This window comes from Vanessa atalanta, chromosome 14 (assembly GCF_905147765.1).
Source record: "Vanessa atalanta chromosome 14, ilVanAtal1.2, whole genome shotgun sequence".
Taxonomy (NCBI): Eukaryota; Metazoa; Arthropoda; class Insecta; order Lepidoptera; family Nymphalidae; genus Vanessa; species Vanessa atalanta.
In genome coordinates, this window is record NC_061884.1 from 1,045,571 (window position 1) to 1,167,466 (window position 121,896).

Below are 121,896 nucleotides of genomic sequence, written 5' to 3' on the forward strand. Positions count from 1 at the left end.
TGTCTTTAGATTAACTACTGAGTTTCTTTTCGGTCGTTTCAATTAAATTTACATTCCGAACCGGTAGAAGCGTTACGTTTAATCCAATTATGGAAGCGAATACATATGCTTATAAAAACAAGCTTGGATGAATTATATTTTGATATCGACAACACTGTGCAAGCCCGTCTGGGTAGGTACCACCCACTCATCAGATATTCTAACGCCAAACAGCAGTCCTCAGTATTGTTGTGTTCCGGTTTGAAGGGTGACTGAGCCAGTGTAACGACAGGCACAAGGGACGGAACATCTTAGTTCCCAAGGTTGGTGGCACTTTGGTGATGTAAGGAATGGTTAATATTTCTTACAATGCCTTTGTCTATGGGCGGTGATGACCAATTACCATCAGGTGGCCCATTTGCCTATCATCCTATGGCCTACCGATATCATAAAAAAAGATTAAGGTAATGTTAACTTTCATTACATCGCCAATGCGCCACTCACCTTGAGGGCTGATAGTATGAAAAATTATGACGAATATATAACAGTTGTTTCCATGGAATATTTAAAAGCAAGCCATTAAGTCCATAGGACAATGTCACAGTGTGTGTGCGACATAATGTGTTTGTGTGTGTGTGTGTATAAAATTTCGCAAACTTTAATATCAGCCGAAATTCGGCCAGGAATACTGTTTTATAGTTTATTTCTTAAATAACATTGCGAGTTTAAGCTGCAACTGTACCTGCGAAATATTTAAACAGCTAGCGGTCTCGTTTCGCACGGTATCACACTGTTTATGAACATCACACTGTCTAGATTAATTTACATAAATAAAGCATTTTCTCTCTTACTTAGTCTAGAAATATTATCTCTTTTAAATGTTAAATTTAACTTACTTATTTATAAAATTAAATTTGCAAAGTCAACGCAAAAGGTTAAGAAGTACAAATGTAATATCCTTCAAAATCCCCAAGAGGTCTGATAGATCTTTATTTTTTCAGTATTATTTTAATACAGACCGAGTATCGAAATACATATACTTATTACATAATATTAGGATGAAATAAAAACTCTTGCTCGAATATTTTAAGGAACAGTTTTTAATCTAAGTTACCGATAATTCCGATTAACTCTGCACACATTAGAATCAGTTAACACCTCCTTACTCTTAATTGAAAATATATGCGTATACCAAAAGATACGAGTCGTAGGTATCATAGGTATACAACAACTCATATTTTATGAGCAGAGATGGTCCAGTGGTTAGAACTCGTGCATCTTAACTGATGATTTCGAGTTCAAACCCAGATAAGCACCACTGAATTTTCATGTGCTTAATTTGTGTTTTTAATTCCTATTATTAATGAAAACATCGTGAAGAAACCTGCATGTGTCTAATTTCCTTAGACCAGCAGTGAGAAATTTACAGGCTGCTAATGAATATAAGTAGTTACGTGGAATAATTTTCTATTATAAAATAAATATATAATAATCAAAAACTGTTACTAATGCAAAATATAGCTAAGATATTACAAATCACGTGGAATACGTAAATCTAAGGTTCGTTGGTCTTTCTTTCTTCGACTGGAATAGACCATAAATAATCTGAGCGTACCAATAGAACTCAAACTCCACTGACTGTTTTCATTGCACACTTACACAGTAGCAATTAGGAGAAAGAGGGGGGCGCGCCATCGATGATTGGACTATTCATATTAACTTTACATAAATATATGTGTTAGGGCTTTGTGCAAGCCCGTCTGGGTAGGTCCCACTCATCAGATATTCTACCGCCAAAAACCAGTACTCAGTATTGTTGTGTTCCGGTTTGAAGGGTGAGTTAGCCAGTGTAACTACAGGCACAAGGGACATAACATCCGAGGTTGGTGGCGCATTGGTGATATAAGGAATAGTTAATATTTTTTACAGCGCCATTGTCTATGGGCGCTAGTGACCACTTATCTGATGTCACCTGATGACCTATTTGCTCGTCCGCCTAAAATAAAAAAATAAAAAAATACCCTATAAAAGCATTATTCATACTTTTATAAGCACTGTTTGTTGATATTGGATCGAGTAATAAGGAAAATTCTATTCATGAATAAATGCTAAATAATTCGAATTCAACGAAAAATTTAAAACATTTATATGTAGTAGTTAAATAAACATAGAATCTCAACGGTAAAATTTAAACAGGATTAACACATTAATTGAATTATCAATTTTCCATGTAAAACGTAATTGTTATTATAAAATTAACTGACAAAGCGAAGCGAAGCGAAAAAATATTTACTATTTATGTTTAACATAAATCGTAAATATTTTTAAATCTATGAAAACTATCAGGAAATATCGTGTGTGACAAAGCATCAGCCCTTTTATTTTTGATTTTTTTTTTTTTGTTAATATGACTTTGGTAATACTCGTTTTTTTAATTTATTTAAATTTAAAAAAAAGGAGTTGACGATGTTACCCCGTGGCGAGGTAATTTTATTTTTCTCGCTGGATAAACGCGTTACGCGCTTCCCCCACCTTATGGAAGTGGACATCGTGGACATCGGCGAGTCCCATATACCCCCCGGTATGTGGGACTCGCCGATGTCTAGAGCGCCGAGTGCGCTCCGGTCAACGGAATACCTACTAAAAAACCAGCGGTACTCTCTCCGTCTTTTCGGCAGGCGCCACAGGATCGCTTTCGCATGCTACCGTGACGCCCTGACGGTCGGCCCGCCTATGCGGGCCTCCTAGCTCTTCTAGTGGTTCGCGGGGTGTGGCGAGATACCTAGACTCGGTGATTAAATCATACACTATGTATTGTAATTATAATATTGCTCTTGAAACAACTTTAATTTTTTCTAAAAGCGAACTGGTTTTGGCAGTCGTGTGAATCAGAACGTGCTTAAGGAGCCATTCGAGCAATCAAAGATTTCCATTTAACGCCATAAGTTCCAGATTTTACAAGCGTTATTACATTGTATCATTTTACGAGAAATAAAATAGGTTAAATTGTTATTATCTTAATAAAATGTAATTGCCTTTGTTAAGTTTCAACGGCTTTACGGTTATTAGCTTTTAAGTGTCTACGTTGCAGCCCACGAACAACAGATGGCGCTGATTTACTAATATAAGTTTCTAAATCTTATGGACAAATTGAGTTTATGTAGATAGAGTTTCATAGATTCAAGTAAATTGTAAAAAATACATTGGTAAAGAAAGCATATTATTCGATACAAGAGTATATTGATGATAAAAAAGCGTGGAGTTAATGCTTGTTGACTTCCAGACAGGAGACATAACATACATATATAATTGTATTTAACTAACATGACTGTATTTTTAGATATTGAAAAGTGTAAATACTGAGTTTCTTGCCGTTTCTTCTCGGTAGAATCTCCATTCCGAACCGGTGGTAGCTTTACTTTAAATAGTTTGTTAAATGACGATTCAAAAGTGCTTGTAAAAGCCTACTTGAATAAAGTGTATTTTGATTTTGATTTTTGATTTTATACGTAGACCTATCGTACCAAGCCTGACGGGACCCAAGCCTGACCTTTACAATACTATATAGAAAATACTCTATACTTATTAAAACAGAACCCGCTAGCGGGATTTTCTTTTATAATTCCTCTTTACTATGCCACGTCAACACTTATGTCTATGATAATCTCTACTACTTAATACGAATGCGAAAATAGCTCTGTGACTTAAACCACGTAACCAGTACTCAGAGTCCTGAAAGAGGACATAGGCTACTTTTTAATTCAACACTGAAGGGTCTAAATTGTAGGGGTGAAGGTGTGTGTAATATAAGTAAAGATTTATAAATTTTGCGCGGGTAAGTCTCGGGTTCAGGTTCTAGTTATACGAGTATATAGCTCACTTTTAGACAACCTGTGACATTTATGGATTATTATATAAATTTTGCATTAACCTCTGTCTGCATTAGTCATACATTAAGCAATTGGGTTTGTTAAAATTGTAACAAATAACGATAGCATGTTTCCAATTTACTTGTCTGTCAATTTATAAAAAAAATTACGACGAATTCAAATTCAAAGGACAATATAAAAACAAAACATATATTTGTTATATAAATATAAAAAAACATACCGCTTGCTTATAGACAAATTTAAAAAATATAATAAAATTTACATGTAAAGTTATTAATAATGTACACTTATTCCGACAGAAAAGAGTTCCTTTTACTGCGTCCCCCTATAGGCGTAGGACAGTGTTATATATGACTCACTTTTTGACATCTCTCCGGTATTATACCAACGTCCTAAGCCGAGGGCGGGACACAAGGAAGGCGTGTTAGAACGTGCGTATTCAGAACCCTTAAGAGAACACACGCAACTGTCTTGAGTCTTATTACGCGCTCTGCCACCCGCCGTCACTGTCAAACCTAATAGGGATAGAAATAAATTATAACTTGAACAGTGCTTTCCTAAGTCCAGAATACCTATTGTTACTCTTTAAATTATAGGTTGATACCTAAGCGTTTCAAGTGCTGTTGCAAGTGTTGATTGATTGTGAATTAGACACGTGTAAGGTTGCCGGTGGTTGCCTTTGTACTGCAACCAAGCACATAATTACATAATATTAAACAAAGTCGCTTACCGCTGTCTGTCCCTATGTATCCTTAGATCTTTAAAATTACACAACGGATTTTGATGCGGTTTTTTTAATAGATAGATTGATTCAAGAGGAAGGTTATAATACATGCACAATATAGTAGAGAAAAACTGATAATTTTAGAGGTTTCTGAAGTGATGTCGTAAATAAACACATTTTTTTTATATGTTTTTATTAAAATTATGCTAACACCTTAACTATTAATAATCTATCGATAGTATATTGATAGTGGACTATCGATAACAACACTAAAGTGAAAGTAAAAAGTCCAGTTGATATTACTGTTATAGAAAGATATAACTTTGTATTATACATAATAACATAACATAAACAGCCTGTAAATTTCCCACTGCTGGACTAAAGCCTCCTCTCCCTTAGAGGAGAAGGTTTTGGAGCATATTCCACCACGCTGCTCCAATTCGTTTTGGTGGAATACACATGTGGCATAATTTCGTTTGAAATTAGACACATGCAGGTTTCCTCACGATGTTTTCCTTCACCGCCGAGCATGAGATGAATTATAAACACAAATTAAGCACATGAAAATTCAGTGGTGCCTGCCTGGGCTTGAACCCGAAATCATCGGTTAAGATGCACGCGTTCTAACCACTGGGCCATCTCGGCTCTTTCTATTGGTTTATAGTAAAGTTTCATGTAGACCTTCCTACCCGTGCGAAGCTAGGACGGGTATCTAGTATTTAAATAATTAAGTCAAACTGTCACAGTCCCACAGTAAGTTGCCGTTGAACTACGGCCCAGGCAGTCAGTGAATACCTTTACATCTTTATACGTGACAAACGTACAAAATACATATTGTATTTTATTACATTTAAGGGACGGGATCGCTTAGTTTTTAGAATACAAGATGACCGCAGATTGCGTGCTCAAACCCAGGCAACCGCTGAGTTTTCTCATCTTCACGATATCTTTAGTTACGTACGGGTTGTTTAAGAAACAGTTGACAATCATAAAAATCAGATACAATTATCTCCACTAATATAATTTTGTCTATCTATTTACGTCTTTTACGCTTTCATGTGTGAACCGAATTTTGTATGAGGCAAACTTGAACCCCAAGGAAGGATATATTATACCTTCCTTGGGGATATTTTTTATACCTAACACTTGCAAATTCATATATTTCTATTCAAAAAATACCACATCAGGTTTAAGAGCATTACTATTACTTTAGTGAAGAGCTACTTCTTTATACGTACACCTTTTGAAATAAACTCATAAACTACCGGTCGAATGTAGTCGAAGAGATATCTGGTCCAAGCACTTTTTGACTAAAGCCTATATTATTAAATGAGAGGGCGTTTTTTCCTAAGCTGAAAAGATTATTAAACTAACACCTGTCTGTCGTATATTATTGTCGTCGGTTTTAATATATGTTGATAACATAAAATATGAGTGCGATATCATAATGCCATATTATGTCAGTTTATATGGAAAATAGAAGTAAATATGACTATTTTTGTTTTTTTTTTTTTAGCATTAGCAGCCTGTAAATTTTCCCACTGCTGGGCTAAAGGCCTCCTCTCCCTTTGAGGAGAAGGTTTGGAACATATTCCACCACGCTGCTCAAATGCGGGTTGGAGGAATACACATGTGGTAGAATTTCGTTGAAATTAGACACATGCAGGTTTCCTCACGATGTTTACCTTCACCGCCGAGCATGAGATGAATTATAAACACAAATTAAGCACATGAAAATTCAGTGGTGCCTGCCTGGGTTTGAACCCGAAATCATCGGTTAAGATGCACGCGTTCTAACCACTGGGCCATCTCGGCTCTCGATATTTTTATGTATAAGAATGGGCAAAAATGTACGGCAAATATAGCAATATGTATTCCTCAAGCATTTACTTTTTCTCGATATAAATAACATATTAGTTTTATGTATATTGCGCACGAGAATGTCGTTAACTTTCAGCAATATTAGAAGATATTACAATGTATTTGAGAGAAAGCAGCAAATAATTCACTTTCGTGATATCGAATGTAGTATTCTCGTAATTTTAACTGTATTACTCATCCTTTGCTATAAGACGTGCAAAATTACTTACTCCAACAAATCTGCCCCCAGGCATGCTTGTTTTAAAAACCAGCTTATGATGACCTGTTATAATTATAGAGTGAACAGTGAGCAGTGTTGTAATTAAATGGTGAATTACGACGACTAAGAGACTGTCAAAACATTTCGTACCGTCACGATATACGAGTCATTATTACCCCCGAAAGGCTCCAATAGATATTTCACAACAAAATCATCTTAGTCTTGTTGAATAGCGAGATGCGTCTACAAGAACACATACCTGGTATGGTCTAGTTATAAGCTTTCCGATGTCAAGTCTTGAAATAAATCCGTTTTATTTATCTTATTAAATACTGAACACTCATTGGTCAGATATTACGTCATCAACTGCTATCAACCAATGGCCATTCAGATTTAATCGAATCATAAGTTGTAAAGATGTTAGTTTCAGTCTGGACTCGAGTTATACGAGATCTACTATTATTTATTGCTATTAACAATTTAATTATTATTGCTATTAATAATTTTACAAAACTGTGTTAAACATAAAACTACCACTGGAATGTAGATTCTATCCAAAGTAACTAAAGTAATCTTAGCAGTCTTTTCTAACATTTGAAATAAAAAAATATAACAGTTAAAAACAATTATAATATTATATCCTGCTTGAAAGTCAAATAGTATAAGCCCTTTTATCATCTTTATAATCTTGTGTTGAATAATATGCCTTATTTATTATGGTTTTTATCAAACGATTTGAATTTATGAATCGTAACGCTTGTAATATTCATGTAAATATTTTTACCACGTTCCTTTTTACGGAATCACTCTCAATAATTTAACGAAAGCAAGTGGTAAGATTACGTCAAAATATCTTGAAATCTTTACTTTACAGAATAGAATATAATTAATAAAGATTTTAGTTTTGTGTGTGCTAAATACGCGCTCGCACGCTGAAAGAAAGCCAAAATCTATGTCATTTAATTTCACGCCCGAATGAGTTTTGACATTCTCTAGGCACGGTTGCTGGAACTACAACCGCTTTGATTATATTAATATATATCAGCTAGTTGACTGGGTTAACCCGTGCCTTCTCTCACGTAGAATTCATTTTATGACAAGTTTGTTCCGTCTTTCTTATGATGACGGAATACAATTTAAATATAATTGAAGTTTGCTCATAAAGATACTTTTGAATACTTTCGAATTCAGTATTGAAATAAATGCAATGCTACCACGACAAAAAAACTTTAAAGATTTTGGGATGAAACTGGCAAAAACCATAAAATCTTGTTGATATATCTTGTAAGAAACTTGCCTAAATAAAATATGAATTGTAAGCCCCCATTTTTTTATTTTTTGAATAAGACCCAGTGATACCCCCTCTGGGTTCTTATTCAAAAAACTCGCAAATCACTGTTGATTATATCTACAAAAAATCCTGAATATTTTTTTACATTACCATCGTGAAAAACTACACCTCAAATACAAAGACAAAAAATAGGTCCCTAAACCATGCAGTGTATGGTTTAGGGGCCTATTTTCATCCCCTATTACTACTACTAATTTAAATGGCACATCCATTAGCTCATCATTTGATTTACTTAATTTATTTACATCAACATTTTCAGTGCATTGAGTTTATCCATCCATTCGTCTCTATGTCTATTCAAATCCTCAGTAACTATTATCTTGCGAATTCACAACCCTTGCACAATTCATCTAGCCTTAACAGCCCAGAGGCATTTAAGCCGCATAACGTTGAGTAAGTCGCAGTATCGATGTGTAGTGGTCCTGACTCCTTGAGCTCTTATTGATGTGAAACATCCATTTGCGCGCTTAGGGGGTAAGATTGTCTCTGATGTCAATCGGCATTACGCTCTCAAATACTATCGTACCCCTTCCTATATATCATATAGGAAGGGCAATATACCTATGATTGCAATAAGTACCGAACGCATGAGTTTATACCGAGTGTATGATTATAAAATTGGGTTAAGATGCAACCACATCTTCGTTCACGTCTTATCCACTCATGAAGTGGCTTCTTTGATTATCCCTTACACATTTCCTAAATTAAAAAGCATCATATGCAACGCGAGATATTCATGGACATAATCACATTAGAGATGACACATTCTCAAATGAAAGATCGGCAGTATTTATACATTTAATTTTCATCCCGTATGAATACACGGAATCTACCAAGTTTCAAACTTTGGTAGAACTTTTACTGAGAATTTATTAACATAAAAACTCAATATCCGCTACTATAAGTAGATACACTTCCAATGCCTTTCCTGAGGTTTTTATAGTGAATTGTTAATTTTGTGTTTATATTCTGATAAAGTGTTTATCAACTCACACGAATGTTCTTAATTTTGGGTGTAGAGCTTTGTATAAACCGGGTCCAACACATTCATCAAATAACAAACAAAATTTTAGACTAGAAACACTGATAATTTTAGTAGTTTCTAAGGTGATGTCGTAAATAAACGCATTTTTTGCGCTTACATTGCAAACGCTAGCTGAACCCAACGAGATAGATCAAAGTAATGATTTACAGTATTGCACACCTTAAAAAGGTCTTCAAAAACACCAAGAAGGTCTAGATAGACCTTAGAGATCTTAGGGATAGCCCACAATAAACATCTTTTATCCTTTACTTCTTACGAGAAATAATGCTTTGTTTTCGAAGCGATTTTAAGCAATACAGCATTAATCCTTTTTTAATAAAGTCCATTAAATACATCGTGCATTTAATAAAGATTAATATGGCCCTATACAACATGTAATTTAAATAAATATTTTCGAAGATATAACAGATTCAAAACACAGGGACATGGCGGTTTGCATTGTCTAATGACTGAAAAACTGTGAGCGTTGTAAGATACTCTGTAGTATATTTAGTACAGCGTTGTACCCGTGCGAAGCCGGGGCGGGTCGCTAGCTATGTACGAGTATAAACATAATGTTGTTGTAAGTACTGTTAGTTTGTCAACTTTGCTACATGAATATTATAATAGTAACTGACGTAAGCAAGACCGACAACGCTGTTTATAAACATATGCCTGGATTAAATTTTCTCAAATTTTGTGTTGACTCTAGCGTTCTCAACTTTAAAACAAAGTCCAAAACTAATTGGAGTTGTAGAAACGAAATAGGTTGACTCCGTTGCGTGAATGCGCGTATTTCGGGCAAAGTTTTCTAATAGTTTGATTATTATTATTGAAACTCTACTCAACTCTACTCTACTAAAGTGAAGTAAAATAACACTAATGTTGTAATACTGACTCTTCCTATGCTCTTAAAGATAAGCTTGGGAACATATTCTACCAGGAATTTACCTATGGCAGGGTATTGTGGGAGACTCTCAGAGTAGGTACGTGTTATTCAATAGCCTTTTGTAATTCAATTTCGGTTATGATAGAATCAATGGTGTCTTTAATATATCTCGACACGCGGTGGCGTGTCAGCCAAGTATATATATATACTTACATCGACCGGCCGTCGACTGACTGCCAGTCACCAATATGCCACCACCCTTTAAAACTAAGACGCTATGCTTCTTGTGTCTGTTGTTACACTGGCTCACTCGATCAATATAATATAAATATAATCCTATTATAAGTGCAACACGATAGTCCAGAACATTTCACCTCGACCATAGAATATAATTACAACTTATGTATACTAATACTAATAACTGAATTACATTTGTAATAAATAAGTTAACATCTCGTTAATACACCAGTGCGGTGATAAGACCTCACTACTTAAGAAGAAGATAAAAATATAATTCCTGTGACGTAGAACTAACGATAAAAGTCTATTCTTCTGTTTAATATAAAGATTGTTGTACCTTGATTGTAGTGGGGCTTAATTTGATTAATTTCAGTTGGCGTAAGCATGTTTCATCATAATATTGTCTCTGTTAGGAACATGTACCAAATAATCGTCAGTGCACAATAAGTACTAGCCTAATTTAAACCAGAGATCTTTGGTTAAGGGCCACGTGTTCTTTTCATTCAATTTTAGCTCTTGTAATATAATAATAATTGTTACGAAAATTTCATAGCATTTAAGTTTCAATTTTAGAGTAGAAGCTTTGGAGCTTATTTCATCAGCTGCTCCAATGCGGGTTAGTGGGTACACATGTGTCAGAATTTCGTTGAAATTAGACACATGTAAGTTTCCTCGCGGTGTTTTCCTTCACCGCCGAGCACAAGATGAATTATAAACATAAATTAAGCACATGAAAATTCAGTGGTGCTTACCTGGATTTGAACCCACAATCATCGGTTAAGATGCACGCGTTCTAATCTCGGTCTCATGAGAAAAATAATGTTAAAGTTTGATAACAGTTCTAGCCCCGTATAATTATTAGTACGACAACATTTCAAAGAAAATAAATTAAATTGTCGAAAGTCAAACACAATGTTATTAATTCTTTACAACTTTTACAATCTCCGGTCTCATAGACCTCAACTTTGACAATCTAGGATAGCTATCAAAGTTCTGTAACCCTATTTAAATTTCTTACACAACTTATCTATTTTAAATATATACATATATACCTCGATGGTATAGTGGTCTGCGGGGTACTGTAACGGTTCATGTTTTGAAACCTTACGGATGACGCGGCTAACAGGTGTTTTCTGACAGTTTCAGAATCATCAAGAATGCTGTTGATATATACGAGGTGAAAAGCTAAGAGCAGGACCAACAGATAACATTTTTAATCGGTAATACAAACTCAGGCGGGGATATCGCATTGTAATACCGGCCCGCTTCAAACAGTTTTAAAAAAAAAGTAACAAAATAAATGGAATTAAATACACATTTAAGATTTATTGAATATTTAATTATAATAAGATGTATACATATGTATGTATACACAGTAACATTGATCACTTTAATTAAATCAGTGATAAAATCATTATATGTGTATAATTGGCTTATAACGCCAAGTTTCCGACTCCGAAAAGTCAATAATTCTTTCTCGCAAGGTATCCGTTTCTGTAATAAAATTCCGCAGACATTTTTAATTTTGTCGTTTCATGAATTCAAATCATTTGCAAAAAATTCAAAACATTGGTAAAGAAGGCATATTATTCGATACAAGATTATATAGATGATAAAAAAGCGAGAAGTTAATGCTTGTTGACTTCCAAGCAGGAGACATAACATACATATATAATTGTATTTAACTAACATGACTGTATTTTTAAATATTGAAAAAGAGTTTCTTGCCGGTTCTTTTCTGTAGAATCTACATTCCGAACCGGTGGTAGCTTCACTTAATATAGTTTGTTAAATGACTATTTATAAGTGCTCGTAAAAGCCTACTTGAATAAAGTATATTTTGATTTAATTTGATTTGATATAGAATTAAAATAATCTCTAGACAACCGTCGAAAATGTATTTTGGAAGAGAACTAAACTCCTTCTGAGCCCTACCTCTGTCTTTCTTGCCTATACTGCCAACATAGCAGCTTTAAGCTAGTGACTCAGCGTTACTGCTTTCGAAGTAGGTGTGTCACATCACGACATCTTATAAGGCGGTAACCGTCTTAACGCACTTTACCATTCTAACTGATACCGACGCAAGGATTTATAAGCAATCTCGGGTGCTCCATCTTAAGCTGATAAATTAATTGCTATGTATAAAAAAGTTTGACTTCAAATCACATATATTGTTTTTGTGAGCTGAGCCCTATTGGAATATTTTAATCAGAGCAAAGCTGACATAGTCATTGTAAAGAATTACTAACGATTTATCGTAGCTTTAAATTACTTTAATGCATTGCCCTAGAAATTACAAACCACATTTACGAATATCTCTTGCACGGTTTCATAAAATGAATGCCAAGTGCTCACTTTTTCTCTATAATCCGATAAAAGCGCCAACAGGAAGGCTTAATAATTCATATCTAGAAGACAAAGGCCGTTGTTAAATCTCCAATGCATTCCGATATTTTAAACTAACTTTTATGACGTTAATACCTTCCGTTTGTTCATTCGATTTTTTTATTTATGACTTTGATAATTATGTTTTAAGGTTTATATTCTTTTGAATTTAATTTTTTTGATAAAATACTTTATGTACGGATTGAAGATTATGAATTAGACATTATGGATAAGCTTTATAGGTTAACTCTTTTGACGTATATACGATTAGCGTTGCCAAATTCTTCACACTTTCGACGTTTTGACATTCTGACGATAAATTATAATATTAGAGTTAAGATCAATATCATCGTGAATTGGCTTCTCAAACTTCAAATTTCAATTTTATTAAAATGGGCTCTTAAATGTATTTTTAATCCAATATTTTTTTTCACTCCTGTACCTCAAAGAGTACGTAAAATCGTTGGTGCGCTTAAACTTCCAATGAACTAGATTTAAGGATTGGTTTTTGCCAATATCACCATTATCTAATTAATTCATTCAAATAATTCTACGACTTATTGTTGTGGGGAACAAAAACCTTTTCACGTTATAAAACAAGACCACTTTACATGTTAAAAAATTAAATTTATGTATATAATTTATAGTTTATATAATATATGTAGTAGAGTATATATATATACATATAATACACTATAATTTAAAATGAGGGGATGCATTAGCATTAGCAGCCCGTAAATGTCCCACCGCTGGGATAAAGGCCTCCTCTCCCTTTGAGGAGAAGGTTTGGAGCATATTCCACCACGCTGCTCCAATGCGGGTTGGCGGAATACACATGTGGCAGAATAATACGCTATAATTGCGTCGCAAACATATCTCACTCGCTCATCCCCTCATTTATTAGAGCCGAGATGGCCCAGTGGTTAGAACGCGTGCATCTTAACCGATGATTTCGGGTTCAAATCCAGGCAAACACCACTGAATTTTCATGTGTTTTATTTGTGTTTATAATTCTTCTCGTGCTCGGCGGTGAAGGAAAACATCGTGAGGAAAGCTGTATGTCTTATTTCAACGAAATTCTGGAACATGTGAATTCCACCAACCCGCATTCCACCACCCGGAGAGGCTGTTAATATAATGTAATAGTTCTGTAATATGACGTTTCAAAAGTGTTCATAAAAGCCGATTGGAAAAAAGTATATTTTTATATTTATTTTGATCTTACACTATCAAGAAACATGACACATTAAAATTCTAAATAAGGTATGATAGTTTTTTTCCGAACAAATAAACATAATAGTGTCTATGATCACTTACCATCAGGTGAATGTGATAGTCCGCCTACCCGATGAGTTTAAAAAGCCTGATGGTAATTGAAAGACGTCAAAGGATGTGTGTTCGTTATACACATTTCATATTCACGCGCTGCCGAATTGTAATTATGCGAAATCACGAAACCAGTGCGACATTTATCACACTTACGCTTTCAACGTTCATTTTATATTTTTCATTTTACATAATTAAATATCATAAAAATGTAACGCAGAAGATTTAATATCGTTTTTATTATAATGATGTCAAATATGCTTACAAGTGATGATGATGTCCTGCTGATGATCAAAGCCTTATTTATATTATAGTTCAGAAGTGTATGTGCAACATGGACGCAGTTTCTAATCCCTCACTCTCATAGTTCGATGGGAACCAACACCTTTACGTGTTTTCCAAGAGAGCTCAAATGTCCAACTTCTAGACTACGGGCTACTGAATTTTTTTCTTGAGAGAAAATCCTGAAATAAATCATTTGGCCGACCTGGGTATTAAACCCATGACATCAGCGGCCTTAAATCTAGCCACATGACAAACTAGTCCAATATTGATTGAGTAATTATATTACATTCTTAACAACTAAAGTCTATGTAAAAGTATAACAGTGCTATTCTCTAAAACATCTCTCCATATCTCTGTCGTAAAATGTTGAAAATCAACTTACGGCGATACGCTGTTTTGACGCGTGAATCCTATAACTGTTATATTTATTTCTGACATTTCACGCTCATATTTTACGTATCAGAATAGATCTACTACTCTCGCTTCGATTTTGCGATACGATTACTTAGATGCTGCATCTCAATCCAGAAAGCTATTTTTGCTTGATTTGCTTTGTAAAGTTAATTATTTTGTATGCATTTATTTAAAATCAAAATATACTTTATTCAAATAAGCTTTTACTATTTTATGTCGTTTTACCAACGATTCAGTATTCAATTTGTACCGAGAAAAACAAGCAAGAAATTCAGTAGATACTCTTTTCTAATATTTTAAATAAAACTTTATATTAAGTAAATACAATACTTATGTATATGTATATAATATATCCTGCCTGGGATGGATGGGATGGGAAGTATTAGCTCAACGCTTTTTTATCATATACAGAATCTTGTATTGAATAATAATATCCTTTTTATTAATGTATTATTATATTATTACGTGCAAACTTAAAAATATCTGCTGGATTTTATTATAGAAACGGATAACTTGCCCCAAGAAGGACTTATTGCTTATGCGGATTCGGAAACAGCATTATAAGCTTATCCTTACGTCTCGTGTATATATAGTGGTTATCACTGATTCTATCAAAGTGATCAATGTTACTGTGAATATACATAATATTGTTGTAAATATGTTGTGACGTAACAGTGAGTATTCCTTCTTTATTAAGAACATCCCGAAGGGAGTCTCCAGTTCCAAGATTATAAATGAACCGGACTGCTCTCTTTTGTTAAATAAAAACAGATTCAATATCTGTAGTGTTACCCTAAAGTAATATGCCATATGACATAATACAAAAAAAAAAACAAATTATACAAAGTTTGATATCAATTGACATCAACACCATTTGACCGATCACCATGAAGGCGTGATCAGCACTTTCTGGTACGTATTATTTTATGGAAAAAGTTTTTATAAAGCAACTATCTACTTTGTTGTCACCGCCACTTTGTATCATTTCAAGTAACTTCAATTCTATACTTGAAACTGATATGTGACTAAGGAAAATATTTAAAAGGTTGCTTCTTGAACAAAGGTATAAAGGATACCTTTCATCGACTAGACAATTGCTACCATGCTAGTGAATTTTCTTTTATTAACTTCATGGCTGTTATCTTGCTGATGGAAAAGGTTAAGATCTAAGTCTAACATGACACGTGTTTAGAACTATAGTCAGACTTATATATCCAATACTACGTTTTAGACGTGCAAGTTTAAAAAAAAAAAGGTTGCATTAATATTGGATAACATCACATACATTACTCTGATCCCAATGTAAGTAGCTAAAGCACTTGTGTTATGGAAATCAGAAGTAACGAAGGTACCACAAACACCCAGACCCAAGACAACATAGAAAACTAATAAACTTTTTCTACATCGAGTCGGCCGGGAATCGAACCCGGGACCTCGGAGTGGCGTACCTTTGAAAACCGGTGTACACACTACTCAACCACGGAGGTCGTCAAAGCAAGTAATATGTATATTATGTTGAAGACCAATGGTTTATTTTTATTTTATTTTCAATAAGACAACCAACAATAGATACAATGTCAAAATAAAAAAAAAAATATTTTGGCAAATGTTCGACGAGGTAGTCTCACCATGCTCTATCACATTGTACAATATGTATTAAAGATATAAATTAAATATAATTAAATGATTAGAGTTAAGAATTACAGTACTTTTTTTTAACTATTATCTAATAAATAATAATTAATAAAACCAATAAGATATACCATAATATAAAATTAAAAATGAGCACAAATAAAATTCATTATTCTTGGATTGAACTGAGGCACTATCGTGTATATGTTTATTTGCACTCAAACTATAATACAGAAAATGTTTACAATAATAACAATAGCTAAAAATAATTATTTATTTAAACGGTAGAAGGGCTTCGTGCTAACCCACCTGGGTGGGTAAAATTACATGATAACTTATTCTACTGCTTATCAACAAAACTCAATATTTTTACATTTCTATTTGAGTAAGTAAGTGTAGTTAAAAGTACAAGAAACATAACTGCTTAGTTTCCAAGTTTCGTTGGCGTATTATCTATGTAAAGATGTAAGGCAGCCCATTTGAAGTCTCCCTTACTAATTACGAATAAATAAAAAACATAATATCTACATAACACATATACGTGAAAACTCAATAACAAATTTGAAAAAAAAACGTTCATAAAAAAATATGCAGATAAAAAAATACAGATAGTCGATATTATTTAAAATGGAAGAAAAAAATCACAAATGCAAAAAAATATCCTGTTATGACTAAATTACATTTAAATTTGTCCTTGAACATATCTTTTCAAGCCTAAATCCAAATATATTTTTTTCCAAATTTTCCACAAACAAAATATCAAGAAAAAGTACGTGACAACGTCCATTATATTGTACAACAATAGCGCTTCAAGCTCTGTTTATGGGACTATGTGAAGGCTGGTTGGTTTTTATTTGCGGGTTTTCTCGGGACGGCTGCGGAAAATTGATTGTAATATATTCTGGTTTACGTGACTCCCGTCGGATTCGTTTTCCATATCGAATTATGGACACGTTTTATTTATTAACTTAGCCTCTTACTGATGCTTTGTCCTCTTCTTACGAATGGAAATCTTCTGATGATAAAACGAAAGAAATATTACTGTTATGATAATATTTATTTTGTTTGTATTTGTTAGTCTTACTAACATCTCTGGTCGTATAACGATTCGCAGATCCAAAATTTTATTCTGAAAATGTTGGCGATTTGCTAAGTTGTCGTCGTGATGTCGTCCTGACAGATTTCGGCAACGAAGGCCAATCTCAAGGGAACTAGCCGTCATTATTCTGGTACATATGTGTGTGTGTGTAAACACAAGTTTACTCTTATTCCCGTACTTTCACAATCCGATGGAACGGCAAATCTAACACGACCGAAAGAGTTCAGGCGCAGGAAACGTATCTACGTTCTTGCCACTCGACCAACGTCCCAACACATAGCGCTAATTGAAATTAGCCAATGAACTAACATTATTATATATCAAAATTATTTTTTATATTCCAGCATTAAGGAGTGAGTCAGTTTACATACAATTCACAATTAAAAGAAATCATCTGATATGTTATCTGTGTTCGCTGTCGTCTAGCTAATAGTTGGATTAAAATGATTTGGCAGCGAGCGGTGACCACTTATCGTGAAGTGAAAGGTGAAAGACAACAGACTCATAAAAGTCCAACCATCGAATAAAGACCACTTTAATAATTTCGATTGTAACTATTTTGGTACCAACTTCAATGACTTGCTGATAATAAAATCATTATTGCAGCGACTCAGAACTAGACAGACATTTTTAATAGAAAACCAAAGTTACTTTATGACCTTTCTATTGTAAACAATGTTTTAACATTGAGCTGTGTGCGTTGAATAAAAGTACACCAAGAGCTCTGTTATTGCGTTATATAAAAGTACACCAAGAGCTCTGTTTTGTGTAACATCATATCTCAAAGACGAAGTTCATAATTGTACAATCTTCGTCCTTCCGATTTTGTCGTTCGCTTTAACTTGTATAACTTTTATCTCTGAGAGTATAATTTAGGACTCCATAGCAGTCAAAAGTCATTTGCAAAAACAATAGCGTCCAAGTATTCGTTGTTTTATTAAAACAATTGTTGACAAACAATACATTTGATGTTTAGCTGTTTCCTTTTAGTATCTTCTATATTATTCTCATAAATTTAAAAATATCTTTGTATGGGATATTCGTAAATATTAACATGTCACAACATTATGACTTTATGTGGTCATTTTAAATCGAGTTTATACATTATTTTTTTTTTTTTTTACTTTTGCAGCCTGTAAATTTCCCACTGCTGGGCTGAGGCCTCCTCTCCCTTTGAGGTGAAGGTTTGGAGCGTAATCCACCACGCTGCTCCAATGCGGGTTGATAGAATACACATGTAACAGAATTTCATTGAAATTAAATACATGCAGGTTTCCTCAAGATGTCTTCCTTCACCGCCGAGCACGAGATGAACTATCAACACAAATTAAGCTCGTAAAAATTCAGCGGTGCTTGCCTGGGTTTGAACCCGAAATCATCGGTTAAGATGCACGTGTTCTAACTCGCGGAGTTTATATATATAACTTACTAACCACTCCGACGTCGCACAGGTGCAATTTATTAATAAAAAAAAATGGATATAAAATATACGCATTCAGGTATATGATAAAAAAATGTGTAATGTAGATTTATATTTGTGAACATTTTTTTAAGAATTGGATCATTAGTTCCTGAGAGTACCCTTGCATACAAACAAACGAATGTTATCAATTTAAAATTTTAGTATGGATAGATTCTTTTTCTGAACCGCTTTTTATAAGGAAAAGAAGTATCACAAATGTTCGACCTTACATAAACGTTTCAAAGTAATTATACCCTATGCGAGATGTTTTGTATAACATTCATGACTGTATAACAATGATATATCGAATAGGAACTACGACAGCCACGTCTGTCTAATCTAATAATTAAAACAGAAGTGTCACTTCACTTCCCAATCTCATTCCTTTATGTCAATCACTCACAACTGGAACACACGCTGCGGATAACTACAGATCAGCTCATCTATACTTATAAACTGAGCGAAATCAGTACATCATTTTTGCCTAACACATATAAACCAACCCTATAAAACGCGAGCGAAGCCGCGGATGACAACTCAGCAGAATTAATAAGTAGAAAAAAAATTGTATTTTAAAACCCTTTCATTTATGATAGACCTTTTTTATTTTAATTTTATCAATAAATGTTAAATACATATTTCAATCTATTTTAAGTACCATGAAGTCTTATTATTTATTCATTGCAACAGCTTTAGTATATGTTCAGATCGTCATGTCCATTAGTAAGTCGACTAAACCGTCCTCGATAATGACTGCGATCTGCGTTGTGGTTTCCTTACGAAGTTTTGTGACGTAACATTCTATTTACGTTACGAACTTTATAAGAGACGTAAAACTAAACTTTGCTAATTTATTTGATTATAGTTTTGTTGATGACTTGGAACTAGATCACGAAAGTGAAACAAAATATATTTTATGCGATGCTTAAAACTACAAAGATACATTATGTTGATAGCTTGAAATCGTTTTGTTTTAAATGTATAAATCGTAGTTGGACATGCGCCTTTTTTATTTGGAATAGAAACCATTTAGTGCACACGGGGTGAGAGTCTTCATTAATTTAGTGTAGGTGACGACCGACCACTCATAAGCGGTAGTAGAACTCTTCTGGTCCACCCGGCTCCACGACTCACCTTTAATCAAGCGCCAAGCAGATCATTGTCGGTTAGTTACGTGGGATTACCAGAATATCTTGGTATTAGTGTGAGTTTAGCTACATTGATCAGAACTAATTTAAGTCTCAAGATAACCGAACAATTTTCAGATTTTTAATGTGCATTCAAAAATCATGTGCTCATCGGCTAAGGAGATGGTGAGGAAACCTACATGACACTCTGCCACGCGTGTATCCACTAACCTGCATTTGTGCAAGGAAATTTTCTAGCTCTCTTCAAAAAATACAAGACCGTAAACGAGCTTTAAAATTTATACAAGCTACTTCACTTTTACAACTCTTTATGTACGGTAAATATTAAACTATACAATGAAGAAGTAAATAAGATTTAATTAAAACCTCCTTTGTAAACACAGACAGTAAAAATATAAAAAAAGAAAATGTTCAGCGTGTACGCTAGAAAATTTATCTGATTTTTGCGCGTATTTTATTCGTTTTGGATTTTGACTAAAACGTTAATTAATATGGATATTTTTTTGTATTTACCATAACGTGTATGAATTGTTATTGTAACGCGTTTTTATGTGTATACGTGCGTACACATATTACATACGTAATTATATATTTATATATGTATTTGAATGCCTTGATGGTCTGAAAAGCCGGAGATCCCGAAGTCCTGAGTTCAAACCCTGGGTAAATGAAAAAGTTGTGGGGTTTTTCTGTTAAGAAATTGTCAATATTTACTTTGTGACAATTTTCAGTCTTTTCATGTATAGAAGTGAAGAAATATATATGGTATAGATCTATTTACTGACGAAGGCACATCCCTCCACGTCAAATGAAATCGGCAGTTTAATATAATAAACGTAACATTAATAACCTGGTGAAGTTTTTTTGCTCTTTACTAAATAGATCTATATTATTTTTATAGGTAGGCGGACGAGCAAATGGGCCACCTGATGGCAAGTGGTCAGCTCCGCCAATAGACAATGGCGCTAAATGATTAACCATTCTTTGTGTCTGTAGTTACTCTGGCTCACTCACCCTTCAATCTGGAACTTAACAATACGAAGTACTGCTATTTGATGTTAGAATAGTTGATGAGTTAGTGGTACCTTCCCAGTGGGCTTGAACAAATCCCTACCACGAATTAAACCTATATCTATCTTAACACAAATTAATTACTTACAAAAATCCTAATAACCTCTCCTATTAAAAAAATATTATTATACATTATATTCGAGTTTTTACCGCGATCATACCTTTTTTACGATCGAACTGATCCAACTCTGTTGAAACGTCGGACAAAATAATAAAAAAGGAATGCTGCGGTTAAAACTCGAATGTACATACATATATAATGAAAAACAGAGAATTAAAAATAAATAAAGTATACATTTATTAATAAAATAATTTTACTGAAGAGCGATCGTACCCACTTACGAGAATAAAAGATGTTTCTTGCGTTCTCATCCCCACCAAGGTATTCCAATAAATTATGTATCTAATTTGTCTTTGAGGTTATTTAAAAGAGATCTCTACTTAAGTGATAAAAACGCTCTTTTAAGAAACGCAAAGATGATTGATTCAATTTATAAACAGCCATAAGAGTCTTTAGTATATATATGATCTAGTCGGCCGATTTAGTAATTATTTATATACATTTTAGTGCTACTTAGAATAGTGGGTTGTATTTGATTGTTTTGTTTTACGGACAATAGATAGAAATATGTATAATGAAATACTAAAAATTATTAAAATTAAGTCCCTAAATATATTAATACAAATATTAATTAAAAAATAGTTACTGTATAAATCTTGACCGCATGGAGTGGAGGCGAGAGTGTTAGCAGAATCTCCCCGTTGAATCGCAATTCCGATTCTCTGAGCAAAAGGCAAAGCTAAATAGTATGGAATAATATGGATTAGGTCAGTGTCGGAGAGTTAAACTTCAGACTCACTAACTTAGAAGGCATATTCATAAACAATACTGATCTGATGTTGGCGCGCCTCAGGAATAACACAGACTCGTACATGGCACACTGTTACGGTTTCACAGACGGTAACATAACATATAACGGTATTAATTAATGTCTGTCTTTATAATTTAATTTAATTTTTATTTACTAAAATTACTTTTAACCAATTTGAATGTTTTACTCAAAATTTGTGAGACCACTAATTTTAAATTTTGATCTATTTAAATAAATCATCCTTATCAAAATAAAAATATGAAGTGTTCGCAGAGCAATGTCAGATGAAATAGCAAGTCTCTGTGTGGTTTTAACTTGGCAAAGTACTAACAATAAATATTATAGTTAAAACCGACGTTTATTCTACAATATACTATAATAATATATGTAATTCTTTAAAATTTAATTGATGTAGTAATCCCGATTGCCGAGATGGCCCAGTGGCTAGAACACGTGCATCTTAACCGATGATTTCGGATTCAAACCCAGGCAGGCACCACTGAATTTTCATATGCTTAATTTGTATTTATAATTCATCGCGTGCACGGCAGTGAAGGAAAACATCGTGAGAAAACCTGCATTTGTCTAATTTCAACGAAATGCTGCCACATGTGTATTCCACCAAAACACATTGCGTGGTGGAAATGCTCCAAAACCTTCTCCTCAGAGGGCGAGGAGGCCTTAGCCCAGCAGTGGGAAATTTACAGGCTGTTAATGTAATCCCGACCGCACCGATCAATCTCCATCGTGCCTCAGTCACGTAGGATGACTTGGCGAAACAACCTGTGCCCTGTTAATACAATAATCCACTAAACAAATAATTTCATTAATAAGATTAAATATTGTACTCATATTACTTTCATAGACTTAATTAGAATTGTCAAGGCACGTCAGAAAATAGAAACCGACTTCAAATAGACTCTGACTTCCTCCTTTGATGCCAATAGAAATTTCAATTTCAGGCCAATACGCTGCCTATAACTAAATCATAAATTTACTTACTCACTGATCCATATAACAGAAACAAAGCTATATTATATATTTAAGTCTAAACTAATCATTATATTATTAAATTGCGGTAACTTTTATCAGTCTATACAAATGTTTCTATATCCGAGTAATATTTAAGCCAAATTATACATATGTACAAACTTTTTTTTTTCTCTTTCGCTCATTTTTAATTTTGCTTAGCTTTTTTCACTTTTGTTATTGTAACAACCAATAGTAATCAACAGCTTAACTACCGTGTAGTGTTTGTTTTTAAATGATATTACATAATCTATGTATGTATATAATTGTATATTTATTTTATAAATAAATAATCAATTAATGTATCGCGATATAATATAGCGTCGATGTAACTTTTAAATTAAGATGTATTATTAATAAATACAAATCTTATAACGGATATATAAATATTAAAGTTTTTTTTATTTTGTATTGATTATAACGTGAATCCACTCTAAAAAAAAAATTAAAAAAAAAAAATATTTCGTAGCGAAGCGTAGCCGTGCGTAGAGTTACGTAGAGTTGTGTATCCATTAGCTGGTCGGGTTTTTAACATTATCCGGGTAGATTGATGGCCCGCTTTGCCCCAGGATATAAAATATTGGCATCATTTGGACAAGACGAATGATAGCCTATAACTTTTATACGCGTTTATTTTGTTAATTACTAGCCTTGTTTTATTTTAGTCATCCTTACAAATTTGGACGACGGCAACCAACCAACCGGTGCGTCTATAGCGTGTGCGCTATCCGCTCCGCTCAGATCCGCTTTTCTGTAATATTTGTTCCGGTTTGAAGGGGATATGCATAAATTATTAGCCAAAGATCGTAGCGTATTGTTGTATTGTCAATCGGACTACCGATTATAAATAAATAGATTAATTAAATACCAACTCTTGATGTGAGACAGAAAAGTTTGTAAGTCGTTACTACCAACTTGTATTGAGTTTCAAGGTCAAATGAGCATCATCATCATTTTTCATTATCATTAGCAGCCTGTAAATTTCCCACTGCTGGGCTAAAGGCCTCCTCTCCCTTAAGGAGAAGGTTTGGAGCATATTCCACCACGCTGCTCCAATGCGGGTTGGTGGAATACACATGTGGCAGAATTTCGTTGAAATTAGACACGGTAGGTTTCCTCACGATGTTTTCCTTCACCGCCGAGCACGAGATGAATTATAAACACAAATTAAGCACATGAAAATTCAGGGGTGCCTACCTGGGTTTGAACCCGAAATCATCGGTTAAGATGAACGCGTTCTAACCACTGGGCCATCTCGGCTCGGTCAAATGAGCAGAGGAGATAAAATCTTACAAAGTTATCTACTCTAAGTTTAAAATTTTGCCACACAGATATTTAAAGGAATAGAGTAGCAATGTCCCAAATTAATTAAAGAATTACTAATATTCCTTTTTACCCCTCCTTTTAAGCTTATCATTTGTTTTAGGAGTGGGGACGACAATAGCCCAAGGGGTCAAGATCGATACAGCGACTAATTCCTATTGTTTAAAGTGACGTCATTACATGTGTCATTTTATTTCAAGTCTTCTTTTTCCGACACTTATTATAAAAAATAATTACAATTTTAGATATACAGTATGCTTACCGGCAAAGTAATAGTAAATTTTAGTTCAAACACAAAAACATTTTATTTTGACATAAGTTTAAATATTTATTTAATTAATAAATATATATATATATATTTTCTTTTAATTTTTAAAAAAATATTTCAGACGTAATTTATTGCTTGCAACGAGAACAATCATAATGTCATCCATATAAACAAATATAACAATATGGATGACAGGTGCAATTTCTAGAAAGATATCTTGCAATTCCCAGAAACGGGGTAGTGATTTGTACCAATTATTCGCCTTTACAGAGAGAACAATGTATTCCCCTTGAAGCTTCGCAATCTTTTGTCTTGAAAGGTAACACACGTTCTTGTAAAATGTAGGTGCATGGATATTATTTAAACGGATTCATGCGAGTGTCACAAATTGTATGTTTTTTTATTTATTTAAATGTACGAAGAGATAGGTACCAAAAAATCTAACGAAAATTTCAAATAAATCAAAATAAAAATGGTAAAAATGGTAAAATTTGAAAGAAAAACAAAATCTGTCAGCTTCTAGCGTCAGTAGTGCCAAAAAAAAAAACTTATCCGAACGTTTGATAATTTTTTAACTTGGACTATCAAATTAAAAGTTTACAGCAGAAGTACTGCTTGGTAACTCTTTAAATATTAATATGGATCTTAGAAACTATTTAATCGTACAAGAGATGTTATACTGTCAAGATATATTAGTCAGTATACAATTGAGCGGTCTATTTGCATATTTTAATAATCTGATGGAACGGTAATCTAAAACGACCAAAGTATAAGTGAAAAATCAACGACTATGCTGATTTTCAATATAAAGAACTTCTTCTTTTTTTTAATTCTGAACTAGCTTCTAAATATTCAATAATTTATTGACTCGATCCAAGTTCTCTTCCCAGGACCTCATGATCTGCAGCGTTAAAGCTAGCAACTGGAAGATATCTAATTACTTTACGCAGAAATAATAAAATACTCATGCTGAATATCACAAAAAAAATCATTCAGTGTTTCAATTTCAGAATAAATTTCGACGAGTCGTTGAACCCGCAATCCCGCGGGTATCACGTTTGGAATGGTGTACCAATTAAGTTATGCGTTCGAGTAATTGTCGCGTTGAAATTCTAGATATGGCGCATTCGTGAAATATGAAGCAATCGCAGTTCCGTCTTCACTGATATTATAAATACGAAAGGCAATTTGTTTGTTTTGGTCTTTATCCAAGTCATACTTTAATTATTCAACTGATTGTCATGAAATTTAGGATACAGGTAATCAGGTCTCAAAGGTACAGAAAAAGCTATAGGATTTTTAAATGGGTTATAGTTAATAATAGGTACATGGACTGGCAAATGGGCCACCTGATGGTAGGTGTTCACCACGGCTCATAGAAATTGGTGCTGTAGGAAACATAAGCCATTGCGCCACTGACCATGGAAACTAAGATGTGTTGTCCCTTGTGCCCATAGTTACACTGGCTCAATCACCTTTCTAAACGGAACACAGCAATACTAAGCATTGTTGAACATCTGATGAGTGAGTGGTACCTACCCAGATGAACAAATCCCTAACACCGGGGTCCCTTCTCCTCAAACATGAGTAAAACCACTAACGGAAACTATTCGATAAATAAAATGAAAAAAATATTTATGTAAAAACATATTACAGCATATAACCCGTTAGTAGAGTTGTCTAATTGTCGCTTAAATTATTTTTATTTGAAAATTATATCTTTAATATACATACATGTACTCCATACTTTATTCATGGACATCTTAAAGTAACCAGCCAATGTTAGCCTCTAAATTGCGACTCGTGGACACCGAACCCTAAGCACTCAAATACAAATAGTGAACGAAGTAACCATAAACAGTCATGAAAACAACATTATCTCATCATAATAAACCACCTTACTATGAAGAGATAGAGTGATTCAAGAACAAGTTAAATATATATAATACATGCATACTATAGCAGAGAAAACTCGAGAATATTAATTTTCCTAACCGGATAAAACTAGATTTTTTCTTCTTATATTTGTCTTTCACTCGAAAATTTTTACTTATACCTTATTGTACCCTTGTTAAGTCTAGCTTGTATATAACCAAAATGAAGTTTTACAGATTTTCTGAATATAAATCGGATAACACTTTTTATTTATATTGCGTCTGTAATGTCTTAACCACGCCGGAGCAACGTGATCAATTAAGATTCGGATCCTCCTCCTGCTCAGAAGGCTTTCACTTCGCTGTCGGTTATTTCAAAGATATTACATAACAATTTCTATCTTCTACCTAATCTTGAAAATACTAGTTTTCGTCTGCAGCATCTTCCGCTTATTAGGAGAAGGATTCATCTTAGGTATAAAATGTAATTGTTCTTCTTTGGGCTTTATAAAAAATTTATCAATTTGTTAAGAAATTTCAAATGTGTATTCACCGAACAGAAGGGTAGAAACATTTAAAACTTTATTATAAAAAGGAAAACACTTTTACCTTAAAAAAATATGCTTAGTATATTTTTTAAAACACAAAATATAAACTTGGTCAAATTTATATTGTCATCAAAATTAAAACAAAAAAAAAAAATATTGTTTCAAATATATTCAACATAGAAAATGACTGGAAAAAATGTCTAAATTACCCACCCAAATTCAAAACGTCACGCCTCGTATCGTATTATCGACTAAACGGTAGGCACTGTTAAATGGTTAGGTTAAAATTAAATCTTTCCACAATGCAATAATTTGCAGCCACGTGCTACCATCAGACACGTATTGCGGCTATAAATAAACTTGTATGAAACAAGGGCGAGTCGCTAGTGTAAGCGATTTTGTACGACAAACAAACAATTCGCGCTCGACCATTGTATGTAAACATAATGACTGTGAAGACAGAACGTACGTATGTACAGTTATGTATATATATGTGTATTGTTTAAACGCTCATAGTTTCGAGTTTTTGGTTTTTCAAAGAAACTTACTTCATCCTTACTAATTTCATAAAGGTGAAAGTTTGTATGTGTAGGTGTTTGTTACTCATTCACGCAAAAAATACTTAATGGATTTTAATGACACTTTAGAATAATACAGCTCATGCATCGGTATAACACATCAGCTATAATTTATAAAGATATTAATGGCATAATACCTTCTTTAACGACGTAAACCTTCATTTAAAAAGGAATTTTGGAAATGTAACAAAGGAAAATGGCCTTGGAATTTTGACCATACGAACTCGGTACGGGCATGTATAAAAGACTGACACTGACGTAGCCTCATTGTCTAGCTAGCTTGTTGGGCCGTTTTTAAGAACACGTTCGAGAAAAAATCTTCGCTAGGGATAAAAAGTGCCCTATGTCCTTTTCGAGACAATAATCAATCTCTGTGCCAAATTAGATCTTTGTAGCCGCTGTAGCGCTGATTCAGTAACAAACATTCAACGACGAATAAATTTCTGGTAACCTACATATTACAGCACGAGGCAGAATCCAGCCATGTCATTTAAAATCTGTCATTGGATTCGATATTATTCGTCTTTTTTTTTTAAAATGACACATTCTCGCGGCAAATGGACACTATTTCAAAAGTGTCACGTAGGTTGGAAAATACGCAGAAGAGATTGATCGATGCAGTCTTAATTGGAATAAAAAAAATACAGGCAACATTTAAGTTAATACTTGTTCTAGGTAGAATTCACGTACGAAGCATGTACTATATGTACATTTAAATTAAAAAATAAAATTGTTAAAATCAATTTCTAAAAGAATCCTTGTGCCGACAACGCTGCACTAACTCTCAGGAAACGGCAACTTGGTATAACACAAGAACACCGCAAAGATAATTAATCTTTTCTGGATATTCGATTGTATAATTAAACTTGACGACCTCCGTGGTCAAGTAGTGTGTACACCGGTTTTCATGGGTACGCCACTCCGAGGTCCTGGGTTCGATTCCCGGCCGAGTCGATGTAGAAAAAGTTCATTAGTTTTCTACGTTGTCTTGGGTCTGGGTGTTTGTGGTACCGTCGTTACTTCTGATTTCCATAACACAAGTGCTTTAGCTACTTACATTGGGATCAGAGTAATGTATGTGATGTTGTCCAATATTTATTTATTTAACTCCAAGGATATTTTATATTATTCAATAAAAAATAAATGAAAAAGCCCTTTGTACATTATTTCAAGTTATTATTCAATCACAACATTTTAATACTATAAAAAATCTAAATCAAAATATTCTTTATTCATTTTTATTAGCATTAGCAGCCCGTAAATGTCCCACTGCTGGGATAAAGGCCTCCTCTCCCTTTGAGGAGAAGGTTTGGAGCATATTCCACCACGCTGCTCCAATGCGGGTTGGCGGAATACACATGTGGCAGAATTTCGTTGAAATTAGACACATGCAGGTTTCCTCACGATGTTTTCCTTCACCGCCGAGCACGAGATGAATTATAAACACAAATTAAGCACATGAAATTTCAGTGGTGCCTGCCTGGGTTTGAACCCGAAATCATCGGTTAAGATGCACGCGTTCTAACCACTGGGCCATCTCGGCTTCTTTATTCAAGTAGGTTCATAATAGCACTTTCAAATCATCATGTAACAGTGTTGGTTAAATTTAAAGCTACTACTGGTTCGGAAAGTAGATTCTACCGGGAAGAACCATCAAGAAGCTCAGTAGATACTCTTTTCCGCCATTTTAATTACAGATTATATCATTAAGTTACAATAAAATTCTTATATTTAGAGTTTAGCCAACAAAACCATTTCCACGCTTTTTTTATCTTTAATAAAATTTTCATCATTCCACAATAATGAAAATAATACATTGTGTATTAAGATTATATAATAAATAATAAAAAGCGTAGAGTTGGTAAAGTATAGTAGTTGGTTATCACGCAGGATACAATTTTTTAATTGTTTGTTATCAACATACGCACTTTCTTGTAGATTCTCTTCGACAAAATCCATACTTCGAGCCCACGGCAATATAACACTTATTAGTACAATCTTTTAAAATGACTATTTAAAAGTGCTTTTAAGAATAAAGTATATTCTGATTAAAGAAACCGGTACAGTTCACTACAGAGTAGGTTCGTGTGTCTGCATAATAATACCATATGAGCTATTAATCACAAACTCACGACGGCTTCACCAAAGCTGACATGTGAGATGTCGAATAATTATTACAAACACCTTTATTTAGTGATAAGGGTATAAGGCGTCACAATATTATATCAAATACTTTAAAACTGAGTCAACACAATTAGAACATTACAAGTATCAGTTATACAATAATGATTTTTTTTTTTAAAACAACGGACAGCACCCGATGATAAATAGTAAATTTTTTGAAAATCGAATAACGTATTTTTTTTTTATAAATTTGCATTTTTGTATTAAAGAATCAATCTGGTACTTTTTAATCCAAGGAAGAAAAGTATCACGGGGTAATTAAAAACTCTTTTTATATTCAAAGTCAACACAAACATAGCCGCGAGCTAAACTCGAAGAGCAGAATTCTCTTTTGTAATATTATTTCTTGAATTACGTTTTGCATTATTATAGATTGCTAGTTACCTCGGCTTCGCTTCCGTTTGAGGGTTGTTCTTCAAGTGTTGGGTATAAAAATCATTGTCCTTCCCTGGGGTTCAATCTTGCGTCACTTCAAATTTCATAAGGATTCCGTTTAGAGGTTTGGCCTTGAAAGAGTAAGAACCGACTTGAGAGACTGATAGAGGTACTTCCGCATCTATAATATTAGTATAGATTATTATAACAAATACCTTTTCCAAAATAGAAAAAAGGCAATAGTATCCAACGTAATTTAAAAAATAAAGTTCAACCTTAAAAAAAATTATAAATTTTTCAACTCAAATTTTGTATAAAAAAGAATTGTTTCTGAATCACACTAACAGCTTCTCGAAGGTAGAAAACGACGTTCTGAGCGAACGTCACTCGGAGCCCGAGGGGGCTGAAACTTCAAGGCTGAGTCTAGTACTCGCCCTTATATCCCAACAGCAAAACAACACACATAAACAAAAAAAAAGAATGTAGAGTTGGTATCTTTGGGACGTTTTGTTTTAATTTAATTACCACGTATAGTTTATTCCGAGCACAAGAGGAGTAAAGCAATATAAACAACATTTAAATTGAATGAAATCTTTATGGATTCCCGACAAAATGTATGGCGGCGAAAATATTATCGCAACTTTGGAAGTAAAATGAGAGCAAGATATAAGTAGTGAATTGCAATAGTGTTGTATAATATATAAAGTTTTATAAACGAAGAAGTGTTTGTACATGTATGGGAAAATTGTATGGGAAATCGTTACCATTGACAATAGTTCTGTATGAAATATTAACCAGTCCTTACATCGCCAATGCGCCATCAACCTTGGGAACTAAGTTATGCCCCTTGTGCCTGTTGTTATATTGACTCACTCACCTTTCAAATCCGAACACAACAATACTGAGAACTAATATTTGCCATTAGAATATCTGATGAGTTCGTGGTACTTACCCAGGCGAGTTTGCACAAAGGCCTTTAATGATATGTTTACACTAATTTATTTCCAGCAAGTTCAATTTACACTACTCTGTACAACACATGTTATATGTGTTGTACAGAGTAGCATAGTAATATGGATATAAAAATCGCTAGAAAACAAAAATATAAATTTATCCACCCGACGCAGAGCGTTGTCAAGGTAGTCTTATCCTATGAAAATGTATTATGTTGGTGCTTGGAAATAAAAATATGCAGAAACGTGTAAAAAATGTGACTTAAACTGCTTTTATAATATACATTCCGTATAGTTATGGAAAACCAATATATATATAGGGAGTGAAATAAAAACAGCGTTACGTTCTGGCGTTGACAGCTCTTCGGGGATGTAAAGAGAGGTTGATATTTCTTGCATAAAGACATTTTGAGAAACCCTGCGTGCATCGGATGTATCATCCACGTGTGTGGTCCCATGCTCACAGCGTGGTGGAATATGCTCCAAATCATCTCCTAAAAGGCAGAGCTTAACCTAGCAATGGGTTGACATTGACATGACATTTACCGGTTTTTACTGTTCTGATCATAAAAAAGCGTTAAGTTAGTTTTCGTGTATTTTCATGCATTGATTTTATTGTATGTGATTAATACGTGTCATTCCGTGACCACGACAGATGTTACTCTGGTGAAACGTCGAGCAAAATAATAAAAAGGTATGATATGATAAAACGGACTATTCAAAATATTATACAGAATATATAATGATTGATTAAAAATAAAACAGAATTTCTTTAATTGTTCGTTATTTAAATTTTTGAATGGACGACACACATTTAATTTATATAAATAATAATAATTAATCCTCAAATTTAAATTGTGATGCTGGCTGGTATTAAATATATGGAGAATACTTAAAGAAACAATATATAAAAAATAAATTTAAAATAGATACACCAAAGACACAAGCGCAATGTGTAAATGGAGACACAAAATTAACAATAAAAAAAACTATGTCCTATGTATATAATGTTTTGTATAGAATGAAAATATGACCGTGACTTAGGGTAAGCTTACACACTAAATAGATCTTGTACTAAGTAGATCTTGTATCTTGTAATTGTAAGGTTATTGAAATAATTTATAAATCACGAAAATCAATAAATAAAATTAGTATCATTATAATAACAATGAGAACGTCATATAATAACGTAATATGTGACATACCAGTCAGCATATCTCCAAACGCGGCAACAGATTATCCAAATTAAAAAAAAAGTTTTCTTCTATAAAGTAAATTCTCGATAAATATACAAATTGAAGTAACAATTTCATATTTTTTATACTTTTTATTAATAAATTATGTTTTTTTTTTTTTTTAATATAAAAGACTGAACCACAGAAATAAGAATATTATTACGTTAAATGCCTTGGATTCGACTGGGGTGTATTACGTGTAGGAATTTATTTATCTTTATTTTATTCCACAACACAAATTATACGTCCTAAAACAGGTTGAACGAAGGTGTATAAGTATAATTATATCCGTTCGAAATCTTACTACCCGCGGGCGGAATAATTAATACCGTGAATAAAATCGGTAGAGACAAGACCGAAACCCAAGAGAAATCAAATAAAGGGAAGAGATTACGAGGGGTTATAATGAAGAAAATGATTTCAATTATGAATGTTTAATTTCAAACGTTAATTGGAAGTATTTCATTAAATTGAAAAATCTTCTAAGCTTTTTAATAAAATACAATAAAAGTCAAGCTGTTCATTACGTATCAACTTATTATGAACTAGCGACCCGCCCCGGCTTCGCACGGCTGCAATGCTGATACTAATTATACTACTGAATGTTTTATATACAACGTTCACAGCTTTTTCAATCCGTTCAGAGCTTGAAAACCTTTTTTAAGGTGTACAATATTGTAGTACATTATTTTGATCTATCTCATGGGGCTCAGCCTTTGCAATGTAAACGCAAAAAAATGTGTTTATTTTCGACATCACTTCAGAAACCTCTAAAATATCAGTGTTTCTCTTCTATATTGTGCGTGTACATATAAACCTTTCCCTTCAATCAATCTATCTATTAAAAAAACCGCATCAAAATCCGTTGTATAATTTAAGAGAGCTAAGCATCTAAGCGTCCCTGTGGACAGACAGTAGTAAGCGACTTTGTTTTATACTATGTAGTGTAAGCTTATACTATTGAGACGATATATCCATTATTAGAACTTCGTGGTGGGATTACGTTCAAGCCCATCTGGGTATGTATTCCACCACAAAATAGTAATGAGTGTTAATGGCACTTACCCAGTTTTATTTAAATTATTTTTCTGTTGTTATTTAAATTCAATTAAAATTTTAATAAAAATTTTATTTGTCGTCATATAATCTCTCTCGAATATTGTTAACATAAAATATAAATTTCGCCAACCCGAGTTGGAGCAGCGTGGTGGAATATGCTCCAAACCTTCTCCTCAAAGGGAGAGGAGGCATTTAGCCCAGCAGTGGGAAAATTTACAGGCTAATACTAAAAAAAAAATATAAAGCGAAAGAAACTGCGTTACAACCGGGTGTCGCGCGACACCTCTAATTTTTATAACGTTTATTTTTTTATGAAATTGCTAGGCGGATGGACAATGGACCTTATGGTAAGTGGTCATCACCACCTATAGAAATTGGAAACGCAAAAAATTTTAATTATTTCTTACAACTCTAATGTTTTACCACCAACCTTGTAAAGTTATTATGTCCCTTATAGTTGGCCAAACAGTGTGGCTCACTCACCCTGCACTGCTGCTTGACTTAAAAATATATGGTGAGTGGGTGGTATCTACCAAGGCGATCTTGCACAAGGCCCTACCACCAAGTACCATCCGTCTATATGTAATAATCAAATTCACGTATGATAAGGTAAATGACATTAACGTCTAAATTATATTGTTTAGATGTCACTCAAAACTTCAGCTCAATTAGACGCGTAACGGTAATCAAATGTTCTCTCTGACGCTACATGACTTAAACGTCACGTAGCCATGTTGAATATGAACTTAGCTAGTGTATTAGTGAATTCATTAAATCTATATCTATAGTATGTATATGTGTTATAAAGAGGAAAGATTTGTTGACTTGTTATCGATAAATTCAAAACAGTGAAACGATTTTAATAATTGTTTCACATTTAGATAGTTGCTATTTAATTAAAAAAAATAAAAGGTATTTGTAAAAGAAGCAAGACAGAAAAGCGTTACTGAGCTGCTTCATTCCGTGCACATTTGTACATATATTTTTCAAAAAGAATTTCAGTTGCTTGAAGCCGCGTATTTAACACCAATCACATTCTAATAGATAAAGCCCATCTTGACTTGCGCTTACGTTTGTTTTTCGTGCTCAGTTATACCAATGACAATTGGCTAAACGGTATATAAGGTTATCTGCCGCAGTGCTATTTAGTGGCGAGTTACAACAAAGCGTATCAAAAACCGAGAATGAAATGAGAGTATCTCTATAATTGTCACTTCAATAATTAATGTGATTGCACATTACCTAGTCACTATGTTAAAATAATTATGTTCTTAGTGGCGTGTTTCCTGATCCCATGAAACATGAAGAGTAATCCCAATATTTAATTCCTGTACCCATCTCTGTACGAACTATAGCAAATTCTTTAAAAAAATTTATTACTAAAACAAATGTTAGTTAGTACTTTTAACACAAACAAGTTACTACACGAGATATCATTTGGTATACAAGGGTTCGCTCCACAACTTACGCTGGTGTTAACCTGACGACTAACGCTGGTGTTCATGTGCTAAAGGATATTACAAAACAAATGACTTCTTAGTGATACGATTGCAGAACTGGGGATCGACTGCAGGCTAGTTCAAATAACGAAATATATTTTGTTGTTGAAAAAAAAAATTCTATCTACAACGAAGCAGGCTGTATATTGTTATCACTCAATTGTCACTTACTTTAATTTTTTTTTAAATATTTTAATAAACTAAAACAATAAACATACATATAAATGTTCCTCTTAAAATTGGCCCCGCATTGATTACTTCAGTTGCAGAGTCTCTGAATAGTTCTTCTCACTTCAGTACATTCGGAAACGGCGATAGCTTCACAACTAACATACTAGCAATCTAACTTTGAATGATGAGTTATTTTGTGTTAAATTGAAAATACCAGTGATTTACTATTAGTAGTCATATAAGCTGCTGCTTTGATCTTCCAATTAATGGTTCGGTTGCATATTGCTGGAGCTCTGTGCTGATAACAGTTTTATTGGTTGTTCTGTTCAGAAAATATCAGTAACAGCCTGAAGTTAGGGAGTTGGGAATTTTAAACTCACGTAACTCGAATCGTTTACGGATTACGAGAGGCAAATTTATATGGAATCAAACGGAAATACACACCAAAAAAGTAAATTTAGTTTCTAAATGGCGTAGTTCGAAGACATCTATATACATATAATAAAATTGGAGTGTCTGTTTGTTCCGGCTAATGACTGGAACGGCTGGACCGATTTAGAAGGGACTTTCACTGGCAGATAGCTGATATAATAAAGAGTAACTTTGGCTACTTTTATTATAGAATTATATGTAAAATAATAATAAATTCGCGCTTTTTTATTAAATTAAAACGCGCACGAAGTTGCGGGCACAGCTAGTCAAATATAAAAATAAACAACAGCATTGGAAACATCCTTCCTTTTTTGAAATCGATTATAAGCATGAAGTGACAGACTATAAAAAAATTAACACCAGGCGTCACTCTTTCATCTTCTTCATCAACCAGCGCAATAAACACCAAAGTATCTGCTCACCTCCTCAATGCCTACCAAACAAAAGTGACCTCCTGATTCTATAATTTATGCAGGATATGCAGATATATATGTACATAAGTTTTTTACGTGTAATACCATTGATTTTATTGATTATATTATTCGTCAGAGTCTACATTCCGAGCGTATGAATGATTTATATTTAATTAAAGTGCTTGTAAGAGGTCGCTTTGATAAATATTATTTTGGTTTTTCAATTATAAATTCTTGATTAAATTTCATACTTTACAATTAAAAACACAATAATTACATTTGCTTTTACACTAACATTATGTACCCATTTTGTAGGTTAATTTTATAGTAAGTTATTTAATAGAATTGATAGCAAATGACCCACCAGATGTAAGTGGTGACCATTGCCAATGCCAATAGACATTGGTGCCGTAAGAAATTTTAGAAAGAACGATGTTATGTTGCTCCTCTTACTACACCCTTCAAACCGGAATACGAAGTATTGCCGCTTGGCGATAGAATGTAAAATGATGAGATGGTAGTTTTTACCCAGACCTTACGCAAAGCCCTACCACCAGTAAACATACAAATTAGGTTATTTTCCAAATAATTAAAACATTTAAACTGGTTCCGCCTAAGTCAGCTTCCGCCGTTTAAGAGGTTTTTTTTTTTAACATACCTTAACTAATTATACTGCCAGCAACAAAAAAGGTTTTATGCACGACAGTTAATTCCAGTAGACTATCACCTTAAGACAATAAAAATAAGTTACGGTCTATAAACAGGAGGAACAACTGTTAATTGTGACACTCCTAAAATTAAAAATTTCATCGATGTGTCTTTCGAATTAAATGACTCAGTAAAATTTAAAACAAGAACTTTTATATGTACAAAAGTATTCACAGATGCTCAAAATTTGTAAATATTGTAAACATTATGTCAAATTAAACAATTACAAAACAACGCCCGCTTCAAGATACATGGAGGTAACTTTGAATCATTCACGAATCTCTCGATCGGTTGGCACGAAAGTACGACCTTTATAAAACATTTAATATTAAATTTTTTCTATAATATTTTCGTCACGTCCATTTCGTGATGACGGAAAACGTCACGTTAAAAGAATTCGATCATTGCCAGATAAATAATTTAAATGAAAATGGTAAATTTTCCCCTGAATGTCTCAGTAATAAAATATTACAAAACAATTTTATACAGTAGGCTATTTCAAATTTTGAATGATCTTTTAATTTAATTAGAGTGGGCTCTTAATGCTTGACCATTGCTGGTATGGGTATTGACATGGGGAGTTTATTTAATATCGTCCCCAACAATGTAAATTGCCACGAAATTTGTCTTGGTCTGAAAGGCCAGGATCACACTTGACCTCTTAGCTGTCCGGTGCGGTACATGATATGATGATGTCCACATGATCTTACCAATTTCGTGATTCTTATCGTCGCCATTGATTTTTGGATTGAAGCAAATATCAACCAATAAAAGTTCCCGAGACGAAGGCCTCTCGGATAGTCTAGCACAAATTGGTTAAATTATATAGGTATGTAAATTAACTTTCATAACCGACGATAGAAATTTTAAACAACATATTACCAAACAAAATTTATACATCCAATTAAATCGTCATTAAAACTAACGGAGATTTAATAATTTAACTCGCTTGTTAGATAATATACGGATATCTTCTATATAAATGCTTAAGATTACTAGACTCCATCGACGGTTACTTTTAGAAGTTTTTTCATATCCATTTTTTTTTAACTTACCAATAGATGTCGCTGAAGCTAACCAACTGCTATGAAAGTCGTTATATATATATATGTAAATATATATACAGACAGGACGTGTGTTGAGTTTTGTAAGTATTATATAAGCTTATATATAAAGGAAGGATTTATTCAATTCTTGTGACCAGTCATAAAATAATATATGCAAATTACTCGACATCGTATTGCTTATTGCAAGATACAATAGTTCAAAGGTGAACTCTTTTCCAAGATAACCAATTGTCTTAAAAATCTTTAGTTCTTGACATTTATCCTGTTTCTTTTATTGAAGTCGCTAATATGTTTTGCAAAATATTCGGGTAAACATACATTAACAGCTTGTAAAATTCCCACTGCTAGGGTAAGGCCTCCTCTCGAACAGTATGCATTGATTCGAGACAGTTCTGTCGATTATCTTTCAGTACAACTACCACACTGTTACCGATTTTTTTTTTTTTTTTTGGGAAGCCTACTTAATGTACAAAGTATCTAATTCTATATAGAGATCAAAGTCTTAGAAATATTACAATGTACATTCACTCTTACCGGCTAACTCATTATATAATAACAAAAAAACAAAACTGTGATGAGTTGTAACATTGTTTATTAGTATAAAGGTCTCAATATATTATTACTCCGAATTGTTTTATTTCTGTTACGAAATTTCGTGTTAACTACTAGACTTAATAACATCAATAAATTTAAAATTCCTCCCGTGAAGCTCTACGTTTTCTATCTATTGCTAATCGGGTTCATATTAATTAACCAAATAAATAATGTAAATAAACAAAATATAATCAGGTACAATCGCGTAATATTTCCGTACCGAAAATTCATTTCGATTTATAAAAGCGTTCTGTACCCGAGTGTAGCAATTGGTGTCCATTAAAGAGTCTCTAGGTCGCTTGATTCAATTCTAAGAGAACGCTGGAAGGCGCTAGAGCCGGGCGCGTATTTTATTCTCAGATATTCTACCCTGAACATCAAGAGTTCTGCTTAATACTGTTTTATTAGTAAATTGTGAATGTGGATACTGGAAAACATTTGATTTAAGGTAGTTTCAAATTCATATTTTTTACCGACATACCTACAAAGCAAGGTGTTGGACTTGACTGCGATCCAAAGTCACAATAAAGTACACCTTAAAAATAATTGCATGGAGGATTTTGTAATAACTTTCGCTTCATCTTTTTACTATTTTATTTTAGTAAAGTTCATGACTAAGTGTTCTACTCATAATAAGAAACTTTTACATTTACAGTGATATTATAAGAAACTAGTATTAAAGTATAAAAAGTAGCCTATAGCCCTTTATAAAGGTTCAAGATTGGTTCATACCAAATTTCGACTAGATTCATATACTTCCGTATTTATAAATATAGATATAAGCCACTTCTTACAAAACAAGAATTACAAAATCGGAATGATGTGCACTGACTCACTACTGAACACTCATGGTCAGTGTTGTTGTTAAACCGGAACACAATAATTTGTGTTACTATTTGGCACTTCGCACGTTCTTCGTTTGTTGTTGTTTTCCACTGGTACTTTTGTTTCTTTAATTAACCTTAAAGTTGCCTGGATCACTGTGCTAGCTAAAGCCGCGTCTGGTATAACTTTCCTATGTATTTGTTATACATTTTACCTACACGAGCCAGATTGGATGTTCATTATAATACTTTGCTTAATTAAATTAAAAATGTGTGTAAAAAAAGATAAAAGTTTAATCAACGGCTTCGTATATAATATATATTTATGTGTATGTGCTAGGATGCGTATACATGTGAGTGTGCGAATGTATGGGTGTATTTTTATATTCGTTTTGTTAAGATTGTGTAATTTTTTTTAATAACATATTTTGTGTGGAATAAAATTTTGTTATAGGCAGATAGTGAGTGTCAGATCCACACTTAGTAACACCTTATCAATTTCTTAATACAGTCTCAAGCCATAAATTCAACTACGTGAGTGACGGCTTACACTTTGCTCGATAAATATATAATTAAAAAGAAGATTAAACGCTCAAAAAAGTATATAAGGTAGTAAAAGTAAGTGATCAAAAATTTAATTAAAAGATTTTCGCGTTGAAAATTAATACATTGTTCAATTAGAATTTCTGGAATTTAAATATCGAAAGGACTTTCTTACAGGATTTTTTTTAACTCGAATTCTATTGAATTTTTTTTTTTATTTAATTTCACAATGATAGATACCTTGATTTTAAGTATTCGAAAAATCTTTGACGTAATTTCACTCGTTAATTTTTTTTATTTCACACCTAATTTTCGTTTTTGAAAATCTTGGTGTTAATTTTACTTTCTATCTTTTTTTATTTCACACATCAGAAAGAGATAGCAACATTTTCACTCGCTATTTTCTTTTATTTCACACCTAATTTACTTTTTTGAAAATCTAGGCTTTAATTTAGCTTGCTATCTTTTTTTTTATTTCACACATCAGAAAGAGATAGCAACATTTTTAGTTCCATTAAACAAGTTCAGCTAAGAGATAGTGTACAGCGAAATGGTTCTGTTTTAGTTGCTTGTATAATCTTAAACTCTCTAGAACGAAAGATATATTTAAAAAAAGTAACAGATTGATAACACCACTGCTGGACAAAAAACTTGAAATGCTGAAAAAAATTTTATCCGACACTTAAAATATTTTATCTGAAAAAAGTATGTTTTTTATGATTTGTCTTTTAGATTTAATGAATGTGAACTATTTTGTACAGTGATAGGATAGATATATAAACTTTGAAGTACGAAATTTTTTTTCTCGTCGTGTATATATATTTTTTTTAAAAACAGTTAACTTTCAAAAATATTCAAGCTATCTGCTATATCTGCGATAGTGCAGTTTTTTCACAAGCAGTAATCTTGATCATCAGCGTCATCATCATCGTCATCATCATCGTCATCGTCATCATCATCGTCATCGTCATCATCATCGTCATCATCATCTTCTTCATCATCGTCAACATCATCGTCATCATCATCGTCATCATCATCGTCTTCATCATCGTCATCATCATCTTCTTCATCATCGTCAACATCATCGTCATCATCATCGTCATCATCATCGTCATCATCATCGTCATCATCATCGTCATCATCATCGTCATCATCATCGTCATCATCATCTTCATCATCATCGTCATCATCATCTTCATCATCATCGTCATCATCATCGTCATCATCATCGTCATCATCATCTTCATCATCATCGTCATCATCATCTTCATCATCATCGTCATCATCATCTTCATCATCATCGTCATCATCATCGTCTTCATCATCGTCATCATCATCTTCTTCATCATCGTCAACATCAACGTCATCATCATCGTCATCATCATCGTCATCATCAACGTCATCATCATCGTCATCACCATCGTCATCATCAACGTCATCATCATCGTCATCACCATCGTCATCATCATCTTCATCATCGTCGTCATCATCAACGTCATCATCATCTTCATCATCATCTTCATCGTCATCAGCATGGTCACATAATTATGGCAATGTTCACGAAATTTGATAGTCGATCATTTTTATGCCATGCTTAGAAATCGAATGTTTTTTTTTAGTTCTTTAACTTTAAATTAAGATTAAATGAATGTATGCCTTAATAATAAAATACAGTTTTAGTCTAAACAAATGTTTGTATATCAAAGTAATATTTAAGCCGATTTTTTTTTTCTCTTTTGCTTATTTTTCGTTTTGTTTTTCACTTTTGTTATTCTAGCAAGCAGTAGTAATTTATAGTTTAATTAGCATGTAGTGTTTGCTTTTAAATGATTCTACATAATCTATAGATGTATATACCTAATTAAATATTTATGTGAGAATGACAAATGTAAGAATCGCTAGCAAACCTAATAAATAAATAAAATAAAAAAAATACCACAATGCGTAAAAGATGCGCAACCCTAGTGCGTAAAGTCAGTGGCAGCACCAACAGCGTCCTTAGCATGACCGATAATTATTTATTTATTATTATTATTATCACAAAGATCAAAAAAATTATCCAATATCTGTGAATCAACTTCTGTAATAAATAAAAAAAAAAACAATTTCTTCATTATATACAAAGATGAATTCAAATGACTAAAAATTTTCACACGTCAAATTTAAAATCATTCACACTCGACAGGTCAATCATTCAATCTATACGAACGAACCACCACATCTTTATCTTAACAACTTTGATTCGTGTCACGTCAAATTTAAATTGATTTATTGTAATTCACGTATTCACAATGACTGTACTGCATTGTTTCAAACGTTGAGACTTATTACGATTTGATAATATCAATAACTAATACTGCTTATATATTTTAAATATATCAGATATAACTTTGGTATAAACGACGAAGAAATAGCATACTATGATTTGAAATGAAAAATACGCTCCAGTAGACATATTGAAAACAAACATCATATGAATAAAGGAGAACATGGACAATATTTGCTTTAGAAGATTTAAAACATTGAAACATACGAAATGCGTTATGGAAGATATCTCCATCGTATTTGAACGGATCACACGGCAACTGTGTTGTAGATATTTCAAATATAATATATGTTGGTGACAACGAAATATTAACTATTCTTTAGATCACCAATGTGCCAAACCTTGGCTGTTACAATTAATCCTTCAAACGAAAACTCAACAATACAAAATATTGCTGCTTGGCGTTAGAATATCTGATGCGTGGATTGTACCGAGGTTTTCCCAAGTACCACCAAGTATCCTTATTCTAAATTCAAAATGAGATATTGTTGTTTATTAAATCATCTGATTGGTTGGTTGGTGCTGTACCTTACACCACGTAACCAAACCAACGAATCTAAGAACATCCCATACCACTAACCAGAGGATCTGTTGTGTTTTTCGTAACATCTTCGAGTGGAACACAGCAGTACAAATCTTTGATGTTTTATGGTGGACTGCCAGATGGGCCACTTTATGTTGGCACCAAATTTTAACCAATGTGCCACCAACATTGGGAACTGAGTCTGCAAACCCAAGCAACAATATTTAGTATTGTCCCATTCTGGTTTGAAGGTTGAATAAGCTATTGTAACTTTAGGCATAAGGTATATAACCTTAGCTCCTATGGTTGGGCAGACTGGCGATCTGAAGAAAGTTTAATATTTCTGACTAAGCCAATGTCCATGGACGGTCAGGGCCACCTACCATTAAAAGACCCATTTAACCGTCTGCCTATATATAAATTTAAATATTTGTCCGTAAATCAGTAATATACTTAGTTTTAACATTGAACCATATGCGTGATATTTACTACCCCATAACACAGAACCCTTTCACAAAGTCACTTTCTTTTATAAACCCCGAGCTCATAACGGAGAGTGGACTCAAAATACGAATTCATTTTTAGAAAAACGGTCACATATACAAGTAGATCTACCCACTATCTTTATTTATAAACTCGTGTGTTCTGACTATCAAGCCACAATAACATCACAAGATTTGTCTCTAAATTTGAAATCTGAAATAGCTCTCGTTCATAAATTAGGCATCCGCTAAGAAACTACTGAGTTTCTTGCCGGTTCTTGTCTTGAATCTACATTCCAAACCGGTCGTAACTTCGCTCAATATAGTTTGGTAAAGTAACGATTCAAAATTGCTTGTTACTTGAATAAAGTATATTTTGAAAAAAATGGGTATATTTTGTGAATTTTACTACCTTCCATTTACAGGCAAAGTTACTTGTAATCCAATATGGATTTAATATTATAAATGCGAAAGTAACTCTGTCTGTCTGTCTTGCTTTAACCCCAAAACAACTAGACCGATTTAAATGAAATTTGGTACACAAATATTTTAGAGTTTGAGCAAGGACAGGCTACTTGTTATTTGGAAAAAAGTGTAGTAAAGGGTTGAAAATGGGGATGAAAGGTTGTAAGTTGTTGAAAGTATTGTCATTTTTAGAACTAGAAGCAAAAACTTATATTTTACGCCTAAGGAGAGAAATTGGGTTGACATTTCGTAAATACGATAGTCTGGAAGACCGTCATTTTTGAAGTTAGAAGCATGAAACTTTATTTTTGGGCTACCGATTAAAAATAAGTAGATACGTATTTAAGCGTTTCTGAATATTCTACCCTAAGGGCTGAAATACACACCAATGTGGTATACAAATAGGTATTACATTAACGTAATATTTTAAATTAATTTGTAAATATATTTATATTCTACGCGAGCGAAGCCGCGGGTAATAGCTAGTATATAATAAAAAAGTATCTTTCAAAACTAAAACTAATGTTAATAGACGATATTTTATCAATTAAAAAAAAAACATTAATTATTTTTATCACATTTAATATTTATAAATTTTATCATCAAAGTTGATTGTGTTACATTAAACATATTATAATTATGAGGTACTATTAAATAACGCTTCTAAATTAAAAATATTATTATATCTATTTAATTATTCATAGCTTTAACGCTAACCGTCTTTACCTCTTAAATAATTCACTTAATAACCGCGTACTCATTTAACTTACAGCTCGTGTATCTTAAAGGTAGTTTGATAACCCTCTGGGCTGACGTTGAAATTTGAATATTTAAGTGAAATATTGTACTTAAGGTTTAACCAACCTTGCTTTACCAGGATACTAAACGTGTACTTAGGATTATAGACTACACAGAAGTCATTTAGGGTTGAGATTATAATTTCTTAATTTATAGTTACTAATTAATGACAATTTTTAATATGTTATGTTTTATAATATACGATAATATTAATTATCTATTATTTCATTACGGTACGCAGACTGACAAAAACTAGTAAAAATGGTTGTCTTATTTCAATCATTTTAAATTAGATACAACAAGATAATTCAATTTATTTTTATGAAGTTACACGTGAAATGGTCTGGTGTTCAACTATTTTTTTTTGGTTTTCATTTTGTGCACGTCTGGGTAATCACATATTCCACCGCCAAACAGCAAAGAAGAGCCGAGATGGCCCAGTGGTTAGCACGAGTTCAACTTAACCGACGATAGAAAAGCACCACTGAATTTTCCTGCGCTTAATTTGTATTTATAATTCATCTCGTGCTCGGCGGTGAAGGAAAACATCGTGAGTGAGTGAGTAAACCTACATGTGTTTAATTTCAACGAAATTTTGCAAACAACTCGCATTAGAGCAGTGTGTTGGAATATGCTCCAAACCTCCTTAAAGGGAAAGGAGGCCTTAGCAATCGGACCTGTAATCAGCAATACTTAGTACTATTGTGTTCCGGTTTGAAGGGTGAATAAGCCAGTGTATCTGGCACGAGGTATTACCGATGTGAGGTATGATTATGTTACGAGACTAGCCCTAGCCTCCAATACGGTGCTACGTCATAGGATATCATAATTAATAATATCATTAATAATGTCACATTATTATTATTACATATTATTACAATTATTATTGTAATTAATTGATCAATAACTTGTACAACTTTAGTTGGTATTATTTTATAACATTTAATACTGGCATGTAACACTATTTCTTATTTTAAAAAGTGATTGAGCTGTCATAAGGAAAACAATTGGATGATTGGGCATTGTAAAAATATAGAGAGAGATTGAAACATCATGGTACAATATAATTTTATTTTGCCATCCCGAACTACTGAAATAACAATTAATATTTCTTACAGCACCATCTATGACGCTGGTGTGTCCACTAACTCTCGGATGACCTATTTTCCAATAAAAACTTTTACCAGACCAGAGACCTCGGGAGTAACTTTCAAATATCAAGCATGATTGAATTTTTTGACGAGCAATATTTTAGAATTGGATCAAATTGTATATCTGTTTGTTCTGTACCGCAAACATATCTAACGTCAATGTCAATTTCGAAATGAAAGGCGAAATATTTATATTTGATAGTAAAAACCTTTTTCTTGGTAGTACTTGCCTAGATTAAATTAAAGTACGACGACATAGTAATGTATGTGATGTTGTCCAATAGTTAATTATAAAAAAAAAAAAAACTGAATATTAGTAATATCGGGAATGTGGACTCGATTGATTTTGTATTCGATTTCTTGCTTCACTTAATGTTCGGTTCGATAAAATACATAAAAAAATATATCTGTGAAAGTATTTAATATATTAATATAAAAACTTTTGCCATTTGAAAACTATTAACTATTGCAACCTTCCTGATGTTGCAGATGTCCATGGGCGGTGATAATCACTTTCCATCAGGTGAGCCTCCTGCTCGTTTGCCCCTATAACATAAAAAAAAATCAAATAAGTTCTTTTATTGTCAAATATATAAAAACTTCTTTCGCTAAATCTTAAGACACTATTATGATTACACATTAAAGCTCGGTGAACGGCCTCTAGTATACATTCTTAATAATTGATATAACATCGACCCAAGCCGTACATATACTATAATAATTTATCCGTTATTGCTCATAATCACGAAACTTGAAAATCATAACTTTGCGTAATCAAATTAATTTTGTTCCAGATATCAGAAACAGGACGATGCGGGAAAGAAATCGTAAACCCGATCACGAACGAAATCAAACAGATATCCAATCAAATGGAAAACGAACCGAAAATATATTACGATAAATCTATAACGTCGAGATATTGAAATGGATACCAACAGATGCATCAATCACTGCAAGAATATATCAAAAATAACGTTTAACCTCCGACCACCGGATTTCCGCCAAAATAAAACTATCACAGATAATGAAACGAGTTTTACAAATTACTCAATAGACTTCAGTGAATTAAATTTTGACAGAACGCTTAACGAAACTTTTTCGAATTTTACGTTTAAAAATGGAACGTGTAGTGACGTGCATTATAATCTGTGGGCGTTGTCGTTAATAGTGTTCCCATTGTTGACGTTGTTCGGTAATGTGCTGGTGATCTTAAGTGTTGCTAGGGAGAGAAGTTTACAAACAGCGACGAACTATTTTATTGTTAGCTTAGCGGTAGCCGACTTATTGGTAGCGGTGGTCGTCATGCCATTCGGAGTTTATTATCTGGTAAGTTACTTTATTTAAATTATTTTTTCTATGTATAGTAACTTCCTTGTCTCTTTTGTGTCTAGCTTCTAAGCCGAGTAGAACAAATAAAAAGATATTATTCTTAGGATGGTCGCAAGTTTAAACAACGATATTTTTCGTGATTCATTTATTAACATTTATTTTACCCACTAATCCATATTTCACAATACATCCCGTATTCTGAAAATCTCCTTGTAATCCTAATTATTTAAAATAATAATTAGCATTATAACAAAACACTGCCGCCGCGATAGATTCCATGCCATTCTTTTTCTTACCGGCCAGTATCGGACATTCGGCCAGTATTAATCAAAATTAAAATATTACTTTACAACATATTCTAAAAATAGTCATTAATTCAGAAATTAATAGTCAGTAATTATTTTAATAAATTATAGTTATACAATGTGTAAAAAAGTAACTCTGACATTATATTATTTGTTTGAGTCAATTCATTTTGAATAACAAGGTCTTTATAATTTCGGTCCTCGCAAAGTTCATAAAAGTGGAGCACCTAATCTTATAACCTATCTTATTAAGAGTGGAATATTAGAGTAAGCACCTAGGTGGGCACATGTATCCAATAATATCTCCTGTGCAGTCGGAGTTTGGATTGACCAAAATCGAGAATATTACTATCATATTGTCGAATGTATGAGTATATACACATCAGATGTTATAAATGAATTTTATAAATGAGAGGAGTTCATAATTTAAAAAAAAAAACGAATCTAATGTCTTTTGGATACAACTCGCCTTTAGTTAAACTTTTACAGAATACTGTCCTGTGCCATTCAGCTCTAGAGTAATGTAGCCGATATAAATAAGATCTTGGTGCTACAGAAGAGGGCTAGTCGCGCAATACAGGACCTGGGGCACAAATTTACTTTAAGAAACAAATTTGAAGATATTAAAACATCGCTTTTCAATATATACTTGATAATGTTAGGTATGTCCGTAAAACATAAAAAAACTTTCGTAGAAATTTTGTCGCACATACTATTAGTGCTAGGATGAAGCATAATAATAATAATGACCTGATCGGTTTCAGCCACGGCGGTCATAGCATAAGTTACTTACGTAAGCTACCCGACCCGACTACAAAACTTTAATAATTCTACAACTAAACTAAAACTAAACTATGTAGCTTTTACAACAGGATATGTTACCAGATATTATTACATACATTTGAATTATTACCAGGATTATCCAGAAAACGTTCAAAATTACTCAATTTCAACGTTTAACAAAAAACGTTAAGGAACGTTTGCGTGTTAAATAACACTATAAAACTAATGACCTCATAGATAACATACCTTGGGAATAAAAAGATCGCCCCAAGCCGTATCAAATAGTTATATGAAGAATTAATTTATAAATAAAATTGCAAAAAAAAGATACCAAAAAGTTACCGCTGAGTTTCTGTCACTGGTTCTTCTAAGGGTTTTTCCAAGCCGTTGGTAATTTTATTTTATTCTTGATAGTAATTCTTTTATTCGTCAGTAAGTAATACTTGCTAAGTAATACCTGATCTAAAAAATTTACTTTAGTTCTATCCTAAGTTTGGTGACCACTTAAACTAGGTGGCTAGAATTCAGACTACAAAATAAAAACATCTTGATAGCAGAATATAAGATTTCTTCATAATATCCTAGTAATTTAAAAAATAACGATTAGTACAATAATATCGATTTTATTCCTAAAACGTAACATAAATAACTGTTTAATGTTCTACGTAAACATGAGTATCTTAAATATGCAAGTGCTTATTTTTTTGAATTTTATAGTTTCCCCAGAGATAGTTGAACCCATCAGCTGATTAGTATTATAAATATAATTAAGCTCTACGGATGTGCAAGGAATATTAAGTACTACGACTCTCGACTTAGAGATTAAATTTCCAATCTCTCGGGAGCCCTGTCCATTTTCCAGAATAAAATGTATCCTTTATATTGCCTGGAATAATTTTATGCATAAAGCTGTTCTGATTTAAAAATCAAGTCAGCTCCTGAGTACAAAAAAAAATACAGCAATTAGTTCAAAAGTTTTAAAATTATAAGCTATATTGAAAGCACGAGAAGATGAGAAAAACTTGAAACAACCAGATCCTGTCTTGTTAGTTAGCCCTTCCTTGGTCGTGGTGTATGTTTTTATTGTAAAATTTCTCAAACTTAGCTTTGCTAATTAAGAAATGTTGATCTCGATAAGAGATTAGGTGGACGATAGAAAATGTGAAGTTAGAATTTGTTGCTTTTCAGACAGGATGTAATATAAATGCATGCATCTAAACTAAAGACTACGATCCTGGCAAGCACCAGTGAATTTCCATGAATTTAATTTATGTTTATAATTCATCTCATGCTTCGCGGTGGAATACATCGTGATGAAACTCGCATGTCCATTTTCAATGAAATAATGCTACATGTGTATCCACCAAACCCGCATTGGACAGGGCGGTAAAATTAGTGCTAAATCTTCTCCTCGAAGAAAGAAGCCTCAGCCCAATAATTTCCCTGTATCACATACCATTTTATTTATGAGTAAGTAATGAATTTTCAGGTATTTCTTCTTATTAGTATCTACGTTTATTAGCTTGAATTAGCTTTCAAAGAGTTCACTAGAACAAATACATTTTTTATTTTAGAAATTAGTAATAGATTTTTGTAGAAATCAATGTGATACGTTGTTGTGAATTATCGGATAATATACAAATCTTGTAGAGTAATTTATCATTCAGTCAGTAAACATGTTTGTTTCCTCCGGAGTTCATTCATTCATTCATCATTCTCATTAGAGTCTTATTTTTCTGTGAAATTGCAAAGATTATCTCGTTCTTTTAATAATAATTTAAACTTTTGTACCGTCTAGACTTTACTTTGTTATTTATCTTCTTTCAGCGCTTTCCGGGCTTGTTGCCAAGTTTTGCTTCATTGGCGAAGTTATTTAGACCACGGTTGGACAAAATGTCCTTAAGAACTTAGTATCCCAAAATTAATAATCCTTAAATTATTTCATTTTTAATTAAATTAGATTTGTTTAAAGCGACGAAGAATTGCCTTTATATTATATACATTATTTTGTTTTCTAATTTAAATTTGAAATATTTATGGTATTACTGATTCGGTATTTCTATTCTACTGAGAGTACCCAGCAAGATACTAAATAGTTACTCTTTTAGAAACTCATACTCTTTGCTCAAACGACGAAATTTTGACGAATCTCAAAGAAACAATTGTACACACATATTTGATGCTAGTGATAAATATACTAAGATTTTTTCGATTCAGTACTTTTAGGATTAAAATTTCTTTTTTTTTTTTTAAATAAGGATATACATTACGGATGATGATATTAGTTTATATAAAAAAAATAACGTCGGAGCGAAATTACAGCAAATTTATATTTTCTTTGAATGAATGATACGATCTATGAAAAAAAAAAAATACGCGTGCGTCTCGGCGCGCCCGACCGAAGTGATAACTTAAACTAATCTAAGTTGAACTATTCTTTAGATTGATACTGTTTAACTTGAGAAAAACTCATGTTATTACTTAAATTTTATTTATATTAATATGATAATGTAACGAAAGTTTATGTACTAATAAAATATTTTATTGTTGTTATAGAATATATTTTATTCTTAGTTACAATTCTTGAATATGTACATTAGAATTTTGTATTTGTACATTATTAGTATAATTACTCCCTTTTTTTTTTTTGTTTAACAAGGAGGAAATGCATTTACGCATGCCGCCCGGTCGGGGGACCGGGACGGGTATGTGGGACTCAATCGGGAACTAATGCCCCGTGCCAGGGCACGCTAGTGCTAATGCCCTGTCCCACCCACTAAAACCATCCTCGGGTTTCCACCATGCCGCCGAGTGGTGAGGCCACGGGATCGCCAAGGGCATGCAACCGTGACCCCACCAGCGGAAGCCGCCGTAAGGCGGCTGAATATTCATGGAAAGCGCGCCTAATGCGCGCCTTCCCCCTCATCCTCCACGCGGGAATGTGGCGAACTCCCCCGAGTCCGCCACTGGAGGCTGGGCGTCACCAAAGCTGACGCCCTGCGGCGGATAAGATGGTAGGCTCCGCCTCTGAACGCCGGTGTAAAACACCTGGGAGGCTCGAGCAGCGAGCCCTCCCACTCCCTCCTAGCCAACAAGGTCACTCACATGGTCCGTCCTGACGCCGATCAGAGACGTACCAGGAGCAGCCCCGCGGCATCCCTCCCGCAAGTCTTAGCCGTGGCCGAGCAAGCTCAAGCTGGCCCCGTTGCCTAGGGTACACCACGAGGAGGTGACTGACATGTACCCCAGTATAATTACTCCCTAAATTACTCCCTATACGTAAGAGAAAGGGAAGTCAGACGGGCGCCGTAGCGCGTTACGTAACGAAGCGGTTTACGTTCCCTTAAGAAGTTATCCCTCCAAAAACTGTTTAACTTTTGTGATTTTAATTATACACCCAGACCAATCTTATACATCTTATATATTGTTGATATGTTCTGGATTGAAGGGTTAGTGAGCCAGTGTAAAAAGTACAACGGACATAACATCTCCATTACTTAGGTTGGTTATGCATTGGCGATGTTGGAACTGGTTAGGTCTCCATATGTCAATTTCTATAGGCAATGGTGACCACTCACTATCAGATAGTAAACACCAAACTTGCTACTTAAGAAAGATATAAAGCCTTCGCCTCTCAGGAGAACTTTTGCAAACAAAATATAAAGTATAATACAATAAAATTACGCATGCTGGGTTTGGGTTCCAGATTACGGGTTTAATCCCGCATAAGAACCGTTAAGTTTTCCTCTATTCGATGCGTGTTTATAAATCTCGTGCTTGATGGAAAAGGAAAAAATCGTGAGGAAACCTGCTTGAGTCGGATAAAAATGCCGCATTCGTTTCTCACGCACAAACTTTCTTCTCGAAGTCGAAGCGTTTTCTCAATAATGGGAAACTTACAGGCTTTTTTCTTGTCAACAAAAAATAATTAAAAAAAATGTAGAAATAAATATATTCTAAATAACCTTTGGGGCTCTTTTTTAATCCAGTCTTGACTAAGGTGTACAAAATTTTGAAAGAAGAAAATCATTTAAAATATTTCCTGAGACAATAATGGAGTTTCGACTTCGCAAAGCCACTTTGTTAAGCGTATAACTTAAATTTGCTATTTAAATAAACAGTTCGTCAAAAGATTCGAGATTACTCATTCAAAGTCCGTCGAACATTCAAACGGGAGCATTATAAGGTTATCTAAAGTTAAGTTAAATTTCGGCGAAATTCGGGTCAGGTAGGTAACTTTTTATACATCATAATAGTCGTCTTTGTTTGTTAGTTACGCTTCATTACGAGTGTGCCCGACAGGTCTTTTCATCGGCAACATCTAAGTCAAAGACGTTTTATATTTATATAAATTACCGCTTAGCGTGTGTTTGTAATTTTTGTATTCCTAAACGGACTGAGCTGAGATGGCCCAGCGGTTAGAACGCGTGCATCTTGACCGATGATTTCGGGTTCAAACCCAGGCAAGCACCACTGAATTTTCATGTGCTTAATTTGTGTTTATAATTCATGTCGTGCTCAGCGGTGAAGGAAAATATCGTGAGGAAACGTGATGAATGAAATGATGAAACCTAAATAAGATCTTCACATAAGAATTCACACAGAGACAGACCAATATTATAAGTATTGCTACTAGGCGGTAATATATAGTAATAAGATGGTAACTACGTAGACGTGCTTGCACAAAACCTCATAAGGCTCTCATGCAAATTTGTACGACACAGACAAATTTCCTTACCCGCAAGCTTAGACTGACGTCTAGTTTTAGAAGGAATATGCATCTTTCGGACCAGTTAATTTTTAATTAAAACAACCATTGAATGAAAAATTTATGTCAAAAAGATCATATTTAGAAAACGTACATGATATCCTTCTGTCTAATTTATTCCTTTAATTTTATAAACCGATGAGATGACCGGAGAGTGCAAGACCAACGAATTTACGTCCTCCATGGACAGACAGATACAGACAATTTCCAAGGTCCCAGATGTTATACCCAATTTTTTTTTACAGAAAAATCCAAATTTTATCTACCAACATGAGAATCCAGGATTTTGTTATTTGCATTATAAGCTAAGCTATTATTTTCTTCCACGCTTAATTTATTTGTACTTAATATATATTATAAATTCGTACCCTTTCGATCTATTTTACGATAAACATTAATATTTATCAAAAAGGACATGTTTAATGGACGTTATCGAGAAATTTTAACGAGAAAGTTCGATTAATGCCTAAGTCTTGAGCCTTAGCTGTCAGTCGCGGAGCACGTATCTTGAAATGTGACGTGACGTGTGTCGTGAAAGGCGTTCGTTAATTACAAACATTGTACCTCAAGTAAACTTAACTCTTTCAGGTATATTGATTTCTCATATATTATAAGCATATATAGGTCCATTACAGTACAGCTGATGTTGGCTATGGGCTGCTTTTCTGGCTTATCATCTAGAAGACTTAGTGGATGCCGTGACAGCAAACGATATAACACTATATTATGCCGTCATGTCCATCATACCTCATGCTACTATCTCCTCCCCTCGTGGCACATATACATTTTATGTTATTAATAGAGCTCTTTGTTTATTATTTATTTTAATTCATATTTATTTATTGGTTTTCTTTCATAATAAATTATTTCAATAACCATTAATTTCGATCTGTCACTTCTACCGGATGTCCCGTGACGGTCACATTGTTTTACAACGACAATGGTGCTGATTGTTTTCTACACAATAGAATCGACCAACAGCCTCGGAATCGTTTATCTAATGCCTAGCTTATTTAGCTGAGGTTTAGGGCTTAAATCACGTTGTCGATCAAATAAAGAGGTTTTAAAATTTTCTATCAAATAATTTCTGCACTATTTGCGCACCAAAAATCTGACAAGAAGACTTCCTTTACACTTACTAAACCACATTGCTTGTTGTAAAACAAAGTCCCAACTAAATCTGTTTTTCTGAACTCGATTAACTCAATGGAATGTTTAAGTATATAATTAATTAACGTTGGAGTAAATTGGTTGAAAAATGACAATGAATGTTGAAAATTTTGGCAAATAAGTGAACCAGTGTAACTACAGGCACAAGGGAGATAACATCTTAGTTGCCAAGATTGGTGACGCTTTGATTCTAAATGAATTATTATATCTTTTAAATATATATATAGCTATGGACAGTGGTGACCACTTCAGGTTTTCCATTTACAGGAGTAACACATTTGCTACTTTTATACGACCAAGTGATGACAAAAATATGCTATTTAAAGATTTATTATTTATCAATTTGTCCTATACTGACCCTTCATCCATATTCCTATTGTCCAAATAAATCCAATTTACTCATAATACCTACAAAGCATTCTAGGAATTGAAAATATCTTGGTTTTTTCGTCGAATACCGTAATAAGTCACGTTCAAAGCTTTCTCATACTTCGAAGACAACATTACCAACATGTAACAAGATTTATTTAATATCGATAAATATCTGTAAGGGATTTTATCCAGTTCCGAGGTATTTTCATCTCCTAGAGATTTGAGCAATTTTTTGACAGTTTAATTTTACCCAAATCAATTATATAATATATTTTACGTTTATTTCATAAAGTGTTTGTCAAGTATATTGATTATAAGGCCGACAAACTTGGGTGTTAACACTGTGATAGACCAATACATTTTTGAAATTCTCAGTAAAAATCTAGAGCTTGGAAATTGGAAGTGTGTGCTCGGTGTGTGTTCTACGTACACTGGTTGGTCCTGCAGCTGAACCATTTCCGGTTGTGTCGGATTAGGAGAATAAGGTAATAGAGATTATCTGTGTTTACGCACATACTTGTGCGCTATAGTCTCCCACATGCTTTACAACTACTAGCAGACCTTGAGTTGTTAAAGTCACGTTATACAAAGATTTATATTGCATGTGTAGCCAAAAAACTTCTCTGGAACTCGCAAATTTCATGTGAAAGAATTCAGCGTTAAAAAAGACAGCGATCTTTTTATAGCCATATTTTAATTATTATTATATATAAAATAGATCTTATCGATAGGAGAGTAGCGAGTAATTATTTTAGAATTAAGCGTCGTATCCCTCAGTCGTCAGTTTCTCGAAAACCGCAATGTCTCTGGTCGTTAGGGATATTCTGGCATTATTATCCGTTATCACGCCTCTTGGAATAATCTCGACTTTCCGGAATAAAGGGACGAAGCTGCACCATTGCAACTATTTAATAAATAATCGACTAAATCCTAATAAACACACGGATTAGTAAAAAATTATTACAAAACAGTTATTTAAGAGTTATATAAAATAATTCTACTAAACTCATTGTAATGGCTCTGTTGTCAGTCCAGATGCCTCTGAAATTTCATTTCAATGCACTTGTCGTATGCAAATGAAATTAACTTAAGAGATATGACGTTTGAACAAAATTATTGGATATTCAAAGAGTCAGAAATCAAAACATCGATCAAAATTAAAATATCGTCACTTCACACAGCTGTAGTAAACGTAAAATTAGAGACAAGGAATGCCTTACCCATTTTCGGTTACTTGATTTTAAGAATGATTTAATATCCCTTGTGGCGGGTGTTATACTGGTTCACTCACCCTTCAAACCGGAACAGAACAATTCTAGGTATTACTGCTTGTGGGTAAAACATATGGTATTTGGGCGGTAACTATCCAGTTAGACTTGCAGAAGGACCTACCACCAAGTTAGTCTCAACAAATAAATTTACGAAATTAAATTAAGTGGTTAGAACGCGTGCATCTTAACCGATGATTTCGAGTTCAAACCCAGGCAGGCACCACTGAATTTTCATGTGCTTAATTTGTGTTTATAATTCATTTCGTGCTCGGCGGTGAAGGAAAACATCGTGAGGAATCCTGCATGTGTCTAATTTCAACGAAATTCTGCCACATGTGTATTCCGCCAACCCGCATTGGAGCAGCGTGGTGGAATATGCTCCAAAACCTTCTCCTCAAAGGGAGAGGAGGCCTTTATCCCAGCAGTGGGACATTTACGGGCTGCTAATGCTAAAAAAAAAAGAATTTAACTAAGATCTGAATCTAATAGAAAATAAATATTTATTAAATGTAAATGATTTTAATGAAACATATTTTCAAACAATTCACATAAACCAGTAGGAGGCTTTCATTATACGCATAACTTAACGACACTTTCAAGTTCTACACAGGCTGTTTCGCTAGTTTATTCAATAGAAGGGCCCACAACAGGTAGATAATTGTTTTGGATAAGCTTTAAGTTAGTAAGCAAGTTAACGTTAGGTAACGTGTTGGTCAAACATTTACAATAATACTTTCAAGACAGCCCTTAATAAGTTTCTACGTGCTAAATATGTAGACTTACTTGGAGGTAGGGCTTTGTGAAAGCCCGTATGGGTAGGTATCAGGTACCACCCATTCGTCAAATGTTCTACCTCCAAACCGTAATAATTGCTATTATTGTGTTTCGGTTTGACGATAGAGCGAGCCAGTATAATTATTGTCACAAAGAAAATAATATCTCAGTTCTCCAGCTTGGTGGTGCATTGAGGATATAATGAATGGTGAATAATTTACAGCACCAATGTTTTTGTGATGGTGAGTGTACCATCAGGTAGAGTCCATTTATCAGTTTAGTATAAATAACAATGATAAATTTAAAAAAAAAAACCAAGTTTGCTACGTTCAACGTTTTACATTTTTTTCCAATCGGAAATTCTGCCAAGAACTCCACTAGTGTCCTCAATAAGTTTTTACTTACACTAAGCAATTTAGCAACAAAGTTCGCTAAGGACTCGATGTTGCGTATAGGTACATAACTGAAGGAGGTCAGAGGTCACGCTTTGCAAGCCTTATCTTAATGAATGCTTTTGTTCATATTAACTAACCTTACACTTTGTTTACCTTGACCTGAAACTTTAAGCATTAACGAAATACAGCACGTTCAATTTTACTCGGATGAGTAACCAGTTCCTGTTCGCGGCTTCCCTATGTGTGAGAGGGAGAGAGCAGATGAAAAGTATCCTGTCCTTTTCTACATCCCTAGCCCTGCCAAAATGTATGCAATGTTTCATGATGATCGGGCGAATAGTTAAGGTGTAAAAGCATAAAACACAAACTCACTTTCATATTTACAATATTAGCAAGGAAAGTTCCTTTATTTACACACAATAAGGGCCTGAGGGAGATTTTCGCTACATTTACAAGTAGGCAGTTAAAAAACCGTTAACAAGCCTAAATTAAAAATTATATTTACCATTCAATTAAGGGTCATATCAAAAATATCGTATTAGGCATTTCAATGTACAAAATTATAAAGATGAACAGTATACCAAATTCCACCAAATTAGATTCAGTGATTTGACCGGGAAAAAGAAGGAAACAGACAGACAGAATTACTTACGCATTAATAATATTAGTATAGATAAAAGTTTGGTCACGTTTTATCTACTCAAATGAAATATTGATGACACGTTGTCAGCGGTACCGAAAAGAACATAGGAGACCCAACAACCTAACCGCCCCCCTCCCTCATACGCGGTACAAGCCACGAAAGGAAACTCTTAAAACTATATTTTCCTTTTCTGAGTTTCCTTGTGTTTAATTTTTTGTTTATAATATATCTCGTAAACAAACGGAAGAGGCTTTTAGTCACAAGTTAAACATTTTCCGGCTATTATTTTACTTTTAGACAATATAAATATATGAATGACTCACAGTCCCACAGACCCACAGTCACAGAATACCGACAAAGAAATATTATAACTTTATTATAAAAAGAACCTTATTATAGGGTTATATTAAATTCACCATCGATTTGCAATGTCGAATCTACCGAGAACCGAGAAGAAACTCAATAATTAGATACTCAGTTCCACAATTTCAATTACACGTTTGGTAGCTAAGCATCTTGTTCGAATTAATTGATACCATTTATTTTGAATTCCGCAATTGAGTTCTTAGTAACCAACTTAACATGATTTATGTTAAGATACACTTCTTACTTATTATGCGAATATATATAAACTAGCTGAAACTGCTGCTTTACCTAGTGGTAGGGCTTTAGTGCAAGCCCGTCTGGGTAGGTACCACCGACACATCAGATATTCTACCGACAAAGAACAGTACTCATTATTGTTATATTCCGGTTTGAAGGGTGAGTGAGCCAATGTAACTACAGGCACAATTGTCATTATTTATGGGCGGTGGACATACTGTATACATATGTACGGACATATTTTGATAAGAAAAGAACTATTTTACATTTGACGGCAATCGTTTTTTTAGGTAATTTGTTTTAAAAATACACGCGTAAAAATAAATTTACGTGTAGGTATTCGTTTTAACAATAGTACGTGCGCTTTTAGTAGTGATGTTTATTTACGTAAGTGCTAATATTTATCCGCGTACCTAGACAACACTTCAAAGCGTTTGTTGATTGAAATGTGATTACACAAGGCACTCGAATTTACGTATATTCAGCAGGTCCATTTGAAACGAACATACAATTTGTACTTCATCAGTCTCTGTCGTGCTAATTACTTTACTACGTTTAGAAACTAAAAAGAACTATTAAAAAAATCTTATGATTTTATACTGGCAATGGAATTATGACATTATTTTTACTCATATATGCTGAGAACTTTTTGTTGGGACCTGTTTTTAGTTTCAACTTTTTTTTCTGTGGGGTTTAAATGACCCAGTGGGCAATTAAAGGTTGAATAATGAGATGCTCGTGGGATAAATGTCAAACTTAAAACAAATAATGTTAAGCCACAAAAACACTTTTGAATCGTTTTGTTAGGTTTGAATTAAATGTAAAGCTACTACCGGTTCGGAAAATAGTTTATACCGATAAGACCGGCAAGTAACTCAAAAGTTACTCTTTTCCACGATTTTAATTACAGAGTCATCACATCCTCATTATCATCAGATAATAAATACAGGGAGATAAAATGTGTAAACATAATAAATATAAATTTTATTGTGTTTTAATTAAAGAGTATGTGAGTAAAATACAATTAAATTTATATTTATTTTGTTTATACATATTATCTCCATGTATTATTCAAATATGCAGTAAAATCTTAAATAGTTCAACTTATATTGGCTTAAGTTATCACTTCAGTCGGGCGTCCCGAGACGCACATGTATTTTTTTATGTATTAGATAGACGGACGGGCAAATGGGTCACTTGATGGTAAGTGGTCACCACCACCCATAGATATTGCCGCTGATATATATAAAAAACATTCCTTCATCACACCAATGCGCCATCAAACTTAGGAGCTAAGATGTTATATCCCTTGTACCTGTAGTCCCACTGGCTCACTCATCCTTCAAGCCAGAACACAGTAATACTAAGTATTGCTGAATATTTGATGAGCGGATATCTACCCAGACGGGCTTGCACAAAGCCTAACCAAGTAAACGAAACGAACTCAAAATTGTAAATGATTTAAAACTAAATTGATAAGTGTCACTAGTAAGTTTGTTAGCCATCCTTCTCGGAAACTTTTTTTTTTATGGCATTGGTTGGCGGACGAGCATATGGGCCACCTGATGGTAAGTGGTCACCACCACCCATTGACAAAGGCGCTGTAATAATATTAACCATTCCTTACATCACCTATGCGCAACCTTGGGAACTAAGATGTTATGTCCCTTGTGCCTGTGATTACACTGGCTCACTCACCCCTCTAACCGGAACACAACAATACAGTTTACTGTTATTTGGCGGTAGAATATCTGATGAGTGGATGGTTTCTAACCAGACGGGCTTGCACAAAGCCCTACCACCAAGTAAACTATATCTCAAATCGTTTGTAGTTTATATCGTAGCGTTTCAATAGACCTAAGACCTTACATAGTTACTTATATTCATATTATTAAACGTATGTATTCATTTCAATGAAAAGAAAACGCGATGAAGAGTAAAATGTATAAATATATATATATTGTATTTCATAGACGCGAGTTTTATTCGGAGAGATGGCATTCTCGGAAATGATTGATTAAAAATGCTTATGGCTTTATAGTGTGCCCTCTTATACCCAACTATTAGATTCCATAAAGCTGTTCCGTAATAAATCTCGTTTACCGGAGAACCCGATCGTGATGTATTAAAAAAGTTTTATTCTTTAAAGAATAGTAGCAATACATCATTATAAGGAATAAATAATATTCATATTTACCAACATAATGGTCAGCTACGAAATATTTCCGACGGCAAACAAATCATGTTATTGATATTAACATTTTAGTTACCATCCGTCCATCCTCCTGCTCTTATCCCAATTTAATGTGGAGTCAGCGTAGCATGTCTCTTTCTTCCATACTTCTCTGTCAGACGTCATCTCACAAGTTCTTTCCAGCCATATCGTCTTTCACACGATCCATCCATCGTTTCTTCGGTCGTCCCCTTTCTCTCGGCTAACGGTACCACTTTCAGACTTCTAACACCACACATTTCTCTCAAAATTCTCATCTCCGCTACATGCATGTTGTCTTTCATTCATTCCTTTTGTGGCTCAACCTTATCTTATCTATATAGGACAGCAGGTCTGACCTTGGTCTTATAGATCTTCTCCTTAAGTTTAAGGGGAATACGGGGGTCACAAATTGTCCCCGTAACCTGCCGCCATTTCATCCACCCTGTTTTAATTCAGTGCTTCACTGTTCGATCTATTTCGCCATCGCCTTGAACAAGTGAACCGAGATACTTTAGTTATATGCATGTAAATATTTCGCCATTCCCTCCCACTAAGACATAAATCCAGCTCAAACATGTCACTTTCTGAAATAAAAATCTATTCTAAAAATACATAAATAAGTCGATAAAATGATATAAAAAAATATTGAATTATTAATATATGAGCTTCCCAAAAATCCACAACAAAAGCTTCTCTCCCAGCCTATAAGAAAGTTTCGACGATTACAGAACTGAAACGAGCAGTAACTTGGAAACTATTGCAATAGGACTTCGCTATTTTTCTGATTCGATCATAAAATAATATAAACTCGTACTCGCTTCTCATCTCAACTTTGTACAGATGAAATAAGAATATGATTTATTAACTCCTGGAACCATATCGCACCTACGAAACCATAACTCTACAGGGATCTCAAACAAACACACTTACAATAGAATTATATATATTTGTATGTGTGTGTGTTGTGTAAGATAATAATAATTAATTATAGTGTTAGTTTTGACTAGTGTATGACTTATTGGCGACATAAGATGCTTTGACGTGAGACATAGAGCGGGGCTTAAAGATCTTCCGTTAAGAACCCTCGACGTCGGGCGTACAAATAATATCATATATATGGAATTATTCGGCTTCTGTAATATAATAATATGTATATAACGATAATGATGATCATTACGATTATCTTAAGTATAAAGAGTTAACACATGGGTGTGTTTTAATTGCAAGAGAAAATTAACGAGACATTTACTTATTTTTTTAGGTTCACCAACAATTGTACAAGCCAATTTAACAAAAATAATAATAAAAACATTAAAAAAATAAGTACCTGCTCCAAGAATACAATGCATTCACGTTATACATTCACAAACATCTCAAATCTTGTTCACCATCAATCGGTTAGTCAATTATCCGCTAAGGTGCTAAGTGGTAAAGGTGTTTATACTCGTCTACTACTACATCAAACAAGAGTGGAGATGTATCTTTTCCAGGTCGGAAATAACATCGTCACGGTAATACGCGAAAGCGACGCTAACCAAAAGGAATAACGGTACAGCTGGTTCTTTAGTGGGTATTGGTCCTGTGCACCCGTGATTCTTACTTACTCCGCTTTTTTTTTTGTGGCGGAAACGCATAAAGCGTTTTAGCTCGGAAATCATACGGCTCTAAATTGTATTATGTTTTAAGCATTTATCTAGCATTTAGGTCGATTTTTTTTTTATAAATCAATATTTAAGCAACATAACCTTAAATTTACTAGTTCGAAATTAAGGACTTCTTTATATAAGAGCTTTTGAACATATAAATGAAAATTCAGTAAAACTTGCCTGGCTCGAAACCACTATCTTCGAATAAGTTGCACCTGTTACAATTCAAGAACCCTGGACCAGTTCGGTATTGGACCTTCAGTTTTTAAATATTGAGAAGCATAAATAGTAAAGATACCACAGGCTTGTCGTTATCAAATAACTTAAATACATTTTATATAAGTATTATATACAATATTTGTGTCTGCACTCTAGATGTCAGAAAATGGATGCTCTCTACGGATTATAAGCATCACCCCAGCTTTGAGGCTTCAACGTAACGTTACTTACTAAAATATTAATCTTAGATAGCAGAAATATGTGTGACTGTATGTATTACATGAATAAGGTTCTAGTCTTGTTAAACCTAACACAAGCTATCATTTTATTAAATACATAATTAAATCGAATATGAAATAATAAATCTGTAGTAAACTTGGCTAAGTGTTCCCTATGATCACGTCCAGAATAACTGACGTGTCACATCCGTCCAATCTATTTAAGGTTCCGACGGGCTTAAAGGAAAAAGAAACCCTTATACTGCTTGGTCCGTTTTTCCGTCTGTACATCTGTCTGTCCGTAAAAGCCCTTTTCTGAGGAACGCGCAAATGTTAAAAATGAAAAGAATACCAAATACTAACTAACGTCTGCGGTCCAATTTCGATCGTTGTGTTTCAGTATAATTTAAATCACAGGGGTTACAAGAACTTTAGAAACTGTGTGAATATGTCACCATACTAAACCTCCTGTCGAGTCACTCCATAATAGCGTCTACATTTAATATTCAGCTACATGAAAAAAATATGTATGTGTGAATAAGCACATGCTTATGTGTGTTTTTTAAAATTTTTTGGTTTTTTATTTGTTAGATTTTAACGATTACGCAATCAAACGATATGGCCGTTTATTTCGCATTTCTCATACATCTGAAAATTTAATAAAACCCTATAGGGCACTTCCCGTTGGCTAGAAAAACAAACTGCTATTTTTTTTATAAAAACCGAGCAACTCTGAAAAAATGTTCCGAATCCGATATTGGATGATCTGGCTAGGTTTTATCAAGCAATTGTTAGTATTATTGTTAGTATTATTGTTAGTATTATTGTTAGACACACTTTCAATGAAGCAATCGACAGACAATAAATCAGGTTATACATTAACATTAAATTAACAGCTTGTAAATTTCCCACTGCTGGGCTAAGGCCTCCTCACCCTTTGAGGAGAAGGCTTGGAGCATATTCCACCACGCTGCTCCAATGCAGGTCGGTGGCTACATATGTGGCAGAATTTCTTTGAAATTAGACACATGCTGGTTTCCTCATGATGTTTTCCTTCACCGCCGAGCACGAGATGAATTATAAAAATTCAGTGGTGCTTGCCTGGGCTTGAACCTGAAATCATCGGTTAAGATGCACGTGTTCTAACCACTGGACCATCTCGGCTCTTAATATCGGCAATATAGATTAGTACTCTAAGAAATATTCCAAATAGTAATCATTCCAAATATTACCAATGCGCCACTAACTTTGGAGACTAAGATGCTATATCCCTTGTGCCTGTAGTGACTGGCTCACTCAACCATCAAACCGAAACGATACACTAAGTATTGCTTATTATTAAAGTATTTTATTTAAGTTAATATTCTAGAATTCTTTAAATAGAATCATGAGTAGTTTCAATTCAATTTGTAAAAATAATATTCAGATTTTTTTTCTATAATGGGTTATTCAAATTAAAACTGAAGCGTTTATAAATGATTCATAATTTCAAATCATTTGTAAAAAAAAAACATTAATAAAAAGGATGTTATTCAATACAAGATTTTATAGATGATATAAAAGCATGATGCTAATACTCGTTGACTTCCTGCCTATATATACATTTATATATAGACAGGTATATAACTGTATTTTAAAGTTTTCCTCGGTAGAATCTAAATTCCTAACCGGTTGTAGCTTCATTAATATAGTTTTGTTAAATGACATTTCAAAAGTGCTTGTCACAGCCTACTTGAATAAAGTGTGTTTTGATTTAAATTATTTATTCTGTAACCTAATTTAATACATTTTATCCGTTCTTTATACATAGAAAACAATATTTTGCTTTGATTTCATTTTTGTCTGTCTCGTTTGAATAACGATATTGTCAATTATTATTATGATACCACTTAGTTATTCCTTATTGCCTTCACTGGTGACAGGAGGGCTGGTTCGTTTTTAGCCCAGACGATCGGATTTGCGATTCAACGGGGAAATGCTGCTAGCATTCTTGTCACCATTCCACGCGGTCAAGATTTATACAGTGACTTTTTTAATTCACATTTGTATATATATTTAAGCACTTAATGTTATCAATTCTTATGTTATTTGTCTTAAATAAAAGTTTCTCCTTAGTTATACACTGGATGTGTGTCAGTATATCATTGTACTAGTATTTCGTTGGTGATGTAATAAATGAATAAAATAAATTATTGTTCAAGTAAATCTCATATAATCACACACTGATTGAATTGTGTTGAAGTCGAAAGCATATCAAAAACGGTCTATGAAATATTGATAATTAAAAAAAAAATCTACCAATTTGTCATTATTCACCTTTAATCCATTGAAATAAAGGTTAAAGTCCGCTAAACAAAGTTTTGTTTCATCAATTTATATTATTCTTGTTCGACCTGGGGTCAGTTTTGAAACTAAATTATAGGATAGGTTAAACCAATTACTGAATTCACCGTCTAAGTTTCGATCAGACCTTCCTAACTTAATCTGATACGAAGTCTAAGTTAATTATACGTCTTAAATTTAGTACTACATAGTAGTTGTTCCTTACTCCTTTAATATATTTCTACTAATCCGAATCAATGTTTCTGAATTTCGATTGTTGTGTTTCAGTACAATTTGAATCACAGGGGTTACGAGAACTTAAGGAACAGTGTGAATATGTCACCATATTAAATCCCTATCTAGTCACTCCATAATAACGTCTGCCGCTTAATATTCAGCTATATAAAAAATACATATGTACGTGTGAATAAGCATATGTTTATGTATTTATTAGGGTGAGTTTTTAAGTTTTTAGTTTAAAAAAATATATATTCCGCTGAGTTTCTTTCGCCGGTTCTTCTCAGGTCCGAGGTGTTAAATTCCGAACCGGTGGTAGATTTTTAACTATCAATAAGAAAGTGTAAACACTTCTATATTGAATAAAGATTTTTGACTTTGACTTTGTTAGAAATTCAAAATTTTGTGTTTTTTTTATTTCTTTTAATTGTTAGATTTTAATGAACAAATCAAGTTTTTATTGGTGGGTAGGTACCACCTACTTATCGTATATTCTACCGTCAAACAGTAGTACTCAGTATTGTTGTGTTCTTGTTTGAAGGGTGAGTGAGCTAGTGTAACTACATGCACATACATAACAACTTAGCTGCCGAGGTTGATGACGCATTGGTGATGTAAGGTTTACGGCACTAAGGTCTATAGAGAGTGGTGACCGCTTAACATCAGGTGGACCATTGCCCGTTGGCAGACGCCAACCTTACAAAAATCTTCTTAATTAATCCTGAGAAAGTTATAACCCTGCTTGTTGCAGTCTGTATATGGAGCCATATGAAACGATTAGTTCCTCATTTGTTGACTGTACACTATCAGAAACCTTTAAGTTTACAATAACTTAGTTACTAAGTTAGTTGTCCAAATTAAGTTACATTAACCGTACAACAGTCGCTTTAGTCTGAGAGCTAGCTTAGTCTGAGATCTAGTTTGATCTTGTTACGTATTTAATTACATTGGGAATCGGAAGACACGTAAAGGTGTCTTATTTTCGAAGGTGCCAGAATGCCGCCCTATAGAGGAAAGCTCTGTTTTCACGGTCACTTTTGCATCATAATATTAGTCAGACATGCAGTTATAATAATATCGGAATGATGACGGAGGACGTGCAGATTTTTTCGGGATACTTTCCTTCAACATCGAGCACAATATGAATTTTGAAACACAAATAAAGCATATGAAAATCATGTGGCTCTCCCCGAATATCATGCAATCGTCGGGCAGATTCACGTGTAATCAATACGTCTCTCATTGACTATAAATTTATTAAAACCATCATCAAATCGACCGCCAGCTCTTAGACTAATTCTAAAACTTGTATACTTCAATATAACTTATGTGAGCGGTAAATCAACTTTGATTTATTAAAGCGTCTCAATGTAATAATCATAATATCAGGATAGTATGTGAAATTGTTTTATCTAGGAAATTGGTGTACGAGTATAATGTAGTACCGAAATAGATTCTTCTTTATGGCAGGAACTGACTTGGTTACTACTGGTAATTGATTACCACTGCCCAATGCCCAATGCCCATGTACATCGATACTGTAAGAAATATTTATCATTTCTCGTATAACCAATGTGCCACCAACCTTTGAAGCCAAGATGTCATGTCCCATGTAAATTGGCTAATTGACCCTTCTAACCGGATTACGACAATACTAATCGCTGGTTGGCGGTAGAACATATGATAAGTGATACCCTTGACTTGCACAAACTCCTACAACCAAGTGAAGTTTTATAGATGCGTAAATATTTATCTAGAAGTGACCACAATCTGTGTTTATAATTCATCTTGTGCTCGGCGGTGAAGGAAAACATCGTGAGGAAACCTGCATGTGTCTAATTTCAACTAAATTCTGCCACATGTGTATTCCACCAACCCGCATAGGAGCAGCGTGGTGGAATATGCTCCAAACCTTCTCCTCAAAAGGAGAGGAGGCCTTAGCCCAGCAGTGGGAAATTTACAGGCTGTTAATGGTTAAGATTTACAGTTAAGTTTCTTCTAACCACAAAGCCATCACGGCTCCTAAATAATTACATCTGTTAAAAAAATATACATAGAAAATATTAGGGAGAAAATATCACATCAGTATTTAATTTTTTAATTTTGTTATCCTTGCAATCTTGGCCAGTATACTAGAAGAAAATGATTATTAAATTCTTGTATCGTCATTGGTCATTAATATGCTAATTTTCAAGTTCATCAGACGTCTTGAAAAAGTTGGAAGTCAGGTTAAATGAAAACTACATAATTAAATGACGTTCAAACTATAATAAGCGAGTTTATTCATAATAAATAATAAGTAGGTACAATTTTCTTTTGATAAACTAAGATTTTGTGCGCGGAAAATGAATCTATATTTTTGGGGAAATATATCATAGTATGTTCGGGTCTAAGAATCATAAAGATTTATAATTATTATAATCAAATATATTCTGCTATATTCCTATACAATTCGATATATTTGTTATATGAAAAAGATATCCAATTAAAACATTTTGCTTCAAAATAAAACGGAACATTTAAAAGATAAAAATAACATCACACTGCAATGTTTCAATGATTTTTCAATTCAGATATCTTTCGTATAATCTACTCAACTTGATTACTTTAAAAAATATATTATATCATTTATTTATACTAATACTATAAACGCGACAGGAGCTCTGTGTGTCTGTCTGTTACGCTTTCAGGGCTAAACTACTGAACTAATTTTAATGAAATTGGCATGAAGTAATCTTGTATCTCAAGAAAAGACACGTACATTTTTTATAACTAACACTTAAGACAGCTTCCCCGGCTAGATGCGGGCGAAAATATTTTTTTTTCCATTAAGCCCCTATTGGCCCAGCATCTATAAGAAATTTGACTTGACCAAAGGTCAGCGATTTGAATCAGACATAACATTCGTTAAATCTCTTCTTGACTTAATTAAAAGGAAGACAGTCAGAACTCTCCTTTAGCCAGAATTGGTATTCTTACGGGTTGAAACTGATTAAACAATAATTACCACTCATTAGGACCGGATAAAGCCACGTAGAGGCCCCTGAGGTAATACAAGCTTCAATGGTCTTCACAACTTACATAGGTAAGTAGTATACATTAGTAGCGTGAGTCTTAACATTTTAAAATTTCAGCATTAATAAAGCAATTCAATTTAATTGTTTTTGGAGACAAATCATCTTTCTTCAATGTCTAGTTCAGGATTTTCTATTCCATTACAATTAAATTGTCTTCCTTTTATTATCTTAATTTCTTGCTGTGGTCTAGTGAATAAAAGCGCTAAAAAATCGCTTTTATGCATTTCCCTACATTGTGTGATTCTATGCGGAACTTATCAGCGCCGAATGCACGAAAAACTCACTAAAAAACCAACGCTCTCTCTGTTGGGATCACGGTATCACTATATTAACTGTATGTTTCCACCAACCCGCATTGGAGCAGCGTGGTGGTATGTGCTCCATAGCTTCTCCTCAAAGGGAGAGGAGGCCTTGGCCCAGCAGTGGGAAATTAACAGGCGGCTAATGTAATAAAATAAATGTAAAACTGTATGTTATATAAACATTTTAATATTTATACATATACATGTAGGTACATATTGTGTTGTTCTATGAGTGAGATAATAAAGATTACTTTTATAAAAGTATTATCAATGCTTGTGTTATTTGAGTATAACTACTGAATATCATAAATACCTCTTTAAATCATTGTAACATACAAAAGGTAAACAGCCTTACATTTTATCATTGACCGTGTAGTCTCGTACCGTCTATCATAATAATAACACGCGTGATTTCATCATCTCCAAGACTAGAAAAGTATCATTAACTTGAAAATTGACATTAATAATGACTGATGACAATTAGTTTGACAAAAAAAAGACCCGCTGAGTTTCTTTCGCCGGTTCTTCTCAGGGTGTTTCCTTTTCCGAACCGGTAATGCTTCTATATTGAATAAAGGAGTTCGAGTTTGAGTTTATAAATAATTTAATAATACAGCCTACAATTCTAAGCTGCCAAGACTGCTGTCTATTATCGTGTATAATTTCGTGTTATTAAATTCACAAGACTTTTAGGCTTTCCATATATTAAATATATGAAGCTTATATTAAAAAAAATACGAGATATGTCGTAGTTAGAACGAAGTTGCTTCCGCTATACATTATGTATATAATAACAGACAGAATAACAACATTTAAGTAGAATTAAATGAAAAATAAAATATATTAAAATCTTAGTCAATAGTCAATTAAACAATAACAAAAGTTAATTTTAATTTGTTCTATATAAAACCGTATATAATAGAAATAGAAAGAGGCGGATAGAACGAGAAAGAGAGGGAGAGCTCGCCCGAGGGGGGCGGCATAACGCTTTTTTATTACGTAATGCTTTCTTCCAGTTCACACTACTGTACGCGTAAAAGAACTTCGTTCCGAAAAATATCAATAAGATGACAAGAAACGTTCAAAATATCTGAACATATATTGAAATATTATTAAATCGAAATAAAAATATATATTTTTATACCTATTTCCAAAACTAAAGAGAGCCTTAAAGAGCCGTCATAGATGATATTAAAAGCGCATCGCTGAAAGAGCTAAAGGCTATTCCAAAAATCGGGTTTGAGAAGTGTTACGATGAAGGCGCTGGCACAGGTGCATATCTAATGGAGACTATTTTGAAAACGACGACGTTAATGTAGACAAATAGATATTTTTTTTTACAAACAACAAAAAGTCCGTTATTTTTTTAACACACATCATATGTTATTTCTTAGTGATTTTTTGATAAATACAAAAGTAACTTACTGATGAAATTGTATATGAAGCAAGCTTGAACACCAAGGAAGGACGTAGACCATAGGCGTAGACTTTTTTATACCTAAAACCTACGATCAAACGAATTTAACACGCAGACAAATCTGAGGGCGAAAACTTGTAATAATATTTTAATTAAATAATAATGTAATGACTGTATAAAAAGACTGTTACATATGCGATTCAGTTCCAGCTTTCTAAATTAAAACAATTATTGTCTGTGATATGTAAAATATTATACATATGATATGATGAACCGTGATATAGCTGTGGTAGTGATAGCTTGAAACTAGGCGTGAATAAACAACGAGAGGTACACCTGGTCACAGATATATGTTGACATTGTTTGGTTTAAATCATAAGAGAGAGCGATTTTACTTTAAAAACAAACATTGTTCTTTTATACCCCGATTAAATTACAAAGCTGTCTGAGTCTGAAGCTACTCTACCTAGCCTAGACATTTTATTTTATATTCATAACATCTCTGTCTCTGTTGATTTTTTATATGTGTGTGTGTAATTGCACGTGTCGGTCTACATGAATGCAATATAGATTAGTACTCTAAGAAATATAAATCATTCCTAATATTACCAATGCGCCACTAACCTTAGAAACTAAGATGCTATATCCCTTGTGCCGGTAGTGACTGGCTCACTCAACCCTCAAACCGAAACGCAACACTATTGCTATTTGGCAAGTTCTGGGTGGTACCTACCCAAATGGGCTTGCACAACCAGTTAGTAAATTTAATTTTAACTTCAAATTTAAAATATACTTGATACAGTGAGGCTTAAAAATCAGTTTTAATTGTGATTTTCTTTAAGTCTATTTTATATGTTTTAAGCTACAACTTGTTAGGAATGTTGACTCTACCGAGATGATCTAGCAAGCCCCTATAACTCGTTTTCTTAAATGGGACTGAAATAAATGTAGAGTTATTTCACAGTGTTTTATTTTATGTTCAAAGTTAAACTTACAAATGGCAGAGCACTTTAACGCATCGTAAAACGGGGTATGAACATATCCGAGCATTCCTAGAGCTATAATTAAATAGAAGAATATAAGTCACGAACCTACTTGAATAAATTATCATTCATTCTGATTATAAGTTAACACAAAGAAATGTTCAAGTCATCCTACCTTAATTATAGTGTTAACTTAATTATTTTTTTGTATAATTATATACCTACTTGTTTAAATGAAATCAAATGCGTTTCATTTAAGTAAACTTTACAATAAAGCATTTTTGAATGGTTAATATTATATAAATCTCAACTCTACCATCGTTTTAGAAAGCAACTTCCAGTCAAAAAATAGAAATAAGCTCGCATAGTCGCTCTTTTAAAAGAAACCAGATTTACAATGAGATTAGTATCCATAATTATTGTTCATGACAGTTCTGCGCTGGAACTGAGCTTAAATCCAAGCATTTTTATCCAAAATTGTATGTATTCACGAATGCATGATACATTAAAACTGTACCGTGTATTGTACTGCTTTTTTTTTAGCATTAGCAGCCTGTAAATTATCCCACTGCTGGGCTAAAGGCCTCCTCTCCCTTTGAGGAGAAGGTTTGGAGCATATTTCACCACGCAGCTCCAATGCGGGTTGGCGGAATACACATGTGGCAGAATTTTGTTGAAATTAGACACATGCAGTTTTGCTCACGATGTTTTCCTTCATCGCCGAGCACGAGATGAATTATAAACACAAATTAAGCACATGAAAATTCAGTGGTGCCCGTCTGGGCTTGAACCCGAAATCATCGGTTAAGATGCAGACGTTCTAACCACTAGGCCATCTCGGCTCACCTCTGACTTAGACCATTTCATTGTTGAATATCTAACCGCTCTCCAAATTACAGCTTCGCATGCCCATTTATTAATTACAAATGAGAGATAACGTTTGAGGTCTCGTTCCATTTGATTGAATATACATTGAACAAGCTTGACTGTTTGATGTTCCGGGAATTTAATACTGAGGGTTAAACCTGTGGCTGTGATGAACTCTGCGAGCTGTATTCCTGATCGTATCGGAATATCACTGCTGTTAATTCAAATTCAGACCTGATTTGTACAAATCCACTTCCGTTGCAGGATCTGGCTGGATGCCAACTCATTCCCAGTGTAACTATAGGCACGATTGACGTGTAGGCGGTGTTTACTTATACTTCTTATAGTGCTAGTGTTTACGAGTGAAATTGACCACATAAAATAAGGCATACTAGAAATTTTAAATATAAAAAAATAAAAACATAATCGACCTACCAAAGCAATTTAAAATAAATATAGCTAATGTCACTCAGTATAAAGGAAAAAAATGTAATTCATACATCCATATCTGTTCAGATATTTAAAAGTTGTGTTGGAACAAAGATACTGACATACGTATAATATGTACCCTGAGTACATTACACTCCATTTTCGGGCAGGCGTGTAAAAATAACTTTCTTCTAAAATAAATAAAAAAATAAATCGTGTATAGTTATAATATTTATAAATTAATTACATTTATAGTTAAGTTAACACAGATTAGTACAATCAAACATGTTAATATTTAGATAAAAAAATAAAAAATACAAAAGCATTTTACGGTTAAATTCTCAATTTTCAAGATACGTGTTTTAGGTAAACTTTATCTTAAGAAGCTGTCTGTTGCAGATAAGGCTATGATAAAATAGTTTAATCTCCATTATAATGTTACATAAACACTTTGTAAACTAAATAATGCTTGAAATATTAATATAAACTCCGTGACCCTTGTTACCTAGATCTTAGACATTTTGACGCATAGGTAACAAGACAGCCGAAAGAAAAACAGGTATCCTGAGACACCCGTATGGAAATATCTTCATATCTTTCTTTTATCTATCTATCAATGACATATTCATATATATTAAAAAGCAAACACAATAAAAGAAATTAAAAATATTTGGAAATTATTCAATAAAAAGAAAAAATTAAAAGTCCCATGTGAATTAGAAATTTAACAAAAAAATAGTTTAAATAATTTTATTTAAAACTGTATGTAATAAAGAAAGTGAGAAGGGGAAGACATCGATGGAGGGGCGCAACACTTTTTTCTTACGAGACAATTTCTGGCAGTTCACTTTATTGTAAAAAAAAAAACAATGAAAAAGGGTAATTTTAATAACTGAATGAAACAATTAAGACCTTTTTATCTTTAAGACTTATAAAAGTAAATTTTCAACAAGAGCTCTGGTCTTTGTTCTCGAGAAAATCTTATTTTTGAACGGTTCCGAATTAAAACTTGGTCGCAATGAGAATAAAAGTTTAATTTACGACTGAAATATATATTTTTAATTACTTATTTTATTCCCCACTCTCCGACGTAGAGGATTAGCATTAGCAGCCTGTAAATTTTCCCACTGCTGGGCTATAGGCCTCCTCTCCCTTTGAGGAGAAGGTTTGGAGCATATTCCACCACGCTGCTCCAATGTGGATTGGCGGAATACACATGTGGCAGAATTTCGTTGAAATTAGACACATGCAGGTTTCCTCACGATGTTTTCCTTCACCGCCGAGCACGAGATGAATTATAAACACAAATTAAGCACATGAAAATTCAGTGATGCCTGCAAACTCAAAACTCAAATTCCTTTATTCAATATAGAAGTATTACACTTTCTTATTGATTGTCAAGTTAAACACTACCACCGGTTCGGAAAAAGAAAACACCCTGACCTGAGAAGAACCGGCGAAAGAAACTCAGCGGGACTTTTTTTTTACGTCAAATTAATTATATACATAATTGTATATGAGTAGAAACAGCCAGGAGGCGATCGTTTCATTCCCAAGGTGTGCTATCAAACATAAACTCACTAATTGTATAGTAACCTTTCGCACACAAGCGTTCCTTAACAATTTTTTTAAATTTCGCAACAGAAGCATTTTGAACGCTTTCTGGGATCCTGTTGTAGAAGCGTATACATTGCCCCACAAAAGAGTTACTGACTCTATGCAGTCGAGTAACAGGAGTAACAAGATTGTGTTTGTTCCTTGTACCAACGTTATGAGAATCACATTTTCTCATAAAAACATTAATATTTTTCCGTACATACAAAACATTACAGAATATATATTGAAAAGCAACCGTCAATATCTTAATTTCTTTAAATTTATACCTCAAAGATTCCTTGGCTCCTAGGTTATAGATTGCGCGAATAGCCCTCTTCTGCAGCACAAATATAGTATGGATAGCGGCTGCGTTACCCCAAAGCATAATACTGTAAATACATAATAATGTAGTACATTATACTGTGAAAGTAACTGTAAGTGTAACTGTAACGTTTATATGGGGGAGCCACTGTAATTTGGCATCAAGAGTAAGGCCACGAAATTCAGTTCTGCCTGGGTTTGAACCCGAAATCATCGGTTAAGATGCACGCGTTCTAACCACTGGGCCATCTAGGCTCGACATAGAGATCGTACAGTAATGTTGTACTGTACTTTCTAACTGGGAGCTGACAGTTAGATTACTTTATCAAAAGAATAAAGGGCACAGATATACCACTTTAAAAGCTAACAACCAAATCGATTAAGTTATATTCTATAAAATATAGTCAGTTAAATCAAATAACATATATAGTAAGAAAAATTGTAGGATTTTCTTTGATGTCAGAAGAAAAAAGTCACAACCAACAGAGCGTTCGATTCCTTTACGTTTTCTCCTGATTCCTTTTGATTCTTGATTGTTCAAAGGATTATAGGTTGTTGTTATTCCACTAACTTTGGATGTAAGGTGCTTTATAAATTTCCAATGTTGACGTATGTAATAAAATTGTGACAGTGTTTATATATGTTTATTATGTATGTGTGTGTATTATGTATGTTTTTACTTCAAATGTTTTGAAAATTCAATTAATAAATTCATTCAATTGTCACCATTCCACGGTCATGAACTGGCCTTAGGCGTGCTCTCCAATTTGAGTAGAAGATTTGGAGCATATTCCACCACGCTGCTCCAATGTGTAACCGACCCAAACGAGATGAATTACAAACACAAATAAGCACATGAAAATTCATTGGTGCTTGCCCGGGTTTGAGCAATCATCAGCTAAGATGCACGCATTCTTACCACTGGGCCATTTCGGCTCATCAATTGTACAGTAAATATTTATAATCTTTATGTATCGTAATTAATGCTTTATTATTTAAACTTAATTAATAATCATATTAAGGTATTTGTTTTAGTCAAACTAAATATCTATAAACCAACAGACTAAGAAAAAATAGAACTACAATCTCCATAATTTGTCGACCAATTTTTTTTTTTATTATTGCTCGTTATCTATAAGCTAACCTTATATCAATATTTGAATTTTTAAATAATAATTTTAAAAAATTCAAATCATATAAGTTTTTAATGAATCGAAAAGTCGAATCTCTACCACCGATCAAACATAAGTTACTATACTGTAGGCATGTTGATATCCGAATTTTGTGACATCGGGTGTTTAACGGATATTTGGATTAAAAAATATCGCCCTGTCTTTGATTAACTGTACATTGTACAAAATGTGAGAAAGAGATGAAACTAATGTGATATCAAAATCGGTTAAACATTCGCTTCGTCTCTTTCTCACAGATGGGCTACCGTTAACTTAAAAAGAAATAGGGCGAATATTTCATGACTTTAATTGTATCGTACTTTGAATACTTAGACATAACAAAACGACATTTATAGTTTTTTTGATAAACGGTTACTCGTCAACATCAAATCGATGACATCTGATATTCCGATGACGTTCGATTTTAGACTCGTTCCGATATATCGGACACATGCCTACTATACTGTGCCTATACGTTAATGCTTCCATTTGAATAAAGAAATTTGAATTTATGATCCTAACACCCAATAATCGTCATTTCCAGTTCAATGGAGTGTGGGGTCTGCCGGCGGTGGTGTGCGACTGCTACATCGCTATGGACGTCACGTGCTCGACTTCAAGCATATTCAATCTAGTCGCCATCTCGGTCGACAGGTATTATTATTTATCGATCTAATAATCAGCTTCGATATTTGTTTTATTATATAAAAAATTGTCAGACCTGCAAATGGGCCACGTGAGATTAGGCTCCTCATAGGCTTTCAAAATTTTATTTATGTATCCCTTTTAAGAGCCAAGTAACCCAGTGGATAATTCACGTCAATATTAAAGAAGATAGCAGGTTATAGCCAAGGCAACCTCCACATAGTACGCCATATTTTAACCGATGAAACCCGAAAGAGTTCAGGCACGGGAGTATACACACTTTCATCTTCCAGACCGCGGGCTGTTACTGAGAACTTTTTACTAAGAACCTATAGAAAAATCCAATTACTTTTAACCGACTTGGGGTTTGAGCCCAGGACCTAGGGATCTGCGGCCTTATATCTAGCCACTAGACCAACGAGCTCCGTCACGTCAGGTCACGTTTGATAGTATTCTTTATATCATTAAAAAAAATCAAATGTGATATTTAAAAAAAAAATGCCGCAAAAACATCAAGATCGTTCCATAGATCTTTAAAAAAAATCTCTTATTACCTTTAAAGAATATTTTTTTAAATTTTAATAAGAAACTTTTTTAAATTATAATGTCGGTTATAAAATATAGCTTTTAGACTGCTTTTAAAGAAAGTCATCTTGGCATGTTTACGACCGCAGCAGGTTACGAGGTAATTTATCGTTAAACGTAACATCTCCACAAAATTACTTTCATAATATACATTCTCGCTCGCCGGCCCGACTTTACACGGCTTAACCAGACGTAGAACCCCGCAGATATTTAAATTTACATAGCCGAGAAGCTCAACTGGTCCAGTGGTTAGAAACCTCGCAATTTAACCTAAGTTAGTGTGTTTAAGCCTGGCAATGTGAATACATAGTGAGGGACTTCCAGTAGTTGCATTTAATAAATTCAAATCAAATTTATTTTATTAAGGTAAACTTTACAATGATGCATTTTTTAATTGTCAATATCGACTTTACTTGCGGCAAGTAACTCCCATAGTTAGGCATAAACACCAATCTACATTGGACAAGTGTGGTGGAATAAGCTTTGTAGGTTTTATATTAATTAAATATTTAAAAAATAGGATGATTAAATAAAAATATAATTAAGCTCTGAATATGTCACCTCTTAAATAAGGTATTTGGTTTTCTTACGAATAGTGAAAAATAAAACTTATGTAACCTTAAAGGTTTTAATAAAATTTTGTATTTTTTTCTGTGTATAGAAATATTTAATGTTTGAACGTAGAATTTAAATTTATTTATTACAGAAGATATATGACTCAAAGGTAATAAATACATAATACATACACTGAACACACAAAGATAAACCGGTCAAATCAAATCAAATCAAAATATACTTTATTCAAGTAGGCTTTTACAAGCACTTTTGAATCGTCATTTAACAAACTATTTAAAGTAAAGCTACCACCGATTCGGAATGTAGATTTTACCGAGAAGAACCGGCTAGAAACTCAGTAGTTACGCTTTTTCAACATTTAAAAATACAGTCATGTTCGTTAAATACATTTGTATATGTATGTAATATATCCTGCCTGGAAGTCATCAAGTATTAACTCCACACTTTTTATCATTTATATAATCTTGTATCGAAGAATATGCCTTCTTTACCAATGTATTTTTTACAAATGATTTGAATTTACGAAACGGGAAAGTTAAAAGTCTGCGGAATTTTAGTATAGAGAAGGATACCTTATCCCAAGCAGGATTCATTGACTTTTCGGAGTCGGAAACTTGGCGTTATAAGCTTATCCTTACTTCTTGTGCACATACAATGATTATCACTAATTTTATCAAAGTCATCATTATTGAACCTTGAACTTGCTATATTATTAATTAAAAACAGAATATTGGGATGGCCGTGGCATTATATCTAAACACTAGTCCGACAAAGCAGTCCATAATAACTCAACATTTATTATGAAGATGACGTATTAGAAGATGTCGTAAATATACACATTTTTTTGCGATTATATTGCAATCGCTGGTTTAAACCTACGAGATAGATCAAAATAATGTAGTACAGTATTGTACACCTTAAAAAGATCAACAAAAAAGTCCAGGATGGTACATGTCTATCTCTTAGGGATAACCCACAATAACCATTTTTTATCTTTTACTTATTACGAGAAATAATAGCTTGCTTACGATTTTAAGCAATACAGCATTAATTCTCATCCAATTAAGCATCTTAAATACATTGTAAACTAAATATAGATCAATATGGCCCTTTACAACATAAATGAATATTTTCGAAGATATTACAGATTTAATATGCGGGGACATAGCGGGTTGTATTTCCTAATGAAAAAAAAAGCTGTGAACGTTTTATATAAATTTTGTAATATATTTAGTAACAGCATTGCACCCGTGCGAAGCCGGGCCGGTTCGCTAGTAATATACAAATTTAATATTACTTGGTGTAATATTACTAGATCGGTAAAATTTTATAAAATCAAATATTTCAAATAGACATTTTTAGTTGATTATTACTTATGAAACCTTCGAACCGGAATATAACAACTATATGAAATTAATCTTTTGAGATATAATGATTGGGTATTAGAGCCCTTAAGTTCCGGGTCCGGGTCCTAATCTACCGGGATAACAGTCTTTATTTATGGGACATTCAATTAACGATATATTTCAATGGGCCTTTATATTAATAAGTAAACTCAACTATTCAGGTTTGTGATATCGATAATATGATTATTGATTGATCCGGATAAGGGTCGCCTGTTTAATATTTAATTGGTGCTAAGGTTTACGTAGAAATAAATTTAAAGACAGTTTTTTTTTTAAGTCGGTAGGTTGACTGTTAAATGGGCTAACTTATGGTAAGTGTTCACGACAGTCCAAGACATAGACATTATAGCAACGCGCCACCGACCTTGGAAGCTAAGATGTTATGTCCCTTGTGCCTGTAGTTACACTGTACTTACCCTTCAAACCGGAACACAATAATACTAAGTACTGCTGTTTGGCAGTAGAATATCTGATGAGTGGATGGTACTTACCCAGACGGACTAGTACACAGCCCTACCACCAAGTATAATTATGTAATCACTGGGTAATGTCCTCTCCTGTTAATAGGTTCGGGGCTTTCGCTGTTTCACTGGTAACAGCCTGTAAATACCTCACTACTGTGCAGCATCCTCCTATCATTTTAGAAGAAAAAGTTTAGAGGTTATTCTATCACGTTGCTCCAATTTTTGGTAGATTCAATGTGAGTTTAGATATACATAAATGTGGTAGATAGCGTTGCAGAACTATCGATAGTTGACCTCGAAAACTATTCAGGATATCGATAGTATCGCTAGCTCTCTGTAAGCAATACTATTGGTAGCACCTATACTATTGATAGTCTAAAACTATCGATAGTTTAGGTTAAAAGTAATGGTTTTTGCAATACTATCGATAGTATCGATAGTATTGACTCGTGAAAATTCTATCGATAGACTATCGATACTATCGCTAACGCCTTAACTATCGATAGTCAATCGATAATGGACTATCGATATGCAACACTATTGGTAGATTTAATCGAAAAATGAATGAATCCTCTAGATAGATGTAATTACACAGAATGTATGTTTGTATCACTCGTTCGTTCGTAAATAAAGACAAAAAAATGTCATGAAATATATTATATCATTAATTTATCTTAAACGTTTTACTTTTAAGTTTGTTTCGACTATTAAACTTGATAAATGTACTAAATTACACTTGAAATATGGATCCGCATCTGTACGCGCCTTCATTAATTTGTGGAGCAAATATTGCCTGCGACGCATTACCGATAATGTAGATAAGGCTGTTCGCAATGCTACATACGAAGACTACATACGAAGCCCTGTCGACCAATCGTTGCAGCCCGACGTCATCAAAGGTCCGACGTCATCGACCGAGGAGAAGGGACCCTGCAACGACGACACTTTTTTTCGAGACCTCTGGGCGTTCGGCGATAATCATCTTCGTTCTTGTATTTTATATTTTGAGACCATAAGTTCCTGTAATCTTCTTTTGAGCATTAAATTGATTTGTACAGTGCTCGAAGTTTAACTGTAGTTAGGCTTCCTAATATTTCTGTGTCCGAGACAAAAGAAAAGTGGCGACCGTGACAGGACACTGGTTGGCTCAGAATCATTGCCTACAAGCAAGCATCTAGATCTATCCTTAGATCTTTCTAACAATCCACGAGGACGTCGCCGAGTCGCACCCGTTACATCACAGGGTCAGCACAGCAAGAAGGAACAAAGCCCAGTTTTGGTAGGCCACAGCTTCAGGTCATCACGCCGGTCAGCAATCCGCACCGCAGCGTCAGCCAATCAGCTAAGTGTTTCTTTTCTAATTTCCCATGCATTCCCTAACCCATTAAAATCCCTAGTTTAGCTCCACAATTGTGTAAAACAAATGTTAGCAAACTCCAGATCGTCATCATAATTGTTTTAAAGTCTAGACTTTACCTAGAGTAGCATATTTTACTTTATAACTAGCATAATATTATATGTAATGTAATTTAGCGTAAATATAAAAAATACTTAATCAAGCTACCCACCTTCATTATAGGTAATTATAAAATCTTTACATTATTTTTTGTCAATACTTTATTTAAAAGACATATGTATATTAATATTTTACAGTATAGTTAACGTTAGATTTGGTAGGATATAATACATTAAATTATAAAATAGAACCATTTATTACCTCTAAACAAATTAAGTTACATTCACAAGCTACACTTCAATCCAAGTATAAGTAATATTTTATCTTGCGATTTATTCTTGTGTATTATTACCATTTACAAGTTATTTTTTGAAGATAAGCTCGACTAAGAAACTTGTGTAGTTTAAATCATTTTGTTAAAGTTTATATAGTCCATTTAGTTTCTAATATATTTTTTGTCGCATTCCCTCATCAGCTGTTTGTTTTCAAATGATTTATAAATATTTTCTGTATAGATTTACAGGTGGAGCGGACAGCTGACTTGATACTTACCGTCCCATTGTTCGCGGCTAGCGGATAGACGACCGCACGCGCCGGTTAAATGAGATAAGTAATATAAACAAAAGGGGAAGCGTAAGCCACAATATTAAGTTTTAATTACATTGCATTAGCGTTTATTTTATAGTTTCTTTCATTTAATATTTGTTTATTTCATTTAATATTTTTTGTTTACAATTTGTTTACGATTGAAGTCGAGATTTTAGTCATTTAAAGAATAATCATGTCGGACGCGAAGATAAAAGATTTGCTTACTAAACGTAGCTCAGTTAAAGGACGTTTAACCAAATTTAAAAATTATTTAAGCTACTTAGACAACCTAAGCAAGCTCGATGAGGTCGAGATATCGAAATTAAACATACAACTCGCTAAAATAGAGAATTTATCAAAATCTTTTGAGGAGTTGCAAACTCAGATAGAAGTTTTGAATTCGGCACAGTTGGATGTGGAGATTGATGAGCGTGATAGCATTGAGGTCGAATTTGCTAGCCTCATTGCCACCGCTCAGCGTTTTCAAAATAAATACAATGAAGCTAATACTTCGCACGCCATCGATGCTCATAGTAACTCATCGCAATGTTGTCATGAACAATCAGGAATAGGTTTCAAACCTCCAACTCTGCAAATAGGGAAATTTGATGGAAGCTACTATAAATGGCTTGAGTTTAGGGATCTATTTTGTTCACTTGTCCACGATAACAAGCAAATTCCGGCCACCATCAAATTTTGCTATCTGAATTCCTACTTAGAGGGGGAGGCCGCTCGGGTAATAAGCAATTTGGAGGTAACCGAGTCTAACTATAACATGGCTTGGCAGTTACTGTATGAGCGGTACGATAACAAAAGAGTTTTAATAAAGAGTCATCTAAATTCTCTTTTTAACTTTGACAGCAAGGCAACAGATCGTGAAAGCGAAAGGTCGCTTAGGTCTATTATTGACAATGTAAATAAAAATTTACGTGCGTTGTCTACCCTTGGCGAACCTACTTCTAAATGGGATACAATTATAATTCATTTAGTCACTTCGCAGCTAGGGAGCGTAACTAGTATGAAATGGGAGGAGCACAGAAACAATCTTCCTGATTCACCTACTTTAGAGCAATTTAACAAGTTTCTTAAGGATCGTGCAGACATTTTAGAAACATATAACCATAGTAAGTCAAGGTTCGATTCCTTGTCTCACCCTAACACAAACAAGTCTAATAAAGGACATAAGGGGGGACAGACTCGAGGTTCATTTTCAGCACAACTTATTACTCAGGACAATATGAAAAATTGTGTAGTTTGCAATGGCCAACACCGTATTTATGATTGTTCCAATTTTAAGTCTAAGTCGGTAGTGCAACGGCAAGAGCTCGTCTCTAAATTTAAGCTTTGCCGCAATTGCTTGCGTACTGGACATACAAGCTACACATGTCGTCTTGGTTCGTGTCGCAAATGCAAAGGGCGACATAATACTTTGCTTTGTAATAATAGTTGCAAATCGTCAGATGCTACTACCCCTAACACGTCTATTCCAGCAACTTCTGTCCATCAACAGGATGTGAACGTTAATTTTGCCAGTAACAATAACAACAAATTAACTTTATTATCTACAGCTATAGTTAGGGCGTTAAATCCTATTACTAATAAAGGCGAGCTGGTGCGCGTGTTACTGGACAATGGTAGTCAATCAAGTTTAATTTCTCAAAGATTAAGAGACAAGCTATGTTTACAGTCTACTTCTACGGAACCTGTCCAAGTTATAGGTATCGGAAATGCTAGTTCTCATTGTGTCCAAGCCAACTGTACAATTCAATTACAATCGCTGCACAATGATTTTTGCGTCGATTTAACATGTCCGGTGCTACCAGAACTGACTGGCAATATTCCTAGGTTTTTTATAAATACTAAGATTCTCAATATACCTATGGATGTTCAGTTAGCCGATCCAACGTTTTACAAGCCATCGCCAATAGATGTGCTAGTCGGCGCTGATCTATTTTGGAGCATCATAGGTAGCGAGCGTAAGGATCTAGGTTCTAATAAGCCATATCTAATAAACTCTGAGTTCGGGTGGATTTTATCCGGCTCTTTATATTTGAACTCTCAATTATCTACTATTAATTGTAATTTTCAAACTTTAAGTACACAATCCAACGATCTTAATAAACTAATTGAACGATTTGTTGAGCTAGAAGAACTACCTCTAAGGCAAATATTAAGCGAGGACGAGAAAGCGTGTGAGCAACATTTTAAGACTCACACTTCTCGCGATTCCTCGGGTAGATTTTGTGTTCGTCTACCTCTCAAAGACTCACCAGACAATTTAGGCAACTCTTACGTTCAAGCTAGGACTAGGTTTTTAAATCTTGAAAGACGTTTTAAAGCACAACCTCAGCTTAAGACACAATACGTCGAATTCATAAATGAGTATATCAAGTTAGGTCATTGTTCTGTGCTACAAGGTCCACGACCAAATCCGTGCTATTATTTATGCCATCACGCAGTACTACGACAAACCAGCGAGTCAACTAAATTAAGGGTAGTGTTTGATGGATCTGCGCGCACTTCATCTGGTATTTCCATTAATGATTTACAGTTTAATGGCCCGACGGTTCAAGATTCCCTGTTCTCCATTTTATTGCGTTTCCGCCAACATAGATACGTGCTGACTGGTGACATCGAAAAGATGTTTCGCCAAATTACTGTGCATGAAATGGATCGCAATCTTCAATTAATTTTATGGAGATCCGACGAGTCGCAGCCTATTCAAACCCTTAGACTAAATACGGTCACTTACGGTTTCGCAAGTGCCAGTTATCTTAGCACTAAGTGCATCTGGCAGTTAGGAGAAGAGTGTGCGGATGAACAAATTAAAACAATAATTCAGCACGATTTTTACATCGATGACTTGTTGACAGGAGCCGATTCAATCCCGCAATTGGAAAATATTTTAAAATCTGTTGTTTCAGTGTTAAGTTCTGGTTGCTTTCCACTTAGAAAATTCAAATCCAATGTGCCTTCCATCTTTGAAAATTCATTAATAAATACTTTAGATCCATTAATATTAAGTGAGTCTACGAACGCTTTAGGTTTACAATGGCAACCACTTAATGACACCTTGCACATATTAACAAATATACCTTACGATAGTAACGATCAAGCAACCAAGAGGATAATTTTATCACATTCGTTTAAAATTTTTGATCCTCTTGGCCTCGTTAGCCCATGTACCATTCGAACTAAGCTTCTTATGCAAGAACTATGGCTTCGTAAGGTGGATTGGGATGAACCCGTTCCCCTTGACTTAAAGCGTACTTGGGATGAATTGAAAATTGATTTGGTGGTATTGGAATCAGTCAAAATTTCTAGATTTGTTTTATGCAATTCACCCGATACCGTTGAAATGCATTCGTTCAGCGACGCATCTATATCGGCCTACGGAGCATGCGTATATCTTAGATCTATTGACTCAAATGGCAACGTAGTGGTCAGATTGCTTTGCTCTAAGTCGAAGGTAAATCCAAGCAAACCCATCACCATTCCTCGTTTGGAATTGCTAGGAGCTTTACTCGCTGCTCGGCTTTGCAAATCAGTGCTAGAATCTTTACGATGCAACATAACTCGAATTGTACACTGGTGTGATTCTAGTGTAGTGCTAGGGTGGTTGAATACAAGTCCAAATAAATTAAAGACATTCGTAGCTAATAGAGTCGTTGAAATTTGTGAAACCACGACTCCCGCGAATTGGCGTCACGTACCAACAAATGATAACCCGGCTGACCTTATTTCTAGAGGCGCTAAAACAAATTTTTTAGTAGAATCCAAATTATGGTGGTCAGGTCCAAGTTTTTTAGCTAATTCTGAATCGGAGTGGCCATCACTAAACAAACGAACTAATTACGAATTGCCGGAATTAAAGGTTAGTGTAGCTCTAGTGGTTGATCCAATAATTCAATTTGAAAGATTTTCTAATTTTATTCGATTAAAACGATCATTTGCTTATGCTTTACGATTCATTCATAATATTAAATCGCTTAAAACTAAAAAAAGAGGGATTCTCACGACAGATGAATTACAAATTTCATTTAATTATCTTTGCAAATTTGCTCAAATACAGTCATTTCCTGATGAATATAATGCACTAAAACAAACTCAATTTATTTCAAGTAAAAGTATTCTTCAGTCACTTAACGTATTTTTAGATAATTCAGGCATTATTCGAGTAGGCGGAAGATTAGAACACTCAAATTACGACTACGAAAAGAAACATCCAATAGTTTTACAGTCTAAACATTATTTAACGATTTTAATTTTTCGATACGAACACATAAAACAAATGCACGCTGGACCGCAGCTTTTATTATATACGGTGCGTAACTACATATGGCCATTAGCTGGCAGAAATCTCGCACGTCGCACTGTACGCAACTGTGTTCGATGTAGGCGCTTACAGGGTCGTACGTTAACACCTATAATGGGCCATCTCCCGTCACAACGAACTATACCAGCATTTCCATTTCTTACGACAGGGGTAGACTTCGCAGGTCCATTTATGATTTTAAATAAGAAAGGCCGCGGCGCAAAACTTTCAAAGTGTTACTTATGTCTTTTTATATGTTTCCGATACAAATGCGTGCATTTAGAAGCCGTAACAGAGCTGTCAAAGGATGCCTTTGTTATGACATTACGGAGATTTGTTGCCCGACGCGGCAAACCGCTTGAAATCTATTCCGATAACGGTAGGAATTTCGTTGCCGTTGCAAAGGAAATCGGTAGTTTCTTAAAAGAAAATCAAAACTCTCTATCTGAGTACGCAGCTACCGAAAATATAAAATTTCATTTTATACCAACTTACGCTTCTCATTTTGGGGGATATTGGGAAGGCGGCATCAAGTCAGCTAAGCACCACATTAAAAGAGTAATGGGCAATTTAAATCTCACGTACGAAGAACTTTCTACTTTGTTTGCACAGGTGGAAGCTATTCTAAATAGCCGACCCTTATATCCTGTTTCTTCTTCCCCTCACGACCTTCTTTCTCTCACTCCAGGGCACTTCCTGATTGGCCGACCACTGTCTTCCCTGCCAGCTCCAGTCTTGGAGGAAGAAAAGGCTACTCGCCTGCAGCGCTATAACCGCATAGAGCAAGCTCGCCAGCATTTCTGGAGACGCTGGCAAAATGAATATGTCAGCGAGTTGCAGCAGCGATCCAAGTGGCGTACACAGAAGTGCAACCCTCTTCGTGTCGGGGATTTAGTTCTTCTCCAAGAGGACAACAATCCACCCCTTCATTGGCGTTTGGGACGTGTCATCCACTTACATCCCGGCATCGATGGTGTGAGCAGAGTTGCTGATATCATGACTGAGAGAGGCAGCGTACGGAGGCCATTTACAAGACTATGCCCTCTACCAAATCAAGATGATAACTAGAATACCGAAGGTATTCCAGGGGGGGTGCTTATGTACGCGCCTTCATTAATTTGTGGAGCAAATATTGCCTGCGACGCATTACCGATAATGTAGATAAGGCTGTTCGCAATGCTACATACGAAGACTACATACGAAGCCCTGTCGACCAATCGTTGCAGCCCGACGTCATCAAAGGTCCGACGTCATCGACCGAGGAGAAGGGACCCTGCAACGACGACACTTTTTTTCGAGACCTCTGGGCGTTCGGCGATAATCATCTTCGTTCTTGTATTTTATATTTTGAGACCATAAGTTCCTGTAATCTTCTTTTGAGCATTAAATTGATTTGTACAGTGCTCGAAGTTTAACTGTAGTTAGGCTTCCTAATATTTCTGTGTCCGAGACACAGATTCCTTTTACCTTTTAACGAATGCTCTCTGGACTTTTATACTAAAATGAAAAATGCTCGAATTGCAAGGAGTGTAGCTTATCGCTTCCGGAATGGAGAAATGTTTAATATTTTTGTTTAAATTTTGTTCGCCTGCGTTCGAAATCTATTCGTAACAATTGTGATACGCGAATACAAATATATGAAAAGACCTATACGACCTATGACGACCTCCGTAGTCGACTAGTGTGTACACCGATTTTCATGGGTACGCCACTCCGAGGTTCCGGGTTCAATTCCCGGCCGAGTCGATGTAGAAAAAGTTCATTAGTATTCTATGTTGCCTTGGGTCTGGGAGTTAGTGGTACCGTCGTTATTTCTGCTTTTCCATAACACAAGTGCTTTAGCTACTTACATTGGGATCAGAGTAATGTATGTCATGTTGTCCAATATTATTTTTTATTTATTGCACTAATAAATGTGGAGACATTTTCTTGTAATGCCTAATAAATAAACTACTAAACCAATATACATAAAACTTATAGCAGAAGTTGCATCGCGTTTCGGAGAAGGTTGTAATATATAATGTGATTCTATAATTATATGAAAACGTTTTGCATTTTCACTCACTTTAATTGAAGACTATTCAAAATCAAAATCAAAATATACTTTATTCAAGCAGGCAGCTTACGAGCAATTTTGAATCTAAATGATTCAAACATGACAAACTATATTAAGTGAAGCTATCAGCGACGTCACAAGCTTGAATTTGATGTTTTTTATATAAACATATTAATGAAAATAAATTCATTACGTTCTATTTAAGCTTAAAGTTACGGCCCAATCGTTAGAGAACGAGAATTTAAGCCAAAGACAGTGGAGTCTACCACATTTGCTTGATTTGAATTTAAAATTAATTTCGTCCTGAGCGGTGAAGGATTTTTTTTTATTATGTCCAGGCAGACATGAGACTCCACTCCACCTGATGGTAAGTGGAAGTGGAGTCCAAACGCGAAGACAACTAGTACAGTCAGCTAGAATGAGCTGCACCAGTCACCACTAAACCGAATCTGTCAACTATGTACCGAAGTCTACGTAGATATTCTAATAACCTACTACTCCACTACTACTACTCTGTGTGGTCTTCTTCTCCAAGGGAATGCTTTTATTCAGTAGTGGATGTTCAGTCTCTAAAATAAAAATAAATTCACCCCTCACTTAATCTCTACTAATATTATAATTGCGAAAGTAACTCTGTTACGTTTTCACGGCTAAACTACTGAACCGAATTTGATTATATTTGGAATGAAGCAAGTCTGTACACCAAACGAGGACATATATATTCCTTTGAAAATGCGAGTATAGCCGTGAACGATAACTAGTTTATAATAATTTCACGTCACAACTTAACCAAATGTTGAAACTTTGCATAAACGTTGTCAGTACAAAAAAAGGTTCTTAACGCCTGACTTACACTCTCACAGCCGCGGTTATCAAATTGCTCTCATCGTCTTAATCAATCGTCCCTTTGAAAATAGAACCCGTCCCTATTATAAACACGTATAATCTTTAATCTCATGTACTTTAATTAAACTAACACAATACTAGATAGTAGCTACTAGACCACCTTGTTCATGCTAAGAATAATATGCAGCGTTAATCACCTGTGAAATCTTGATTATAGACAAGATGGATGGCCTGTAGCTATTAAATGCAATGCACATCTGCAAACTGTATGGTTTATAAATGACCTCCAGTATTTAGTTAACGAATGGTAAACATTCATTATCATTTAAGAAAGATTAAATTAATTGAATTCGAAATTCGAAATGTAGATTCTACTGAGAAGGGTTTAATGTACCTATGCTAAGTAGTGTTGTGTTCTGTTTTGAAGGATGAGTGCGGCAATGTACAAGGGACATATAATGATAGTTTCAAAGGGATTGTTGATGATTCTTACAGTGTTATTTGTATGTGTGGTGGCCACTTGTTACCAAGGGGCCTGCCTTGTCCGCCTTAAAAAAAACTTTAACAAATTTATTTCATATAAAGGTTTTATGAATACTTTTGAAGTGTATCCATCTGTATCCCGCATTTGAACAGCGTGGTGGAATAAGCTCCAAATTTTCTCAACTGTAGGGAGGAGGAGGAGGGAGGACTTAATCCTTACTATTTTATATACGAAATATCTCAAGTGAAAATCCACAATATGAGTGAAAAATATTTTATTCATTGAAGTAGAGCATTAAAGTCAGATGGTTCGTTAGGTACCGAATCAATTTTTACTCGATATTAAGTGGGTTGAACGCGAAAGGGATCCGACCGAGCGACGAATCCTATCAATAATAATTTCTCCAAATTATAATGGTTACTTACTTTGTAACGTTAAAAAAATATATATTTAAGCCTTATTGTTGTAACTACTTATATTTACTTGGTGAATTTCAAAATCAGATGATAAAATTAAATTAAAATATTCTTTATTTAAGAAAGCACTTTGGAATCGTCATGTTACAGGTATCAACTCAGTTTAACCTCTAAACAACTATAAGGTTAATTATAATGTCTAATTAATAATCCCGTGGTATCAGAACAATTATCTACTTAAAAAGACATTAATAGGAATTTGTATATATTTGAATATATATATCACTTAATAAAATGTAAATATTGAGTTAGTTTGTGGTTCGTTAGTGGCATAATTATACATTGAGAATAGATGATAGCTTTACATTAAATTTAATCGTAATTTAAATTATGAGTCAATAGTACAATGGTTTAAGAGCCGCCTAGTGATGTAGATCTCTTGGGCTATTATCCTATTATTACCCTAGCACAAGCTTTAAGCTTAATTGGAAGGGTCAATAGGAATATTAGTTAATCCTTAAAAACGGGCTTTGCTATAATCCTGTAACCATAACGATTCAAAAATGATTGTGAATATTTTGCTACTAGTAGTATATGAAATTCGTATATTGAGAAATGGAGTCAATGACCTATCCATAAATCTTTGCATGCGTCTGAACAAAAATATTGTCACTCTAATATTGTCGCTAAAAACAAAAATTTATTTCGGCGAAAACGTTTTCAATATATACAATATTATTCATTCGATAAGGAATAAAACTGTTTGTTAAAATGAATTAAGTCTATGGTTTTTATTTCCTAGGAGTTTCAAAAAACCTATACAAAAACGATAACCTTATAGGATGATTTCTGTATCCTTCGGTGTTTGTTTTTATGATACAAGTAGGCGGACGAGTAAATGGGCCACATGATGGTAAGTGGTCAACACCGCCCATAGACAATGGCGCTGTAAGAAATATTAACCATTCCTCGCAATGCACCACTAATCTTGGCAATATGTTTTGTTCCTTGTGCCTGCCTGCCTGTAATAACAGTGGTTCACCCACCATTCAAACCGGAACACAGCACTACTGAGTACTGCTGTTTGGCGGTAGATATCAGTCTGATCGCCTATCACTATTTTTTCCGATATTAACTAAATAAAAACTTTGCTATTCTGTAAGAACTCACTTCGTATTGCACTAGTAAAGTGTTTAAAAAGTGTATTCTTTAACAGTTATATTTCAACTATAAATTTCACGATCGTGTTTTGCGTAGACTTTCAAGTGTTTTCTTAGAAAATATATGCACACTATATATTGAAGAAAATAAACGAATATCGTAATATGAACATTAGAAATAAATCATTTACAATTAACAACGTTGGATAGCGCGGTGGAGTCCGTATATATGTCATTGCTAATACGCTGACAAAACAGTTCTATATTACATCCCCGTAATTACACTGGCTCATATAATTCACAACGGAACACAATAATTGCTTTGAGTAATTATCGAGTACATGCAATCCGGATTGCACTAACATCAGTCGCTAGTCAAGCAAGAAAGCCAAGACGAGTTTGCTAATCTTATACATTAGTAACTGTAATAAGAAACTCAGTCAGAATTTGATATACGATTCACTATAATAAGTATAAAATGTATGCGATTTTTCATTAACAGCCTGTAAGTAGCCACTGCTGCGCTAAGGCCTCCTCTCCCTTTGAGAAGAAGGTTTGGAGCATGTTTAACCACGCTGCTGCAATACGAGTTGGTGGATACACATGTGGCAGAATTTCGTTGAAATTAGACACATGCAGGTTTCCTCGCGATGTTTTCCTTCACCTCCGAGCACGACATGAATTATAAACTCAAATTAAGCACATGAAAATTGAGTGGTGGCTGCCTGGGTTTGAACCCGAAATCATCGGTTAAGATGCACGCGTTTTAACCACTGGGCCATCTCGGCTCTATACGGTAGATGCATCAAAATTGCGTATCACTGTGAATCGGTTGTCAATATATCACGACTGAGATAAAAAGTTATTTCTCAAAGAATCGCAATGCTGTGAACGTCTGGACGAACTCCATTTTAGCATTACTGCATTACGTATAAAAGCAAAATTAAAATCAAGAATAAACTTTAGTCAAGCACTCACAAGATTAATTCAATTTAAACACACCGCTGTTTCGGAATGAAGATATCCCATCAAAAACATAAATGTAAAAATGAGAGCCAAGTTAAATATTATGATATATACCTTGGTTGTTGACTTCAACGACAAAAGAAGTGAGATCTAAATTTTTGCCAAGTTAAATAGCCCTTCTGAAATTTATTTATAACTACATAAAATAGCATTTCTTCTTATAACTTGGGATAATATATTGTTGCCTAAGGTCTGACTTGGCTAGTTCTCATATAAGAATTATATTATAGCCTTCGTAAGTTCTAAGCCTTTACAAATGAATTATAAACACAAATTAAGCACGCAAATATTCAATCGTACTTGTCTAGATATGAACTCGCAATATCTGGTTAAGATTAATGTTTTCTAGTGACTGGACCATCACAGCTCTTAATGTACGTATATACTAACTAAGCAATACTGAGCTGTCCTCCATTCTTCTTAGATGTTCTGAGTTATAATTTGTTATTCTAAACACAAACTACAAGTTGTGTTTATAAACATATAAGAACTAGCCAAGTCAGACCTTAGGCAACAATATATTATCCCAAGTTATAAGGAGAAATGCTATTTTATGTAGTTATAAATAAATTTCAGAAGGGCTATTTAACTTGGCAAAAATTTAGATCTCACTTCTTTTGTCGTTGAAGTCAACAACCAAGGTATATATCATAATATTTAACTTGGCTCTCATTTTTACATTTATGTTTTTGATGGGATATCACTACTTTTTGTATATAAATTATTAATAGGTACTTATTAATAACAAAATTAATACCAAATGGTTTTTGTTAAGCTATTCTATTTTCCTACGTTTAGGGGGTATAATTGTCTTTTTTTTGATACGTTCTTATTTTTCTTGTAGGTACCTCTGAAATGTTCGAGTGAATTGCCCATTCAGTGTCCGGATTTTTTTTTACGCGTTTTCTGTTTATACTTAATTTGGCCAAGTAGGGGTGGTATAACGTGCGCAGACGGTTGTACTCTACAATAGAGCTCTCTTGTGTCTTGATTTGAATTGGACCTAAATTGATAAGATGTACTCCATCTGAGGTTTTAACTCTAGAGAGGCCAACGTAAGCCTGCTCTTTACTTAATATAGAGGAGCCTATGTCGAAAAGAGCACCGTCAAGGCGAAGGCCTTGTAATTTGTGTATAATAGTAGAATATGCTAAGCATTGTTATTTTACGTGCGCTATTGCTGTTATCGACGTCCCCAATGTACCTTCTCTATTTTTCCATTGGACCCATTCATCAGTCCTTTGCTGATATCAGCATGCTTGCTCGATACTGTTCTTCCAAGCAATAAGGATCCCCGTTTGTAGCGCTAGAGTACAAACTTAAATCATTCCAGTTACGATATACATACTCTACTACAATCTCACGAAACCTTTTTTATTGTTGTATACTAGTATACTCAAACAAAAAATATGCAGTCGAATAGACTAGGCAGTTTCCATCGGAAGGTATTGAAATAATTCTTATGAGCGCGGTTGCCACTCGCTCAGACACGTCCGCGTTAAGGTTTAATCGCAACGCTCCTAACCCGCTGCTCCGGCGTCGCGTCGCGCGCCGTGTACCGAAATGCCTATTATTATTATTTTTTTAAGTATAATTATTTGGCACCATTGATGTGCGCTAAATGCTAGTTAATAACGTAATAAATACGAAAGTCGGCTATACTCATAAGTACTAAAACGGAAATATTTGGATTTAAAAAACTTAAGGGTGGTATTCAACTTGTTATATATTCACGTGAAGACCTTAAAATCCACTTGAAGACCGGCTGTCATAAGTTTTGATTGCTGGTTCTTACATCATTTTTTTATTATTACAGTTATTACAGGAACTAAGTATATAAGTGTTCCTATAGACCCAATAAAATGAAAAATTATAATAAAATGATAAAAAATTACCAGTTTCAGATTTTTTCCTTTATATTGGCCTAATTATCTACCTGCATGCCAAATTTGAACTTTCTAGGTCACCTGGAAGTAGGATATAGTTTTGATCTATAGGTCAGTCAGTGATAAAAATGACGATATTTAGACGTTAATATCTAAATAACCATTTGAGATGCGTTTATGAAATTTGGAACACATATGTATCTCGCGAGTCTTAATATATGAGCCAAATTTGACACATCTATGTCAAATAGTTTTTGAGTTATGAGGAGGTCAAAAGTGGCTCCAAATGGTTCGTGTAATATTACACACGGTGCTACTAGCCAGTTCTGTTACTAGAACTTGGCTGACACGCTACCGCGTGTCTAGATTACCGAGAAAACCGACATTAAAGTATATTATATTATGTATGTATAGAATAAGATATCTAGTTCTATTTTTTTTAAAACGATTATATCATGAAATAGATTTATTTGGTTGTGCAATTGGTAGATATTCTACCGACAAACAGTAATACTCGCTATTGTTGTGTTCCGGTTTGAAGGGTGAGTGAGCCAATGTAACTACAGGCGCAAATGACACAACATCTTAGCTCCCAAGGTTGGAATATTTTCATCAGGTGGTCCATTTGCTCATCCGCCTACTTATATCGTAAAAAAATGAAACATAGTACGTTTTTTTATTCAAGAAAGGTACTATTATAGACGTGCACTAAAGGAGAATCTTCATATAAAAATATTTCTATAAGAAATGCTTCGTTTTATCCCGTATTTGTAGACGTTTAACATGTGTAATTTGTTTGTAATGTTGTACAAAAGCATTTTTTTTTAACGAGCACTCAAGTTTGTAAATCAAATAATTAGTCTTATGATTAGGATTATGAGATAGCCCAGTGGTTGGAACGCGTACACCACTGAATCTCCATGTGCTTTATTTATGTTAATAATTAATCTCGTGCTCTGCGGAGAAGAAAAACATCATGAGGAGACCGGCATTTGTCTAATTTCAACGAAATTCTGCCCCATATATCTTCTAAACCGAATTGGAATCGCATCGTGGTGGAATAAGCTCTTAACCTAAAAAAACTAAAGCTAAAGCTCTAAAGGGAGAGGTTAATCCAGCCTAGCAGTGGGTAGCACTAGCCCAGCAGTGGAACATTAACAGCCTGTTACATTAATTAAACCTGTCAAGTAATTAGAGACAATTATATCCACAGATATATAGCAGTCACCCAGCCAATTAAATACGCGAAGCACAAGAGCAACGCTCGCGTTTGGGTCATGATAGCAGTGGCATGGCTGGTCTCCGGCGCGATTGGCTCGCCCGTTGTTCTCGGCCTGAACAATACCCCGGACAGAAGCCCCAACCAGTGTCTCTTCAACAGCACCGACTACGTCATATACTCATCGCTCGGGTCCTTCTACATACCTTGTATCATCATGATGTTTCTATACTATAAAATTTTTAAGGTAAGTCCTCAGATAATAACAAAATATTTAAGGTAAGTCTTATAACAACAAGTCGTAAAAGCTCGTTAGTAAAAAGGCAGTTAGTCCAGAGGTAAGCTTTTTAATTTTATTAAATTGGCTATCAAATGGATAATAATCATCTTCGCGCAAAATAACCATATCTTATTTAGGTAATCCACCGATAATTATTATTTTAAAATTATATATACCTTATGCCTGCAATCATACAAGGTCAATCATCCCAAACTATTTAAAATGGAAAACAGTAAATCAAAGCATCATTTTTTGGTAGCAAACTAACTGGTGAGTGGATGGAATAAGCCCAAACTCCACCACCACTGCACCAGTGCTCTGTATCTGCAAAGTGGAAGAGCTTCGTGTACTACTTTAGTACTTTAGTACGTGTAAACCAGCATTTTAAATTTTCCTCCAAACATCGTGTACAGTGTACCCAATCTCAAAAATAGAAATGTTTCTGTAAAAAGAAAAATCACAGTCAGACTTTCTCGGGACATATAAACAACTTCCAACTTTGTTTTGCTGACGATCGGTATCGTTCTTGTCAAACTTTACAAAAATATGGGTGGGTAATCCCTCCCATATATTTGAATATTTTTAAGAAAAGCTGCCATCTATAATACTTTTCTACAAACATAACATCATAGCTTCCAAAATTGATGGCGCATTGTGTGATTTAACTAATGGTCAATATTTAGTGACCACTTTGGTGATCACTTACCACCAAGTAGAAGATTTGCCCACCCGTCTACCTAAATCTTAAATAAAAAAAATGAGATTACATTCTTTGTTCAAATTTATGCATAAAAATATAACAATACAAATCAAAAATACCACAGAGAATTTCAAAGAGAATGTAGTAGAGTAAGTTTAGTTTACTTTTACATCGATTTCAAATAATATTTTCTCTAATTTCAAGTAACATCAATCAAAAGGTTTCCCGAGGAAAGAATTCTCCGTATTACCTCGTGAAAGGGAAATGATAATTTCTTATGAAATCCAACTTTTCGTTCATGTGATTTGAAAGTTTCGCCTTTTTTTCAATCTATAAGAAGCAAGAGTGCTGATACTTTTTCACATAATAATAAATTAATTCATGAAATAAAATTATTTATTCATAAGTAAAAGGAACTAAAAATCTCAGTACAATTTTTTTTTATTGTTACACTAGCTCGTCCAGACTTTCATCGACCATATTACAAATTCTGTTGTACATGACTTTACAAAACCTTGACCATTTACGCAGTGCATACAATGGAAGCTCTCAAAGGACATAATTTTCATCATTGATACTCCGACCCTAGAGGTCGTAGCGTCATACATATAGCCTTAATCGGTAAATTTTTAATGAACTCTAATAAGATTGTTTGTAATTGGACCAGTAGATTATTACTTTCAACTAAACAAACAAACTCTGCAACTTTACAATATTGGTATAGATTTGTATTTCCACAGACAATAAATTTTGTCCATGCCTTAAATGTATCTTATCTTTGATTTGTATTTTTGGAACGGAAGTTCTTTTAGACAGCTTAGAGTCGACTGAAATGGCAGCAATCGTCGAGTTAGGAAAAAGCGTTATGGCTCCAGGCTACTGTTCCTTTCTCTTTCCTTCTCTCTATATATCCATCTCTTTCTTTTACATAATTTTTTTTGTTATTGTTTTAATTGACCTTTTCTAACGACAATTTTATCTTATATTATCATGTTGATCCCAGACGTTTTTAATTCATATCATTTTGTCTATTATTAATGACATCATTATATCATTATGAGTGGTCATCAAAACCTATAAAGACACTTGGAGCACGTAGAGCTTTATAGTGAAGTAACAAAAGCGGATACAAAATCAAAAGAGAACGATAATACGTCGATATATTAACAAATCGACGCAGCGTTTCGCACTACGTGGAATTTGTATTCGTTTTTCTTGCTTCACTTCGCTCCATCTGCCAACACAACTAGTCAAGGACCAATAAAGATAACGATATACCGTATTATAAAGCAATAAGTTTCGGTGTAAAACCAAAAGTGGGTGATAGTTACTTAGTTATCTGATGTTGGCCTTACAAATTTCGGCCAGCCTCAATTCCCTTACTCTTATAATCCGATGGTACGGCAAATCTAACATAAGTTAAGATACTCGTAGTTAAAGCTTATAACCATCAGCTTAACGTAAGTACTTTCTTAAGCACGGCAATGTAAATACTGTCATATCCAGAATACGGATTGCTGGTAATTATCTCGATATTACAAACCAACCCAATAACTTTTAATGACCTACCAGGGGTTGATATTTAGAATCACTGGATCTACTGAAAGAGGCCGCCTCTTTTAATTCGTCTGTGAGTTTGCCTCGTATTAAGTGATTATGATCAAATTGTGCATGCACGTGGTCTGAAGTCCGGAAACTAACATACTATGGTTACCTAACTCTTGCCTCATACGCAAGCGATGCTGTAGGTACACACTAGTAACATAATAAATCGGAAAGAATTTACCGTCCATTTCTGGCTCAAAATAAAATATCGCCAATCGAATTGTAAATACAAATCGTACTCTTTGCAAAGAATAAAGATCGGTCGTAAACTTCTGTCTATTGCGGCAAGATCACATCTTAAGGGAGGTTATAAATACAGGATTTTCAACCTTAAGCCGCACCGATAGAGATTTATTTACATAAAAAGCTTTTGTGGTAAGTTACGGTAATTGATAAACCAAATTAATACCCAAAATAAAAAAGAATGAAAACTTGAACGGTATACAAAGAAGAAACAGTAAGTAATTGAATTATTTTGTAAAGTATTTGATCCACTTATCATCATTATTATTAGCCAAGCACAATCCACTACTGCACATAGGCCACTTCCAAAGTGCGCCAGAGCTCACGGTACTCCGCCTTTTACATCCAGTCGACCAACACACACAAATGTTAACATTTTTTGTAAATAAATTGTGAATTTAGACAAAGTGTGAAATTATCTATTTGATGATAATTTTATCGAGCAACGTTATCGTGTAGTTTTAATAACACCCTTTGTACGCGGATCGTAAATAAACAGACAATATTTCTTCATAAAGCACCAAAAGAAGTAGAACTTCAAAATAATGACAGTCAAAATAGGCAAAAATAGTGCTGAACTGTGGATGTTTGCCTGATAAGTACATATGGAGAAATAGCTAATGAAACGCAACCATTTGGAACTGGGACACGCGCGGCCCACCTGATAGTGGTCACGTCGGCAAACTCGTGTCGATGCTCGCGAGATGTTTTTTCTTGTTCGTATGGTTTTTCTTGCTTTATTATTTTATTTTTTAAAATGATTTGAATAATAATAATTAGTAAGACAGATAAACAATTTAAAAAATAATCTCGGTGAATATTTTCTGCTGTTAACAAACATACATACACATACATACCTACGTAGATATAATCTGTTAAATTATCTTACATTTTTGACGTATTCGGTAAAATATTTATCTTCAGAACTTCGCTATCGCATCTTTGCTCGAGATCTATCAATTTTGATTTATTTTGACATGGTTCCATCCCATTCTGATAGCTGATTGAAAATTTTAATCTACTCAGACCTTTGTTTCTCAAAATGATCCTTAAAATCTAATACTATTTTCTTATTTTAAACAAAATTACAATACAATGTACTATTCTATATACATAAAGCTGTCCCCTATTTCCCATAAAGGATGCCATTCCGACCCCATTTGCTTGGATCGTGGGATACCTTTTTTAAACTTTTGCAATCACTACCAATGAACAGATTTAAATACGATACGAATCCTTTGGCAATTTCCTTTATCGAATAAATACTCTTTGGATGTTGAACTCTTTCTTACTTTTCAGACTTTTCTTAAACATCACTGTGTGTGAAAATACTTACATTTCAGCATTTGTTAATAGATTTATATTCGATTGAATTCTGAGACCCAAAGATGCTTATATTATGATTTTGGTCAATCTATAGGGTTTAGCTGTGTTTTTTATTTTTTGTATAGGTTGGTATCTGGCAAATGGGTCTCTTTGTGATAAGTGAACAACAATACCTATAATCATTTACTTTAATAAGTATTCTCATCTCACCAATGCACCACTAAAATTGGGAACAAGTATTATGTTCCTTACGGGTAAAGTTACACTGGTTTACTTACAGACACTATAAAGATTTGCTATATTATAAGTATTGGATAGGTACCCAAAAAGGCGTGTAAAAGCCCTACCACCAAGTTAATTCTGACTTTGCCGCAACGCGTCATGAGCTTTTTTATTATTTCTCAGCGCATTTCGTTCACTGTCAAACTTTATTGTGAAAGAACTTGGCTAAGAAGAAAAACGATGTTTCTTATATTTTCTTATATAGTTTTATAATAATTATAGTATTATTAATACGTTTATATTTGTTTTACATCACGCCCAATGAAATTATACATATATGCCATCAATTTTCCCGCCATGACGAGAATCAGTCAATGTTTATGTTGCCAGATTAAAAAGACAGAATCGAAGTATTATAATGATTATTTTACAAAGCGACAGACACTCGTCTGTAATATATCGTTTTAGAAAACAAAAATGAAACAAAAATGATTATTTAAAAATAGGCAAACCCTTGACTTATATTTATTAACAAATTACAAATTATTTATAACAAAATTAAAATCAAACATAAATTATAACTTAAATTAACCAAACAATGAACCGTTAATTTGAATGCAAAACACGCTCGTGATGAAACGACGTCTATACGTTACGAAAGCCGAGGAGCAAAAGCCCCTTAAGCGGGTAGGCAACTATTTTTATAGTTTCTGTTGTATGACGTCACGGCAACGTATTCAAATTATTGAGGTATGCTGATAATAGATATTATTAATTCGTATAATATTTAATATTAAGTATTCCATTCTAATAGAATCTTACAATTGTTTGACACTGAACGCAACGAGCAAGAGTGTTTTACGTTACGTACGTTTTACGTTTTCGTTCTTTAACAGGTATAAAAAAGAGATATCTCATTAATATTCCGTATGTTTTTACTACATGTCTAACGAGGTTAATAAATCCGTGATCCTATTGATATCTTCAAAATATTAAAAATGTTACTATAAGAAATTAATATTGAATTTTAAAACACATTATAGCGAATTTTAAAATTAAATGCTCGTATGAAGTATTTTTATTTTAATTCGCAATATAGTCAATTTAAAAGAAACTTAATATTTTTAATAATTGACTTTTCGTTTTCTCATTTATGCTTATAAAACAAAACAACTCACATCACATTGACTTCCACTATATTAATAAACCACTCGATACATACAACAGCAAATATGCGTCCTTCGTAGTTTGTCCTCCGTTTTTTTCTCCTCGGTTCCAAAATCCCGCGCTTCTCCGTACCAGGCAGTACCAGGTCGCCTCACCGCGCCACGAGACCGAAGTGGCGGGAGTGCAACAACACGGTGTCGATAACCGAATCAATAATCATACTTCATACATGTTATTTCAATTTAAAAAAACGTATTTAAAAATCAAAGCAGTAGTAAATATTATTATTTAAGTATATGCATATGTCGAAGATTCAAAAGGATAGCCATCTAAACGATTACTATTTTCGTCCGACGTTGATTCTACTAATTTAGTCATTAAGCACGTCTGGCGCTGGCGCTGTTCCAAGACCAGGAGACCAAGTGCCTCACTCAACAAAGGAACACACACTGACAGATACATCATTAAATCTTTATATTTCCATCAATCGGCTGTGTAACAAAATACGTGCCCGTCTTATATTCTTTACAATTGACATCTTCCAACTGACAATCTTTAAAACGTTAATCACGTTATGTGTTATTGTCATTCTAATAAATGAAGTCATAGACCCGTGTAAATTTATTATATCTAAGTGTAGCTAATGAATCCAGAGTGGGCTTACTTAGCTTAACTTGTAATATCAAAATTCAGATTATTATTAAATAAATGTAGTTACCTTATTACGCTAAGACTTGTAATATAGACGCACGTCTTACTTACTTAAAAACAATCAAGAACTATCCGCCTATACCTACTGTGCTAAGACGCCTCATATTACGTAATTACGTATAATATAAGTCTAGCTGTTTTCAATGAACCGACACACACACACACACACACATAAAAAAGGTGAAAAAACGTACACATTGAACACGTATCCTCTTCTTATTTGAAATCGGTTCAATATGTATTCAAATACCGTTTTACGGGTTCGAATGTATCTGTATTGACTAACAAATTTTGATTTAATCCATTTACTGAATGTCAATTTACTTTTGTTTTGTGTATTTAGCAAACCAAATATGTAAGGTTTTCGTTTCACATTCGTAGTGTACAACATTTATTTGTCAACGGTACCGTCGCTATCGACATTTATTTGTCGACGGTATCGTGACTCATTTACAAAATATCATTAACCCGATATAAAAATGTAAGTACGCTTTTACGAAGACTTTTAAATCGTCGAATTGACAGTATTGACACTGTCGAGCCTCAAACAACATATAAAATCAAAAGCAAAATCAAAATATACTTTATTCAAGTAGGCTTTTACAAGCACTTTTGAATCGTCATTTAACAAACAATAGTAAGTGAAGCTACCATTGGTTCGGAATGTAGATTCTACCGAGAAGAACCGGCAAGAAACACAATAGTTACTCTTTTTCAACATTTAAAAATGCAGACATCTTAGTTAAATGCAATTATATATGCATGTAATATACCCTGTCTGGAAGTCAACGAGTATTAACTCCGCGCTTTTTTATCATCTATATAATCTTGTATTGAATTATTATTCAATACAAGATTATATTATTCAATCAAATCAAGACAAATATGCCTCTTTTATTTTTTACAAATGATTTAAATTTGTAGAGCCGAGATGGCCCAGTGGTTAGAACGCGTGCATCTTAACCGATGATTTCGGGTTCAAACCCAGGCAGGCACCACTGAATTTTCATGTGCTTAATTTGTGTTTATAATTCATCTCGTGCTCGGCGGTGAAGGAAAACATCGTGAGGAAACCTGCATGTGTCTAATTTCAAGGAACCTGCCACATGTGTATTCCGCCAACCCGCATTGGAGCAGCGTGGTGGAATATACTTCAAACCTTCTCCTCAACGGGAGAGAAGGTCTTTAGCCCAGCAGTGGGAAAATTTACAGGCTGTTAATACCAATGCAAATGATTTAAATTTATGAAATAGCAAAGTTAAAAATGTCTGCGGAATTTCATTATAGAAACGGATACCTTTCCCATGAAGGCATTCGTTGTGCACTTGATCTTTTTCTTCGGTTATTTTAATAGTGAGGGAATAGAGAATTCACTTGTGTATGACAAGAGGTGATAAGGTGGGACATGTGTGTCAAGAGTGTCCGCTACTCTTATATTACCTTTAGAATGAGAACAGTGCCCTAAATCTATCAGAAGTTGATTCTGGAATTGTTCTAATGAATGCCTTCTTGTTTAGTTCTTCCCTTATTTTTGATGGATCGTCACGTCGCAAAACAAATTTTTATTCCTAACACCTGAGTTCTGTCTTCTTCTGTAATTATTATACTGAGTGGATAAACATATACCCCATAGACCAAGCATTTTTAGTTCCTCTGGTTCTGCACATATTAATGGGTAGTGAAAATCAATGCTAGGATATCACCATCACCGTCACCAAATTGATTTAAATTTTTACATAATTTTAATTGTTCAATTTTTTTGCTATTGAATCCCTGACAATAAATCAAAGTTCGATTCGTTGCAGGCGATTCGGCAACGCGCCAAAAAGCAACGAGTAGCGAAGACATGTTCAGCTATCAGTTCAGCAGTCTCCAGCGGTACAGCCGCTGTTGTCATTGAAAATTTAGCACAGACCCAGAGGTTCGTGGAAGTTCCAGATGATAGGCCAACGAACACGGCTTCGGGAAGCAACGACGATGATGACGACAAGTAAGTGCTATTAGATAAAATATTTTAAAACTATTTCCTTAATCTAAGGCTCTTCAATACATTCTACAAATAGTATATATGCATAAATCAATGTCAAGTATTTTTGTTATTGTCAATTTTTTTATTAATTAATTTCCAAGCTATGATAGACATACACATACATAAGGCTAGCTGTCGCCCGCGACTTAACTCGCGAGTTAGAGAGTCATTAGGTATTAGGCTTAAATAAATAGTGGCACGTATTCTTCCTTCCTTGGGGTTCTAATTTACTTTATACCAAATGTCATCAGCTTCAGTTCAGTGTTAGTTATAATATTAGTACAGATAATAAATGACCAGCGAAATGTACTTCATGTTTTCCTCAAATATGAAATCCAATATCCCATACTTCATAGAAATGACAAATAAAAATAATATCTCTGTTTTAAACTTACAAAGGGACTAAATGCTTTCGTGTCTGGAATCCTGACAGCTCAAACGTAATCCCAAAGAAAGAAACGTCTGCGTCTTGGCTTATTTATTTTATAAGACGGTTTTATCCAGAATTTATTATATCTTACAAAGGATTCGTCGGTTATAATACCCAGAATTATGTTACCCTCGTATTATTTTCTCCGCGAGATATTATTTTGATACTTTGATTGAAGATAATTTTACTATTATAAAGGTGCGTTCAGATTAAACAACAAGCTATATAATAATTTCCGGCTATACAACTGCTTCGTTGATCTAGTGGCTGTCTAAGAAGGTAGTAAATTGAAGTTCCGACATAGGACCGTGAAAATATTATTGAGTTTTTCTGTCAAGGATTTCTGGGTAGCAACTGTGAATTAGAACCAACCAAACCAAAGTTTAATAACCCGTGTTATTATTTTTATTATTATTAAATTGAACTAAGTACGCAGATCGGCAAATGGACTATACCTTAAGGTTACCAACGCCACGACATTAGAACTGTAAGGAATTTTATCTATCCCTTAAGAAGTCAAAAATATTTACTAAATATATATATAGAAGTATTACATCAATTTATATAAAATCATTCAATAAAAAAATCTACCACCGACTTGACAAAACCAGTGAAAGAATCTCAGTACGATTTTTCTTTGTAATCTGACGTCTATTTATTTCACAGTCTGATAGGATAGCACATCGATATGACCGGAAAGGGTTCACGTGTAAACCTACGTTATTATAATTATGCAAAATATTTATTTGTCAACGTTATCGTGACTCAGTTACAAAATATCAAATCACTGGAGTTAGTACTTCGAAATAGGGGTTTGTTCAAAGCCGCCTGGGTAGGTACCGTCCATTCATAACATAATGTACCTCCAAATAGCAATACTATTTACTGGTGTGACCCAGCTTGAAGGGTGAATGAATCGGTGTAACTACAGGTATAAGGGTCATAAAATCTTAGTTCGGAAGATTGTTGGCACATTGACCTGATAAGGAATAGAGAACATTTCTTACAAATAGTAGCCACATGCAATCAGCTGAAATAGTGATGAAAAGTATTATTTTGGTGCATGAAACGACAGGAGTTAAGTTGTCGGACATGACCTATATAAATTTTAAAGATACAATTTTCTTGTATATTTGAATTCTAAATTTGAATTTTATTTTAGTTTCGACAGGTCAGAGATGGGGATTTACGCTGATGATATTGCAACGTCCAGGTCAGCGAGATTTATGCTCGCAGCTGTTGTAGAAGAAACTGGACTGTAAGTATTTTTTTAAATGTCATATAAAATGTATATAACCTCTTTATGTACTGAAATAAATTTATAACCCAACTAAAAGGCTAGCATATGAGTCACACGATATCACTATGATGAACGTAATTTTAGTTTACAAAATATCACTCCCTGACAACGATCATGTTGTGATGTGAGTTTCGAGTTTGTTCTCATGGAATATAAGGTATGATAATCCTGAAGTGTATTGTATTGTACATATGTATCTGTGTCTGTAATGACAACATAATTTCAGGATAATGGCTAACCTAGCATCACCGATACCAATGATGGACCCCAATACGAATAACGATTCAGGGTACGCGCCCTCGAACATGGACGTGGATAAAGACCATACGCCGCCCCCATCTCCAATCAAGGAAGAGACGAAGAAAGATGAACTACCAAAGAAACCCGAGTTAAAGTAAGTTTTACTAACCGACATGCATAACACAAAAATATTATGAAATATGAAGGCGGACGGTCAAATAGTCTACCTAAAGGAAATATTAAACAGTTCTTTAAACACCAATGCGTCACCAACCTTAGGAACGGAGATGTTATGTCCCTTGTAAGAATGAGTGTAACTATAGGTAGTTACACTCATTCTTCAAAAAGAAACACAAAAATGCTGACTATTGCTGTTTGACGATAGAATAGTTACAGTCGGGGTAAGAAAAGGTTCGTCACCTTAAGGTCAATTTTCGTGTGCTCAGTATGCGCGATAATCTGCTTTATCGATTGAGTATGACATATTGCGTCGCAATGTACACTATTTTGAACCTAGTTATCATACTATGTTAGTTTAATTTTATGTTTACGACTTGATAAAGGAATGAATTTAAAAACTGACGAAGGTTTTCTTACTCTGACTGTACCTATCTATCTATCCAGACGGACATTGCATAAAGCCACTGCCAAATAAATCACATATTTTATAATTGGCATAAATATTAAATAATTTCTCTACATGAATATCAAACCCAAATTTATCCTCGATTTAATTCCAGTAGGCTCGTACAAGTACCTTAGAATCGTCATTTCATGGGATAAATTAAATTTACCGTTACTACCGGCTTAAAAATGCGTTTGAGTACGTAATCGGCGTTTTAAAATGTAATTTCATAAATGTAAAGCTACTACTCCTTCAAGAGTAACTTACTCAGAAAACTGGTAAATAACTCAGTGTCTACTTATAGTTAATCTTAGCCCAACATATAGAACTACTCAGAAATATATATCTTAACAAATTACAATAAAATGTAGTAAATGTAGCCTCACGGGGCACTGGATTAATAGGAATACCGTAATTACGTATGTAGCTGTAACTCCCTGGAAAGCTTTATTATTGCAAAGCAACAGAGAATACACGTCTGTCTATTCGGACAAAAAGGATCCATTTACTATTTATTTTATTTATTTATTAAAACCATAACCAATTACGTACATACATATATTGATATCATTGAATTTCGTATACACATTCAATTTGTTGTGTAGCAAATGGGCTACCTGGTGGTAAGTGTTCACCACTGCCCATAGACATTGGCGCTATTAAAAATATTAACCATTCCTCACTTCGCCAATGCGCCACCAACCTTGGGAACTAAGATGTTATGTCCCTTGTGCACAGACACATTTCTGTAGTTACATTGGCTCACTCACCCTTCAAATCGGAATACAATAATACTAAATATTGCTACTTGGCGATAGAATATCTGATGAGTGGGTGGTACCTACCCAGACGGGCTTGCACAAAGCCCTACCACGAAGTAATTGTATAATAAAAAAAAATGCATAGTATAATTGTAATGTCCCGTTCTAAATATGGTCGATAGACATAAGAACTTATTAAGCACTTACCATATCAAAAGTTAATTTCATGATATCACTTATTTATCTGCAATTACTTGTCGCCCACGACTTCGCTTCCATTTTCGAGGTTTGTCGTTTAGGTATTAGGCTTACAAAAGGAACCTATGTAATTTCTTGGAGTCGAGGCTTATTGTATACCAAGACAGACAGAGTTACTTCCGCAATTATAACAATAGTGTAGATGAAGTGATCTATATTATATTCTATTCTTCTTGTAGTCAAGTGTCATTCCGAGAATTTACTTATCAGGACACGATGGTTAAAATCTCTTTGAGTCGTCCACGCCCACCTTGCCTTAGATTACATATTCTCTTAAGTGCAGTGTTAGTGATAATTGGAGTACCCAACGCTGTCAAACGTCGTTACTATGGTAACTACATCAGTTGTTGCCGAGCGAGCGAAACCCAATATAACCGCAGAATCTCTCGCTAAATGCATTCAAACTTGACGTCTAAGTTATCAATATGAGCTTCATACATTAAAAGTGTTTTTATTGATGTGATATCTATTGGCGTGTCTTGTAAGAACGATTGTAGTCCGTGACGGTGCCGTGATGATGAATGCTGTCATGTGGTCGGCACCACCATTCCCTACTCCTTGGTAAGTATGTGTGCGTATACTATATATGTAGTTAATTCAATAATAAAAATAATACTAGTGGGTTGCCCGCGAAACTTTGCATTTATTCAACAGATGTTTAGGAATTTCGAATTTTTGTGACAGGTTTAGTTTTGATTTAATTTCATTTTAAACTGATTACGTATGTTCGCACATTTTACATTTGTTTTTTTTTTTTTTGCAGCCATAGCGCCGCTTACCATCCGGCCAATAACTTTTTTCCGCTCTCTAAAATTAATTATTTCTTACATCGTAACAATTTATTAAATCAACCTAAAGTTAAAGTTTACGTTAACATTTGTTTACCTTTATTTGTCTTTTAGATTTTATTGTAATACCAGGATAAATTAAAAATCTATGTTTTGCTTACGTAACTACTTACGTAAAAAATTTTAATATATAATACAAATTTAAAGTGAGTAAAGCCGAAGGGAACTGTTAGTATTCACAAAACAGTATGTGTAATGTTCTCATATATGGTCGATTTACCAATTAGATAAAATAAATATTATATTTAAATATCAGCTCGCTGTGCACACGCGCCCATTTTTATATTTTTCTCTTTTCCCGCGCTTTCGCGATGTATGTCATTCGAGATGACAGATGCATAAATACACAGATAATATATATTTATATAACACATAAATCTAATACTAATGAATATGTTATTATAGATCTGTGTGCACTACAGTATGAATATACATAAAAAAAATAAAAGGTTGCGATTAATTAATTAGGAGTGCGATAAAGTTACTAAATATTTAATATGACATTGAAATGTTAAAAGTTCGATTCGATTCTTAGTTTAATGGCTCCTAATTGTGCCGACAAGGCAGAAATTATTTCGCCAATGACACGTTGGACGGATAAGACACGTATGAGAGTGTTAAAAGTAAGGTTTACAATTATGTATTTTTTTTTCATCGTACAGTACAAGCGGCTCGTTGGTCTAGGGGTATGATTTTCGCTTAGGGTGCGAGAGGTCCCGGGTTCAAATCCCGGACGAGCCCAAAGATTTTTTAATATTTTTACTAAGTTCTTTTATGATATGCATCTTTTTTATATTTATTATTGTATCTAATATGATACATACAATATGATATTTTTTCATTGTTATATAATTAACGCATTATATAGTATATTACAATGTATATAAGTGGGGCCCCGACCCAACCTTACCATACAAACTAAGTGGAATCAAAGCAAGAACATAAGCATATGCCGATTTAAATCACAATTCAAATTATATATATATTTTTTAAGAGTGATTGTTAATTGGAATCCTTAGTACTAAATCTCTCATCAGTGGAAGAAACAAGACTGTAATATAAATAAAATAAATCATTACAAATCACATATCATATCATAGCGTCAACATAGTATTTAAATTCCACTTACATAATATTTTTTTCTAACAGTAATACAATATTGATTTACCTAAGAATTATTCACATAACATTAAGAATTATTTAAAAAGAGTGGTGATACTCGTTGCGGTTCATGGAATCATTTTATTGAATGTCTCCATTCAATTGATAAAAACACCAACTTCTGTTGGTTTTTTTATATGAAGGTATATAGGTATATGCCATATAGGCAAAGTTTATTGATGGTATTTCGCGGCTTAATTTAATGTAAAAATTAAAAAAAAATTTTTTACAAATGACGATTTAATTTATATTTAAAGATTTTCCTGCGATGAAAGACATATTGATTTTGATCTTACAAAACGTTATGAGTTTATATACTACTTAACTTCTTAGTTTGTAAAATATTCTATAAGATTTATTTGGTGGTGGGTACAGCTCACATAGTGCGAGCCTGTGGGAATCTATGTATCCGTCGTCATATGTTCTACCGTCAAACATTATTGTGTTTCGAAAGCTGAAGCTGAAAATTTTGAGTGAAGGCAGTACTAGTTTAACAGTTACAACGGACATCAAATCTTAGTTCCCAAGATTAGTAGCGCGTTGGTAAGGAATGATTACTGTTTCCTACCAATATCTATCATTAAAGATTTCTTTCAGGTGTCCAATTTGCCTGCCTGCTTATATGAACAGGCTAGAACGTGTGAATCAGTCTGTAACGTCATGAAAGGCCGAGATCCAAAGCAGACTGGTTCATTCAAATAATATTCAATCTACCTTACATTACACATATCGTACATTACATTAAATTAGCAGCCTGTAAGTTTCCCACTGCTAAGGCTTCCTCTCCCTTTGGGGAGAAAGATTGAGCAAATTCTACCACTTTGCTCCAATGCGGGTTGGTGGTATACACATATGGCAGAATTTTGTTGAAATTAGACACATGCAGGTTTCTTCACGTTTTTTTCCTTCACCGCCGAGCACGATATGAATTATAAACACAAATTAAGCACATGAAAATTCAGTGTTGCTTGCCTGGGTTTGAACCCGAAATCATCGGTTACGATGCACGCGTTCTAACCACTGGGCCATCTTGGCTCACACACTGGACACAATACAGTCGTTGATATTGATGAACATATTTCATTAAAAATACATTTATTAAATGCCAGTACTTTTCGTTAAAATCAACATATTAAGAAACTGTAGGATCAATCAATTTAATCTCGTAACATGACGATTCAACCTAGAATACTACGTGATCTGACGACTCTAAACTTCCTATCCCATAAATTCGTATGAAATATGCTTAGCTTCAAGAGCGACCAGATTACTTGTCCTCATAATGCCGGATGAACAGATTTGCTTTTATCCGCTCTATTAGCTTACCCAAAGCTCACCTACCAGTAAATATAACGAACTACCCAAAGATATAACGGAGATAAATGAGGACCCTCTTTATCAGATTCGTAATTAGACGGATGGGACATCATAGCTCAAATAATATATTTTTAAAATATGTTTTAATGACGGCTGCACACTTATGCACGACACGAATACAATTACTTAATCTGTATTGTACCTTATTTGAACTAAAGAGGTAAGAGGTATCGTTAGAACGCGTGCATCTTAACCGATGATTTCGGGTTCAAACCCAGGCAGGCACCACTGAAATTTCATGTGCTTAATTTGTGTTTATAATTCATCTCGTGCTCGGCGGTGAAGGAAAACATCGTGAGGAAACCTGCATGTGTCTAATTTCAACGAAATTCAGCCACATGTGTATTCCGCCAACCCGCATTGGAGCAGCGTGGTGGAATATGCTCCAAACCTTCTCCTCAAAGGAGAGGAGGCCTTTATCCCAGCAGTGGGACATTTACGGGCTGCTTATGAGGTATCGACTTAGATTTCCGCATGTTATATGCAAATTTCTGATATGATTTTAATTAGCGGTAGATACTACACACTGATCAGATTTAATTAGTATTGTTACTTTCTAGTTTGTAGAGTGGATAAACCATTGTAACTACAAGGAGAAGGGATGTAACATCTTAGTTCCCAAGGTTGGAGTAGCATTTGCGATGTAAGCAGTAGCGTAGCTATCGTAGGGCCAGGTGGTGCAGTGCACCAGGGCCCCGGAGCTCAGGGGGCACTCTAACCTAAGCTTTGAATAGATATGACATATGGATTTAGCCTACTAATGTTCGTCTCAATGTATCCTTTATCCTATTTTTATTCCTATCTATAATTTTGAAGCACAATATTAGTTAAAGATGGGGTGAGGGCCCGTTTCTTTTTCTATGCACCGGGGCCCTTGTCCACCTAGCTACGCCACTGGATGTAAGAAATGGTTAATATTTCTTACAACGACAAAATCGTAACCCGTTAACTCGTCCGCCTATCTAAGCCGTAAGCAAATGTGAAACTGCGCTGACTCTGGGGAATAGATAAAACAGTGCGAATTCAATGATAATAAAATATTTAAATCTTACCTACCTCCCTGGACACCGACCTACCGAAGGAAACGCACGGCACAAGTTCTAGCAACTAAATCTCACTGCAAGCGTTCTACAAGGAGATATTCTATCTCCCTTTTTATTTTTTATATTTATCAATAATAATTTCAAATTTCTATTTTCATATGTTTACCGTTATGCCAAAAAATCTGAAATTATAAAGTGCTGCTCTAACTAAAGACATATCTAATGGTTTAGTAAGACTCAATACCTAAAGTAATTATTATACTTTTAGTGTTAATTTTCAATCAATTCCAATCAATTTGTTTCCCGTGTAACTACTGAATTGAAGTATGGCTCACATTAACAGCCTGTAAATTTCCCACTGCTGGGCTAAGGCCTCCTCTCCCTTTGTGGAGAATGTTTGGAGCATATTCCACTACGCTGCCAATTCGAGTTGGTGAAATACACATGTGGCATAATTTCATTGAAATTAGACACATGCAGGTTTCCTCACGATGTTTTCCTTCACCGCTGAGCTCGAGATGAATTATAAACACAAAATAAAGCAAATGAAATTTCAGTGGTGCTTGTCTGTTTAATATGCACGCGTTCTAACCACTGGGCCATCTCGGCTCAGATTTGAAGTTTGGCTCATTATAAATCTTGCCTTTTCTCCTAGGCTACATATTCTTGCTTACTTTTTTCTAATGATATATCTCTTTCTTGTTAATATCTGAAGTAACGTTTGTGTTACTTTAAGTCTGATTATGATATATACAAGAACCTTCGATAAGGCCTCCGTTATACACTCCAGCGCAAATATTCCGTTCCTTCTTTATCTTTGAGTAAAATAACGCCATAAGAAGCTATTATTACTTTGGAAGACGACCTTAACCCGACCTTCTCGCTCCATTACTCCTCCACTAAGAGCTGTAAGTGCGTCGCGACATGTTATTATTAGTCTCTTGTGTATCGAGTAAATATATTAACTGATTTTATGATTACTGACTATCAATAGATTATTAAAAATTAAGTATTAAGGGATGAGAGCATTTATAGTGTCAATTAACAGAATTAAATAAAAAGTAATGTTGATTTATCCGATAAAAACTGGTAATAAATTAGTTGATTATCTCCATCAATTAAAATCATATCATCTATAATTATATATGAAATGAAATTTATATACTAGGTGGATAGATACCACCCACTCATCAGATATTTTACCGCTAAGCAGCAGTTCTGTTATGTTCCGATTTGATGCGTGAATGAGCCAGTCTAACTACAGGCACAAGGGTTCACAACTTAGTTCCCAAGGTTGGTGGCGCATTGACAGCATAAGGAATGGTTAATATTTCTTATAGCGCCTTTGTCTATGGGCGGTGGTGACTACTTAACATCAGGTGGCCTATATGCTCGTCTACTTGCCTATATCATATACCTATAACCGGCTTTACAGGGCAGATAATATAGTATATCATTGTCAAAAAAAGCGTAACTAATGATTTCATTTCCCCGGTTCTTCTTGAATCTACATTTACCAGTGTTATCTTAACGTTCAATTTAATCCTGCAAAATAACGATTCAAAAATGCTTAATAGGGTAAATTTGAAAAAAGAATATTTATTCAAATATTACGCTACTCCTCGATTTTTTAACATCGATAATCTTGTTTAGATTATCGTGACCGGCCTATTGATGACTTTTTAATATTCGTTTTGAGTGTAGTAAGAGATTTTTTGTCGAATGTTAAATGGAAAATATCTTCATCAAACTATATCTATGTATTTAATACAAAAGCAAAAAATCTCGGAAACTATAACACCTACGAACTTGAAATTTGGCAGATAGATACATCCTTATAGGGTGTAGACATCCGCTAAGAACGGTATTTACAAACCTCCACCCCTAAGGGAGTTGGTTTTTGTTTTATAAATTTCGTGCGGTTAAAGCTACAGTTTCAGCTAGTATATTTATATAATCATGAAATCGTATGAACGTGATTGAGTGAGTTTGGGAAGTTGAAATTTGGAACATAGATTTATTTAATAACGTAAGTCACTTCTTGCAGATGTTTTTTTAGAAATTTCAAGTTTACGGAGAAGAAATGGGAGGGGTAAATTCGTCCGAATTTTACTCTGCTCTAATGCCTTGATATAGCTCCTTCAGCCCTTTGTCATCTATTTTTAATTCTTATTATTAATCTTCGTCCAGTAATCTTGTTTATAACGTGTTTTATTTACCCTACGTGATATTGGCGAGTAATTTATGCCCCGTAGGCACAACTAATGACCAATTGACCAATATAAGAATCGAAAAACATGTATTAATTATAACACAAAATATTCAATCCAAGAATACATGTTCTTTTACGCTTTTTATAAAAAAAATTAACTGAATTTAAGAGGACTAATCAATACGTATATTTATATGTATACGTATATGTATATTTAAATTTATTCAAAAATTGTATCTATAATATTGAGATATTATTATTACATTATTTATTTCAATGTAATATATAATATTATAAATACGAAAATAACTCTGTCTGTCTGTGGCTCTTTCACGGTCAAACTACTGAACCGAATTTGATGGAATTTGGTATGAAGCTTGAACTCCAAGGAAGGACACAGGCGGTCTTATGTTTAAAACCTGACCCCTTAAACGCGAGCTAAGCCGCAGACGATAACTAGTTCCGTATTGCTCTATGCAGGAATGTATACATCCTGTATTGTCTTCACTATTATGTTTTATTTTCTATTTCATTACATTTTTAATGAAAACGCATTTTTGAAATTTTTGTTTATGAATTATCAAACGGTTTGTTTTCCAAATAAATTAATAAAAACTTCTCCCAAATAGTCACTAATTTAATGATTACCTTTCAATTATTTCGTATAATATGACTGTTCCGCTTTATTGACTAACTTATTGGTTTGGTAGCTAGATATAAGGCCACAGAGAACGAGATACTGCGTTCAACTTCAGATCAGGCCGATAAAAAGTTATTGGGCTTTTCTGGCCAAAAATTCTCATTCGAAAGAGCCTAGAAGTAGGAAGTGAGTACCTGTAGCGTTTACGGTAATTTCGGATTTAGCGACAGGAATTAGAGAGGGCATCTGTGTTTGTGTGCACTATTATATGTCCCGCATAGTTGGCTGGTCTCCCTTGAAATTGGTAAGACCGAAATCAGTAAGACAACGTAATCATCGTCATCATTAAATTAAGTCACTCATACAAAACTCTGCCTGTTTGTAATCTCATCATGTCTAAACCACTAAACTGCTCGCAACTTAATGATAATAACTTTAAAGAGGTACTTAGGACCTGGATTTATTTTTTTATTTTACACATAAGTTTTGTTTACTTTTTTAATACCAGCCCTGAATTCCTAACAAGTTTTCGCTGTGTTTTGGAAATCAGTTCCTTCCCAGATTTTAGGTACATATTTGTTTCTTATAAATAAAAAAAAAAACTAAGGCAAAGAATGAGACTTGAACCCAAGCCCGCGTTTATATTTAAAAGAACGTCGGGAAAATTATATATGGACACGGCAAGTCATTTTATAATTAAAGGCATTTTTATGAGCTTGAAATTTTATATAAACTATTTTTTTTTTGACAAGATATAGCTTCATGTGATTAAAAAAATATGATAATTGTATTAAAAGAAAGCTAAGTCGATGCTTGTTAAAATACAACATAAAGTACTTTAAAATTTTTTTTTAATAATTACTCAAGAAAATATAGTTATAATAAACAATTCTTTGAAAGCAGAAAAAAACTTGTATAGAATTTGCGCTATGAATTTTAATAATGTTGAAAAAATATAGAGCCGAAAATGCCCAGTGGGTGTTATTAACCGATAATTGAGGGTTAATATCCACGCTGACGTTTTTATGATTCATCTCGTGTTTAGCGTTGATTCAAAACATTATGATACTAAAATTATCTTATATATTAATAGCGTAAGGCGATTTTTTTCCCAGTGATTATGGTGCATATAAGCTGCATATAAAATATCGGTTATGGTCTCATTTTGAAGAGTTCCAGCCCTAGCCGTGCAGGAAATAAAGAGGATTCTTGATTGCAATTTGTTAGATTGTGATGATTTAACAAATAATTAATTTTAGATCAAATCAAAATATACTTTATTCAAGTAGGCTTTTGAATCGTAAAGCTAGTAAAGGTAGTTGGTGACACAACAATAAACAATATTTTTATTGGTTATAAACCATTAAAAATGTTGTTTTTGTTAGTACAACACGAATTGAAGGAATCGGCTTTTCCGAATAGACTTGCTGTAGTTTCATCTTATCTACTTGATCTCGTATCGTAAAAACCAACCCCTCGATTTCCTCAAAAGTTCAACGGAACGCAGCCACTTTATGGACGCTCATTATCTTCTTCTGAAAGCGGCGGTGCTAATTCTCCTTATCACATTATTCGTCGACGACAATAATCATCAAGACCAGTGTGGTTCTCATAATGCGACTGCATGTGGTAGACATAAACGCTTATTCTTTATTTTTCCATCACCATAAAAGAGGGCGATGAATGAGAGATACATTACCCTGAAAAAGACAAACCCTGGAGGTTATGTTTAGTTCCAAGTCACCTTGGTTTCTGAGAATATTATGATGGTAATTAGTTCCCGGCTCCTTTGGTCCCACTTTGGTGCAATATTCTATTCTGCCAGGAGTCACACATAAATTATAATTACGGATGAAGAGGAGAGGTCTCAGTTAATTTTAACAAAAAAAAAAACGTGTGACTGAAACCAATTTATATGCTAAATTATTTAAAACCGAGCCACCATGAATATGTGTAAAATTATTCAGTGATCTGTGAATACGTGCAAACATCAAAAAGCCGAACACATTTTTGTTCGATTTCGTTGAAACGAGTGCAATATTACATGGATTTTTTTAATGCTTGCACTTAAAACCAATTCGTAAATAGATCACGAAAATCTTAATACCTAATATTTTTTTCGAATGACTGGCTCATTTAATTGCAGCCAACACAACAAGTAACAAGTGGTTCTGACGAAATGAAATTCAGACTTTATCGCAAATCTATTAAACCTACCATTAATAGACTTACATTTATAATTTAATTAACCAGTAAGTACCAAATCTGTGTAGACTCAAATTATGTATGCCGGAGAATCTTATACTTGATTCTTTGCAGGCATTTTATTTGGTAGCATAATTACACATATAACATGAACTGCCGAGAAAAAGTTTAATGAGCAATGCATGTTACCAAAAGAATCTACATTGTAACACTGAAGAAAATCGGTGGGTTTATGAATAATGATTGATTGATTCTCGCCGGCTTTGCTTGCGTTTTAGGAGTTATTTGTCAGGCATATTAGTATTTTTGTATTCAATATTTGTATATATATGTATATTTTGTTATAAAGTAACGTACTTCCAATGTATCAGAATTTTATACGGCACATTTTCAGAGGCGCTTGTCCGGATTTGAATCTACATTCTTCAGAGATTTTTGTGATAAGTTATTATCATTAAAAAAAAATTCAATACATAAAAAGTCTATGAGATATTTTTGCAGCTTTGTCCGGAGAAAATTTAAGTCACAAATAAAATCCCGACGAATTCTCTAAGCCCTTAAAATCCGGTCCAGACCGGATATATCCGGTCGGATGGCAGCCTCAGTCCTCTAACAGATGACTCGAACTTTCCTCACGAGAAATCATGTAGTTGCTTGTGATTCACATATTTTATGACAATCTTTTTCACAGGTTATTTATATTAAAGGTAATTTTCATGTAATTTTCAATCCCTATGATATGCTCGTTCTAAGGTACGAAAATATTTTAAGTTTCATAATTAAATTATAGAAGTAAATATTGAGTACGTGTGTTTGTTGTACTTAAAATATTTTTATGTCATTCTATTATGTGGCTTTGTGGTTCACAAGTCTGTAGATAGCGAGTTCAAAGACTCAAATCTCTAGCCTAGTCAATAATACGTTATTGGTCTTTGTTTAAGTTTTTATATTAGTATCGTCTATTTATACAACTATTCTGAAATACAATCATAGGACATTTGATAATAAACTTGCAACTGATTGTGATGTATTAAATTTTATTCCCGTGTGTCAAAAGCTGTGAAATTCTGCAGAATCTGCAAAATGCAAAATGATATATCTTTTAATATCATATTAAATGTCTGGTTCGATATTTGCTTCAATAGAAAGACATTCTTTCTTAAAATAGTTTTTTTTACGGTCTGTCTTTCCGCTATCTTTTATGCTTTATAGCTATGTTTGTAAATAATAATGAATACTACAATTATAATAATAAACTTTATAGTAATAGAGAGAACATAATAATAATTACAAAATAGTTTTGTACAATTCAATTCCAATCAGTTGGGTCCAGTACTGTATATAAAATAGCGTAGCTAATGCAGTATTTCTACATAAAGTATAATGTTGTGAATATCTGTAAAAATGTAAGAAATAAAAAATACTCTATTCAAGTATTGAAAGCACTTTTGAATCGTAATTCTACAATTACTATAACAAATGTAAACCTGCTACCGGTTCGGAAGATTGATTCTACTGAGAAGTGAAAAGCAAAAGTAAATAATTTATTTATTACATTTATTACATTTGATGTTATCACAGAAAGAAGCTGAGTCGCATCAGCAATAGCTCACTGATCTCAACGCCAAGGAGGAGGTTCAGGAGTGCAGCGTCAGCGGCAAGATTTACGATATTCAGAGCAAACAGAGCGGGCAAGTTAAGAGCCAAGTCATTTGCGAAGAAAGAAAAAAAAGCGACGCAAACGTTAGCGATTGTACTTGGTAAGAAATATTTTGTTTCGATCGATAGGAGTTCATTTGTTCTTTGATCATTATATCTAACATGTTGAAGGTAGAGTTTTGTGCAAGTCTAGATATAATATCATAGATAGAATTATCTACGAGGTATACTCATCAGATATTCTACCGGCAAACAGCAATACTTAGTCAATATTGCTGAGTGCTTGAATCTTGAGACAGTGCACAACAATTTGTGTCCCAGTTTGTAGGGTAAGTGAGCCAGTGAAACTACAGGCTCAAGGGGTATAACATCTTAACTCTCATAGTTGATTGTGCACTGGCAATGTAAAGAATGGTTAATTTTCATCCGCACACAGCATCCATTTATTTACGATTAGAATAATGAATCCGCAGATAAAATCAATAGGGCAATGATCAAATTCACTAAATCATAAATCAAAACACAGATTATGACCAATCCGCGAATCACACTTGTGATTTTTTTCATTCAAAATATGTCTACTTTGTTTTATATACGGTTTAAAAACCGTTCAAGCGTGTAGGTTCAATAATTTTGCCTCGTTACACTTATGTCGTTGAGCAGTTCTAAGGGACGGTTTACATGGCGACAAATTTGCATTTTAAAAACATTAACATGATTTATTTATTTTTATTTACATTGTTATTCTTAAAATTGTTTTATATTAATGCCTTAGGAAATATACTCTTTCAGTAATCGTTCATAATTTTTTATGGTTTAGAGTTCTCCGTGCTCATTGATATAATTTTTTGCTTACTCGTTCTACCCCTATCTTCACTCCCTCCTGTCGATATAATAAAAACTATTATTTATATAAATATTATACTTATTGTAATATTATAAAAAACACTATCAAATACATGTCAAATTATAAATAAATAATCTTAATTCGCAGGCGTCTTCCTTTTCTGCTGGGCGCCGTTCTTCACGTGTTCCGTCTTGGATGCGATTTGCACCAAGTTCGGTTTCAACCACTCCCCAGGCGTCACCGTCTTCATATTAACAACGTGGCTGGGCTACATCAACTCCTTCCTCAATCCAGTCATATACACAATCTTCAACCCGGAGTTCAGGAAAGCGTTTCGTAAAATACTTCACTGTTCGTAGCCCATGGACTTCTACTTAGTTTATACTTAAACATCTTTATAATGTGTCTCGGTTGTGTATGTAAGTAATAAGTGTAAATATTAAAATGGTTGTAGATTTTATTTGTATTGTTACCTTTAATGTAGTTTGTAATTTTATGTATGGTATCGCTCGTGCAATGGAACGATGTCCTTCTAGAATCTTCGATATCATATGCCTACAACATCAAGGCACACGAATATCACATACATTGAGATTTGTTCATTTGACGAAACATCAAAAGGAATTTCGTCCTGTGCTCGAAGAATTTATTCTTATAATATTGGGATACCTAATTAACTAATATACATAATTAACTCAAAGTTAATTAATACGAGAGATTTGCAATTAAATATCTGTAAATCGTAAACGTCGCCATAATGATGTTGGGTACAGCTCGAAATAATATTATCGAGTCGTTGAATATCGTAACAATTGCTCCTGAATTTTAAATATTATGTAATATTTCCATTAAGTGAGCGATATATATTCAAATTTAAAATAAATTGTAAAGCTTATATTTAAATATGTATTAAGTATTTAAAAAAAATTAATTATATAATTGTAAGGGACTGACCACATCAGCGCAGCTTAGCACGCAAGTGTGACTGAAGCTTTGTTATCTATCACTGCTGTTCTGCTCATTCGCACTTATTATGTTTGATTCTGCACAGCAGATGTTAAAAAGGGACTGTTATTTACAACCACTAAAAGTCCCAGTACTTCAATGCGGAAAATACATACGGTACTTTAACGTGTCTTTTCCTCATATCAAGAAGAGATTTATTTATAAACTCAAAAGCACGTGAAAATTCAGTAAATCTCTTCTAGGCTCATGTTTACGCTTAAGCTTATAACTTGCAGTTATAACATTAGTTAGGATCAAACAAGTGCTCTCAAATCTGTTCGTATATTCTGATAATTTAGATTTTTTTTTCTTTTACCACGTTTCACCACGAGAAAAAACTTAAAACTCTTTATCTTAGAATATAGACGAAGTTTCACTTCGAATTCATATTGTGAATATCTTAAAAGATAATACGGAAGTACAGAATTACTAAATTATATTCTTTGGAAACCCGTAGTGTGAAATTATCAAAGTATTTGCAAAGCGTTTTTTTATACATATAGATGATGTCGCTTAAGACGCAACAGGTGCACCGTAACAAATTTGATTGATTCTTTGACCAGTCCCAAATGTTGGGCTTGATATCCAATGGTCTCCAACTTAACTTAAAATGGCAATATAGCTACAATACCAGCAGAACCGGCGGCTTTAACCAAGCGCTATTTAAACGAGGGTTAATTAAAAGTAGCCAATCTCCCGGGACTCAAAATATCTTTATATCAAATGGCATAAAAATCGGTCCAGTGGTTAAAGCGTAAAGAGGTAACAGATAGAGTTACTTTCCTATTTATAATATTGGTATAGATTTCCATATTCCGGGTTGCAAGGTAAATCATTTTAATTACAAACACAAGGAATGTGCTATCTGCAATCTAGAATGATTTATAGTTCTGAGGAGGCCAATGTATGTTTACTATTTAATTTACTTACAAATGCTCAAATTATGTTAGTGCGAACACATGCGATATTTCTAGAGTGTTCCGATTATTTATACTTTAAGGGAGAGGTCTAGTTTAGCCAGGTACCTGATCGTTATTTTCTTTGATGTTCATATTGTTATTCTAAGTTTTATATTGTTATAGATTAATTTTACCTTATGTTCAAATATTTTTTTATTTATTAAATATATTTAATTTACCATTCTTATTATTAAATATAACAATGTGTAGATAAAGAAACATAAGGTTTTATATTTCTTAGAAATGTTTTGGTCCTATTTTTTTATTTTCTCATTTATCGCTTACAAATTAAAAGTTTTTTTTAAAGAATAATACAATGATAGACATAGGATCTCATCTTGAACTTAATTAAACACATCAGCTAATAATTTCGCCAGTGTGTAGTACGACAATTTTCATACCAAATGAAAAGCTTATATATATAATACTCTTTATTGCACTGAGAAATTTTACATAGTAATTTTACTCATGAAATTATTGTTTACAATGGCGGGCTTATTTCTAAAAGAAATTTCTTTCAGCCAACCCACAGCTGTAAGAGATAGTGTTATGTAGCAGGTATAAATAGTGCAACATTAGATACTCTTAATAATATTCAAAAATAGAAGCATTACTATTTGATCGTCAAATTAAACAGCTTCACCAGTATACCTGTCATTGTATATTAAGATTTTGTTCGTACAAGCGTTTACAAACATTTTTTTTCAATATTGGCATTTTGGACGCTTTCTGGGAACCTGTTGAAAGCCGTATACATTGGCTCACATAAGAGTTACGGACTCCATGTAGTTGAGTAACAGGAATAAATAGTTTGCCAACATTTTCTTCTAAACATTAGGGGATTGTTAAGAACTATCACAGCTTCATTTACAAAATTAAATAATCCATCACCCTTCATGTACTTCCGATTTTCCTGAAGGAATATTGTTGCTACTTTAAACTAGTCAAGGTTTAAAACGGCACCAATAAGATCTGGCAATGATAAAATATTGGCCAGTAAAATTGATGAAATAAATAAAACCAATGATAAACGAAAGAATTCAACAACCAGGTAAAGTTAGTTCTTTCTTAAATTTACTGAAGTAGACGCAGGAACACGAATCGTGATTGATAAGATATAAGATTCACACCTGCAAGCCATCATACCAAATGTTAGTATCTCTTAACACTTAGTCCCCGTAAGTGTAAATTACTTAAAAATAATTATATAAGATTTAGAATAAGTTCGTTGTCAACCCTTAACTTATTACTGTTTTTGTTAACGGTTGTGAAATACTCGTTGCTAAAGCTTTAAAATAAATTTTAAGATGTTTAATTTCTTTACTCTTCAATTTTTTTAACCAAATGTATATATTCGAATTAAATTTATTTAATTAAGTGAATTTAATTTAAAGATTAACTCATGTGTAATAAATGTATAAATGTACAATTCGAGAAATATAATGGATGTTGAGATACGAGAGTTATTTTTTTTAATTTCATATGTAAACTTTTTCATCTAAATGTGCAAACTTTTTGGTAAGTAAATAGATTCTGATGCGTGTTCGCTACGATTCCAATACCGAGTTAACCAATAATAATCATTAACTCGCATGGAATATCTCGTCTCTTACACGAGTCTAAGCTTTCATCGAGCTTTATGAATGCATTCCAATTGAGAAGGAATAGAGAAAGCTTAGATTTTAGATTTTATATATGCAATTTACTCATAGCACAGCTATATTATGCATTACAAACAGTTATTGATAAAAATATTTTTATTTATAATACAACCAGCCTTGGATTATGACTAGGGGCACTAGGGCCTAGATGAGTGACCAGGACGGCATATTATCAAGTGTTATATTTTATTTATTTAAAAATTTAAATTGTATATCTAAAGTTCGCATTTCATGCGAAGATTAGAATGAGGTGTAATTTTTTGTGCTCAGGTGCGTCATTGAGATAGAATCCGGCACTGAACACAACACGATTCAACTTAGCTTCTTTCCATAATTTTAGAGTAAGGTCATAAGGTCCTTATTGGGTGTTGAGTAAAATAAGCTATGTCCTTGGGGTTCGAGGTTTTTCCATACAAAATTTAATTCAACCCTGTTCTTTGTCCATGAAGAAGAAACAGACAGACTCACAGAGTTACATTCGCATTTATAATATTAAGTATATATTATTATGTATTTATTTATATTGC

At 33.8% G+C, this 121,896-nt stretch overlaps 2 protein-coding genes and 1 non-coding gene across 3 annotated transcripts; all 3 read left to right on the forward strand.

The window, feature by feature from the left end:
• The first annotated feature begins 46,217 nt into the window (after window positions 1-46,217).
• LOC125068955 (dopamine D2-like receptor) lies at window positions 46,218-118,320 on the forward strand. Its single transcript, XM_047678361.1, has 8 exons — window positions 46,218-46,619; window positions 75,272-75,381; window positions 93,850-94,102; window positions 101,915-102,099; window positions 103,731-103,826; window positions 104,095-104,262; window positions 116,820-116,998; window positions 117,892-118,320. The coding sequence occupies exons 1-8, from the start codon at window positions 46,218-46,220 to the stop codon at window positions 118,101-118,103; spliced, it is 1,605 nt and encodes a 534-aa protein (XP_047534317.1). The 3' UTR covers window positions 118,104-118,320.
• LOC125068846 lies at window positions 84,124-86,165 on the forward strand. The gene has a single exon (XM_047678179.1). The coding sequence runs from the start codon at window positions 84,739-84,741 to the stop codon at window positions 85,828-85,830; it is 1,092 nt and encodes a 363-aa protein (XP_047534135.1). The 5' UTR covers window positions 84,124-84,738; the 3' UTR covers window positions 85,831-86,165.
• Trnap-agg lies at window positions 107,270-107,341 on the forward strand. The gene has a single exon. It is a non-coding gene; the product is annotated as a tRNA-Pro (tRNA).
• Window positions 118,321-121,896: the final 3,576 nt, after the last annotated feature.

What these genes read in the sequence shown, in the direction of transcription:
- LOC125068955 (XM_047678361.1), top strand. Translation starts at nt 46,218, where the DNA reads ATGGATACCAACAGATGCATCAATCACTGCAAGAATATATCAAAAATA. An exon ending in TATACTATAAAATTTTTAAG is followed by an intron (nt 94,103 to 101,914) that starts GTAAGTCCTCAG and finishes GATTCGTTGCAG; the next exon opens with GCGATTCGGCAACGCGCCAA. An exon ending in GTTGTAGAAGAAACTGGACT is followed by an intron (nt 103,827 to 104,094) that starts GTAAGTATTTTT and finishes ACATAATTTCAG; the next exon opens with GATAATGGCTAACCTAGCAT.
- LOC125068846 (XM_047678179.1), top strand. Translation starts at nt 84,739, where the DNA reads ATGCACGCTGGACCGCAGCTTTTATTATATACGGTGCGTAACTACATA.